Below are 140076 nucleotides of genomic sequence, written 5' to 3'. Positions count from 1 at the left end.
AGTGTCATATATTTGTTACAGTTCATGAAAGAACCTTTTTTATGTTTGTAAGTTAATCACAGACATTGTCCACCACAAGATTCATTGTGTTATACATTCCCATATTTTAACCTCCAACTTTCCTTCTGGTGACATACATGACTCTAAACTTCCCTTTTCCACCACAATCACCCACAATTCAGCACTGTTAATTATTCTCACAATAACGTGCTACTATCATCTCTATCCACTTCCAAACATTTAAGTTTGACCTGGTTAAACACTCTGCACATATTAAGCAACCGCTCCCCATTCTCTAGACTCCTTCTATATCCTGGTTACCAATATTCTATATTTTATGTCTATGAGTTTACTAAAATTAGTTCATATTAGTGAGATCATACAATGTTTGTCCTTTTATGTCTGACTTATTTCACTTAACATAATGTCCTCAAGGTTCATCCATTTGTTGCATGCTTCAGGATTTCATTGTTACGTTATGTGTATATACCTCATTTTGATTATCCATTCATCTGTTGAGGGACACTTGGTATGTTTTCAACTTTTGGCAAAAATTGTGAATAATGCCACTGTGAACATCAGTGTACAAATGTCAATTCAACTGGAAAATCTACTTTTTTTGACATATAAGAATATTTTTCTAATGGAATGATCCACATGAGAGTGAATCCAGAAGGAAAAATTATGAAATTACAACTCCCATTGTGAATAAATCATTACTTCATCTTATTTAATGAACCAAATATTTGTCCCACAATTCAACAATGACAATAACAACATGAGCACAAGACTGAAAAATTTGAGCTCACATATGCCTTTAATTCATTTCTAGAATTGAATTATTCATTCAGTAAAATTTAAACTGAAGCAACATAAACATTCTATTGTTTGGGCCTTTAAAAATGATGGTAAACTCTTCTGCTCAAACCCATCCTAGAAAAATAAAACAGTTACATTTTAGATAATACAGTATAGTTTCTTTATTTTTGGCTATTTTCAAGCATACATGAGAAAATAAGAGCTAGCAAAATTTAGATCCATTCATCACCATGGTGTGCATCATCACCATGATCAATTTTAGAACATTTTCATTGTATCTAATAATACTAAAGGTCAGCATTGTATCTAGTAATACTAAAGGTCAGTTCCTAAGAAAGCATGCTAGCTGTCCTTGCTAAAATTGATCTCAAAATGTTCAAGAGGTAGCACAAAAACCCTCTTTAAAAAAAACAAATAAATAAAAGATGTTTATTTTATTTCTCATTCTTTAATCTGAAGAAAAGGAAGAGATGAAGACTTCAGTTTATAGATGGTAGATTGAGCACAATCATATACCTTGTATAATTGTTATTTTAACAAAAAGGCACATACTTGCAAGGGCAGAGGGAATGGAAAAAAAGATAACAGTAACAAAAAATTGAAAGTTGCATAATAAGTATCTATTTTATCAAACTTGACACCTGAAAATACAGATTAATAATATTGGTTTTAAGAAATGAATTTGAATATTGACTATTATCTCTCCATTTACTAAAAATATTTTCAATTGCTTTTAGAAAATGTGTGTAGGGTTTTTGTGTGTGTGTGTGTGTTTTTTTTCCTGTAAGTTTTGCATATTTCTTGTTGGGTTTACAGATTCGTTATTCTTATAAATGGGATTTTTTCCGTTACATTTTCTTATTAATTATTGCTGATATATAGAAAGGTGTTCATTTTGTTTATCTTATATTGGGCCACTTTATTTGTGCTGGTTTGAATCTGTTATGTACCCCACAATAAGCCGTGTTCTTTAATGCAACCTTGTGGGTGCAGACCTATTGTAGGTTGTAGGTGGGCCCTTTTGATTAGATTATTTCCATGAAGATGTGACCTTGCCCATTCAAGGTGGATCTTAATTTTACTGGCTTCCTCTATGAAAGGATAAAAGCAGAGATATTTTTTTTACTAGATGTTCCTGGCTATTTACTAGTTGCTCTAGAGGACTAACTAAATTCCACACCTCTCTATGCTGCCATCTTGCCCCGCCCGTCCCTCTTATGATTTTTAAAATTTCTTTGGTATCCACAGTAATGTCCCCCCTCTCATTTCTGATTTTGTTTATTTGGTTCTTTTCTCTTTTTGACTTTGTCAGTCTAGCCAAGTGTTTGTCAACCTTGTTGATCTTCTCAAAGAAACAACTTTTGGTTTTATTTCTTCGATTGTTAGTGTTGTTTGTTTGTTTGCTTGTTTGTTTTTCTCCCCATATCATTTACTTCTGCTTAATCCTTGTCATTTCTTTTCTTCTACTTGCTTTAGGGTTAAGTTTGCTGATCATTTTCTAGCTTCTTCAGTTGCTCTGTTAGTTCTTTGATTTTAGCTATTCTTTTTTTTTTATAATTAAATTCGGTTTTATTGAGATATATTCACATACCATACAATCATCCATGGTGTACAATCAACTGCTCATAGTACCATCATATAGTTGTGCATTCATTACCCCAATTATTTTTGAACATTTTCCTTACATAAGAAAGAATAAGAATAAGAATAAAAAATAAAAGTAAAAAAGAACACCCAAATCATCCCCCGATCCCACCCTATTTTTCATTTAGTTTTTGTCCCCATTTTCTAGTCATCCATCCGTACTTTGGATAAAGGGAGTACAATCCACAAGGTTTTCACAATCACACTGTCACCCCTTGTAAGCTACATTTTATACAACTGTCTTCAAGAGTCAAGGTTACTGGGTTGGATTTTGATAGTTTCAGGTATTTACTTCTAGCTATTCCAATACATTAAAACCTAAAAATGGTAATCTATATTGTACGTAAGAATGCCCATCAGAGTGACCACTTGACTCCATTTCAGCCAGTGAAACTTTATTTTGTTTCATTTCGCATCCCCCTTTTGGTCAAGAAGATGTTCTCAATCCCACAACACCAGGTCCAGATTCATCCCTGGGAATCATATCCTCCATTGCCAAGGAGATTTCCAACCCCGGGAGTCAGGTACCACGTAGCGGGGAGGGCAGTGAGCTCACCTGCCAAATCGGCTTAGCTAGAGAGAGAAGGCCACATCTGAGCAACAAAGAGGTACCCAGGGGGAGACTCTTAGGCACAATTAAAGGAGGTTTAGACTCTCCTTTGCAGTAACAAGCTTCATAAGGGCAAGCCCCAAGATAGAGGGCTCAGCATACCAAATCGTCAGTCCCCAATGTTTGTGAAAACATCAGCAACAATCGAGGTGAGGAAATCCAACACTTCTGCATTTTCCCCCAGCTCCTCAGGGGGGCCCTGCACATATATTTTTATTCTCTGCCCAAATTACTTTGGGATGTGTCATTATTTCGCACTAACCTATACAAACCTGCCAGATCTCACTTCCTATTCAAAGTTCCATGTTATTATGGTGTTTGAACAAACTGACTGTAGAAGTTACATTGTTTAGAAAATTCTGAAGAGAGCTGAGAGCCAACACTGACCCAGATGCTTGGAGGTACAGACAGAAAGACTTCTGGAGATGCTAAGCAAAGAGATGAAGCCCAGAGTTTGCCCAGGAGAGGTTAAGTGAGAAAAGAGAAGGCCGCTGGAATCAGAAGCTGAAAGCAATGCCACCTGGGAGCAAAGGACCAGCAGACACCAACCATGTGCCTTCCCAGCTGACAGAGGTGTTCTGGTCGCCATCGACCTTTCCTCAGTGAAGGTATCCTCTTGTTGATGTCTTAGTTTGGATACTTATATGGCCTTAGAACTGTAAATTTGTAAGCTAATAAGCCCCCATTATAAAAGCCAATCAATTTCTGGTATTTTGCATTCTGACAGCCTTGACAAACCAGAACATTATTGCACTCTCTTATTAATTATACTTAGTGTTCATTGGTTTTCTTTGATTGTCTAAACAGGCAATCAAATTACTTGCATATAATGATTTTTGTCTCCTCCTTTCCAGTCTTTAATTCTTTTATTTTCTCTCTTCTTTTACACCGGGCAAGACCTCTGAAACACTGTTGAGTAGCAGCAATTATAGCAGACATTCTTGTCTTATTTATGAAAAGGCTTCTAATGTTTCACATTAGAGTATATGTTGAATCAAGTTTTTAAGTAGACGGCCATTATCAAATTAAGGAAATTTCCTTTTCATAGCTTCCAAGTCTTTATCAGGAATGGGAGTTAAATTTTTTCAGTTTTTTTTCCAGCACTTTACAAGATAACTTGATATTCTCTATTCTTTCAGTTTAGTGACCATATTCCATAATGCTAACCACCCTTGCATTATTGGGATTAACCCTACCTGGTTAATTCAATTCAAAAAGCATTTATGCACCTAATGTATGTCAGACGCTTTTCTAGGCACTTGGCATATGTTTTAGTTTCTCAGTTGCTAAGACTTTTGTGCATCAAAGGAAATTATCAAGAAAGTGAAAATACAACCAACAGAGAAGGAGAAAATATTTTGAAACTTTATATCTATGTGTTCTGGTTTGCTAATGCTGCCAGAATGCAAAATACCAGAAATTGATCTATAAAATAGGCTTTTATAAAGGGGGTTTATTTGGTTACAAAGTTACATTCATAAGGCCATAAAGTGTCCAAGGTAAGGCAGCAACCATAGGGGCCTTCACTGGAGAAAGGCCATTGGCATCAGGAAAACCTGTTAGCTGGGAAGGCATGTGGCTGGCATCTGCTTGCTCCCAGGTTGCATTTCAAAATGATGTTCTCCAAAATATTGTTCTTGGGGAGTTTTGTCCTTTCTTAGCTGCAGCTCCTCTTCAAAATGCCACTCTCAGTTGCTCTGAGGTCCTTCTGTCTGGAATTCCTTTCTAATCCAGTAATCCAATTAACACCCACCCTGAATGGACAGGGTAACACCTCCATGGAAATTATCCACTCCAATAACAGTTGATTGAGTCACATCTCCATGGAAACATTCAATCAAAGGATTCCAATCTAATCAACACTAAAACATCTGCCCCCACAAGATTGCATTAAAGAATGGCATTTGGCGGGACATAATATATACAAACTAGCACACTATGTTTTAGTTGCTTGGCTGTTGAAACAAATACCATACAACAGGTTGACTTAACAAGAGGAATTTACTGGCTCAGAGTTTTAGCGGCTAGAAGTCTTGCTTCCTCCCAGGGTCAGTACCTTTTTGCTGGCTTGCAGTCTTTGAGGTTCCATGGCTTTTCTGTCACATGGCAACTGACATGGTGGCATCTTTCTCTTCCCAGTTCTGTTGACTTCCAGCTTCTGGCTGCTCCCCATGGCTTGTCTCTCCATGGCCTTCTCTATAAGGCCTCCAGTAATAGCACTAAGACCCATCCTGAGTGAGTTGGGCCACACCTTAACTGAAGTAAGCTATCAAAAGGTTTTATTCACAATGAGTTCACACCCAAAGAAATGGATTAAGATTAAGAATATGTTTTTCAGGGGGGTACATAACTCCAAACCACCACAGCAACCATGATTCCTACACTCATGAAGCTGATATTCCTTCTGGCAGATTGCTAAAATCTCTATTTTTCCTTTAATCCATTACTGGATTTAAATGGTTAATATTTGATTTAGGATTTTTGCATTTACATTTATAAATGAAATTGATGTAAGTTTTTTCTTCTTTGTGCTATTCTTGTCTGCTTTCCTTATCAATGCTAGGCCAACCATATAGAAATATATTGCAAGTGTTTCATTATTTTTTATGCTTTAGGAATGTTTAAATAATAAATGAATTTATCTTTTCCTTAAAGTTTTTCTATAACTTGCCCATAAAATCACCTAGACCTCGGGCCTTTTCCTATTTAAGTATATTTTGACTACCTTTACAATTTTTATATGACTATGGGACTATCAGATTTTTTTTTTTTTACCTCTTTAGTCAATTTTGCTTTGGATTTTCCTAGAAATTCCTGTTTTGCCTAGTTTTTATGTTTATTGCTATGAAGTTGTATGTAATATATTCTTAAACTTTTTTTTCATCATCACTCTTTCTGTAATTATGTCCCATTTTTCATCCCCAATGTTGTTTCTCTTATTTTCTCTTCCTCTTCTCCCCTCCTTCTTTCTCTTTTTATCAGACTTGTCAAAGATTTTCTATTTTATTGGTGTTTCAAAGAATCAGTTTTTGGATATACTAATCAAGTATAATTTTTTATTTTTCCACTTCATTAATTTATGCTTTTATTGTTTTAAATTCCATCCTTCAACTTTTTTTTAAAGTTGCTGGTGATGTTCTTTGTTTAGCTTATTGAGTTTAATGCTTGGTTCATTGATTTTCAATCTTTCATGTTTTCTAAAAGCATTTCTAAAGCTATGCAGTTTCTTTTGAATATTATGTTCTGAGTGCTATAGGTTTTACTATGTAATGTTCTCAGTATTGATCATTTCTAGGTTGTCTTTAATTTCAGTTTTACCCTTTAACACAAAACTTATTTAGAAGAGTTATTTTTAATTTACAAGGATATAGTCATTTTTTTAAAGCAAATTCTGGCACTATGTCCTTCCTTTCCTCCTACCCTGACCCCTCACACTCATTCCCACCCAGAAAACCAGGTCCCCCCTTCAGAACAGACCACCCTCAAGCCTGACCCAAACACTGGACTAGACATCAGCATACCCTCTCCAACCCTCTCCCCCGACACTCACCTCACTCTGCTTTGCCTTATAAGAGTCATTGTTTGCATTTGTTTTTCCTTCTGCACTAAAGCCTTTGAGCAAAGAATTAAGAGACCTGTTTTTTAAAAATGCAAGTTTATTGAGATATAGTCACACACCGTATAATCCATCCAAAGTATACAATCTGTGGCTCACAGTATCATCATATAGTTGTGCATTCATCACCACAGTCCATTTTAGAACACTTTCATAACTCCAAAATAAAGAAAAAAATAAAAATAAAAAGAGCACCCAAGACATCCCATACCCCTTATCCACGCCCCCCATTATTCATTTTTTTGTCTTTATTTTATTACTCATCTGCCCATACACTGGATAAAGGGAGTGTCAATCACAAGGTTTTCACAATCACATTGTCACATGATAAAAGTTATACAGTTATACAATCATCATTAAGAATCAAGTCTACTGGATTACAGTTCAACATATTCAGTATTTCCTTCTAGCTATTCTAATACACCAGAAACTAAAAAGGAATATCCATATAATGCACAATAACAACCTCCGGAATGACCTCTCGATTCTATGTGAACTCTCTTAGCCACTGAAACTTTATTTTGTTTTATTTTTCTTCCCCCTTTTGGTCAAGAAGTCTTTCTCAGTCCCTCAATGCTGGATCCAGGTTAATCCCCAGGAGTCATGTCCCATGTAGCAGGGAGGGTAGTGAGTTTATCTGCAGAATTGGCTAAGAGAAAGAGGCCACATCTGAGTAACAGAAGATGTTCTCTGGAGGTGACTCTTAGGCATAATTATAAGTATACTTGGCTTCTCCTATGCAGGAATAAGTTTCATAAGTTTCCATCCCTAACATGGAGGGCAACAATAGAGTTTTAAACAGTGTTTTTCAAAGTGAGGTCCATAGACCTCTTACATTAGAATCACCAGTGGTATCCATTAATACCTGTAAGTAACAAAGTATCTTTTCTTATGCAGTACGGCTTCGGTTTCCCATTGTGCCCCACCTGACCTCCACCAGACCCAAATTTAAAATCCAACTTAATCAATTCGGAACAATGGATACGTGGCAAAGAAAACTGTAACAATTCAATATTATGATCTTTCTATAAAATAACTCGACTCTTCCTTCTATCTTCATAAAGGTGAAAAAATAAGAATTTAAAATATGAAAGAACCAGCAATGAACAATCCAAAAAGGAAATCAAGAAAACAATTGTTTATAATAGCATCTAAAGAATAACAAATCTAGGAGTAAATTTAACCAAGAATGCAAAAGACTTGTACACTGAAAGCTATAAGATATTGCTGAAAGAAATTAAAGAAGACCTAAATAAATGTAAAGACATCCCTGTTCATGGACTGGAAGACTTAATATTTTTAAGATGTCAATATACTCAAAGCGATCTACAGATTGAATGCAATCCTGACCAAAATTCCAGCAGAATCATCAAATTCATGGTAAAGCATCCCAAATAGCCAAAGTCATCTTTAAAAAGAAGAACAAAGTTGCAGGACACACTTCCCAATTTCAAAATGTACTACAAAGCTACAGTAATCAAATAGTATAGTACTGGCATAACAACAGACATATAGGCCAATGGAATAGAATTGAGATTTGAAAAATAAACCCATATCTATGGCCAATTGATTTTTGACAAGGGTGCCAAGTCCTCTCAATGGGAAAAAAACAGTTTCTTCAACAAATGGGACTGGGAAAACAGGATACACACATATAAAAGAATGAAATTGGACCCCTTCTCACCTTATATACAAGAAAATTAGCTTAAAATAGAACAATGACCTAATACAAGAGCTAAATCCATAAACCTCTTAGAATAAAACATAAGAGGAAATCTTCAGGACTTTTTATTAGGCAATGGAATCTTAGACTTTACATCAAAAGCACAAGCAATGAAGAAAAATAGATAAATTGGACTTCATCAAAATTAAAATTTTTGTGCATCAAAACACATTATCAAGATAGTGTGGGAGAAAATAGCTGCAAATCATGTATCTGATAAGGGCTTAATATCCAGAATATATAAAGAACTACTACAACTCAACAACAAAAAACACAATTAAAAAATGGGCAAAGTACTCGAACAGGCATTTCTCCAAAGATGATAGCCAATAAACACATGAAGAGACATTCAATATCATTAGCCACTTGAGAAATACAATAAAAACTACAATGAGATGCCACTTCCCACTCACAAGGATGGCTATTGTTAAAAAAAAAAAAAAGCAGAAAATAGCAAGTGGTGGAGGTGAATGCAGAGAAATAGAAACCTTAGTACAATGTAAATTGGTAAAGCTGCTATGGAAAATAGTTTGTCAGTTCCTCAAAAAGTTAAACATAGATGGAAAAGTGGGACACTCCAGGGCTCCAACCCCTACAAAAGCTTTGAACAACCAGCAAGAACTAGCAGAAATACCTTTCTGAAAACTCTATAAACAGTTAAAAGATTGCAGTAACAGGGCAAGCACCAAATCAAGAAAAAGGCATTTTAAAAATGGTAGGATCTCATGAAGCTCTGGTTGGCACCTCCCCCAACCTCTCACCAGGTCAGCATGAAGTCAGTTCTCATGGCCAGTTTAGGTCCCTGATCCCAGTTCCAGAGGGAGCAGAGTAACCTGCATGCACACACTGAGGGTGCGTATGTCTAACTCAGTTTGTCTGATGGCAGCCTAAAGTACTGAACCAGGACACTTGTAGTGGCAGTTCACAGAACAAACACTGTGGGAGATCAATCAAGTTGTGGCTGCCTGGGGCAAGGTATTGCAGCCTGTGAGACATACAGTACAGTCCCTGGGACTGTGAGGAGACTGCTTCCAAAGAAGTGGGGATGTTGGTATCCATGCTTGAGACAAGATGCGTGTTCAGAAATGACCAGGAAGATGACAACTTTTCCCTAGAGCTATTCAAATTCATTGTATGGCTAGGATCTAAAGGAGAGCACTCAAAAAGGCCAATCTGCAAAGACTGGAAAAGGTGTTTTCTTTTTTTAAATTTTTTGTTAGCTTCTGGAATTCAATGAAATCTCTGTCATAACACTAACAGGATATAAACTTAAGGAACAGATGTCCCAGAGTCTAAATTCCAGCATTAGCACATTAAAATATCAAAATGTCCAGGATTCAACAAAATATTACAAAACATTGAAAGAAACAGGAAGTGATGGTCCACACAAAGGAGAAGAGTAAAGCATTAGAAACCATCGACAAAGAACCTGACTTGGGACATAGAAGCAAAGACTTTAAGAAAAGGTCCTAAATATGCTCAAAGTGTTAAAGGAAAATATGGACAAAGGACTAAAAGTCTTTAGGAAAACAATAGAGGAACATAAAAAGAATATCAATAAGGAAATAGAAATGATGAAAGGGAACCAAACAAAGCAGAACAGTAACAGAAATTAAAAATTCCCTGAGGGGTTCAACAGCAGATTGGAAATGACAGAAGAAAAGAATCAATGAACTTGAAGTTAAGACAAATGAAATCATCCAGTCTGAGGAGACAAAGGGGAAAGTATGAAGAAAAGAAAATAGGACTTGAGGAACCTGCAACACACCATTAAGTGTGCCAATAGGTATCACGAGAGTCCTAGAAGGAGAAGAAAAAGAGAAAGGGGCAGACAGAATATTCAAAGAAATAATGGCTGGAAACTTTCCAAATTTAACTACAGACAGAAAAAGATGCTCAATGAACTGCAAACACTATAAACCCAAATAGACCCAAACCACATCATGTTATAATAAAACTGTCAAATTCCAAAGATAAAGAGACAATTTTGAAAGCTACAAGAGAAAAGCAACATGTCATGTGTAATGGAGTCTCAATAAAAGATTAAAGGCTGATTTCTCATTGGAAACCATGGAGGTAAGAAGGCAATGGGATGATATATTTAAAGTGCTGAAACCAAAAAATTGCCAACCAAGAAATTGGTATCCAGCAAAACTGTCTTTCAAAAATGAGGGAGTAATTAAGCCATTCCCAGATAAACAAAAGCTGAGGGAGATCATCCCCACTAGATCCAGCCCTATAAGCAATGCTGAAGGGAGTTATACAGGTTAAAAGGAAAGGACACTAGACAATTGACCAAAGCTGCTTGAAGAAATAAAGATCTCCAGTAAAAATAATGACATGGATAAACATAAATAGCAGTACTATTGTATCTTTGGTTTGTAACTTCACTTTTTACTTCCTAGAGGATCTAAAAGGCAAATGAAAAAAACGTAATGATAAATCAATGGTTTGGGACTCATAAATATAAACATGTAAATAGAGACAAGAACTACATAAAGGTGGGGGGACAGAGGGCTACAGGAACTTAGTTTGTGCATGCTGTTGAAGTTAAGTTGGCATCAAAGCAAAAAAGATTGCTATAGGTTTAGGATGTTACATTTAACCCCATGGTAACCACAAAGAAAAAATCTGTGTATGTAAACTCATAGAGGCAGAAATTATAGTACAGGTTACCAGAGATGGGGGCAGGCAGAATGGAGAGTTAATGCAAAATGGGTGTAGGGTTTCTGTTTGAGGTAAAGGGAATGTTACAGTAATGGAAGACGGTGAGGATACTGCAACGTTGCAAATGTGACTAATCCTACTGAATGGTATGCTTCGGGTGGGGGTTAGGATGGGAAGATTTATGTTGTATATATGTTTCCACAATTAGGAAGGAAGGAAGGGAGGGAAAGAGAGAGGAGGGAGAGAAAGAAAAAGTAAGCAACTAAAGAGATAATGGCAATTAAATACAATTCATAATCCTGGCTAGGTTCTAAGAATGGAGGAGAAAGGGCACAAAAGGACATTACTGGGGCATATGAACAAATTGTAATATAAAATGTAAGCTTTATATCAATGTTCCATTTCTTGAACTTGATAAATGTACTTAAGGTGAATACACAAGTGAAAATCCTTGTTCTTAGGAAATGTACATGTAAGTAGAATGTGATCAAGGAGCATCATGTGTGTAACTTGCTCTCAAATGTTCAACAGATAGATAGATAGATAGATAGATAGATGTATGAATTAATAGATGGATAGAAAGGATGATATAACAAATGTGGTAAAATGTTAAAATTAGCGGATCTCAGTAACTGTGGGGGGGTGACATGTATGCATTCTCTGTATGGGGTTTGTATTAATTTTGCAACTGTCCTGTGAGTTTGAAATTATTTAAAAATAAAAAGTTTAAAGATAAAAGTTAAACATAGAATTAAAATATAATCCAGCAATTCTACTCTTAGTTATGTAATCCAAATAACTGAAAGCAGGGACTCAAACAGATACTTGTACTGCAATTTTCATAGCAGAATATTCACAATAGCCAAAATATAGAAACAACTCAAGTGTCCATTGACAGATGAATGGATACACAAAATGTGGTATATATATATACAATGGAATATTACTCAGCCATAAAAAGGAATGAGTTCTGCTATTTGCTACAACAGGGATGAACCTTGAGAACATTATGCTAAATAAAATAAACCAGGCATAAAAGGACAAATTGTATGATTCCACTTATATGAAAAAGAAAAATCACAGAGACAGAAAGTAGGGTACAGATTACCAGGAGTGAAGGAGGGGGAATGGGGAGTTATTGCTTAATGGGTAAAGAGTTTCTGTTTGGGGTGATAAAAAAGTTTATAGTAATGGAAGTGAAGATGGTAGCAAAACATTGTAAAAATAATTAGTGTCACTGAATTGTATACTTAAAATGGTTAAAATGGCAAATGTTTTTTCATTCCAAATCTATGTTTTTTCATTCCAAATCTATGTTTCCACAATTGAAAAATATATGAAAGAGATAGAAAGTATTAGTTACCTGTGAAAATATTTATTAAATTGTGCCTCTCATTCGAAAGAAAGAAAAAAAAATAAAAGAAACTTAGCTTTAAAATAGAATAATTATACAGCACCATATTTATGTAGTAGTTCTATCCAAGGCCCCTAATCAGCAAGTTAAGCAGTGGTGCCAAGGAATCAGTAATAATATCAAGAATTATTGGACTCAGATTTCAAATCCCATTTGAGAAAAGATAGCATTTGTTTTTAAACTTAGCTTATAAAATCAGAAATATTTTTCAACAGACAACATACCAAAGTTGAGGGAAACTTTTGGAAAATGGAAACAGAAAAGTACTGAGAAAGTTAACTTATTTTCTAGACAGAGCCATGCTAATAAATATTTTAATTAGATAGCAATTTACTCGCTTTCCTGTACCTTATGCCATCTTCTCTAGTCTGTTATTATACTCCTGCATATGTTGAATAACAAAAACAAACTAATTATATATTTTGCATGATCTGTACACTACAACATTAAGATCAAAATAATACAAATCTACTTCACTGCCAAATTTTAAACTCCCTATAATCTTATAGTAGGTCCTTATGAATACAAACATGTTAGGTGAACAAAAAGGCTTTATGCTTATTTTACAGAGGGTATAAACATCAATTTATAAAGAAAAATACAAGCCTTATTTAGTTAAAAGTTATATAATTAACATAAAGCATTTCTAATAAAACAGAGGAGATAATTATTTTGCTATAGTTCTATTCAGAATTTATTGAATCATTAAAAACAACGTCAAAAACAATAAAATACAAAGGCAAATCCCTACTATATAAATAAAACAAGTGCAAAATGTGTTTACCCTTTGGATATTGATCTAGCATTCAAACCAAACAACTTAGTCTTAATTCTTATGGCATACAGAATGGATTGGGAAAAGCTAAATACTGGTTCCAGATTGTGGTTTACGGGTGATGTGACAACAGAATTAGGGGGGAAAGTCAGTCTTCCCTCACAAAACCTGCTTTTCCTTCTCAGTTAATGGTAACTATGTCCTAGTTATTCAAGCTAAAAACCTTGGTATCACGCTGGGATTCCTTTTTTTCCCCACCTCATCCAAACTATCAGCAAATACTGTCACAATCTCCTGAATCCAATTACTCTCTTACCTTCTCCATCTCCAAGATCTCTTCATCTCTTACCTGGATTCTTGTAAAAGTCTCCTAACTGATCTTGCTTCTGCCTTTGCCTTATACAGCTTATCCTCAACTCAGCTGCCAAACTGATCCTCCCCTCAAAGCTCTCCAGTAACTCCTCATCTCACTTAAAATAAAAGCCAAGGCCCTTACAATAGGACCCAATACAAACTGGTCTCCATTATCTATCTTCCTCCCCTCATTGACTCAGCTCCAGCTCTACTGGCCAGTTTCTGTTTCTCTGAGTAGCCCACTCCCACCTCAGGAGTTCTGCCATTGCATTTCTCTTTACCTGGAAGGTTCTTTTTCTAGATTCCACGTGGCTTACCCCCTTCACCTCCAGGTTTTTGATCAATGTCCACTTCTCAGTCAGCCTTATTTATACCTGTAAACCTTAACTATCCCAATACCCTCCATCTCTCTTCTTTAAACTGGTTTTGTTTTTCTCCGTAGAATTTATATACCATATTTTTTATTTATTTTGTTTATTGTCTGATTGACCTTCACCATATTTGTAAGCTCCATGAGGTTAGGGATTTTTGTCTGTTTTGCTCAATGCTCTACTCCCCTGGCTAGCACATAGATCATGTTCAATAAACACTTGTCTACAAATTTTGTAGTAACCAGTGTCAAGAGCCAGATGTCTATATAGGATACCCAGACACTTTCCTCTAAGAACCAAACAGAAAAATGACTTCATGGAGGGTGAAAGTCATTCAATTTAGAAATTTTAACTCAATCAAAAATAGTAAAATTAAATTATATTTTCACATAAGAACTAGACCACAATTCTTTACCTCTCCTGTCTTAAACTCGATGCCATAATTTTACGTCCAGAAAGAAACAGTTTCTAAATATCTCCCAAGAGAAGGCAAAGGAATATTCAGAGATACTCTGCCCCTATATATATGCAGTCTTCCTTCAAAAAACTGGTAAAATCCATACTCCTCCAATAGGAGTTAGAGAAGGGAGATACATTCTTCTTCTTCTCCCTGTCAAGGAAATGCTGCAACCCAAATTAATAAATGGGCAGGCTATCCCCAGAAACCCATGTATAGATAGAGGGAAAACGAGGGCATATCCTAACAAATTTCAAAGACAAATGACTCTGGACTTTACACCATTTTAGGGGCTGCAAACTGGTACTAAAGCAGTGCATGACATTGTTAGATTTATATTAATCTACCACTCTGAGGAATTGAGCAAGACAAGTACAGCATGTGGACAAAAAATAGAGAGACTGGTTTTCATATGCAAAGCATAAAATTCAGTCTTAAAGATTTATGAACTGAGGTTTTCTAATCTATTTCCTTCTTTGAAAATCAAAGATCCAATGAGCTTAAATCACTTTTGAAGCTTATCCAGATATTAGTAGTAAAACAGCTTATAAATCAGATACCTACCTCTCAATTCAGAGTTCTTTTTTTTTCTACAGGGTTACTTTCTAAACTTGATTGTTCCTGTGACCAGGAATTGAATCATTCCATAGTAGGTGAGTTTTAATAAAATAAAAATATGAAATAAAAAATCTAATTTTTCCATATTATTTCCAAATTAAGTTGTGATGAGTCTGGATGTTTCTTCATACTTTCAATAATACAGGCATACCTTGGAGATATTGCAGGTTCAGTTCCAGACAACTGCAACAAAGCAAATATCACAATAAAGCACGTCACACAACTTTTTTTGGTTTCCCAGTACAAATAAAAGTTATGTTTACATTATACTGTAGTCAATTAAGTGTGCAATAGCATTATGTCTAAAAAATGTACATACCTTAATTTCAAAATGTTTTACTGCTAAAATATACCAACCATCATCTGAGCCTTCAGCAAATTGTAATCTTGTTGCCAGAGGAGGGTCTTGCCTCAGCGTTGATGGCTGCTGACTGATCAGGGTTGTGGCTGCTGAAGGTTGGAGTGGCCATGGCAATTTCTTAAAACAAGGCAACAATGAAGATTGCTGTACCAGGTGACTCTTCCTTTCATGAAAGACTTCTTTGAAGCATATGATGCTGATTAATAGCATTTTACCCACAGTAGAATTTCTTTCAAAATTGAAGTCATTCCTTTCAAACCCTGCCACTGTTTTATCAATTAAGTTTATGTAATATTCTAAACTCTTTATTGTCATTTCAGCAATGTTCATAGCATCCTCACCAAGAGTAGGTTCTACCTGAAGAAACCATTTTCTTTGTTCATCCATAAGAAGCAATGCCTCATTCATTAAAGTTTTATCATGACAAAGGTACCCAGTGTTCTTTTTTACTTCAATTGCTCTTTTTCACTCTAATTATTATTCTTGTTATTTTTGTGTGTGTGCTAATGAAGGTGTCAGGGATTGATTTAGGTGATGAATGTACAACTATGTAATGGTACTGTAAACAATCGAAAGTACAATTTGTCTTGTATGACTGCGTGGTATGTGAATATATCTCAATAAAATGATGATTAAAAAAAAAAAAAAAAAGTTTTATCATGAGATTGCAACAATTAAGTCACATGTTCAGGCTCCACTTCTAATCTAGTTCTCTTACTATTTCTACCACATCTGCAGTTACTTCCTCCACTGAAGTCTTTAACCCCTCAAAGTCATCCATGAGGGTTGGAATAAACTTCTTCCAAATTCCTGTTAAAGTTGATATTTTGACCTCTTCCCATGAATCACAAATGTTCTTAATGACATCTAGAATGGTGAATCCTTTCCAGAAGGTTTTCAATTTACTTTGCCAAGATCCATCAGAACAATCACTATCTATGGCAGCTATAGCCTTACAAAATATATTTCTTAAATAATAAGACTTGAAAGTCAACATTACTAACTAATCCATGGGTGACAGAATGGATATTATGTTAGCAGGCATGAAAACAACCTTAATCTCATACAATCCATCAGAGCTCTTGGGTGACCGGGTGCAATGTCAATGAACAGTAATATTTTGAAAGAAATCTTTTTTTTCTGAGCAGGAGGTCTCAACTATGGACTTGAACTATTCAGTAAACCATGTTATAAACAGATGTGCTGTCATCCAGGCTTTGTTGTTCCATTTATAGAACACAGGTAGAGCAGATTTAGCATAATTCTTAAGGGATCTAGGATTTTCAGAATGGTAAATGAGCACTGGCTTCAACTTGAAGACACCAGCTATAGTAGCCCCTAACAAGACAGTCAGCCTGTCCTTTGAAGCTTTGAAATCAGGCATTCACTTCTTTCTTGCTATGAAAGTCCTAGATGCCATCATCTTCCAATAGAAAGCTGTTTCATCTGCATTGAAAATCTGTTGTGCAATGTAGACACCTTCATCAATTATCTTAGCTAGTTCTCCTGGATAACTTCCTGCAGCTTCTACATCAACACTTGCTGCTTCACCTTGCACCTTTATGTTATGTTATATATTTTGCATGATCTGTATACTACAACATTAAGGTCAGACTAATAATACAAATCTACCACTTCACTGCCAAATTTGAAATAGAAAAAAAACTCCTAAAACCTCATGAACCAACCTCTGCTAGTTTCAGATTTTTCTTCTGTAGCTTACTCACCTCTCTCAGCTTTCATAGAATTGAAGAGAGGTAGGGCCTTGTTCTAGATTAGTCTTTGGCCTAAGGGAATGTGGTGGCTGGTTTGATCTTCTATCCAGACCACTAAAACCTCCATATCTGCAATAAGGCTGTTTCACTGTCTTATCATTTTTGTGTTCACTGAAGTAGCACTTTTAATTTCCTTTAAGAACTTTTCCTTTTTATTCACAACTTGGCTAACTATTTGGTGCAAGAGGTCTAGCTCCAGGCCTATCAGCTTTTGCCATGCCTTCCTCACTAAGCTTAATCATGTCTAGCTTTAGATTTAAAGTGAGAGATCTGCGACTCCTCCTTTCACTCGAACACTTAGAGACAATAGTAGTGTTATTAATTGGCCTAATTTCAATATTGTTGTGTCTCAGGAATAGGGAGGCCTGAGGAGAGGGAGAGATGGGGAATGGCTGGTTGCTGAAGCAGTGAGAACACACACAATGTTTATCAATTAAGTTTGCCATCTTAAATAGGCCCCGTTTCTGTCGCCCTCAAACAATTACAATAGTAACAGCAAAGATCACTGATCATGGCTCACCATAACACATATAATAATGAAAAAGTTTGAAATATTGTGAGTATTACCAAAATGTGAGACAGAGACACAAAGAGAGCACCAATAGACTTGCTTGACGCAGGGTTGCCACAAATCTCCAATGTGTAAAAAAACACAATATCTGCAAAGTGCAATAAAGTGAAGTGCAATAAAAAGGGGTATGCCTGTAACTGGAAATTAAAGGGGGGGAGCCCCAATTCACTACTAATTGTATATGTCTTGCCATGATCAGAAGAAATTGTCATTTGCATTATTGTGTTCTGCGTAAAAGTATAGATTCTGGTGTTCACACCTCTGGGTTCAAATCCCAGTTTTATCACTTATTAGTTATTGACCCTGGAAGAGCTTCTGAATTTCTGTAAGCTTTAATTTTTCCCATTTTTAAAAAGAGGGTAACAGCACTACTTATGTCATTAAGTTGTCGTGAGAATAATGCATGGAAAGTACTTAGCACATGGCCTATAGCACACACACACACAGATACATATATTCATATTGACACATCTACTATCAATGACTGCAATCAAACATGAATAGAAGCTATGAGCAGATTTCCACACTGCAAATTTTATATGTGGCCTTATATTTGTTAAACTAATCTCCCAGGTTAGAATATTTGTTGATTTGAAATTTACAGCACTTTTATCCTGTCTTTAAGAAATGAAAAAATTATAAAGCAGTCATGCATGCAACAACTCAATATGAAGATTTAAAGCCAAAAAAAAAGATTAAAATCAATGTTAAACAAATATTTTATGGTCATATTTTTGCCAAAACAATGAATTTTCCCTCATTCATATAATCATTACTCAGTGGGTCAGCACCCAATGTTACCAAGAGCTGATTATCAGTACTTTCTTAGTGGCCCAAGGGGGCCCTCTGTCTGAGTGCTGAAAAAGTTCAAAACCAAATTAAATACTTGAAAAGTTGATGCTTTCTCAATTCCTAATAAACAATTCTATGAAATTGATCCCCTCTTTAATTACTGCTAGCAGTCAGAAAAAAACAAATGTCATGTATTCGGCACAAGATAACCAGAACTGATTTTTCTGACTACAGTTTTGTGCTCCCTCCCCATTAATGTATTCTGAGGTTGAATGTACATTGCTTAAAAAGAAAAATCATGATGTTTTCTCCATAATTATTTCATATTACTCAATTGTTGGCATGAATATTGTGGTAGTTTGAAGCTGTATGTACCCCAGAAAAACGTTCTTTAATCTATTCCTGTGGGTGTAAACCCCTTGTAACTAGGACCTTATGATGAGGTTACTCCAGTTAAAGTGTGACCCACCTCATTCAGGATGGCTCTCAATCCTATTCCTGGAATCTTTTATAAACAGAATGAATACAGAGAGAGAGAAAGAGAAAGCCACTGAAGCAAGGGGCTGAAAGCAACAAAACCCAGCAGAGAAGGGAGCGACCAGTAGATGGAGCCATGTGCCTTGCCATATGGCAGAGGAGCCAAGGACCACTGGCAGGCTGTCTTTGGGAAGAAAGCATCACCTTGATCATGCCTTGATTTGGACATTTTCTTGGCCTCAAAACCGTAAGCTCATAAGCTAATAAATTCCCATTGTTTAAGCCAACTCATTTCATGGTATCTACTTTAAGCAGCCCAGGAAATTAAAACAGACTTTGGTACCAGGAAGGGGTGCTGCTATTGAAAATACCAAAAATGTGGAAACAGCTTTGGAATTAGGTAATAAGTGGAGGCAGAAAGAATTGTGAGGCACTTGATAGAAAAAGCCTATATTACTTTGAAGACACTCTTGGTAGAGATACAGATGCTAGAGGTACTTCAATAAGGCTTTGGACAGAAATGATGAATGTGTCATCAAACAGGAAGAAAGGCTATCCTTGTTTTCAAGTGGCAGAGAACTTGGCAAAATTGAGTTCTGATGTCAGATGGAAGGCAGAATTTGAAAGCAATAAGCTTGGATATATAGCTGAGGACATTTCCAAGTTAAATGTGGAAAGTACAGCCACCTGGTTTCTCCTTGCAACTTATAGTAAGCGAGAAGCTGAAAGCAACAAAACCCAGAAGAGAAGAGAGAGACCAGCAGACATTTTCATGTGCTATGCCATGTGGCAGAAGATCCAAAGATCATCAGCAGCCGGTCTTTGGGAAGAAAGCATTGCCTTGATGATGCCTTGATTTGGACATTTTCCTGGACTCTAACTGCAAGTGAATAAATTCCCATTGCTTAAGCCTTACCATTTCATGGTATTCCTCTAAGCAGCCTAGGAAACTAAAACAAATACCTAGATAAGATCATTGATCTCTTCCTTTGTTTTGTCCATGTAAAACTCTATAATTTAACATGCTGGTGTAGCAGTTTGTCCAGTAATGAGTACCACCAACATTAAATATTTATTGGGTTATCTACTATGTGCAGGACACTGAACTAGGTGAAAGGGATAAAAAAAATTCTCTGTTCTCAAAGAAATGAGAGTCTAGTTTTGAAAAAAGAATGTGTAAAAAGCATGTGTACAAAGTAGCATATGGTAAAATGTTCACTGAAAATATATGCTTCTCTTAATATGCTGCTTTCTAAGCTCAGGAAAGTTATTCAACTTCTCTGAACTTCAGTTCTTCCGTAATATGGAGATAAAATCCACCCCAAAGGAAAGTTGCAAAGGTTAATTGAGATATGTGTAATGGGCTCAGCACATAGTAATAAAAGGTGGCTCTTATTATTACTATTATTAAGAGAATATCCTGAATATTATTAAGGAAATTTTATTCACTTCAAGTGGAAAGATACGCAAATAAAATATATTTTATCTTCTTTTCACAATATTTAATATTTTGTTCTAGTGAACAAAGACAAGTGATCTTGATCAAATGCTTTGATCAAGTAAATAAGCCATTTCTAAAGGAATTATTCAAACAGAAAAAATTTTCTAATTAAGACTCCATTAGCACTAACGATATTTAAAGACTTATAAGAATATGCATTTTCTGGTCCTTACCTCATATGGCTTGCCTGTTTTCTTGGAACTATCTAAAATGTTAAAAATAATTTCATCACATTTTACAGTCATCTACATATCTAACACAAAAAGCAGCCCAAAAACAGAATCATCAATCATAAAAGGGATCTTAGCAATAATCTAGCTCTTTTTTTTTTAGAAATAAGAACTTATGCATCTCCTTAACATTTCAAAGCACTTTTCAATTCATTTTATGAACTTTTAATAAAAAACTCATGGAAGCAAACACAAGACAAATATTTTTATATTCAATTTGTAAATAGGAAAACATAAATAGCAAAAATGGCATAATTTGCTAAGAAAAATTAATTAAAACTAGGCTCAAGACCATATGTATTACCTTATTTCGCACAACAATCTGAGGTAGATGCTATTATTATCTCCATTTACAAATGAGGAAACTGAGGCACAGAGAGGTTACATAACTTGCCAAAGTCATGAAACTAGTACACAGCAGAATCAAATCCAAAGTGACTGATTCCAGAGCCTGCACCCTTAACCTTTACATTATATCTTGCCTGTAACTTAAAAGTAACAATTTTCTTAATTATGCATTAGTCTATATTGATATAAATGAGTGGGTGAATAAATAAATAAATAGGGAAAGGAAATTTTCTTTACAGAAAAATTTCAGCTAATAATTGTAAAAGGAATGAGGGAAATAATCACGATTAGGTAAATACCAGTTGCTGCAGGCAAGAACCATCAATGGATGATAAAATTAGTAGGTGAAAGAATATGAGAAATAGGATATTTGCAGAGCCTCAAAGTAGCTCTCTACAAGATAATTCTTAATTACAAGGAGAAAAATAGTAAGTTTTACAGTGGCGAAACCCAGCAGACACCAACTAAACCAAGTGATCAAGGTTAACATCATCATTAATAAAATTTATCAACACCATGCACCCTCCTGATACTGAGAAGGGTACAACATCACTTCTGTGGTATTCTTGCCAAAAATCCACAACCTCAACCTCAATCTAATAATGATAAAACATCTAACAAACCCATACTGAGAGACATTCTACAAAATAACTTACCAGTACTCTTCAAAAGTGCCAAGGTCATGAAAGACTAGGAAAGACTGAGGAACTGTTACAGATTGGAAGAGACTAAGAAGAATAACAACTAAATGCAGTGTGGGGTCCTGGTTTTGATCCTGAACAAGAAAAAGGACATTGGTGGGAAAACTGGTGAAATTCTAATAAGGACTGTAGTTTAATCAATAGTATTGTATAAATGTTAATTTCCTGGTTTTGATAACCATATTACAGTTAAGTATGATGTCAACATTAGGGGAAGCTGGATAAAGGGTATAAGGGAACTCTGTTTATTTTTCAACTTTTCTATAAGTCTAAAATTATTTCAAAATAAAAAATTTAAAAAGCATTAAGTTTCTTAATTTATCTTCCTCTTTCTCCTCAGAGAGCCCAAACTGGAGAGTCCTCCCATGAGTTGACTGTTATCACTTAGCAGGGGAGCTAAGAGTGGCTCTCTGGAGGGTCAAATTTATCAACCCTAGACTATGTGCCTCTATAAGATTGGATGATGACAACTTACAATAAACTTGTATTTATAAGTAGTGAAAACCACTATTTCGTAATGAAAGGATTAAAAAAATTTTTTCTCTTAGAACAGTGTTAAGTGGATCAAATGGTGGTCTCCCAAAATTTATGTCCGTATCCTAACCCCCTGAACCCTGTGATTATGACCTTATTTGGAACAAGGGTCTTGGCAGATGTATTTAAGTCAATGATCTCAAGATGAGATCATCCTGAATTATCCTAGAGAGCCCTAAATCCAACCACAACTGTTCTTGTAGGAGACAGAAGAGAAGACACAGACACAAAGAGAAGAAAGCCATGTGAAGCAAGAGACAGAGATTGGAGTAAGGCAGCCACAAGCCAAGGAACACGTGGAGCCATCAGAAGCAGGAAGAGGCAAAGAAGAATTCTCCCTTAGAGACTTCAGATGGAGCATGGACCTTGATTTCAAACTTCTGGCCTCCAGAACTGTGAGAGAATAAATTTCTGTTCTTTTAAGTCACCAGTCAGTGGTAATTTGTTGTAGCAGCCCTAGGAAATGAATAGAAACAGTATCCTGAAATCTTTAATCTTGAAATAAAATTACTCTCACCATTCAGTAGTTCTGTGCCTTGATACTATAATACACAAACAAATGGCTTTGCACAATAATGTACTTTTCATTGTCATAATGCTTTATACATACAGACTCAGGGATCTTTACTCTAAGGATGTGGACACCATAAGTGTAAATAAACAGATTTACAGCTAGCCAACATTGCAGCTTAACTCAAAAGTTCTTAACCAAGTCCAAAGTAGAAAACTACAATGAGTGAAAGCACTGCCCACAAGCTCTTGGACTATAGTTATGAGCCCATTTCAAGGAGCAAATACTAGAAGAAATGGATGAAAGATCATAAAACAGATGGCTCGGGGAAAAGAAAGGAATAGTATTAGAGCGCAATAGCGACGAGAACAAAAACTTCACTCATTCTCATTGTCTTCTCTCTGCCCCAACAACATTGACCCTCTACTGCTTTGTTACTCAAAATGTGGTCTGGGGACCATCAGTACCCGCGTCTGTTTAAAATGCAGGAGATCAAGCCCCACTCCACATCCACTGAATCAAAAATCTGAATTTTAACAAGATCCCCAGTTTATTCATACACACTAAAGTTTGAGAAACACTGCTCTAACTCTAATACATTGAAGTTTAAGAAAATAAACAAGATACATGATACCATACTCACCCTAAAATTGGTGATCTTTAAGTAATTTGATATTTCATTAGACAGCCTCTCAATCTACTTTAGGAGAGAAAAGGCAATGAAACAGACATTTTAAAAAGTAGTTTAGAAATTCTTTTTGTTTATCTGCTAATATTAATAACTACTTAGGAAAAAATCATTTTTAAAATGAATTTCTTATTTTAAAATTTTCCTACAAAATGTACCAAATATATTTAGAAATGTAAATCTAAATTATTTATTAGGCATTTAAAAAATACTGACAAATCAAAAGGAAGCTGAATGCAAATAGTTTTATATTCTTTCTTTAGTGCCCAAATGAACATTCACTGAATTTGAAACAAAATTGAATACAAAATATAAAATTGAATATAAAACATCAAAATTGAATATAAATGCAAAACCTAATAACACAATATAAATATGAATTACTAGTCTAAAAGCAGGAGGGATTGGGATCCCTAAGGATTGCATGATTCATCACACCTACTTGCCTTTCCAAAACAGGAGAACCAGCAGTGTTTTATCTTAGTGTATTTTCAGCAATCCAAACCATTTCATGAAACAGGATAGTTTAAAGAGAAAAAGATCAAGAGACAGAAGTTAGGCCATATATTTCTGTTTAAGATTGGAGTATGGAATAGAAAATGCAACTAATATCAGTGATAACTTCTTCAGTGGGACTTTCAATGCCTTCCCTCACACATTTTTACGCAATTAGGTAGCATCTAAAGCTGACTGATGAGAATCAACAATCGGCATCTGACACAGAAGAATACAGTAAGCTAATTGTTAAAGGAATGACTGCTATTTTTTATCCAGCAGTTAATTCTCCCCAAAGCTATGCTTGATGGCTGACTTTCCACCAGTAAAGTCAGAGAAAATATTTTAAAACATTTATTATGAAACAAGACAGGCAAAAGGACAGAATAATATAAGGAATATCCATGCACCCATCTTAAGAAATAAAGCATCATCATTATAGGTGAACCTCCCTGTGTTCCAGTCTCCATTTACATCATTCTTGCTGCTATCCTAGAAATAACCAATAATTGAATTTAGTTATCATTCCCATGCATTTCTTTATACATTTTTCTACATGCATTTTAAACCCTAAGCAATGTACTATTATATTTGTATGTTTTCTAATGTTAGGTAAACAGTGTCCTCCCCTACAAAGACTGCGTATTCTGCTTTTTTCCTCATGACCATTTTGAGATTCATCTATATGGAGGTGCTTAACCCTATTTCATTCATTTTAACTGCCAAAGATAGTACTTCATTATTAAATTATATCACAATTTATTCATTCTTCTGCTGATGGTCATTTAGGTTACCAACTTTTTTTGTTATTATAAGAAATGCTACTTAAAACATCCTGGCACGTGTCTTGTATATATATGAGCATTCTCTAGTGCAGTGCTTCTCAATCTCTTTCAAATCCATGTAGGAAATATTAGAAAAGGAATGAGAGCTGTTCATAGCCAGGGGTGACCTGCCCAGGGGCTCTGGTTGCCCCAACCTCTATTTGGCCACTCTTTGACACAGTTAGGAAGCTCTATTCCAGTTTACACAAAAAAGTAGGATTTCTGAGCCCAGGAGTATATATATCTTAAGCTTTTTAAGATATTACCACATTGCCCTCTAAAACATCGTATCAATTTTTATACTCCTACTAGCAATATACGAATTCTTGCTGTTCCACATCTTCCCCCGTGCTTGGCTTGGTTAGACATTTTAATTTTTGCTAATCTGATGGGTACAAAGTGGTATCTCCATTGTGACCTTAATTTGCATTTTCCTAGTGAGATGAGCATCTTTTCACATGTTTATTGCCATTCATTTGATTCGTTTCATCTTGGGTGAATTATCTTTTCTAATCTCTCCCCTGGGCAATATTTCTTACTTTGAGCAAATGTTCTTTTCTACCTGTGCTGGCTACGAACCTCTCAAACAAAAGTTCGTTCTATTTTATATAACAAAGCGGCTTACTAAACTACCCATGTTTTATAGTCTATCTACATTTTGAAAACTGCTAACATATATGATAGTCTAGAACTGATTAAAAAGTAGAAGGGAAAACATGAGTTGCATTCATAATAGGCACAAATTGATGGAACTAAAATTTTCACTCAGACTAGATAATTTCATCTTTAGGAAGAGAAAGATCTTATTTAACCAATTTTCATTTACTCAGGACTCCTAGTATGCTACCAGTGATTTCTACGGATAGGAACGGTTCTTGCTGTAGGATGGTTCCCACATAGAAATCCAGCTTCTTTGGTCTCAAGGCATCTCAAAATGCAAACATGGTGAACATATTTAAAATCAACTATAAGAATTCAGGATCATTACTTTGAGGGATCCTGAATAAGTTATGATAGCTGCTCCTTAGTGAGGCTACAAGGTGATTCAGTGATAGCAACATTCACTGGGACTATTGTCAAGTAACCTGCTCCAGAAGGTGCAATCGCTGAAAGTGTTGAATGTGCAGACAGAACTCTTCATGTAAATAATTTACTTAACGATGTAAAGCTATTAAGTGCTTTTGTTACCATAAAGTTCAGTACTGAACCACCGTCTGTGACAATTTAGCAAATTCTGTTTGAGACTGGGCAGAATCTAAGCCTTTGAAATCACTTGAAGCATTATTTTTCCAAGTTCTGTCTTTGGAAAACTGTATGCTTTACAAAATGTCAGAGCAGGCCATACTTTCACATTATTTCTGTTATTGTACAGTAATGCAAGTTATTGTTATCATGATAATTACATTAAGAAGTTAAAGCTTATAAATTCTGAAATTGATTCTATTTTTAAATTTTGTCAAAGAGGGTATAAATATGCCAGCTAAGTAAAAAGAAGTTAAAAGTCATATCTATCTTGATTTCTAATAATTTAAGCTGATATTTATTGAGCATTTACTATGTGCCAGGCACTATGTAAAATACCTTCTATACATTATTTCATTTAAGTCACACAATTTCATGCAGTAAATGATACTATCACCGTTTATCAGATGAGGAAATGGAGACTTAAAGAAGTTAAGAACATTGTACAAGGACTGGTTGATCGGTTGTCTGACACTAGCTATACTGCCATTCTTTCTCCAAATTATTTTTTCAATTGCTAACAAGCAGGAAATCAATTAAGTTGCATTTCATTGAATTTCATCTTTACTTCTCTTCTATCCAGGGCTTGTGGTGGAAGTGTATACAAGCAGTAACAAGGAATACAGTAAATAGAGAATAATCTAAGGGAACTAAGAGAAGATCATAGTGTTTTTATAATTCTACTGAAGCTTATTTACATACCTTTTGTTTTATTGGAAGCCCTGAGTTCTGATGTGAGAAGACAAGATTCTGATTAAATATAAAATGGGCAATAAACCTCTAAATAGTACACACTGTGGAGGAAGCTGAGGTACATGAAATTATTCAGGTAATCATTCCTGATTATTTAATTTATACACATATTTATAAGTATAACTAAAATGTATAAATACTCCATTTTTTAACTTCCTGTTTTCTGTCCTTAAAGCATTGATTTGTTAGATCTAGAGAAAAAATGTTTTCAAGTAACTGCATTGGAAGCTTTTAAAGTTAATGTAATCATTCGTATTTGTAGGATGTTTGGATTTTTTTTTTTCATTTAATGTAATTAATATTGAAAATATTGCTTGTTATTATCATTCATTTACACCCTAAATAAAAATAAGGCACTTCATGTTGGCTTCTGAATTTACTGTCTCTTGCCTACAAAAAAACACTCTGGGTTTATCCTGTATGTATTAGTTACAGAACCAAGAATTTGGATTTTATCATCATTGGTTTCAGTCCTATTTTTAAAGTTATCGGTATACAAAAGAAATTCTTAATTTGAAGACATTTAAAATGGCTTGCATGGTTTTCTTCAGGAAGGAAGTAGGCTGCCAAACTTCAAGACCCTAATAGCATCCTTTAAACATATAAAAACTATGTACCTATTTTGTTCAAAATGTTTACATTCTGTATCTTATCACTCAATGTACAAAATAACACTGCCACTGACAACAATGGAATTTCAGAGGAAGTGGAATGAGGTAGCGAGTCTTGTCAAAATAGGCATTTTCTTCCTCCCTCAAAATGTTAGTTGTCCAAGTATGCATAACCAAAAGGATACAGATTCTTTTCATAAAGTACTTACAGATTGATGTACTTTAAATTTCATGCACAAGCTTTTTTCTCTCCTCCTTGTTCTTTCTAAAAAAAATGCAGAAAATGGAAAACAATCTTATGATATACTACACTACAGTTCAAACCATAAGTAAGAAAAAACAAAAACCAAGTTGACAGGAAATTGTAGATGAATTTTCAAGTAAGGGTAACTTACAGGATTTGCAGACGTTTCATTTTTTATTAGCATTGGTTCACTGTTTTCTATAACATATGAACATTTTATATTAAGCATGGAACACAGAGCATTCATTTAACATTAGGTTTCTATTATTTTTTTCCATTTAAAGATTTATATTTTCAATTTTTATGTATAAGACTTTTTTTTCAAAACATATCTCAAAAATAGAAAAATCCCCAATGGGAAGCTTTACTTAGTTGGTGGAAAAATTTAAAAAAGAAAAGTAAACACATTCTTCATAATTTTAGAAGTGACAGAAACCTACAGTATTTCAAGTGGCTTCTAATTGCCCTCACAGGATTTGAAAATTGAATAATACTGCTGCATAAATTAATCTTAACAGCCCAATTAATGTTAACGTGCTCTTGGTCTTGTTTTAAGTGTATACTTCTTACAATACAAAGAAGGAATGATTTATTTGGTAATGGTGAACTACTGATTAAATTGACTCCAGCAAACACTGGTCATTTTGATGGAGATGTTTACAATTATTTGTCGTCACCGACTTCCTGCAGTTCTTTCTTCTCATCTTCCCGATTTTACAATTCCCCAACATAAAGGTGCGGAAAACAAACATTTACCCGCCTTTTCGAGAAATGGCATGATAGAGATGAGACCTGTGGGGTATAAACACAAATGCAAACATTTAGAAGTTGACAGCTTTAAATTCATTTCCTTTATAAGTTTTTTGTCGTTTCGTAATTTAAATTTGTGAGCTTTCTTTTTAACCACCCCCACCCCACGCTAGTTTGCTTTAGTCCCACTGGATAGCCGTCCCCCATCCATTCCTAACCCTGTTAACTCGGATTTTATCCGCCGTTTCCGCGACCCGGGTGCCTAAAGCCGGCGCGGGCTCGAACGCGAGCCCAATCGCCCCGGGAATCGTAACTGGAGGGGCTCGCCGCTCCAGCGGTTCCTCCAGCTGCGAGCCCTGCGGCCGACCTCAGCTCTGGGCCCTCGTGGAGGATCCGAGAACTCTCTTAAACCATCCCTAAAAGTTTTTCCTTTGTTCATTCAGTCAACAAATATTTGTTCAATTTTAGATGTTTTTCAGTCTTCGGAACATTAATTCGAACCTCGCTTGGCAGCCTCTTAACAGAGGTACTGTGCCTGTATTCTTAATGAAGCAGGGGGAGACAAATCTCGGCCACTGTTTTAGCAAATATCGAGTGTGAATTACCAAATGCCGTCCCTCGAAGTCCCGAATGCCCGGGAGCATCGTGCCACCTCCTTTCCCTTCATCCCTCACCACCACCCAAGAAAGTATTTAATGGTAAATAGCGACCACTGCCACGCTCTGTTGTTCTGACTCCGATCCAGTCTTATGTCAAGTTCCTCCACACCGCCAGGCGCCACACTCTCTCCAAGCTAGCAGGACAGGCTTCAGACGGAGGCCGGAGCCTCCCGGGCCAAAGGCCAGAAGAGGTGTGAGCCGGGAACTCATATGCTTCCGGGCGAGGAGCAGGTCGAGAATCGCGCCCACGCGTGCTGGCCAATGGGGTCTCCGAGTTTTCACCTCCCGTGGACCCGTAGCGGAACTACAACTCCCAGCACTGCTGCCGCCCGGACTCCCGGAAGCCGAAGCCGGGCAGGGAGGAAGCAGCTGAGACCCCGCCAACGGATCAGGGGTTCATTTGGCAAGAAAAAGGGGGCGGGAAGGGCTGTTGGGCACCTGTCAATTCGTCACCATGAACGTGGTTTTTGCTGTGAAGCAGTACATTTCCAAAATGATAGAGGACAGCGGACCCGGTATGAAAGTACTTCTCATGGATAAAGAGACGGTGAGTTTGCTTTTGCTTTAGTATTTGTGAAAGAACCCTCTCTTCCTTCGAATAGTGGATCCCATTCGACTGTGGGACTTAATGTTTAATTAAAGATTTTAAAATGAAGATTAGTTCTGTGTGGAACTGAAAAGTTGTATAAAGCTTGCCAATGGATTTTCATTCTAAATGGCTCCAGTCACTGCCCGGAGACTTATTCTTGTGTCCCGAACAATTTATGAGAGCCAGAAATCCTTTTCTAAATGTCTCTGCCAGGAAAGAACTAGCATGTGAGATAGAACCCTTGGAAGACTTTGAGATGGTCCTATTACTTCCAGTCAACATTGTGTTTTTAAAGTAAGCTGTTGGGGCACGAGCTGAGAAGACAGGTTATTATTTGTTGGTCACAGGCTTAAAAGACTCTTTAAGATGAAAACAGTTTTTGGAAATTTATGGATTGACTGTGTTCCGAGAAATTTATGGATTGACTGTTCATTCTAATACATTACCATCATGCTTTGAATGCTCAGGAAATGTGTTAGCATTTAAGTTATCCAGCTAAGTATTAATGAAAATACTAAAATGTCTTAGGTATTGTTGCTTGTTTTTATTATTCTGGACCGGCATAAACTTAATTCCATTTCTTTACAGACTAGTATAGTGAGTATGGTATATACACAATCAGAGATTCTTCAGAAGGAAGTTTACCTCTTTGAACGCATTGATTCTCAGAATCGAGAGATCATGAAACACCTGAAGGCAATTTGTTTTCTTCGCCCAACAAAGGTACTGCTTAAAATGAACTGCTGTCTGCTCAGGCAAATACAGAACAGTATGGTCTGAAAGCATTAAGAAGGCAAAATAAATTTGTATTATCCTTCGTGGTATTATAACTGTCCTGATTTATTCGTATTATAATGTTGACTCTTTTCCTTTCCACATCTCATTTCACCTCTCACAGCCAATTCTTCCTTCCAGTTGTCTTTTAGTTTCTCGGCTATCTCCAAAGCCACCCTAACAGAGACAAGCATTACTTTATTCCTGGATTAATCTCCATATCTATCACACCATACACCATTGTCACTTTATCTTATACACAACTATCAGTGTCTTGAATCTTTATCATTTTCTTTGCATCTATGTTCACGAACTTATAGTGGTTCAGTTTTACATCTATGATTAAGTCTGTATTTTGTAACTCAGCAGTCAAAGCCCTCCATTAGCTGGTTTGGTTTGCCCTTATGTATCCTATGCCCCAACTCTGCTGTTTTATAGCTGACCAGGCTTCCCCCCTCCCCCCATATACTTACTCCTGTCTGCTATTTATTTGTTCTCTTTCCCTGATTTAACAGTTCTAGCCTTCTCCCAGTTTTTGTCCATCACCTTCTAAATTTAATTTTAGTCTCTCTTTGAAAAATCCTTTACTAATTCAAGCTTATTTTGTCTACTCTTGCTTCATGTTGGTGTTCTTCAACTTCAGTGGAACTCGTTTAAACATGATCATGCATTATGTACTGTCCAAAATGCAAATCTAATCATGTCGCCCCTGTTTGAAATCTCATTGCTTTTAGGATAAAGACAAAACTCCTTAATTGTGGCCTGCTATTTGCAAATACTTCTCAAGTATTGCAGTTGTGTAGAGTCTTAGGTCTCAATAAATTAAAAGCCAAAGTGAATATAATTAACTGTATTCTCTCTTAAATGTTGGTTTTTAAAGAAATAGAGACATTTTGATATTCTTTATAAGAATTTTGATCAGATAAATGTAATTTATGGGCAAAACTTGAGGCAAATTTGCAAAATTAGTGTCAGTTGTATGTTGTATTTCAACATCACTGCCTTTATGTTTGTTTTTTAATCTTACTTTGACCAAGATAATACAGCTACTTAATAATTAATATTATGTGGTGTGTGTGTCCATGTAATTTCTGGTCATTATGTTTTATGTATATCTATTTTTGTCCCCAGTCCTCACCCCCCACCAACAGAAACCTACTTATTCTAGATCTCAGCACATAATAGACTTTCAGTAAACACTTAAATAAATCAGTGGATATTTACTACTTTTTTACTTAAGCAATTCTCATATTTTGTTTGTTTGCTTGTTCTTTCTTTACTAGGAGAATGTGGATTACTTGATTCAGGAGCTCCGAAGACCAAAATACAGTATATATTTTATTTGTAAGTGTGTTATTTCACCTGATTCAAACATGTAACTATATCTTGGCTAGAATATTCCATTGAGCATTTCATAGCAACAATAAAGCCTGTTTTTTTAATGTTCTTTCAAAGAATTAAAAGTCTTGTGACCAGCATTCTTTTCTAGAGAGCTACGTGCAATTTCCATTCATTGATAGCTTAAATTTAAAAAAAAAAAAAAATTTCTTTTACTTTGGTTTTTAAGATGCTTTTCAAGTGTCAAGGTTGTAAGTAGCCAAATTTCACACCCTACCTTTGCAAAAAAAAAAAATGTGTACTTATCCCTGTTTTACACTTTTATGAACTAAGACATAGGAGCTGATTTATTTATTTGCGGTGAGAGTATACTTGAGTTTTTTAGGGGAAGCAGAGATTGACTTTACGTACCAGATGAAAGCATTCCACTTCTCTTTGCTACTTTATGTGATACTTGAAAGAACAAGTCATGAGGTAGACATGTGTCCAACTTTTTTGTTTGTTTGTTTGTTGGGATTTGGAAATAAACCAGGTTTGTGGTTACTAAACAATTTATATGGATTTTTTTTATGTAATGCATCTGTTTTGGAAGTTACATCTGTTCTCCTCTAGATGTCATTGTTGTTCTTTACAGGGTTAGTCTATTTGGTGTCATTTCCAAAACCAAGAACAAAAGTTTACACTCAGTATATAGGGAGTTTTGAGAAGTTTTAAAGCTGACTTGGAGGCTTTGAAATTTAAAGGATTTGATACCCAGACTATAGTCTGAGACATACATCCTTCAGCATATGTTATTCTTTAATAATGACACCAAAAACTGACATTTGTGTAAGACGTTATATTTTATCAAGAGCTTTCTCATATATTGTTTCAGTCAGCCCTTACAATAATCCCAGGAGGTAAAAATAGGCAGTTTTATTAGTTTCTGCCATCCTAGGTTTTTTGTTTTGTTTTGTTTTGTTTTCATTTTTGGTTAATAGTTACAGGTTTGTTTGCTTTTTAAATTAAACTTTTAATGTTGAGATAATTGTAGATAATACAGACAGATCACCTGTACCCTTAACCCAGTTTCCCCAATAGTAACATCTTGCATAACTATTGTACAGTGTCACAACCGGGATATTGATACTGATACAGTCAAGATACAGAATATTTCCATCTCTACAAGAATCTCTCCTATTGTCCTTTTATGGCCACAACCACTCCCTCCCACGCTTATTCCCTGGCAACCACCAATCTGTTCTTCCTTTCTATAATTTTATCATTTCAAGAATGGTATATCAATGGAGTCATACAGTATGTAACATTTTGGGCTTGGCTTTTTTTACTCAGCATTATTCTCTGGAAATTAATCCAGGTTGTGGCACATATCAACAGTTAATTCCTTTTTATTGTTAAGTAGTATTCCGTGGTAAACCACCTATTGAAGGATATCTGAGTTTGTTTCCACTTTTGGGCTGTTGTGAATAAAGCGGCTATAAACATTCATGTACAGGTTTTTTTGGTAAGGCGTACAGTTGCAGCCTTATGTGGTCATTACATATTTTGTATTTTATGAAACTGTCAAACTTTTTTCCAAATGTTTGTACCATTTTACATTTCCTCCAGCAATGTATGGGTGATTCTCTACATTCTCATGAGCATTTGGTGTTGTCACTATTTTTTATTTTAATGATCCTGACAGGTGTGAAGTCATTTCAGAATTTTTTAGTCTGCTAACAAGCTAAGTCCTTAGCAGTGTAGAAACTTCTGAACTCAGTGTTTTACGTATATATCTGAATACAGATTCCCTGTGGTGCCAAATTTAAATGGACATAAAACAAAATCACTCTTTTGCCAAACCTCTTGGCTAAAAATTGAATTGGTCATGAGATGAAAAACCCCTTTTTTCTCTGAGGAGAGTTCTTTCATGCAGTGGTCAAGACTGATAAATGATATTAAATCTAGTATTTATTCTTCTGGTTCTAAAGATTGTTTTATTTGGACTTTAAATTTATGAAGCAGAAGAAAAAATTATGTATATTAATGAGATGAAAAAACCCTTTTTTTCTCTGAAGAGAATTCTTTCATGCAGTGGTCAAGAATGATAACTGATATTAAATCTAGTATTTAATATCTAATTAGTATCTAATATATATATTAGTATCTAATATATATATTAGAGTAGTTAGCACTGAAGCTCAAGAAAAATAGTCTTTGTTGAAATTATAGTATCTAATATATATATTAGTATCCAATATATATATTAGAGTAGTTAGCACTGAAGCCCAAGAAAAATAGTCTTTGTTGAAATTTCTTGTGTGGAACAATCAATTTCAGAATTTTATTTGATTGAGATAAACTAAAATGAATTTGTATATAGTAATTTTATTCTTTACGGACTTTCAGTGCAATTTGTATTAGCACTAAACTGGCCTGCTCATCCCACTATTTATAATTTTATTTTTGTTTATTTTTATGTCTACTAAATCTCTTCTATAACAGACCCTCCCCTACTTTAAAAAAAAAAACAAAACTGTTTAGTATGGAAATTTTCAAATGTAGACAACAGTTGACAAAATAGTATAGTAAATCCCCATGTCCCATCACCCAGTTTCAACAGTTATCAAGCCATAGCCAATCTTGTTTTAACCATATTGCCACCTACTCCCCAACTAATATTTTTTGAAGCAAATTTAAGATATCATATAATTTATCCATAAGTATTTCAGTATGCCTCTCTAAAAGATAAAGACTCATACCATTATTATATTTAAATAAAAATGAAAAATAGTTCCTTACTATTTTCAAATAATCATTGAGCATTCAAATTTCCAATCCTCTCATGTCTTTTTTTTTTTCATGGTTGTTTGTTTGTTTGTTTGAATCAGGAGCAAAATAAGGTCCATGCATTGCTATTGGTTGATATGTTGTTTAAACTTATTTAATCTTCTATAGGTCAGTCTCTCTCTTTTCTCTCTTCTCTCTTTCTTTTCTCTTCTCTCTTCTCTCTCTCTCTTCCTGCCCCCCCTTTCCCTTGCAATTTATTTGTGAAGAAACTGAATTATTATGTAAAGTTTCCCACTGCCTAGATTTTGCTGGTTGTACCTCCAGGGGTGGTTTAACATGTTCCTTCCAGGTAAACATGTTTCTCTGTCCTCTGGTTCTTATAAATTGGTAGTTGGATGTAGAGGCTTAATTAGATTCAGACTCAATTTCTTTTTGGTAAGAATACTTCAAAAGTGATGTTATTTGCTTCTCTTGATTGTCTCATTGTGATATTAGCTGTTGCTGCTGAATGACTAGATGTAATAATTCATTAAGGGTTGAAAAAATGGTAATATTCTAACTGTATCATTATATTCCTTCTTTATTTTTATCTGGAATATTTCTTAAAGGGGGATTTTCCCCTCATCTTCTATATAATTACCCAGGGGCACAGTTTGTATACAAATATAGGACAAAAGCTTATTTCTTTCCCTTTCTTTACTGTTTTCAATATAATGTCTTGGTTCCCTAGCATCCTCCAATGATAATTCCCCCCCCCTTTTTTTTAGTATTATGAATGTATGGGTTTAAACATATTTGTGCTGTTTATTCCTATTTAAAGGATTTGTATTTTGACATATACCACAATGTTTAGAAAATTCACTTATTCATAGACTTTGACAGGTCCATTTAAGTCTAATTACAGCAGAGATGATCTCTCTGAGCCACAACTCCATGTCTGTTTCAGATTTCAGTAATGTGATCAGCAAGAGCGATGTGAAGTCATTGGCTGAAGCTGATGAACAGGAAGTTGTGGCTGAGGTTCAGGTAAACATATTGGTCCTCTAACACATCTCTTATATTAGCCCTTTTGAAAAATTTTGGTTTAAAAATAAGGAAGGTGCTGTCTTGAAAGAAGGGAGACCATTAAGCAGACAAAATAGATGTGCATTGTACCAGACTGTACTCATATTTAGAAGGTTTAGAAGAGGTATCAAATTGAATGGGAATAGAATTAAAGGAATGTGGAATAAGGAGATTCGGTTGATGGTTATTAGGAAGGGTTTCACAGTGTTGGGGACAGAGTCAAATATGTCCTAGCTATACTGTAAGAATGTTCATCAACAGGACTGTATCTTTTTAGGAGGGAATAAGAAGTAAAGCTTGTGCATGAGGTATCTTAAAGTTCTGTTTGTGATTATCTTGCTTTAGAAGATAATAAGCAGACTTTTGCCAGAAGGTGAAAACTTGGAAACTCCTAAGCATTTACTCTGCATGCTGTATGATACAACACATTAGAACATCTCATGTAACCTTCTCATGTAATCTTTTCCTTCTTAAACACTTTAGTGTTCTTGAATACGTCTGTGATGTGTTCACCTAAGTGAAGAATATTGTCTTCAGAGGCAGCAAATAAACAAGTTTTGGATTTTCCAGAAGAATATGCTAGTTGATACATAAATTAAAAAGAATGACTTATTTTAAATCATATTCTCCCTTAGGAGAGTAAACTGGATGGCAAAGTTCTTTTTTTAATCTAACTGAATATAATACTGTATATCCCATAGCAATGTTTTATTTTTACAAATTGATAAGTGTGCATAGAGGTCTCCAGAAATACAATATGTATACCTGTACAACTTTTGTTTTTTTGATGTTTTTTTTTAAGACATTATTATTACTGTTTTATAATTAGTTTATTAATGATTGACTGTTGTTACTCCGTTGTTAATTGAGCAGTCTTTGTGCCTCTGTGCTACCTGCATTTCATCAAATTTGAGGTTATGGTATTTATCATATATGAAAATATTACTGCATAATAAAATTGGAGTTTCTGGAATGATCTTTGTATTCTTTATTTGCAGGAATTTTATGGTGATTACATTGCCGTGAATCCACATTTGTTTTCCCTCAATATTTTGGGTTGTTTTCAGGTATGGAAGGAAAGGATAAAAAAATAAGTTAATTTATCACGTGGGAGTTAATTCAGCAAGTAATTGGATTTGTAAGAGAAAATTCAAATATTTTCTCTGAATATACATTTTTACCCAAAAGGGTCGAAATTGGGATCCAGCCCAGCTATCGAGAACAACTCAAGGGTTAACAGCTCTCCTTTTATCACTGAAGAAGTGTCCCATGATCCGTTATCAGCTTTCATCAGAGGCAGCAAAGAGACTTGCTGAATGTGTTAAGGTATGGGGTTGCCTATCCCTGGTTCCAGAACATCAAGGCCATTCATTTCCCTATGGAAAAGAATGTTACTTTATCATATTTCAGAAACTAACCAAGGATGTGTTAGGTTTACTGACAAAGAGGTAGGTATTTGTAATCTAAAACCAAAGGCAACAAATAGGACTAAGAATCTGATTCTTAGTTTCTAACACAAGAAATATACCAAGCTATTCTAACTTTTTTGGTCCAGTTAAACCACTTGAAAATAGGGTTTCAAATCCTAATCTCTTTAGTAGAATGCTACTAAAACTGTGAGGCTTTTGAATCTTTTTATCAAAGGCCTATGCAGGTGCAAAGAACTATTGTTAAATATGGGTTTTATGTATTAATTTCCTGTTTATATCATCTCCATCTTCAACTAATTGGTTGACCAAACCATCTTTCTTACCCACAGCAAGTGATAACTAAAGAATATGAACTGTTTGAATTCCGGCGGACGGAGGTTCCTCCATTGCTGCTTATTTTAGATCGCTGTGATGATGCCATCACCCCATTGCTAAACCAGGTGCAGAACCCTTTGTTAGCATAATAGAAGGATTATTCTAAGTGGTATTCATCAAAATGTGGAAGTGGAAATGGACAGCGTAGTCCGTTTTTTTGTTGTTTTGTTTTGTTTTTTTGCTGCCTCATTTTCTGCTATTCTTGTTCAGCTGTTTTAGCTTCCTAGTGTTTTGGTATCACCATTCTTCCAGCTACAGTCATCTTTGACTTTCTTCTACCTCATCCTTCCTGTCCCTTTCCACCAGTGTCCTCTATCCCTAATCAAGGCAACTACTAATTTCCATAGATTCTAATTTTCCAGCTGTTCCTTCTGTCTATTCTTTTCCACTCTTACTGCCAGATACTACTTTTTGTAGGAATACAAAAATAATTATCTGGTTGATTCTCCACTTTTAGTTTCTTCTCCCTCTAATATATTCTACAGACACATTGTTGTTAAATTACTTTTCCTACACACAGCTCTGATTCTATCATTCCCTGATTTAATAATCTTTGTTGGTTCTCATTTGCCTACTGGACTAAATACAGACTCCTCAACTTGGCATCCAAGAACCTACACGATACTGCCCAATCTTGTATCAAACTGGAAAACTCACTGCTGCCCAGATATGCCCCATAGTTTCTTGCCTTCATGATTTTATTCAGTTTGTGACCTCTGGCTAAAGTGTAGAATATTTGGAATACCTTCTCTTCCTATAGCCATCTATGGAAATAATTCTCCTTTAAAACCACTCAAAAGCCATCTCACTTCTCCTTAAAGCCCATATGTCCAGACATGTTCTTTTCTCCCTAAAATCACTGTAGAACTTTGTGTCTCTTTTCTCATGCTGCACTTGGCTATGTTGTACATTTGGTTGTTTTCCCCCTCTCCTAGTTACACATTCCTTCAAGGGCAGACTGTGTCTTACCATTATTTGTTCTCTTACAAGTACAAGCACAGTGCCTTGTGCATAGTAGGTGCTTTTTTAATAGTGATTTTGAATTTTCAGTGAAAGACATAGTCTATATTTCAGTTTCTTCTAAGATTATAATAATGTTAATGCTAAGGGAAATCCATGTATGGAATGAAATTTCTCTATGGTATAAAATGCAAATAAACATGTTTAATAAAGAAACTTTTGATAATATAAAAAAGTAGAAAGAAACATAATTGCCTATAATTGTTTCCCAAGGAAAATCAACCATTTGTTTAAGTACAGTTCATGTACTGTACTAAGTACTGGAGATAAAAGGGTAAAAAAGATACAGTCTCTGCCCTCAAAGGGTTCATGGTCCAATGGGGAGGGAAGTAAATAGATAATTTTGATTTTGTAATATATCGTGTGATAGAAGCATGAATAGGATACTAACTGTGGGCACACAAAACATACTGTTGCTCTTATTTTAAATGCCCTAGTTGAACTTGCTTTTTCAAGGATTCCTATGCCAAATCATCTAGGAAATAAGGTACTTTCTTTTCTAATCTCCTGAATTATTTCTTGATGAACCTAGATTGCTGAACATATCTTTATGAATAGTTCCATCATGCCAAGATTTAGTAGGTAATTTACCAGAAAATACTTAGTTTTGTCTAATGGGCCAATGACTAAAAGTAATCAATTCTCCATAAATGGTGAGAAGGCATAATTTTGGGGATTCTCCTTTCCAGTTTTATCAAATAAATTTACATCTTATAATACTGGAAACTAATGCTTCACAATTCAGATTAAGTAAAGATATAAAATGGATGCAAAGGCAAGCTTCTGAATATGTGAGTGTTTTGATCAACTCACAAGGTTCTTTCTGATAATATTAGTGTTCCCAGGATAAATATAGCATCACTCAGATCTGCAAGAACACACTTCTCATGCTGCAGAAAACCACAGAAGCGTACAGGAAATGGTACAGCTTGTAACTGCAGTACCAATATAGCCCTATCTGTGAAGCCAAAAATATACCCTTAATTCACAGGCAAAGATTGGAGCTAATGATAGAACTAATTTTCTTTCTATCAGGAATATTAACCTTGCTGTTCTTCTTCCAAAAGTGTAAAATCTTAAAGTATTTTGACTTTTGAGTATTTAACCAATTAAAATGACAATCTTAATGCTTATTATAGTATAAAATATTAATATAACTTGAACTAAATAGAGGCACTCCATGGAAAGAAGCCTAGTTACTAAGAATGTTATCAGTTTTTATTTATTTTCCTGAATATTTACTATTTCCATGTTTTGTCAGTTATCTTTTTTTTTTAATAATTCTTTATTTAGTGGACATATCAGGCCATGGTCCATGAACTATTGGGCATAAACAACAACCGGATTGATCTTTCCAGAGTGCCGGGGATCAGTAAAGACTTGAGAGAGGTGGTCCTATCTGCTGAAAATGATGAATTCTATGCTAATGTAGGTGGTTTTGTTGTTGTTGTTGTTGTTGTTGTTGTTTAAATCATAGTTTTTACGTAACGTTAGTATTGAATTGCTAGAATGGGAGGAGGTATCGGATTTCATGTAGAAGGATGATAGAGGCATCCTGTAGATAGACTGTATCTTGAGAGAAGGCGGAAGACTTGGATTCTGACCCTTTGACAGTTTTTTTTGTGCATGGAAATCACATACATACGTAATTATATGCTTTTAAAAATTTGAACCCCATTTAATTATTTCCCTCCCTATTCAGTAGCCTTTGTGATAATAATAATGGTGTTCACCGGTGTCCTGGCCAGCGTCCAAATTTAGTAATTATAAAGGAAATTTCTTGCCTTCAAATTCTAACTATATACAGGAGTCTTTTTTCACTTCTTGTTTTAAATTGTCTGAAAGATTAGTTGATAGAACTGTGCTTTTTCACAGAATATGTACCTGAACTTTGCTGAGATTGGCAGCAATATAAAGAATCTAATGGAAGATTTTCAGAAGAAGAAACCAAAAGAACAACAAAAACTAGAATCAATAGCAGACATGAAGGTAAATTGAACATGTACATGTATGACTGATGTTCAAGACTGAAAATGTTAATGAAGCAACATTTCTGGAATCTTTTGGGTTGATTTCTACATTGATTCATTGTTTGATTTGAGACTTATTTTCTGTAATGACTCTCTTTAGTAAATGATATAGTGAAAACTTCATAGTAAGCCATGTGCTTCTTTCCATTCTTCAGTCACATTTATACTGTTTAAAGACTCACTCTGCTGAGATATGCCAATTCTCTTCTTAAGCATAACAAAATACTATGTGATTGAATGTTGCAGGTGTTTTAGTTTAGGCAGAAGAACAATCCTGTTTTTTTTCTTTTTTTCATCTTCGTATATGTCTATCCTCAGCCAAAAAATGACAGAGCCTCCTATTGATGTTTTTACTATGGCAGGCCTTTGTTGAGAATTATCCACAATTCAAGAAGATGTCTGGTACTGTATCAAAGCATGTGACAGTGGTTGGAGAGTTGTCTCGGTTGGTCAGCGAGCGGAATCTACTGGAGGTTTCAGAGGTTGAGCAAGAACTAGCCTGTCAAAATGACCATTCTAGCGCTTTCCAGGTATCTGTTCAATCCAGTTTGATGAGCACCTACTATGTGTAAGGCACTGTGCCAGGCAGAGCAAGAAATACAAAGGCAAGTAATCCTTCACCAACATGGAATTTACAGTCTAACAAGATGTTAGACAAGATCATAAATTGGTATTATTGAAGATAGATGTACAATAAAAGCCACAGGAGAATTGCATTGTGCAATGGGGAATACAAAAGGTACAAGTAGTTAATCAAGTATTTATAAGGGCAGCCTAGATACTAGAAAGAACCCTAGACTAGAATCAGAAGATCTGGATTTTAGGGTTTGGTTTGCCTCTTACTGGCTTTGTGACTCAGAGCTATTGACTTCATTTCTGAGCCAGTTTTCTTATTTGTAGAGTAGATTATTATTGAATGTCTGCTTTTCATTCCACAAACATGCCTGATTCATGTACATACTGATACCAGGTTCTAGGGATCCAAAAATGGATAATATACTGTCCTTACCCATAAAGAGCTCACACTGTGGTAAGAGAGAAATTTAAACTAGGAGTTATAATACCATACAATAAGTGCTATAAATGGGTGTTTTTCAAAGGGAAATAAAGAGGAAGGAGCAGCCATTTTCTGTAAGGATGAGCATGAAAGGTTTCTTAGAGAAGATGACATGGTGTTCATCACCAGTGATGTAGGAGTGTGCCAAACAGAGAAAGGGAGGAAACATTCTTGACAGAGAGAATGTAGACATGGAGATGTGGAAAAAAATAAAATAAAAAATAAGGGAACAGAGAATAGTTTAGTGTAGCTAGTACAAGGTACAAGATGAGGAGTGGTCTTAGAGAAGCCAGAAAGACAGTATTGGGACCAGGTCCTGGCCACTGAAAAGAGATTGGGCTTTATCTTAAAATGATAGGGTGCTACCAAAGGATTTTAGAAGAAAAGTGACATTATCAGATTCTGGGATCAAGAAATACACAGTCTAGTTGAAGAGACACAACTAAAGTGCAAGAAACAATTAGACAATGTTTCAAGATAACGTAATTAAATACAAATTATGAAAATTACTATAATACAGTTTGTAGTTATTAGGGCAGTTACTTAGAGAAAGTGATGGTAAACTGGACCTTAAAGAATGAATAGAATTTGGAGGATGGTTTCGGTCAGTGATAACAGCAAAAGCAAAGATGCAGAAATATGCAGGGAATAATGAACAGTTTGACCTGTCAAGAGTGGGTGTGGAAGAGAACTAGATAAAACTGAATAGGTAAACAGGAACCAGTTTATGAAGAAGCTTGTAAGAGGAATTTGTACTTGCTGAAATAGGCAAAGAGAGCTAGATTAGGGTCCTGTATAGAAAGTTGATGTGATGAAAGCAGTGTGTTAGGAAATTTAATCTAGTAAGGACGATTTGGAGATGGAAAAGCTGAAGTCAGAGATGCTAGTAAAATTGTAGTGATAACAATGAACAGGTACAGTAAGGAGCAAATATGAGAGACATTTCAAAGGGAGAAAACAATAATTGGATCTAATATTGGATATAAGAATAGCAAGACAGAACAGATCAGAGATAATGCTGCGATTTCTGAGAATTGGGAAAATGTGCTATCACTGACAAGTAATTTGGAAATAAGATTCCTTTGGGAGATAACTGCTTCTAAACCATTAAAAGAAACATTTCCTTATTAGTAGGACCCTATATTCTAAAGCTTAGTCTCTTTCTTTCCCTACTGCAATTTTACTTTATAAAATAAAGCCAGCAAAGTATAATGAAAACAGTCCAGGCTTTGGAGCCAGATTATACTGGCTTATATCCTGTCTTTACTTACCAAAGTTTCCTTGGGAAAATTACTTAGTTTGCCCAAACCTCAGTTTCCTCATTGTAAAATGGGATAATGGTTGCAAACTTTTAGATTGTTATGAGGATTCATGAGATAAATAAAATGCTTCACATGTCATCAGTGCTTTGTAAATGTTGTTTCCTTCCTCTAAGCATAGTTTTTATACATGGTGTAACCAGAAGAAAGAACTTCATCTATGTGTGCTCTGGTTACACCAAGGTTTTTACTGAGGTTTTAGTTTTGTTTTTTTCATTTTTTTTTAATGTTTATTAAGATTTCCTATGAAAGTATAACTATTTTGAAAATCAAGACAATGTTATTTGCTTTCTATTTATGAAGAGTATTTCTGTCATCACTTTTTAATTTTATCCCTGTGTTGGTAAATCTTCACAAAGAACTCTCTGTTCTTTAGGCTGACTTTATTTTATTGATTTTTAATTAAATTCTAATTCTTAAATAGATAAGTACCTAGCAAAAGGGATATATAGTGAAAACTGTACCTGTTACTACTTTCATATGCATTCTCTGAATTATTCCATGTATGTGCAAGCCTGTGTATCTCTTGCTCTTTTTTGTTGTTGTTTTTTATTTGTTTTTTTTGTGGTTGTCTTTTATTTGTTTTTTTGTGTGTGATGCTTGTTGTTTTCACTTAACCATGTATCTCAGAGACTATTCCAGATCAGTACCTAAAGACTCACCTCATTCTTTTTAATCACTAAATAGCATTCCTTTGTAAAGATATATCATAATTTACTTAACTTGGCCAATTTACTATAAACAACAGTATTAATAATAGTTTACAGTTGTTTTGTGGGCCTAATAGAAGTGCTCCTATGAAAACTTTATCTCTATCAAATGAGTTTTCTGTCTCTTATTAAATAAAAACAATATTATTTTTCCCTTTAAAACAGAATCAAACTTAAATCACAGCAGATTTTAGTATCTCTATTTTTATCTCTCTAGCATATGGAAATCCATTGGGAAAAGTTACTGTAATTCCTTTCCTGAAATCTTAATTTTTGTTCATTTTTGAAAAAAATAGATACTTTTAAAATATGAAATCCATTTGTGATCCTCTTTACATTTCAAAGTTATCTTTTGAAGGTTTTTCTTGCCCAGGGTATTGGGATTTTACAGTAAGGAGTTGATTTGGAGTCTCCATCATAAAGGATTTCTTTGGAAACATGATTTAAGTAGTCTATGAAGGGAACTTTTGTTTGACAATGAGTGGATGCCAAGGTGCTGACCCCTAGCATTCCTTGGCTTGACCTTAGATGATACTACGTCATGAGCCAATGAATTAAGGTTTTTGAGTAGAGAAGGGTTTTGCCTTATTGAATGGTAAGAAATGTATCATGGTGAGAAGAAAAAAAAAAAGCTCATATAGTCTAAAAATTAACCTGTAAAGTGCTGCTACTTCTAACCAGTAACCCTACAGGCTAATAAAATTTCGATTAAGAAAGAATTTCACTTGAACCAAAGTGTAACCGTTGAAACATATCCATATCTCAGAAAAAGCCTCATTTGATTAGTAAGGAAGATTTTTCATATCATAGAAGACAAACATTTTCAGAAAGTGAGCTATTTATTTGTTTTTGTTTTTTCCTGTGTTTTCATATCACAGTTTTAAAGTTGGAAGGGGGAACCAGTCTATTTTATATCCTTCCTTCCTGACCATGGGTAAAAGATCTCAGATCATCCTGTTAATAGCACATAGTAAGCATCAATAAATATTTGTTAGAAAAATGAAACAGTTCTATTTGAAGTAGCATAATGTAGTGGCTACGAGCTTGGGCCTTTGATGACTTAGATTTGAAAATGATTCCTAAACACTCTAAGCCTCAGTCTTTTTGTCTGTAATGGGAGAAAAATAGCAGTACTTACTTCAAAGATTATTGTGAAAATGCAATTGCAATGAGCTAATATATGTAAAGCACTTAATATGGTACCTGGTACTTGTAACATCCAAAAGATGTTAACTATCATCATTATCGGTTATCATTTGATGGTAAATGTTATTTTCTTTGTGGCACCCAGGACATGTTTTTTAGTTCACTGATGACCTTGGATCTTTTCCTGATTTTAATTTAAGAAAATTTTTTCTCCTTCTCATTACAATCCTAAGAAAATTGTTTGGGAAACATTGTACTGATAATTTTACTTTTATCATTTAAAAGTAAAAAGTAAAACTTTCTTTCTAAACCAACATTTAATCAGTGTTTAAAAAAATAGTGTTAACTAGCAGAAGACCTCCTGCAAAGCTAAATTATATTTTGACTAGTCATTAAGAAAAAGAATACTGACTCAACTATATTTGCCAATCAGTGGAATAGGTCCTGCTTACATTCCTTATCATTTTTGCTAGATAAGTTCTTTATAGTCCCACAAAAACTGTTAGATTAGACTCAATTTTTTCATATCAGCATGTTCTGCCAGCTCCATCTTGCTCTCCTAATCTGTTGATTAATAGTGCTATTCATTGACTTTGCTACATTAATGTGAGAATAGGTAGCAAGGAAGGATCCTATTCTTTAGGCTAAATTAAAGCTAAAAGTGGAGACTATCTTTAATTCTCATTTCATCTGTAATTATGTGTAATAGTTTGAAATGTAGCTATGTCACAATAAAGTATTTTTCTTGTACTGCTTCATCATAGTTTTAGTAGAAGAAAACAGAAAAGTAGAAAAGTAGTCAGAAACAGTGAAAGAGTCTTTAAATATCAAAAAAAGAATAGGTTTTTTTTTTTCACTGATGTCTTATGAGTAAATATTAGCTTCTTTTTGGAAATTTGACCATCAAAAACAATGTTTTTGCTTTTCTTTTCCTATTCCTTGATTAGGCCTTCACAAATGTTAAAGTTCAGTATTCCTTGATTAGACCTTCAGAAATGTTAAAGTTCAGTAAAAGGTTTTTGAATCTTGTCTTAATCTTAAACAAACAATAGTTCTGTTTTCTCTTAGTCATTGTTATTATGTGACAGTGTACTTTCCTCTCTTGATAGTCCCAAGACTTATAGCAAATTTAATAAGAGAACCAAAACATTCACTGTATTAATTCTTCTTTCCAACATATAAATCCTACCATGTAGCATAAGCCTAATATGTAATTAGAAGCCTCTGATTCTTTTTTCTCTTCTTCTCTGTTTAGTACCTTGGAATTTCAATATAATGTATTCCACTATCAGTCAAATTGATGTCATAAGGAAAATAGTTCAAAATTAAGTCAAAGGATAACATGGCATCCAGAAAGACAAAAAGACCCTGTTTCTCCAAATGTTTATATGTACAGGTCCCTTCTCATGAGGGAATAGAGAAATCTAGCCAGAGCACTAACCTGAGCCATGGCTGGGTCCTAAGGGCTCAAAGGCAATCAAAGTCATCTATTTAAGTGATCCTAGATCAGACCTGGGCAGAGTTGTTGAGGGAAAGCTCAGCATCAATCCAGGGAATCTAAATACCAGAACCAGATCTCAGGGAATAGGAATGGATTCTTAAATGGGAATCAGAGCTAAGTCAAGATCCAAGTGAAGGTAATTAGGAAGGGAGCAAGTAGGAAGCATACAAGCTGGTTGCTGCAAATAATCTTTGTCCCATGCCAATTTTGTAGGTTGATGGTTATTTGGGTATGTCAGATTTGCTTAGAAGTACAGAGACAGGTCAGCCAGAAGTTGAGTAATTTAAGGTGAAAAGAGACTGATCGCAAGAGCAGAGCATGAAACATTGTGCCTATTTAAGAAGTGAGACAATAAAGAAATAACTCATAACAACTTTGGAAATTTCCTGTATATTGTTAAATCATACTTGGAAAGATGTTACCTTTTTGTGTGTATTTTATATTTCATAATAAGGAAATAACTGAAACTGTGGAACTGTAATCTATAATATTCTTTGAAATTTGCCTCTAACTACTTGTTAAATTGCACTTGGAAAGTTATCACTCCTATGTATATATCTTATATTCGACAATAAAAAAATATGATTAAAAAAAAAGTGACAACAGAGAGACCCAAGGTGGGATTACTTAGGGTTTGAAATTTATGTCAAGTTGATTGAGATACATATGAAATTGTGTCTGTGTATACTTGATAATAATTTGTACCCTGAAATTCCTTCAGATTATAGTAGAAACCAATGAAACATTTGAACAGGTATTCTAAATAGGCTGAATTCAGTGGCTGCTGTAAGGAAACAGTACCACAAAAGGAAAAAAAGTGAGGACATTCTTATGAACATATGGTCTAAATCTATAGAATAGAAATTTCTTCCTTTTTGATCCATTAAGGATGATGATAGTGAAATGCTAACCTAGAAAAACAGCAGTAGGAATCCCAGTCAGAGTTTTCTACTTGAGAGTTACCTGGGAGGATCCCCATTTCATCAGTCGCTTTTCGCTGTGAACAAGAGTTCTTTCATTGGACGTGTTGTTGTGAGGTACTAAAAAGATAATGGATGTGAAAGCATCTTGTAAATTTTAAAGTACCATACAGATCTTAGCTGTTTTGTCCTTAGAATCTAGTGTCCTGCAAGGCTTTTGCATGAAGTCTTTCCTGATTCCCCAACAACCAGATATACTTTTTCTTCACTTGTGTCCTCTTCTTCTCTTTGTGCTGACTTTCCTTATGTTTTGTTTTGGGTTTTTTTTTTTTTGCATACGTATGTTTCTGTTTTAACACCACATACATTTTCTTGAAAAACCTCACATTCCACAAAATCATGCACTAAAAATAAGCAGGTGTTATGGGGGAAAAGAGGGTTATATATAAGCAGAACACTTAAAACCTATATAATTTTGTAATGGAAGCCCTAACAAAAGTAACAATAATCCTAATAAAAATATTAGCACAATTAAACCTCCACTGGCATTGGTACCTAGAAAGTGCATCTTTTGCAGCCTTATTCCTGGGGCTCATGTTTTCTTCTTCAAGATATAAGGTCTCAAAAACATGTGCTTCTCACAGATAAGTTCATCAAAATTATAAATACAATGTAGGAATAGCCTTCATTAATCAATTCGCTGTCCTCATCGTTTTGTTTTGCTTTGCTTTTTAACACTGAAATATCTTTGCATCCTTTTCTTTTGCACTTGCCTCTTCCCAGATAGCTTAACATAGTAGAAAGTATAACAGATTGTGTAGCCACAAAACCAGCTACTTTTTACAAAAAAAACACTTCTGTAGGATTTTCCTCTTTTTTCTTAACATATTGCTAAAGCTTCATCTTTAATCAAAGGAAGCTTGTCCTTGGTCACTTCTAAATATTAACATGCTTGAAAAATTACGTAGGAATCAATATGTTTTCTGTGTTAAACTGACATCATTCCTGTATTTACCAATTTCGTAGAGCTAAAGTGTATTAAAGAAACATGCTTTGTAGCAGAACAACTTTACTTGTTTCATTTCCCTCCTCCCCCATTGTTTGTGAACTTGTTGAGGACAGAAATTGTCTCTAACTCATCTCTACCCCTGCATTAGCTGATACAATTCAAGTATCTGTTGGCTTGAATCAAATTATTTGGTCTGCTGCATAATAAATATAAATCCATACTATATGGAGGGCCTTTAATGTGAAGATTGACAAAACCTAAAAAAATGATTTTTTCTGGCTCCCTTTGCTGTCAGTACCTGCCTTCTTAAGATCATAAATACTCAATTTAGAGATTAGTTGCTATTACATACTCTGATATCCCTGTAAACCATGTTGAGACACATTGTAACTTCTGATGCTCCTTATAGATTAAGCTCAGCCCTCCCATGTAAAACTCTACCAACTTGTCTCCATTTCACTGGTCAAAGGAATAGAACTTGGCAAGTCAACTGGTCAATTGTGTTGTGTGCTAGATTGTTTTGGAGAGAATGTTCCTTGTTTCAGCAAGGAAATGGCAGTTTAGGCTATTGGAAAAGAAAAGAGGAACTATCCATAGTTCATTTTTTTCCTAAAGCAATTACAATGGGAATTTATTCCTTGTTTAATTCTTGTCTTGCAAAAAGGCATTTAATTATTCTCTAGTGGAGGCAGTTGCTAGACATATGACCCATATATTACCATAGTAGTAAGCTGAGTCGTGAACTCAACTGTATCACTATCATTCAATAATTGTTAGATCTGAGGCATTATATAACAGATCACTCAAATGAAGGGGGGGATAAATATTAGTTCTCTCTATCTCTCTTCAGAATGTAAAAAGGCTCCTGCAGAGCCCCAAAGTGACAGAGTTTGATGCTGCCCGCCTGGTGATGCTTTATGCTCTGCATTATGAGCGACATAGCAGCAATAGCCTGCCAGGGCTAGTGATGGACCTCAGGAATAAAGGTGTTTCTGAGAAGTATCGAAAGGTAACCAAGTTTATACATTCAGCCCACCAAACAGGAACCAACTCTGTTATTATAGTCTTAGCACTCACAAATCTTAAATCATACTGTTTTTATTCACAGAAATATGTAATTCTGTCATCTCGTGTCTTCATTTCCTTAATAAAATTTTCTTATGAAATGACTTCCTGATCCCCAAGTAATAAAAGGTTGCTTTTCTTTTTTAATAGCTTGTATCTACAGTTGTTGAATATGGTGGTAAACGGGTCAGAGGAAGTGACCTCTTTAGCCCCAAAGATGCCGTGGCTATTACCAAACAGTTCCTCAAAGGATTGAAGGTATAGACATCTCTTTTCTTTCCTAAGTGAAAAATAGTTGAAGCCCCTGAGGCTGCAAGTGAATGAATATGATCTTCAATCTTCAGAATTGCTATAGATTGAGTACTATGTCAATTAAATGAAATTAAAACAGACATCCTCTTGAAAACTTTCTCTTTAAGTGCCCTCTGCATTGGAGTAGTATCAGCATTGGACCAAACAGCTGAGCAGGAAGTAACTGGAGATATTTCCAGGAGATACCCAAGAATAAAAAGACAAATAGTTCTCTTAGTCACAGATATTTTATGCCATTTGTTTATAATTTAAGACTTGTTGGATAATTTCTCTTTGAAGTTAATTAAAGATGAAGCATCAAATTTTAGATCTTTAAAAAATACTAATCTATTTTCTTAAAATTGTCAAAAATTAGTTTTAATATATTATCCTCTCTTCTGTTTCCTGAAAATTTTTCATTTTCCTGAGCATTTCCAATCTCTTTTTCTACGTTTTTCTTTCATTTGTTCTACCTTCATTTAAGATTTTCACAGAAGGGTGAGAGTCAGTGAAGAGATGGTAAAGTATTTAAGCAATTGCATTTTTAAACTTCCTTTACAGTGGCTAGCATTAAATTATAGGGCATTTTTGTGAGTTCAGGACATTTTTGGCTATAGAGAATAATTTAAAAATCTCCTAAAATTCCTATTTGAATCTATACCATGAAATTGCTATTGAATGCCATTTTTCTAATATGAGCATCATTAACTGTTATATTGTAAGTTTCTAAAAAATTACATAAGGACCATTTTCCCCTATCTTAGGGAGTAGAAAATGTATATACGCAGCATCAGCCTTTCTTACATGAGACCCTGGACCAGCTCATCAAAGGAAAACTTAAGGAAAACCAGTACCCTTATCTAGGCCCCAGCACACTCAGAGACAGGTAAGATAACAAACATATTAATAATAGAAACCAGAAACACTGAGCAAACAGGAAATTTAGAATAATGTAAGGGACTACAGCTGAGGTTACAGCCTTCTTTTCTTCCTTCTCCTGTTATTTCAGTTCTAGGTTTCTTTGGGTTTTAGATGTGTCAAAGTTAGATATGAATTTATCTGCTAAGCCTGAAGCATGATTTTTTTCTTTTAGATAAAGAAACAGACATTCTAGGAGGGCCCCAAATACTTGTATTCCGTCTTTTATTATCAGACCCGTTTACTTATGCCATTTAAGGTTCAGTTCTATGGCATCCAGCATTTGGTATTTCAAACATTAAAACGAAAAATACATTTGCTACTTGACTGCCATCCAGAGCAGGTTGTTACTATTTTTGGTGAGGACTGGACTTTGCCAAATGTAGCCAGCACACAAACTGAGAGACCTAATTAACAAAGGCCATTTGTTATACAGGAGAAAAGGATGACTTTCTTTTCCAGTGTTAACTGAAGGAAGCAATTAGTTGACATTTTAATCCAGTAGTTAGTTAATTTTCCTAAAAACAAAACTTGTCTAGAACAACTTACTTAGGCTAACCTGAAACTTTAATTGTATAAAATTTCTACATTGTTGTATATTATATTCTTGTATTTTTAATTGGTACCACATGTTATAGAGGGCCTAATATATGTATCTGAATCATATTAAATAGATTGATATGAGAAATGTTACTGTTAGTATAATTATCCTATTATTTCAACTAATGATAACCTAGGTTTATGAAGAGTAGGGTTTTATAAGCATAATGAATTTCTGAAAGGGGAAAAAATGTTTTGACATACATAGATGAATCTTTTATATATAATAAATATTTTTCAATTTATCCTTTAAAAAAAGATCTCTGTATTTTGGTCACAGAATATAAAAATAATCTTCTTTTAAAAATCCAAAGTTGAGAGGCAGAATACCTGGGGTTAAATTCAGAGTACATTCATTCAGATAAAATGTTTAAAGACCTTGGCATCAAGATTCAGAACTGTCAGCTAAGTGGAAAGAATGAAAACAAGCCCAAAGCTATTCACCTATCTCATAAGCTTCAGTATAACTCTATTCTTGAGCTTTCCAATTAATACGATAAAAGAAAAAGTATAACTTGCTTATGAATTTCATATAAGAATTGAATTACTGAATAAGAAATTAGCTACTGATTGCTAAAGGGAAACCATAGGCCACCAGAAGAGTATATTTTATATGATAACTGCATGACAGCAAGCCATTCTAATTTGGGTGATCCATTTCCAAATAAAACTCAAAATGATGCTTTTTCAACAAAATGCATTTATCAGTTGTCAGCATCTGTTAGTATTTGCCACTATTACCTAAATATCTGTGGCTAATGATTCAAATGCTTCATCTTTTTATACAACAAACATTTATTTAATGCCTTGAATATGCCAAGAACTGGTATAGATGCTGGGCATATAGAAGTGACAGGAAAGATAACTGCCCTCAAGGATCTTACATGAAGGATAGAGACAGTAAACAAATAAGTAATATAATTTGATTGCAATAAATGCTATAAAGAAAATAGAGAAATAAGCTATAAAGTAACTGTGGGGTGAGAAGGGCTACTTTAGATGACATGAACTTCTCTGAGGAGGTGATATTTAAGCTGAGTTTTGAATTACAAGAAAGAGCCAATCACATAATGAAAAAGGAAAAAAGTATCCCAAGCAGAGGGAACAACCTGAGCAAAGGCCTTAAAGAAAGAAAGAAGTTGGCAAGTTCATGGACCATGAAGAAGCCCAGTATGGTTGAAGCATAGTGAGTAAGGAAGAGAGAGGAGATTGAAAGGATAGGCAAGGGCTGCATCACATAAGGCCTTATATAAGCTCTGGTAAAGAGTTTAAGTTTTATATTAAGTGAAGTAGGAAGCCATTGAAGAGATTTAAGCATATAAGTAACATGAACTGAAATATCTTTTAAAAGACCACCTGTGGAGAGAATGGATTGTTGAGGGCAAGAATAGAAGCAGGGAGACTACTTGGAGGCTGCCGCAATAGTCCAGGTAAGAAATAAAAGTAGTTTGGCCAGGGAGGCTGGGAGAGAACATAGATCAATGGTATCGGGCTAAGAGAGAAGTCAAGAGTAACTCTCAGATTTGGGGGGAAAACCAAGAGTTATGTTATTAAGTTGTAGGTGCCTATTAGATAACCAAATAGAAATGTCACACACAAAATTGGGACTCAAGAAGATGTCGGTGATATTTAAAGCCATAGGACTAGATAAAATCACTTAAGGAGAAAGCATAGAAAGAGAAAAAAAGAGAGTCCAGGACCAAGCATTGAGTAGAGGATGAGGAGCCAGCAAGGGAGACTGAGGAGGAAGCAGAAAGGTAGGAAGAAAACTAGGAGAGTCTGGTGTCATAAAGACCAGGCAAGAAGTGAGTGGTAAACTATCTCCAGTCTTTTGAGAGGTAAAGAAGATGAAGACCGTGAAGAATCCATCAGATTTAGCAATATAAAGGTCCTTCGTGGCCTTATTCCCCAGGTCCAGGGGTTGGAAGCCAAATTAGAGATGGTTACAGGCTATGAGATAAAGTGGAGACAGCAAACATATATAATGCTTTTTAAGAAGTTTGCATGAAGAGGGAGAACTGGGATGGTAGCTAGAAGAGATTATGGGCTCAAGGGAAAGATTTTTCAAGATGGGAGATTGAAGAGCATATTTGTAATCTGATTAGAATGATTCAATTAAAAAAAAAAGAGATAATGCAGAAGAGAAAGGGGGTAACTGCAGAAATTAAGTCTTTAAGGGATCCAGCACACAAGCAGATGGATTGCCTTTAATAGGAGCAAAGGTACTTCTCATTATAACAGGAGATAAGATAGAGTATGTGTAGATTTGTAGTTTGGATGGCAAGGCCATATGGCCATCCTGGCTGATTGCTTCTATTTTCTCAGCAAAATACGATGTCAAGCTATCAACTAAGATGAGGAGTAAAAAAGAAAAAACATTGTGAAATTGTCATCTTGTAGTCTGGGAATCAAATTTACTAGGGGAATGTAAGTATGACTTCTAGGCTAGGTGGAGTGCCCATTAAAGGTTTTTGTCCAGATTTTAAAATACAGCCAGTGAGCCTGGTTGCGTGGTTTTCTCCAGCAGATTTTAGCTGCTCTAGATTAAGTGCAGAGAAGGAAGATAGTTGAATCCAACTAGGATTTGAGGAAGTGGAGATAGGAGGAGGGTATTGGATAGTGGGTTGGAACCTTTGATAAGTCAGAGTGATTATAGTAGGGATTTTAGGGTAAATGAATTTGAAGATTAGGAGGTGGTTATTAGAGAAAGATCTTAATTCAAGATTTCATAGGTGGAGCAGGTGTTTGGAATAAAGGTTTAGGTTGTAATCATGGGTATGGGTGTTTGTAGGGGGTGAAAGAAAGATCAACATGGGTGAAGAGGCCAGAATGTTAGGTGAGTAATTCACATTGATTTTAAAGTCACTGAAAGTCATGACAGGAGGAGGACTAAAAAGGAGGATAGTACCAGGAGCTAAAGCCTTCAGGGAATGAGACTGACCAGGAAAGGAGGTCAGGAGAAGACTGTACAACCACAAAACGAACTTCTAAGATAGTGGAAATTTTGAAGGAAGAAGGCAGAGAAATGGTTACAAAACTACAGTGGGGGTCACTGAAGATACCTATGCCACTTTCTGGCTCAGCTTAACAGAAGGAAGTCTGCAGAAGACTTGAAAAGACTCCTACTTAACAATTCTGCTTCTAAGAGTTTTCCATATAGATAAGCTTGCACCAGTAAACAAAGATATATAAACAAGGATGTTCACTTAAACATTATACACAAAAGCAAAAAACTGGAAACAAGCTAAATATCCATCAGTAGAGGGCTGGTTACCTAAATTACAATATAATGCTATGCATTCTTTTTTTAAAAAAATGGCACAACCCTTCAGGGGATGCTATGCAAAGATTTCTAAGATATATTGGATAGAGAAATAAGATTCTATAATATCCTTTTTGTATTAAAAAAATTCCCATGTAAGCATACATGTGATTATATACATACATGTATGTACATATGTGCTTGACTATACATACATGCATATGTCATGTATATAATGTGTATGTATAAGCACATATGTGTTTATGTGAATGGTAAATATTTATGAAAGAATAAAAGGAAATCATTAACACTGGTTACCTCTGGGTATTGAAACTGTAATTAGTTGTATACATGCTATCTTTCCTATTTTGTGTTGTTTCAGGTATTATAATCTTGAAGTAAGGACTATGTTTTGTCAGACTTTGGGTTTTGCACAAGATTTAACACAATGTTTTACAAATAGAAGGTATTCAATAGCTGCTTGTCAAATGTCTTATGTCGGCATTTATAGCAGTTGATATGCCAAGTTTTACAATTGGAAAATTTAAATCAGAGAATAAATTTGGTTTGCTACCAGAAAATTTACATTTTTGCAGTTTTCCAGTAACCCTATAACATTTTGTCTCTGCATCAAGTTGGCCCCACTATCTCCTCTAGTCTTGGCCCTGGATCATCAAATTGAGAAGCACTGATTTTAATCATCTTTGTGATAATTTGTCTCATCATGATAGAACTCGATTTTGTTGTTGTTTTAATATTAGGAAGTATCAAAGGAGATGTGACAAGAGGACAACTTTGTAAAGCCAGGAACACTTGTAGAAAAATTTTAGCCCTTAGCTATTAAATTAGTGGTTAACCTGTTTGGCAGTATAGCTATATCCACAAATTGGATTTGATCTTTCTCCTGCAGATTTTCCACATATCCTATTTATCAGCTAATTTTTTTTCCTCACTCCCAATATTGCTTCTTGTCCTTGAAAAAAACAAGTAACTTTAACATTTGATGAGAAAATGGAGCTATCTAGATATGCATTTCAGAATCAGTCAATTTTAAAAGACAGTACTTTTCACTTTTACACAAATTTAGTAGTATGTTGTTACAACAGCTTATTTTTGCTTCTATAAAAAGCTTATTTTTACTTCCTTTTTCATTGGCCTTTTTTACTGCAGTAAATACTTGTAAGATCTTTACCATCTGTAAGTGTATTCAAAAATTTCAACTTTAAATATAATTACAATGGTCCGCAATGAAGATAAAATGTTGCCTTTTAAAAGTATGTTTTTCTGTTTTATTTATCCATTAATAGTGATTTCCAGAAATACTCCATGTGAAATTTTTTTTGTTCATTTTTCTAACAAAATAGGAAGTATATGAGTTTGGCTCTCAGAGTACCCTTGTATATCTATATACAGCATGAACTGGCTGCTGTTTTCTAATATTTGCTCTCACATTAATTAATGCTTTTGGTTGGTGTGGTGACTTGCAGAGCACAGGAAGATGTACACAAAGAAGTGAACTTGTGTATTCCACTTAGCTTCAACCAATCACATGAAAAAGATTTGCTGTATATTTTGCCACTGTCCTCATTACAGCAACTACTTATAAAATTCACTGGTGAAAGGAATGAGAAGGAAAAATGTCAGGGATGTTTTTTTAAAAAATTTTTTTCAGAGCTGTTACTCCTCCTTACACCAACCTGAACAAGTAGTGGGAGGCTCAAGAAAATACTTAATAATATTTGTATAACCAAGTGTGACATAGTCATCTTTGTTAGAGCCAAATTCTAAGAGCCTATCCTTGTATCTAGGTTTTGTCCTTGCGTTTATATAACCTACACCCATGGTTTACCATCCGTGACATTTTCTTCCTTCTTCAGTAATACAAAAGTACTCTGGCACCCTGAAATTATCAAACTAAAGGGCAGTGTTCTCTGGCTTTTCTGGAAGGCCACATGAGTTTATACTTTCCGAGTTCTCAGCTTTCTTTTCCATAAAAAAGATTTTCCCTAGAGGCCGGTAATGAACAAAGGGCAGCAATGGAGAAGCAGCATCATTTTCAAGGATAGTCTTCATTAATCTGTTCAGCTGCTTTTTAAATTGTCTAATCAAATCAGGAGCTCAAAACAAAGGTGTCACTGTCAGATTCCTCTTGTTAATCACCAAGAACGGACACTGTGCCACTGCAAGGCAGAAGCTTCCTCCCTTCTGCTTGATGAAATAATCTGTGCAACTCATGGGTTTTTACTCAAGATAAACTGCATAAGGGACGTCAGGATAGAGTGGTCCCTCACCATAGAGAACATTGCATGTGAAATCTTACTGTAAAAGATACTTATTTTCCTTTCAGCCTTGAGGATTTTATTATTTCTGGGCACTTGAACTGCCCCCTCTAACACCTTTTTTTTTTTTTCTCTTTCCCTATTTTCCATCTAGACTGACCCATGAATGTTATAACATACACTAAACTATTGGTAGAGTGCCATCTGTCTCCTTGCTGATGTTTTTGTTTTTGTTTTGTTTTTTTTCTTTTGTTTCTACTTTAAATCATATTTTTCATTGTAGAATATAACATATATAAGTAGAAGTGATAACTTTCCAAGTGCAATTTAACAAGTAGTTAGAGAGCAAATTTCAAAGATTATGGGTTACACTTCCACAGTTTCATTTATTTCCTTATTGTGAAATATATATACAAAAAGACAATATCTTTCAAAGTATGATTTAACAAGCAGTTATATAGGAAATTTCCAAAGTTGTTATGAGTTACAGTACCATAGTTTCAATTATTTCCTTATTGTGAAATATGACATACATACAAAAAGGTGGTAGCTTTCAAATTATAATTTAACAAATAGGTATAAAACAAATTTCAAACGATGCTATGGGTTACAGTTCTACCATTTCAGCTCTTTCCTTCTAGCTATTCTAATACCCTAGCAACTAAGAAAAAGAAAATTATATGGAGATTCAGTATTCATAATCCTTTGTTAGATTCCATCTAGTCTATTGCTACCCCTTCCTCTCGTTTAATCTCTTGACCCATCTTCAGGGATGTTGATGCAGTGACCACCCTAACTTGTTCATGTTGAAAAGGGATGTTGACTTTATGAGAAAAGGGGACACATCTAGTTGATGTTCTTGAAGAGGCTGTTGCCTGAGTTTTGGGACTTAGCTGGCATAGGAGTTCTCTGAAGGATTTAAGTTTCTGAAGAATAAATTTAGTGAGTGAAACTTTGATGGAGTCTCAGATAGGGATCTGGGTATTCTTCAAGGTTCTCAGCACTGCTGTTGACTTGGGTTTATCATTCTGTGGTCATTTAGCATATCTAGGTAAAGCTTACCTAGGAGTAACCTGCAGGATAGCCTCTTGGCTCTACTTGAATTCTCTTAGCCACTGAAATCTTATTTTGTTGCCTTTTTTTTCCCCCTTTTGGTCAAAAAGGCATTCTCAATCCCTTGATGCCAGGGTCAGGCTCATTGCTGGAATCTTTGTCCCACGTCACTGGAAAGACTCATTCATCTAGGGTTTCTGTCTCACATCAGGGGTAGGGTGATAAATTTATTTGCAGAGTTAGGCTTAGAGAGAGAAAGTCCACATTTGAGCAACAGAATAGATTCTCTGGATGTGACTCCTAGGCATAATTATAAGTGGGCTTAACCTCCCCTTTACAACCGTAAGTTTCACCCAAGCCAAGCCTCAAGATCAAGGGCTTGACTTAGAGAGAGAAAGTCCACATTTGAGCAACAGAATAGATTCTCTGGATGTGACTCCTAGGCATAATTATAAGTGGGCTTAACCTCCCCTTTACAACCGTAAGTTTCACCCAAGCCAAGCCTCAAGATCAAGGGCTTGACTTTTAAAGTAGGGGATTCCTAAGTTCACATGGCATATGTTATGCCCACGATAATCCATCCATATCTCACATTATCATCACTTTTGTACAATCCTCATCACTCTCCATTTTAAACAATTCTCATGACCCAAAACACCTCGTAGCTCTTGTCAGCCCTTAATTATTTGTCCCTAGTATTTTTGTGGTACCAGTAAGGTATTCCTATTAATTATAGTCCCTAGTATGCAATATGTATATTTTTCTCATATACCCTTCTGTTTTCAACTCTCTGTGCTAGTGTCTTACCTTAGAAGTATATCATGTAAGCATCTGTCTTTTTTTGTGGTGCTGATCTTTGGGAAACATGCCTTTAAACAACCCCTTTGAATCCTATTCACCTTCAGTACATCTCTGATACAATCCTGTTAACAAACAATTGACACCCCTATCCATTCCCATATCTTTGAATTCACCATCATTAACATATCTGAACACATTAGATTATCGTTTCCCCTCTGGCTTCTATCACTAGGTCCCCAATATTCTACATTATAAGACATTGGTTTTATATTGTTCAGAGTTCATAGAAGTGGTAACATACCATATCTCTCCTTTTGTGTCTTACTTATTTCACTCAGCATTGTATCTTCAAGGTTCGTCTGTGTTGCCATATTTTTTCAGGATCTTGTTCCTTCTCACTGCTGTGTAGTATTCCAGCATATGTATATATACCACATTTTGTTTATCCACTTGTCTGTTGAAGGATACTTGGATTTTTTCCATCTCTTGGCAATTGTGAATAATGCTGTTATGAACATTGGTGTACAAACTGTTTGTGTCACTTCTTTCAAATCTTCTGGGTATATACCAAGAAGTGGAATTGCTGGATTGTAGGATAATTCAATATCTAATTTTCTGAGAAACTGCCAAAGTGTCTTCCATAACGGCTATACCATTATATATTCCCATCAGCAATGAATATGAGTTCCAATTTCTCCACATCCTCTCCAGCATTTATTGTATCCTGTTTGTTTAATGGCAGCCATTCTTATTGATGTGAGATGGTATCTCATTGTGGTTTTGATTTGCGTTTCCCTAATAGCTAGTGAAGATGAACATTTTTTCATGTGTGTGCCAGTATGAATGTATTATGTCCCCCAGAAAAAGCCATATTCTTTGATGCAATCTTGTGGGGCAGACATATTAGTGGGGATTAAGTTGGAACGTTTGGATTAGGTTGTTTCCATGGAAATGCGCCCCACCCAACTGTGGGTGATAACTGATTGGATAATTTCCATGGAGGTGTGGCCTCTCCCATTGAGCAAGGGCCTTGATTAGTTTACTGGAGCACGATATAAGCTCAGACAGAAGGAGCAAGCTTGCTATAGCCAAGAAGGACACTTTGAAGAATGCATAGGAGCGGAGAGAAGAGCTGCAGTTTACAGAGACATTTTGGAGACAGCCTTTGAAAGCAGACTTTTGCTCCGGAGAACCTAAAAGAGGACAAATGCCCCAAGAGCAACTGAGAGTGACATTTTGGAGAGAAGCTGAAGCCTAGACAGGAAAGTCCTGGGAGAAAGCCGTTTTGAAACCAGAACTTGGAGCAGACGTCAGCCACGTGCCTTCCCAGCTAACAGGTTTTCCGGACACCATTGGCCATCCTCCAGTGAAGGTACCCAATTGTTGATGCATTACCTTGGACACTTTATGGCCTTAAAACTGTAACTGTGTAACCAAATAAACCCCCTTTATAAAAGCCAATCCATTTCTGGTATTTTGCAAAAAGGCAGCATTAGCAAACTAGCACAATGTGTTTTTTAGCCATTTGTATTTCCTCTTTGGAAAAATACCTTTTCATATCTTTTGCCCATTTTATAATTGGGCTGTTTGTACTATTGTTGTTGAGTTGTAGGATTTCTTTGTATATTCAGGATATCAGTCTCTTATCAGATATATGGTTTCCAAATATTTTCTCCCATTGAGTTGGCTGCCTCTTCACCTTTTTGACAAAGTGTTTTGAGGCACAGAAGTTTTTGATTTTGAGGAGTTCCTATTTATCTATTTTTCTTTTGTTGCTTGTGCTTTGGGTGTAAGGTAATTGTTACCAATATTTCTAAGAAGCTACCTCCTATTTCCAGATCCTGAAGATGTTTCCCTATATTATCTTCTTCTTCTTCTTTTTTTTTTTTTTTTTTGATGGTCAAAAAATTTACATTTAGAATTTGCCAGCTGGACTCAGCTTAGATGATCCCAGTTTTGTTGGCAATATCCAAAGCATCATAATCAGGAGCCAGTCGAATATATGCCGCCTTCTCTCCATCAGGCCTGATCAGGGTGTTGACTTTTGCCACGTCAGTGTCATAGAGCTTCCTCACAGCCTGTGTGATCTGGTGCTTGTTGGCCTTGACATCCACAGTGGACACAGTCTGTTGTTGTCTTCAGTCTTCTTCATGGCTGACTCAGTGGTCAGGGGATACTTGATGATGGCAAGTGGTCAAGCTTGTTTCTCCTGGGTTCACTCTTCCAAGGATATTTGGGCTGTCTTCTGAGATGCAGAGTCTTGGGCCTCCAGAATGTGGGCGAAATGTGATCTACCTTTTTTTGTGGCTGTGGACACCTTTTGGTACTGCCTTCTTGGCTTTCAAAGCCTTTGCTTTGGCTTCAGTTTTGGGAGGGGCAGGGGCTTCCTTCTTTGCTGTAAGTGCCATCTTCATGAAAAGCTATCTTCTAAGATTTTTATTGTTCTGTCTCTTATATTGAGGTCTTTGATCCACTTTGACTTAGTTTTTGTGTATGGTGTGAGTGGCATGTTCTTATAACATTGGATTTTTTCCCACATAATTCATCCTTTATTGAATATTAAACCAGTTGTGTCTGCAGTTGAGAAGCTATTATTATCTCAGATCATTGGTACTCTTGGAACCAATATACTGGCAAGAATAAAAATTTACTTTCTTAGAAATACAGTGTTAAAAAGATACCTATTTCTGTATATCCATGAGGGTCATACTGTGATAAAAGTTATAAGAACTCACATAAGTTTTTTAAATTACAGCCAACTGTAGCTTATTTGGTTTCCTTCCTAATCAAATATAGGAAGATGATGACAAGAACTGAGCTTGAATTTTAGTATCATATTCCTCTTTCCCTTCTTTAAAAATATTGGTAAGAATTAAAGTAACATGTATTAGTTGGGAGAAAAAGAAAAGAAACTGCGTTTTGCCTGGATATTCAGTGCCAGCATACTTAGGAAGTCATCTCCTTGCTAGAAAAATGTTAGTATCATAACCATACAGTCTTTCCTAAGCAAATGAACTTTTTAAGCAAGAAAATGCTGACCAGTAACTGCAGGGAAGGACTCAAAGGGAAAAGCCTTGGTAGTGCAGAAAATTGTCTAGTGGTGATGCTTTCCTGTAGATTTATAAGGAACCTCTTTTCCTGCAACATAAAGCACCAGATTAATATTGAATGAATGCTTAGTCTTAAGCCTCGTATTCACTGTTTTATGCTCCTAGAGGAAATGGCAAAAATTATAGATTAATGCCACTACAAATGGAAAGTTCCTTACCTTATTTGGACTTTCAGGAATACTCAGGCAAATTTTTTTGTATGTATCCGTAGTTATCTCTGTCTCACTCTCCACGTTAGTTTTGAATATTTTCCACACTCTTCAAGACACTTATCCTACCCCAGCCCACCCTAGTATTTCCTAGTTCAATAGGAAAAATTGAGTCATTAATTCCTTGTCTAGCTCCCATACATATAAACTTATTTAAATATACACTCACCTTGATCCCCTTCCTCTATTCTGAGGGAAATACATACCTTTTTCTTACTTAGATATGATCTCTATGCCAACACCCTTATTTTACATTCCTACCATCCCTCTGAAGACTTTCTCTGTTGATTATTTGCTCTTGCCTTACGCACGCTCTCTCTCTCTCTCTCTCTCTCTCTCTCTCTCTCTCTCTCTCTCTCTCTCTCTCTCCTCCTATATATTCAGCCTCTTCTCTACTGTCTACTTTCCCTTAGACTATATGCGTACTTAAGTATCTCCTATTAAAAAATAATGATAAATTTAAAACCCTTGAGCCTGGATTCTCCTCTAGCCTATCTCCTTCCTTTCACAGCCAATCTTCTTGAAAAAAGAAGCCTACGATCACCATCTTCACTTCTTACCTCTTCAACCCTCTGCACTCTGGCTTCTTACTCCACCACCACAAGAAAAACTTTTCTTGCAAGTTTCTTGCAAGTCCATTGATAAATCCAATTGACTCTTTCAATGCTAACCTTATTTACCTCACTTCTACATTTAATACTGTTAACCATTCTATTTTTGAAACTCTTTTGTTCTTTGTCCTCTCCTTTATGGTTCTCTTCCTACTTTTCTGACCATTATCTTCTCAGTTTCCCTGGCTGGCTGCTCTTCTTGCTTATCCTTGAATTATCACCAGAATTCTGTCTTTTGGTTCTCTTCTCATTCTATATGTTATCCCTAGGAAGAACTCATCCACTTCCATAACTTCAGCTGCCACCTGTATGCAGGGAAAGCACTAGCCCTGAATATCTAGATGTCTAGTGGACATCCCCTTTGGGATGTTCTACAGGCATCTCAAACACATGCCCAAAATCAATCTTTCTTTCTTTCTTCTCAAACTTAAACCACTATACCTAGACACCAAAGTCAGAAACTTAAAGTTATCATGATCTCCTTCTTTTTCCTCATCCTCCTTAATCAATCATTGACCAAGTACTGAAGACTCTACATTTTCATATCTTCTGTGTCCAGCCTCCTCTTTCCAACCTTCTGATAATTTCCTTAGTTCCAGCCTTCATTTTATCTTCCCAGAAGTCTTACTGTTGCCTTTTATTTGCCAGCTTTTGCTGCCAGCACCCACCAATTCATTCTCATACAGCTGTCAAAATTATTCTTCAAAAACAAAATTTAATCTTTTATTCACCTGTTAAAACCTTTCAGTGATTCTCCATGGCTTATAAGATTCAAGGCCTTCTGTGATACAGTGTTTCAGTTTGCTGAAGCTGCCAGAATGCAATATACCAGAAATGGGTTGGCTTTTACAATGGGGATTTATTAACTTACAAATTTACAGTTTTAAGGCTATGACAATGTTCAAACTAAGGCATCAAGAGCAAGATATCTTCTCTGAAGAAAGGCCGCTGGCATCTGGGACACCCCAGTCTCATAGGAGGCATGTGGCCGGCATCTGCTGTTCCTTCTCTCCAGGTCTAGCTTCTGGCTTCAGTAGCTTTCTCTCTTAGCTCCTCCAGGATCTTTCTCTCTCTGAGCTCTCTCCAGACTTCTCTGGTGTTTCTCTCTGAGCTCTCTGGGCTTTTTCTGTGTCCTTTATCCTCTCATAAAGGACTCCAGTAAGGGATTAATACCCATCTTGAATTGGGTCGGTCACATGTCAATTGAAACAACCTAATCAAAAGGTCCCACCCACAATAGGTCTGTACCCACAAGAATGGGTTAAAAGAACATGGCCTTTTCTGGGGTCCATAACAACTTCAAACCAGCAAATATAGTTTCTGCTTATTTCTCCCTCTCTTTCTCTCACTGTATCCCCAGCTCACATGCTTTACTCCAGCCATGATAAATAATTTGGAGTTACAAGAAGAGAGCATCTGTTTACCTCTGTGTCTCCTTTCACTTGAATGTCTTTCTCTCTCATTCTTCTTTCCATTTTCCCCCTTTCACTTGGAGAATATCAACTCCTTTCAAAATTCACTCATGTGGCATACTTTCTATGATACTTTTCCTCACTTTCTCTGGCTTCTCCCTTAATAGAAAATACCAATGCTTTCTAACCTTTTTCATGCCTTTGCTCATTTGTTCACACATTGGAACAAATAGAAGACACTGCCCATGGCAAGAGATGACTGGCCTAAGGGCTCAAGCTGTCCCAAGCCCTACCTAGGTTCCCCGGGGGGTTGAGGATCACATTTAACACATTTGAGAAACTCCAGTGGAAAACTCTATAACATATTATTCCCTCCTTTGTGCCCCCACTGTATCTAATACATGCTTTGATGGCAAAATCTATAAATTTTAAAGCATATATTTAATTATATAGCTGAATGCCTTTATAGAATACAAGCCTTTTGAGAGTAGGGGACAAATTATTCATCTTTATGACCACACAACTTACGACAGTGCTTGGCACATAGTTGCCTTAGTGACCTAAGTGTTTGAATGAGTGAGTGAGTGAATGAATGAGTAAATGAGTATTCCAATCGTGCATTTTTCAGGTCAATTTTGAGAATAACATCTTCTGTAATTACTAAAGACTTTTCTGAAGAGGGAAATGGAATATGGAGAAAGGTTTTCATAAACAAAAAGGCTTAGCATTTAGAGTCTTGATTCTGTTCCAGAATGGTCCACTACACTCACCCACATTAACCTTTCTGTCCTTTAAACACATCAAGTTTATTCCCACCTTAGGACCTTCACACCACCTGTTCTCTCTTCCTCTCCTTGACCATCACATGGCTGTGTTCTGATTATCATGAAGGTCTCAACTGAAATATCATTGCCTCAGAGCTTCTTTCCTTAACTACCTATCATAAGTAGCAACCCCTTGTCACTCTCTATAACATCACCTCATTTTAATTCTCTATGAATCAGTTATCATTATTGGATATTTTTCTTTTCTTTTTTTTTCTTCTTCTTTATTTAGTTATATATTTATTGTCTGTTTCCCCTTAACAATGTAAATTTCATGAGAGTGGAGACTTGTCTCATTCATCAGTATCTACCTACTAGAAAATAGCCTGGCTCTAGCAGGTACTTAATATATATTTATTGAATGAATGAATGGGTTATTTAATTCTGACATCCCTAAATTTTACTTATACTGCAAAATAAAGAGAACAGCATTTCTTCTATGCTATCCAGTAAGGAAGCCATGAGCCACATGTATCTCCCCAGCACTAGAAATGTAGCTAGTGTTACTGAATAATTGAATTTTAAATTTTATTTAATTTTAATTTAACTTGAATAGGAACACATGGCTAGTGGCCACTATATTGGACAGAGCAGATCTAGGGAATGAGGGTAGATGGAGAAGAGAGAACTAATGGCTGGGTTCTGGGCACTCCAACATTAAGAAGTCAGGGAGATGAGGAGGAACCATCACTGAAAATTAATAACCAATGAAATAGGAAGAAAACGAAGAATGTGATACCAAGGAGGAGTGAGTGAGTGGCTTTGTCAAATAAGGCAAGGACTGAAAAATGCCCGTTTGGATTTAACAGTGTTATCTTGGAAAAAGCAGTTATTTAGTGGAATTGTGGGGGGCAAAACCTGACCGAAATGAGTTTAAGATAGAATTACCATAGGATAATTACTTAACCTTTCTGAATTTCTGCTTTCTCAATGGTGATTTTTGCCTTGCAAAATTGTAAACAAGGTGTCTGGCAAATAGTAAGTATTCAATAAATGGTTACAGCTGGTACATGGTGCTTTGGGGAAATTGGAAATAGAATGATCTTCACTTTTTCAGTCATTTTTTGCAAAATATTTATTGACTGCTCACTATGTGCTAGGCATTGTTCTAGGATTAGAGATTGAGCAATGAGCAAAAAAATAAAACAAAACCCCTAACCTCTTGAAGTTTACTTTCTAGTGATCTGATCAGAGAATAGATTGCAGCAAAAGAAAACGAGGCTAGATTGAGTAAGGCCTGGTTGAGAGAGACATTAACTATGATACATTAAGTAAGCATGGATCCCACTGCCTTTATCTTTTGTCAGAGAAAGGGCATGATCAGATTTGTGTTTTGGAAGATAATGTGGCTGGCAAATGGAGTATACATTGGAGCAGAGGAGGAGATGGATACAAAGGGATCAATGGCAATAGTACAGGCAAGTAATGACTGTTGCAGGACTCTGGCAACCAGGCAGGGGAAACTGAGTATGGGAATGGCATCAAGATAGTCCAGATCCAAAATTGACCCAAATCAATGACCAACTGAATAAGGACACGGTGAGAGGGTAGGATATGGACAAAGAAGAAAGAATAAAAGATGACTCAAAGTGTCTGGCTTTGCTGATTGGATACAGAGTGCCCATGGTGGATAGAATAATGACTCCCAAAGATTTCCATGCCTTAATTTCTGGAACCTGTGAATATGGTACCTTACATGTCAAAAGGGACTTTGCAGATGAGTGAGGATACTGACCTTGAAATGGGGAAATTATCACAGATTATCTTGGTGGGCCCAATCTGATTATGAGTCCATAGAATTGGAGAACCTTTCCTGACTGTGATCAGAAAGAAATGTGATGGCAGAAGGATCAGAGACATGTGACTTTGCTGGCTTTAAAAATGGAGGAAGAGGGCTCAAACCAGCAAATGTGGGTAGCCTCTAAAAACTGGAAAAGGCAAGAAAAAAGATTTCCCCCCTCAAGCCTCCAGGAGGAATGCAGCCCTGCTGACACTTTGGTTTTAACCCATTGAGATTCATGTCAGACTTCTGATTTCCAGAAATGGAAGATAGTAAATTTGTATTGATTAAGCTTCTAAGTTTGTGATGATTTGTTTCAGCAGCAATAGAAAACAAATACAGTGCCATGGATCAAAATGGGAGTGTAAGAATAGAAGCCAATTGAGGATTGAAAGTGAATAGTAGAGGTATAGGAACATAGTTTGTGTATACTTTTGAAGTTCAATTGGTATCAAAGAAGCAGAAATTAGAGTACATGTTGCTAGGGGCTAGGGATGGGGGAATGGGGAGTTATGTAGGGTTTCTGTTTGGGAACATGGGGAAGTTTTAGTAATGGAAGGTGGTAAGGGTACGCACCGAATAGTTTGCTTGGGAGTGGTTAAGATGGGTAACTTTACATTTGCATATGTTCCCACAGTAAAAAAGAGCAGCTGAAGAAACAGTGACAATTAAAGGCAATACATGATCCTGGACAGGATTTAACAAGGGAGGAGAGAAGGCCCAAAAGGATGTTATTGGGACATTTGAAAAATTAGTATGTAGACTGTAAGCTTTATAGCAATGTTGAATTTCTTGAACTTGAAATTGCATTTAAGGTAGTTACATTAAGTGTATAGCTTTGTTCTTAGGAAATGTATATGACAGTATTAATTGTTCAAGGAGCATGATGTAAGTGTTCAGAAAGTGGATTGATAAATCAATAGACAGATATGGATTGATTGATGGATGGAATGATATGATAAATGTGGCAAAATGTTAAAATTGGTGGATCTGGGTATCTGGGGGAATAGGTGTATGTTGGAGTTCTTTGTATGGACTTTGTATTATTTTTGCAACTGACCTGTAAGTTTGAAATTATTTCAAAATAAAAAGTTTAAAATTTAAATTAAAAAAAAAAAAAGAAGAAAGTAAATAGTAGAGTTCAGTTTTAGGCATGATGAGTCTGAAATGTCTGTGTTGTGTAGATATGTGGATCTGAAGCCAAGGATGAAGATTAGGGATAAAGATAAAGGTTTGGAGTCATGGGAGTGTGTTAGTTCAACCTGAGAAATGAAGATCAAAACAGGATATTGAGAATAAACAACTTGTAAGTTGGATAGAGACAGAAAAGCCATTTAAAATAAAGAAAAAAAGATTAGATTGCTCAAAAATTTAAACATAGAATTACCATATGACTTAGCAATTCCACCCCTAGGTATATAGCTGAAAGGATTGAAAACAGGGACTCAAATAGATAGTAGTACACCAATGCATAGCAGTGTTATTCACAAAAGCCAAAAGGTAGAAACAACCCAAGTGTCCATCAACAGATGAACAGATAAACAACATGTGGTATAGCCATTACAATGGACTATTATTCAGCCACAAAAAGGAATGAAGTTCTGATACATGCTACAATAACCTTGAAAGCATCATGCTAAGTGAAATAAGCCAGAAACAAAAAGACAAATATTGTATATTCCACTTATATGAAATCTCTAGAAGAGGCAAATATGTAGAGACAGAAAGTAGACTAGAGGTTACCCAGGACTTGGGGGAGGGAGGAATAGGGAGTTAACATATAATGAGTATGAAGTTTATGTTTGGGGCAATGGAAAAAATTTTGGTAATGGGTGGTGGTAATGGTTGCACTATATTGTGAAGGTAATTAATGCCACTGAATTGTACAGTTAAAAATGGCTAAAATGGCAAATTTTATGTTATATATTTTACCACAATAAAACTACAGAAAAACAGAAGACTATTTCACTAAAACTGCTGTCACCATCATCATCATCAATGACCTCTATTGATAAATCCAATGGACAGTTTTCAGCCCAAATCTTACTTGGCCTGTCTGCAGTTGTTTTTTGTTTTGTTTTGTTTTGTTTTGTTTTGTTTTTTAAGATTCAGTTTTATTGAAATATACTCACATACCATACAATCATCCAAGCTATACAATCGGCTGTTCACGGTACAATCATATAGTTATGCATTCATCACCACAATCTATTTCTGAACATTTTCCTTACATCAGAAAGAATCAGAATAAGAATAAAAAATTAAAGTAAAAAAAGAACACCCAAACCATACCCCCCCATCCCACCCTATTTGTCATTTACATTTTGTCCCCATTTTTCTACTCATCCATCCATACACTGGATAAAGGGAGTGTGATCCACAAGTTTTTCACAATCACACTGTCACCCCTTGTAATCTACATTATTATACAGTCATCTTCAGGAGTCCAGACTACTGGGTTGGAGTTTGGTAGTTTCAGGTATTGACTTCTAGCTATTCCAATACATTAAAACCTAAGAGGCGTTATCTATATAATGCATAAGAATGTCCACCAGAGTGACCTCTGGACTCCATTTGAAATCTCTCAGCCATTGAAATTATTTTGTCTCATTTTTCATCCCCCTTTTGGTCAAGAAGATATTCTCAATCCCACAATGCCAGGTCAAGATTCATCCCCAGGAGTCATATCCTGCATTGCCAGGGAGATTTACACTCCTGGGAGTTAGGTCCCATGTAGGGGGGAGGGCGGTGAGTTCACCTGCCGAGGTGGCTCAGTTAGAGAGAGAGAGGGCCACATCTGAGCAACAAAGAGGTACTTGGGGGGAAACTCTTAGGCACAACTATATGCAAGTTTAGCCTCTCCTTTGCAGTAACGAGCTTCATAAGGGCAAGTCCCACGATAGAGAGCTCGGCACATCAAACTGCCAGTCCCAGTGTTTGTGACAACATCAACACCAATCCAGGCGAGGAAGTCCAACACTTCTGCACCTTCCCCCAGCTCCTTGGGGCGGGGGTTGTAAATACATATTTTTTTTCTCTGCCCAAATTACTTTGGGATATGTCACCATTTCACTCTAACCTATACTAACCTACCGTATCTCACTTCCTATTCAAAGTTCCATGTAATTGTGGTGTTTGAACAAACAGTTATACTGTTTAGAAAATATAGATCCTGCTCCAAATAGACATCTCTTCGCTGGGTCTCACATGGAAGTTGAAGTTTTAAAGCACAGTCAGTTTTGACCTTTACCCTTTGCCCAGTTTGTCCTCGTCTTAACCAGATCTGCTTCATTCATATCACTAATTGAAGTCTGGGCTCTTTTTCAGCTTTTTTTTTTTAACAATTGCTGTATGCACTAATACTGACATTCATATCTGCAGAGCTCTAGCTCAGAGTTTCAGGTGTCTCAGAGATACACATTGTTCCAGAGACCAATCAGGTTATACACTAAGGGATCAGCATCTCAAAGTTTAGAGATACGCATTACAATTCAGGAATAAATGTGACTGCTGTAAGAGCTTACAATCTGGGGACCATTATGATAATCATTTCCACATTAGGCTATGTTCTAAGATTCAACTCTGAGTTTACACATTGTAGTTTGTCCATATTGGTAAGGCATTATAGCGTTTGCCTTTATTTCTGGCATACTTCACTCAAATACTGTGTACAGGATCCATTCGCCTTGTTGTGCGTCTCACAGCTTCACTCCTTCTTGTAGTTGCTCAATATTCCATTGTATACATACACCACAGTTCACCATTCTGTTCCTTAGTCTATGGACCCTTAGGTCACCTCCATCCATTGCAAATCATGATTACTGCCTCCATGAACACCAGTTTGCAAATGCCCATTTGTGTCTCTGCTCTCAGATCTTCAAATGACATACCCCATAATGGGGTTGCAGGACCCTGTAGTTCCCACATACTTAACTTTTTGTGGAACCACCACACTGACCTTCAGAAAGGCTACACCATTCTACCTGCTCATCAACAGTAGATAAATACATCCCTCTAACCATGTTTTCTCCAACACTTTTACTCCTGTATATATTTTTTCCTACAATTTTATAGTTTTATTCACATACCATACATTTATCCAGTGTACAATCAGTTGTTCATGGTACCATCATAAAGTTGTACATTTATCACCACAATCAGCACTTGAACATAGTGATTACTACAGGAAAAATTGTTTGGTTGTTTTAGCAATAATAAAAAAGATGATAAAAAGAAAAATAACATGTCATACAATACAATGTAATAGTAAGGACAGAAAATAACACCACTACCAAGAATCCCATATTCCTCCCCTGTCTGCAGTTATTTCAAGCTCTTATATGCTTCCTGTTCCTTAAAACACTTGGTTTCCAGAATGCCATACTCCTCTGGTTCTGTTGTTACCTATTCTATTCTCTCCTTTGAGATTTCCTGTTCTTCCACCCATCCTTTCAATGTTAGTGTTCCCCAGGTTCCATCCTAATTCTCTTTTCTCCCACTATACCATCTTCCAGACCTCACATGCTAATGATACATAAATCTGTATCTATAGCTAAGGTCTTTATTGGACAGACCTAGAATGAAAAGCTATGAGAAGATATCACTTTTTCACTTATCAGTTTAGAAGGACCAAAAATTCTGATAATAGAATGTGTTGTCAAGAGTATGGAGAAATGGGCACTTTCCTGAATCACTGGTGGGATGACGTCTGTGGAGCAACTTGAAAATATCTATCAAAATTTAAAATGCACAATATATCCAAGATAAGGGCAAGATGCAAAATGGTATATGTAAAATGCTTGCATTTGTATTTTAAGACACACAAGTACACACACATCTGTGTACATTGAGAAACACAGATAATATCTCTGAAAGGAAAGAATGACTCAAGTAACAGTATTTGCTTTTAGGGAGAGAAAAACTGAGGGGGAGGGTGTGTGAGGGAACAAGGAGACTGAGGTAAGAGGGAAACTTACTTTTTACAGTTTACCTTTTTGTATTTTTTACCATGTTCATGCAGTTGTCTAGTCAAAACATTCATTTTTTAAATTAAAAAATGACTGTAAAATATATAACAGTATATAACTCTTAAAGTACTGTGGTGCTAAATACATTGTTTTTATTTCAGGAGGGTAGTCATCAATGAAGCTTATTTTGTCTTGAAATGTAAATTTAGTGTTTCAGAGTAATAATTTTAAGTCCAAGTCCAGATAGAAATGTCATAATTGACTTTGTATGTAATTACTTGCAAAATAACTACTTCTTTGTCATTGAGAACTTGGATACCTTTCATGGGGATCTCTGCATTTCAGAAATTAACTGAAAATATTTAAAAATAGCCACAATGTCTGATTCTGTTGCTGTGAAGTCCCACAAGAACAAATACTCTTTCAGTTGATTTTTTCAAGGTATTTTAGGAAAAGATAAATGGGAAGAAGATGCACAGGTGTTTGTGGGGTTTTTTCCCCATGATTTATACATAAGCATGTATGTCCCATGATTAAAGATATTTCTTTCTAGTTTTATGCCATAATCTCCAGAGTGGATGCTTTTAATTGATGTCATTTTACACATTGGCCAATAAATGATTTAGCAAAATGGCTTGCCTGCTAAGATTAAGTAATTTTATCTCCATTTGATGGCATGAGAAGAGATAAACAAGGCAAGCTTTAACAGTTTTGAAAATAATGTCTTCTTGTTGATATCTACAGAAGGAGTTAACAGGAGGGCCATACCCTTTTGTTATGAAGCCATTTTGATAAAGATTGAAACACAGTAAAAAAAAACCACAGTGCTACCCAAATAAGGCTAGTGGATGAGGTGATACATCAGCATGTCCAGTATCAAAACAACCCACGGTTTCTTTTTCTTTTTCTTTTTTTTTTTTTTCCTTTTTGTTTCCATGGTTTCTTTTTCTTGGTTTATCAAAGGTCTTGGAAACAACGATCTTAAGATGAGGTGGGGTTTTTGGAAGCACCGTTAATTTATATGTCCCAGTCTTTTTATTTTTATATACACTCAAATTACTAAATGCTTCTAGTTCCCATGCTGTGGGGACATCCAAATATACCAGTACTTTCCAAAATGCTTTGAGGTCCTTGGATAGAGGCCATTGTAAAGAAACTGTACTAGGTATTTGACATGAAAAGAGATATGTAGTACAAGCATAAATTACTGCTATATTGATACCATGTCACATTATAGCACTCTGCAGCCTCTTGAATATGAAAGAATATTTCTACATTTGGTTCCAGCAAACACTATTGTGCAATTCTGAAATCTACAGCAAAGAAATTCCAAGATCCTCTCCTAAACAGAAAGCAAATCACTATTCAGCATTTCCTGCTCTGTTTCCTGCCAATTTCAGATAATTAAAACTTTTAAAACATCTTTTATTCTATTCTGCTTTAACTCTACTTCCTCCACCAAAAAAGAAAGATTTAAAAATTGGAACTTTGTGGATGGTCTGTATGGTTTATGAATATATCTCAACAAAACTGCATTTTAAAAATTAAAACTTTGTGTATGTATTATTAGCAATCAATCTTTAGCTTTTTTTTTTTTTTTTATCTTATGCTGTGATAGTAACTCTTCCCTCATTATTGCAGACCTCAGGACATCATTGTGTTTATAATTGGAGGAGCCACCTATGAAGAGGCTCTAACCGTTTATAACCTGAACCGTACCACTCCTGGAGTAAGGATTGTCCTAGGAGGAACCACAGTGCACAACACAAAAAGGTAAAGGAGAATATTTAGTCCTTCAACTCTGTCCCTCTTCCCAGAAAATAAAGCTTGAATTCCCTCTACATTGGAAAAGTTTGGTCAATAGAATAATTTAGTTTGTGGCAGATGTAGGATCTACTCCATTAGGTTCATAAATCACTTTATTAGGTCAAAGACCTGGAGAGTAAGGGCCAACCTGCACTGTTAATAATTTAGGTTTCCTATGTGCAAAAAAGAAATATATAGCGACAGACTAGTACTTTGAAAATACTTAAATATAATGATACTGCATTCTGTGAGTTTTCCTATTTCATTAATAAACTACATTCAATAAGTATTTAGTAAGAAGAAAACAAAGATGACTAAGATAAAGATCCTACCTCAAGGGAGTCATTATTTGGTAGGAAGGATAAAACCTAAAAACTAAATCCTGGAGACACAGTTAAAAGAGCTGTGGATTCTCAGAGTAGCTAAGAGAAATTAGTGAATATTTCTTGGGAAAGACAGCATATAAGCTGAGACTTGGGTAGAAAATGGACATATGGAGAAAGAGCACCCTCTAGGCAAAGTTAACCACATGAACAAGTAATGGGAAGCTGTAGCAAACATATAGATATAGAAAGAACACTTCCTAACAGATCAGAAAGTGGTTGACCTGCTGGAGTGGGCATAATAAAGACCCTAAGAGAGCCATATTGAATCATGAATCCATTGGGAGTCATTAGAGGTGTTTGTGTGCTTTTTCATTTTTATATTATGTTTTTAAAACGTAACTCTTTTCCTTTATTATGGAAATAATATATGCTTATTCTGAATTTTTTTTTTAATTCGGAAAGTATAAAGAGAAAAAAAAAATCTCCCATAACATTTTCATCTTTACAGACCTTTTTCTAAGCCCATATAGACGTTTATGTCAGTGTGTTCTCAGAAAGGGATTTCCTTGTTCACTCTGTCTTAAACCTGCATTTTGTAATCTATAATGTAAACATCTTTTTGAGTTAAATATATAAACATCATTCATTGAACAAATATGTATTGATAGGTAAGAATGCCTGGGTAAAGGTAAGAATTGCAACTTTCCCTCTTACTATTTTTGTGAACTTGGACAAATTATTTAACTTCTTTGTTAGTTTCCAGAGCTTACTGGCCATTTATATATTTCTTTTGTGAGTTGCCATTTCATGTTCTTTGCCTGTTATTTGATTGAAGAATTCGTTTTTTTTTTCCTAATAATTTTAAAGAATTCTATGTATATTGTTAAGAATACTGACCATTTGTCTGGTATATATTTTGCAAATCTTTCTCCCCATTCAATGTTTCTGTTTTAATATTATTCACAGTGTTTGGTTGTATAAAATTTTTGTAATTTGTTAGTGTTATGTAGTCAAAGCTACCAGTGCTTTCTGCCTTTGTTGTCATTCTTAGAAAGTTCTTCCCCAGCCAAGATGATCTAAATACTGACCTTTATTTTTTCCATTACTTACATGACTCATATTTAAAGTGATATCTTTATCAGAATTTTATTTTAGTGTAAACTATAAAGTAGGATTTTCTTTTATAACTTTTATAGAAGTAATACATATGTACAGAAAAGTATGCAAATGATAAGCAGACAGCTTTATGAAGTATTACAGAGTGAACACATCTATGTAACCACCACCCCAATTAAGAAATAGAACATTACCAGCACCCCAGAAGCCTGTCTCATGCTTCCTCTTTGTCAGAACTCCCCCACAAAGTAATCACTGTTATTACTTCTGTCACCATAGATTAGTTTTACCTGTCTTAAAAGAATTTGTTGAATGAATGAGGAAATAGAACCTAAGATTAATCTCGCTCTACCTTTCTCATAAACAATAAAAAGTTTTTAGAATGTTTAAACTCTAATTACCCTCCTCCGAGCTAACAAGCCATTGTCCAACATTTTGTTCCACCTCATTTTTATAATCTCCAAATTAATAATTATTCTTATTTCCCACAGTCAATGTTTATTTAGATTTAGCCACACTTTTTTTTTCCCTTTACTTTCTTTTATCCTGGTCCTTTCTTCTGATCCAATTTCCTTTTTACTAAAGAACATCCATTTGTAGTTCTTTCAGCTGCTAATCAGCTTTCTATCTTTGTCTAAAAATGTCTTAGTTTGGCTATGTATAGATTCCAGGTTGATAGTTTTCTCTCAGCACTTCAAAGCCGGAAGACAATGGAATACTATTTTCAGTTGTTGCTGCTAAGAAGTATGTTTTCAATCTAGTTGTTTTTCATTTGTAAGCAGTCTTTTCTTCTCTGATCCTTTTTAAGATTATCTTTTTGTGTTTGGTGTTCTAGTTTCAGCACTATGATATCTAAATATGGGTTATATTTATTTATGCTGCTTGATATGAAAATTTATGTTTGGCATAATCTGGAAATTTTCTAGTCATTATTTTTTTGAATATTGCTTCTCTTCCATTTTCTATGTTCTCACCTTCTAGAACTCCTATGCAATAGAAGTTGGGCCTTCCTCTATTCATCAGGTCTCTTATCCTCTCATTTATATCAGCCGTCTATTTATCTCTGTGCTGCCTTCTGTGTAATTTTTTTCAGATCAATATTCCATTTTAGTAATTCTCTCTTAATCTGTGTCTAGTCTGTGTTAATTTTTTCATTGAGTTTTTAATTTCAAAGATTTTATTTTTATGCCTACAAGTTTTGTTTGCCTCTTTTTCAAATTTGCCTGATGTTTATGTTAATATCTTCTTCCCTTGTGTTTTCAAAGCCTTCATTTTTCTCTGCTCACATTAATTCTATAATCTAAAGTATATAGAGGTCTGCTTTTATGTCTGCTATTAGCTCGTGATGAATCATTTCCTCATTGTTTCATAATTTTGGATTGTGAATTATCTTAAGCAAAGTTTATCTGTGGAACTCTGGAATGTCTTAAGTGGAAGATGTATCTTGCCTGCATAGTTTCATTTCATTTAGGCCATGAAGCCCAAGAACATTGTTAGCCTGGAATCGTTTTTTATGTTAATTTCTATATGTAGAGTTCCTGAACTATGCAGAGCCAATACCAGGATTTTCAAGCTTCCTTGTTATTTCTCTGCGCAGATAGATTTTTTTTTGGCGGGGTGGGTCCACCTTTTTAGTGAGGGCCTCTACATTATGAGGGAGTTTCAATCTAACTTCCTTTCTTACTTGGCCTAATCCTTGTCTCTTGACCCTGTGTAGCTGTTAAAATACCATGCCCTTGTTTATCAGCGTTGGTAGTCACAGCATTAGTTTATACCTATCAACCTAGTTTTTGATTCCCTTTTTGTTATGACCCTTAGAGATTTCCCTTACTTTCTTAAGGGTTTGGCTATTCATTTAAAAGCATATTTGTCATTTTCTCATCCAGCATTTCTAAATATTTTATTACTACAGAATTTTTACCTTATCTAGTCTGCTATAATTCCAAAAATTCAAGTGTCAGTATGGTTACAATCTTGGGAGAATATAAAATCATAGTGATGTTATGTGAACTTTATTTTAATTTGAAACATATCAGCTGATATTTGGAAGGGCAGCCCTGCATCCTAAAATGTTAAACTGAGACTTTTGTACCCAATTCAGTAGTCACAGGGGTGCCTTTGAATAATTTTGAGGACAGGAGTGACATAACACTATTACAATCATTTTATTCATGTTTCCCCCCTTCCTGCTAATAATAATAATGATAATAATCATAAATATACTTATTGAGCATATACTGTGGACTAAGCACTGTACCAAGTACTTGATACATATTAACTCATTTAATCCTCACAGAAGGTATGTACTATTATTACCTCTACTCTGTATATGGAAACTGAGGCAAGTGAGGTTAATTAACTTACCTAAGTAAACATAGCTAATAAGAGAGAGAGCCAGAGTTTGAAGCCAGAGCCCATGCTTTTAATCACTATGCATTGCCTTCATAAGTATTATTTGAATGCCTGACACTGTAGTGCTCTCTAAATAATTTAATTATTTAGGGATTAAAAGGTTTATCAATTGATGATAGCTAGGTAGGATTTTATTTTCTTGTTCCAAATGAGTTCTCTCATGTATGTTTAGATAAATCATATATTTTTCAGTAGGCTTTTATATCAGAATTTAAAAAGATTAATTAACCTTAAATGATACTTCTATGAGTTAATATTTTCCACTGAGTATTTGTAGCTCTGTGGCCAGTGCCTAAGAATTGTAGCGTATATAAAACCATAGCCAAAACTATAAAAAGCTTAGAAGAAAATATGGAGAAATATCTTCAGGACCTTATATTAGGCAATGGATTCTTAGACTTTACAGCAAAAGCACAAGAAACAAAAGAAAAAATAAATTGGACTTCATCAAAACTGAAAACTTTTGTGCATCAAAGGACGTTGTCAAGAAAATGAAAAGAACCCACAGAATGGGAGAAAATATTTGAAAACCATATATCTGGTAAGGGTTTAATATCCAGAATATATGAAAACTCCTGCAATTCAACAACAAAAAGACAAAGAAACCAATTTAAAAATGGGCAAAGATCTTGAGTACAGATTTCTCCAAAGAAGACACACAGATGGCCAATAAGCACATGAAAAGATGCTTAACATTATTAGCCATTAGGAAAATGTAAATCAACACTGCAATGAGATACCATCTGATACTCACTAGAATGGGTATTATTTAAAAAAAAAAAAAAAGCAATTTACAAGGGTTGGCAAGGATTCAGAAAACTGTGTACCCTTGTACATTGTTGGTAGAAATATAAAATGGTGCAGCCAATGTGGAAAATAGTTTGGCAGTTCCTCAGGAAGTTAACTACAAATATTTGTACCCCAGTGTTCAGAGCAGCATTATTTACAATAGCCAAATGGTAGAAGCAACCCATTTTGGTAATGGATGGTGGTGGGGTAGCACTACATTTTGAATGTGATTAATCCCACTGAATGGTATGCTTGGTAGTGGTTTAAGATGGGAAATTTTATGTTGTATATGTCTTCACTATTTGAAAAAAAAAAAAAAAGCAACTAAAAATACAATAACAATCAAATGAAATACATGAACCCAGACTGGATCCAATAATAGAGGAGAAAAGGCCCAAAGGATATTACGGAGATATATGAAAAAATTGGAATACAGACTATAAGCTTTATATCAATATTAAATTTCTTGAACTTGATAACTGTACTTAAGGTGAATACATAAGTGAATATCTTTATTCTTAGGAAATGTACTCGGAAGTATTATGTATTCAAGGAGTATGATATATACAACCTACTCTCAAATATTTAGAATATGGGGGGGAGGGAGGGAGGGAGGAAGGGAAGGAAAGGACAATTGTGACAAAATGTAAAAATTGATGGATCTGGGTATCTGGTTGGGGAGTGTGTTGGAGTTCCTGTATGGGTGTTTTATTATTTTTGCAACTGTCTTTAAAGTTTGAAAGTATTTCATTAAAAAATATTAAGAAAAAAAAGTAGATGACTAAATAGACAAATAGGTGGATGGATAGATGAATGGATGGATAGACAGAATGATACAGCAAATGTGGCAAAATGTTAAAAGTTGATGGATCTGGGTATCTGGGTGGGGAGTATGTTGGAGTTTTTTGTATGGGTTCTGTATTATTTTTGTAACTGTCCTGTAAGTTTGAAATTATTTCAAATATAAAAAGGTTTTTTTTAAAGAAAAAGGAAAATAAAACTAAACATCTAGGTTTTTCCAAAAATTAGTGTCCCAGTTCCTGAGCAAATAATCTTTTATGTAAGATTAAAAAGGTAAGTCAGAATACTTAATTTGTACAGAGGGTCTGTTTGGAGTGATGGAAAAGTTTTGGTAATGGATGGTGTTGATGGTAGCGCAATATTGAGAATGTATTTACCACCACTGAATTGTATATATGAAAGTGGTTAAAATAGTGAATTTTAGGTTGTATGTATGTTATCAGAATAAAAAAAGAACTTACATAAAACTGTACAACACAAAGAGTGAACCCTAACTATGGACAATATAATTATAATAATTTTGTTTCACCAATTGTAACAAATTTTAAGAATAGGGAAAACTGCATGTAAGGGGGGTAGGGATATATGGGACTCTGTACTTTCTGCATAATTTTTCTGTAAATCTACAACTGCTCTGATAAAAAAAAATTTATACTGGTAACAACAACAACAACAACAAAAAGGTTAAGTCAGCCCTGCAGAAGCTTTAGGCTAGAACCTTCCATCCATCTCCAAGCTTTGGAATCTCTTTGTTTGACCTTGCTAAGCAGTATACTGCATTTCATTTGAGCAGATATCTTAACAAGAAAAGGTTCAATAAAATCTTGGACAGGATTGTTCACTGACTCCTAACCAATGAAACTTTTAGGAACTGGGAGTTGCTATGGCAGTTGCCAATTTGGAAAAAAATTTAATCAATGTTTGCAATACATAAATGATCCAATATCATATTTTTATAATTTACTTTGTAAATCTATAGCCTTTATCCATTAAGTAAATAGTGAACCTTATCACAATTGGTAAGAAGATAGTGAAATTTATATTCACTTTTTGTAAATGTTTAAGAAATTGAGAGCAACACAAACGGTTTCAACTTTTAGTGGGAAAGGCTCAGTGTTCACGATGAAAGTGGGCTTCCTTGGGTATTAGCAGCATACTGAGTAAGTTCACAATTCTAGTTGTCATCTGTTGAAATAGTAGACTCTCAGTAAGTGGAAAGAATAATATTTTTTAAAAAGCACAATTTGTATACCTGTATATAATAGGGCTACTATGAGCTAGCAATAAAAACCTTGATTTGGTTGGTGAGGGGGAAGAGGCAGGGGATGTTGAGTAATTTGCTTCTGTGAATCTTTAGAGTTTAATATTTGTGGGGGTTTTATGGTGCAATTTCCTATGTAATAAATTGGTTATTTCTTAAAGAAAAGGCCAAAGGAGTAAGTGACAAAGATATAGCCTTGATCACAAGAGCTCTACAGTGCAGAAATATGCTGAGAGATTAAAGGTGGGAACAGTATACTTTTTGATGAACCATGATAGGTGCCCTCCTTTTATACTTCCAATCATGTAAAACATATATGGGCTGTCCCACAAGGATTGGATTAGTGGGTATCCTTATAAACAGGAAAGAAATCATATCTTGAGACTGTGAGCCTGATGTGCTGATTTAGAAGCTATTACCTTCCAGAGTAAGAAATGCCTGTTGTTGGATATTTGTAGGCTACAAGTCATTTGGTTTCCTATGTTCTTTACAGCTTTTAAATAGAATCTGAGATTACCACATATTTATTCTGCAGTCACATCCTAGCACCGCTGTCTACTAGTTTATTTGATCAAAGTTACTTAATGGTCAAAGTGGTCTCCTGCATCCTAGAAAATTACACGTATCACTCATTAGTAACAATTTTAACAACCTTCATCCTGGGATACCCTCCATTTCTGAAGTGCATCCAGATTGCCTTTACTGTAAATTGAAACAAAATCTTAGTTGTAGATAAAACTAAAAAAAAAAAAAAAACAATAGAAAACAATTCTTTCCTTCTCTCGCTGGTATAGCTCCATAAATGAAAGTAATACTTGAAGAGAGACTAGAGCCTATATATACGTAATCTGCTATCTTAAGCTAAGCACCCTGAAGATACATGTCACTTAGATTTTCAAAGGAAATACGTTATTTGAATCTGAAATTCAATTTGCTATTCAAAGTTATATTTAAGCTGCTCCTTCTTAAGTACATAATTTCTTTAAAACGGTTCTTTCATGACAGTTTTTTACCCCGGTGATTCAAGCACTGGATCACAAAGAAGTAGAGTTTTATATATGTAGGTCGTCTGTAGTTATATGATTTGTTTCTAAATGACTGGCTCTGATTAGGTGTAATTGTGATTATCTTTGTTTAGATTTTAACACCATTTACAATAGAAGGCATATATTTGCTGCTAAAAAGCCAAGGAACTTTGCAGAAGCTAATTATCTCCTTAGCAACATTCTTAATAAATTGTCTTCTGAGTAAAGAGAGGTAGTTAATATTTTCTTCTTTCTCCATAATCGTATGAAGTTTACTATGAATTTTGTCTTGCTCTTGCTTTCCCTTCTCTTTTTCATAATGAAATGCAAGGAAATAAAAGATAGTAATTGATCAGAGAGATTTCTTTATAGGTAAAACTTTCATGCTTTTTTGAAGGCTGAGAACCTGCCCTGAAAAAGGATCTGGGTGATGGATTCAGCAGTGACCTGAAACATGCAAGTGTCTGCCCTAAGCGGTTAGTTCATTATGTCTCTAGGGTCCACGGAAGTTTACAATGTGCGGACTGTCATCTTCTGTCTCAGTATTTGCCCTTCTTATGGAATTGCTTTTCCCCCCTTACTACTTCTCTCTGCATTTTTCTGGTTAGTCAGAATGGCCTAATATATCCTCAGTTAGGAGGGAGAATGTCAAATTTCAACTTCTTGGAATTAAGACATGAGTTGTTGCTACAGTACCACAGGTATTTTCACCAGCATTTAATGTGGAACAGTCAGAAGTCATATTGCCCTAATTATGAGTCCTAGAATAGATAAAGATTTGTTGAACAAATGATAGCAATAGCAAATCAACAGTTCATTCACTCATTCAACAAATATTTACCGAACATCAAGATACCCCCGTGAATTAAACAAAGATCCTGTCCCTCATAGAGCTTACATTTTAATGCAGGAAGTGTCAGAAATAAACAGTAAACTTAATGAACAAGTAAATTTTTTAGCAAATCTGAAGGTGATAAATGCTATGAGGACAAAAATAGAGCAGGGTAAAGGGAAATTGGTAGTGCAGAGGGAACAGTGAGGGTAAATCTTTCTGCTCGATGTGGTGGTCACCAAAGTAGTCTTTGGGAAGAGATTTGAAGAAAGACTTGAAAAAGGTAAGGGAATGAGCCAAACATATATCAGGGAGGAGCATCCCAGGCGCAGCTGTAACTGTGGTCCTAAGGCAGGAATATGCAGTGTTCAAGGAAGCTAATGAGTCTGGGGTGGAATGAGCAAGAGGGAAATAAGTAGGAGATGCAGTCAGTGAGGTATCCAGGGACTGATCATGGAGGGGCTTGCAGACTGTTGTGAGGGTTGGTTCTCACTGTAAGTCAGAAAACTTTGTAAGGTTTTGAGCAGAGCTATGACATCTGACTTATGTTTTGGAAGATTCACCCGGCTGTAGAAGATAACATGAATTAAGAGAATCACCACCAAAATGAAGATGTGTTTATTGTAGAAATGTAAATTCCTAGATGTATTTAAATAAGATATACTCATTATTTACTCATCTACAATAGACTGAGCTATTATTCCAGTTGTGTTTCTACAGAGCATGATCTGCCTTGCAAATAAATGAGCATCTTGGTTTGGGTTTTGAGCTGGCCTGCCTTATCACTTCACACGCAAGTCAATCAATATTGAAGAATTCTGTAGTTCCTTTTGGCAGCAATTGACACTTTTAAGTTGACTGTATGAGCTGAGAGGTCAAGAACCAGATCCATATAGATGAAATTGTTCTCCTAATTGAAGAAATCCCTCTGTGTCTTCTGGAGATTCAGGACAGAAGTGGAAGGAAAAGGGGAGGCTAGGTGAATGTATTAACCACCAGTGTTGCGGTTGCTTGAGCACTGCTTGAGCTGTAAGTGAAGATAGCACTTCAGGTGGAGGAATGGGGATAAAAACTAAAGGACAAATGGGGTGGGATGGGGGGATGATTTGGGTGTTCTTTTTTCACTTTTATTTTTTATTCTTGTTCTGTTTCTTTCTGATGTAAGGAAAATGTTCAGAGAGAGATTGTGATGATGAACGCATAACTATGTTATCATACTGTGGACAGTGGATTATATACCATGGATGATTGTATGGTGTGTGAATGTATTTCAATAAAACTGAATTTAATTAAAAAAAAAAAAAAGATAGCACTTCAGTCTCCTATGTTGACAGTTCAGCACTTCTGAAGACTTTTGACAAGGAGATACATGTGTCCTGCTAGGTCAACAGTCCCTTTACTGCCCGATTTCCTTTCAAATGATAATTACTGTACATAGTAGGTTTTCAGTATTATTACTGGATTCAGTGAAATATTCTTTAGCTGTAAACCTGCAAAATCATTAACAATTCCACTTTTCAGTTATTTTCCCTCTAACTGGCAAAAACAGATAGTCATGCTAGCACAAAGATGAAGAAGAATACACCTTTTTGTCCAAACAGTCCATGCCCATTGTGAAAAAAAAACATAAATACAGAAGTAAAAATCATTCATAATACTACAACTCAGCTAACCACTGTTAATATTTTGGTATACTTCCTTGTAATAATTTTTGTTTATAGGTTTTTTCAACTTTGTTTTATGTTTTCTTTTTGAAAGTTAGGGTCACATTGTCTATTCACTTTTGTAGCTGTTTTCCCCACTTTTAATTATATTAAGAACATTCTCCCATGTTATTAAAAATTCTTTAAAATAGTTTTAATGGCTATATAATTTCAATTTTAGTATCTTTATTCAACCATTACATTTAGATGTAGTTTTTTGTTTGATATAAATAATGCTGCAGTAAACATCAAGTATATTGATGAACCCTTGTCCCCATCTCTGATTATTCCCTTAAGATAAATGTACAATGAGACAGTCTCAAGCATGCTAGTAGAAGTTATAAATTGGCATAACTTTTCCGCATTGCAATTTGGCATTATGTTTTCAAAGGTATGGGGTTGGCTTCATGGTTCTTGTTGTTGTTGAGTTTTGTTTGTTTTGTATTTTTTTAAAAAGCCCTTGCTCACGTGATGGAAATGTTTTATATCTTGATTGAGGTGGTGGTTACACAGCTCTGTACATTGTCAAACTCATCAAACTATAAATACCTTTAAAATCATTGAATATTATTATTTATGAATTATATGCCTCAATAAAGCAGATTAAAGATTTGAAAAACAAAACACTGTTGATAAACTAAGAGAATAACAAAGGCAATACATGATACTGGATGGGATCTAAGAATGGAGGAGAAAAGTCTCAAAGGACATAATTGTGACATAAAAAACATTGGAGTGTAGAATGTAAGCTTTATATCAAGGTTAAATTTCTTGAACTTGATAACTTAAGGTGATTCTATATAAGTGAACATCCTTGTTTGTAGGAAATGTTACATGTAAGTATTATTTGATCAAGGAGTATTATGTGTGCAACCTGCTCTCAGATGTTTAGAAGATAGATAGATAGATAGATAGATAGATAGATAGATAGATAGACAGACAGACAGACAGACAGACAGACAGACAGACAGACAGACGGACAGACTGACTGGAAGGAAGGAAGGAAAGAGAAAGAGAAGGAAGAGAGGGAGAGAAAGAGGACAAAGATGGCAAAATGTTAAAATTGGTGGATCTGGGTATCTGGACCAGAGTGGTGGGGTGGGATGTAGCATGTATATTGGAGTACTCTGTATGGGGTTGGTATTATTTTTGCAACTGTTCTGTAAGTTTGAAATTATTGCTAAATAAAAAGTTATAAAAATACAGTAATACCAAACTGACACTTTCTCCTTGATATAGTCAGAAAGATATAAAGATAATTTTAAAAGGAATGATTTTCTTAATGCATGCCCCGAAACAACCTGTTATCAGCTGTTATGAGTCAAACACTTTGGGAAACACTGGTCTATAGCAGTTCCTAAGAGGGGTGATGATTATACTAAGAATTAAAACTTATTTAGCACATACTGTTTGCAAGGCACTGTTTTAGTACCTTTATACCTGCCTTGTCCAGAAAGGTAGCCACTAGCCACATGTAGCTATTGAGCCCCTGAAATGTGGCTAATCTAGTTTGAGGTGTGCTGTAAGTATAAAATATATTCCAAGACTTAGTACCAGAAAAAAGGAAAGAAAAGGTAAAATGTCTCATATTGAAATGATAATATTTTGGATATATGGGTTAAAATAAAATATATTGTTTTGTTACTTTCTTAATGTGACTACTAGAACATTTAAAATTACATAAGCAGCTCACATTTGTGATTTGCATTATATTTCTATTGGATAGTGCTGGTTTACCCATTTAATTTTGTTTAATTCTCATAACAACCCAATGAGGTAGATATTATTATCATCAATTCCATTTTTCAGATGAAGAGATTGAGATGTTGAGAGATTAAGTACCTTTCCCAAGGTCACAGAGGTAATAAATGGCAATGCTGCAATTGAACCCAGGGAGTCTGTTTTCTGTCTGGGCACCTAAGCACTCAATTGACATAATATTTTAGGAAGGTTTATCTAGCTATGATTAAAAAAAATAATAAACCTTGCTTATAAGTATTTATAACAAAAGGTAGGCAAGACATGTTTTTACCAAGTGGACAATATGTGAAGCTCCTACCTACTAATAAATATTGTAAACCAAAGCAGGAAAAAAAAATACAAAAGTGTGGAATCATGTAGTGTTGTTTTAAGACTTTTGCCATCCAAAGATAATTAAGAATGAGATTTGAGACAATGCTGTTCTTTGAATAAAAATGATTAACTTGAACAATTAGTGGCAGCTGTTAGTTTAATCACTACCTGAGATGATGCCTAAATGTGGCTAATAACTTAACTCTGGAAGACAGAGTTAGTGACATTAATGCTTTTTTGTAGAGTACAGTTTAGAGTTTGAAAAACAGTTGGTATTTTGAATTTCTATTAATAAATTTGAAATTGGGAGGGGGCAGATTCATATTATCAACAAGTACTTTATAGATTTCTACCTAAACAAGTAACACTAGAAAGTTGGACCTTCTCCTGTAACCACTAGTTGGTTCGATCTCTGAATTATTTACAGAAAAATTAGGATACTGTGACAGAATTTGCATTTCAAAAGGAGAGGAATCCAGAGGGCACTCTTTACTAATGAACATTTCAGGATCAGTTTTGAAGCTGTTGGAACCATAATCATCTTTGTAGAGATTTTTTTGGGGAGTTTACTTTCCTCCTGTGACCAGGTGTTGGACAGAATTGCAAGAGCCCTAATACAGTGTATCGCCTGTTTTTTACAAACATTTGATTGCTGATTATATGTAAGTTTTTGTGCAAGGTGCTAGAGATAGAAAGATAAAGACATGTTCTATATCTTTAAGGATCTTAATATCTAGTGGGAAAATAGACTTATGAATAAATAACTCTAATAAGATGTGTTTAAAAAAAAAAACTGAATTTAACCCAAGATCCAAATCTAGGTGGATCCCGATTCCAATTTATTTGTGCACTGGGACATACATTTTTTAATTAAAAATAGCTTTTCATTACAAAACCAATGCCTTATCCTTATAGGAAAAAAAATGAATATTGCTAAGCAAAAATAAGATTATTAAAATCCCATAATGCCACCATCTAGGGAATATTATCAACATCTTGATATAATTTTTAGGCCTTTTTCTATGAATATGTATGCATGTATTTTTAAATAAAAGGGAACATATTACACATGTACTTTCAATGAAAATTCTTATGTCATTTTTAGTGACCAAATAGCATTTTATTGTCTGTACCAAAATTTATTTGCCAATCCTCAATTATTTGTTCATTCCGCAAATATTTATTGAACACCTACTATATTCCAAGACTGTCTTGAAGTGATTAGGTATGCAGTGGTGAACAAAACAAATATTGTCCCTGACTTACATTCTAATTAAATAAATGTTTGATATTGATTATTTTCAATTTTTCACCCTTATAAACAGTGCTGTAATGACCATCATTGTATATACATCCTTACATACTTGTCAAATTGTTCATTTGGGATAGTAATAATTGAGCATATATTATATGTCAGACAGTCTGTTGACTTCTTTACATATATTATCCCATTTAATCTTCATGATCCAAAAATTAGATGTTATCCCAGTTTTCAAATGAAGAAACTGGGACATAGAGAAATTAAGTAATTTGCTCTACATCATATAGGGCATATATGATATGAGCTGGAATTCAAGCTCAGATTTGTGTGTTGCTAGGTTCCGTATACCACTAGCAATATTGAAATGAAATTACTGTATCAGAGGGTATAGATACTTTTAAGATGTTAAATTACTAAATTGCCAACCAGAAAAGTTTTACCAGTTTTTACCTTCACACCATATTCTTGCCAACACTGAGGTTAGCTGCTGCAGATTCTTAAAAAAAAACTTAAATTCTAAAATTGTCAGTTTGTATGGAGAAGGTTGGTTCCCCCAAAATTGCTGGGCAAATTAAAAAATGGTTTACTTCAACTGAGATGCAGAGAAAGAGACAAAAAACAAACAGACAAACAGTGTGACACTAAAAGGAGAGAGTAATAAATGAGAAAAACAAATAAAGCCAAGGCTGTCAAAGAGATAGATAACTGTGAAGTTTCAAAACAGCCTCCCAGTTCCTGATTCCAGGTGCTTATGAAGCACTGATCTCCTTTGTAACATTGGTTCTGTGATAGACTCCTCATTTCATCTGGTAAACTCTTTTCTGTTGCTTAAGTTAGTTTGAATGGGTTTTTGTTTCTTGCAGCCAGGATGTGGAGTTTGGGAAAATGTTTCTTGTCTCTTACAAGTTTATAAGATATGACTTTTTTTGTGTAGTATGGAAGATCCTATATAATATTTGAATATGTGTTTCAGGATTTGTTGGGTTAAATAATAAAATTAGTGGAAGGAAAAAAATATGCTGTGTAGTGAGACAAAAGTGACTCATTTTCTTCTCTATTTTCTATGTCATCTACATTTCTCTGTCTTTATGATCAGAAAAAGTATTTAAATGTTCTATAAATTTTTAAAAGGAATCAATTTGATATCACTGGAATTATTTAAATAGTAAAGTATCTAGTTGATTATCCTCAGCATAGCCCTGAGTTATTATTACTCTGTCAAAACTATATTGCCTTCCCCAATTGGATGATGCATCCGTCAGGACATATGTTCTTTCACTAGGTTTATCATTAGAGCTTCCAGGATTGAATTGGACCTGCTATTTATAAGTCATCCCTTGGTATTTATAAGGCACTCCTTTGGCCTTTTAAGAGACAGTATACCAATTAAGGGCATGAACTTTTGTTTAAATCCATTTTGCCATGTCTTCACTTGTATAACCTCAGGAAAATTATGTAAACTTTTGTGCCTCCATTTTTGTGTTTTATTTTTATTGTGGTAAAATATATATACAACACAAAACTTCCCATTTTAATCACTTTGATGTGTACAACTCAGTGATACTAATTACTTTCACAGTATTATTCTACTAACACCACTGCATTAAAAGAATTTTCTCATCACCCCAAACAGAAACTCTGTGCCCATTAAGCAATAGCTCCTCATCCTGCCCCTCCAACCCTGTTAACCTGTAATCTACTTTCTGTCTCTATGTATTTGCTTATTCTAAATACTTCATATTAGTGAAATCATATAATATTGTCCTTTTGTGCCTGGCTTATTTCACTCAAGATGATGTCTTCAGGGTCCTCCATGTTGTAGCTTGTATTAGAACTTCATTCCTTTTTAGGCCTGAATAATGTTCCATTGAATGTATATACCACATTTCGTTTATCCATTCATCTGTGATAGACACTTGGGTTGCTTCTAGCTTTTGGCTATTGTGAATAATGCTGCTAAAAACATTGATGTACAAATATCTGTTTGAATCCCTGTTTTCAGTTCTTTGGGGTATATACCTAGAAGTGGAATTGCCAGATCATGTGGAAATTCTAGGTTTAACTTTTTGTGAAACCACCAAACTGTTTTCCACAGTGGCTGCACCATTTTACATTCCCACCAGCAGTGTTCAAGGGTTCTATTTCTCTGCATCCTTACCAACACTTGTTATTTTCCATTTTAAAAATAATAGCCATTCCAGTGGGTGTGAAGTGGTATCTCACTGTCGTTTTGATTTGCATTTCCCTAATGGCTAATGATGTTGGGCATCTTTTCATGTGCTTATTGGCCATTTGTATATCTTTGGAGAAATGTCCTTTCAAGTCCTTTGCCCATTTTTAAACTGGGTTGTTTGTCTTTTTGTTATTGAGATATAGGAGTTCTTTATATATTCTAGATACTAAATCTTTATCAGATACATGATTTGCAACTATTTTCTCTCATTCTCTAGGCTGTCTTTTTACTTTCTTGATAATGTCCTTTGACGTACACGAGTTTTTAATTTCAATGAAGCCCAATTTATCTGTTTTTTTCTTTTGTTGCTTGTGTTTTCAGTATCATATCTAAAAATCCATTGTCTAATAACAAGATCCTGAAGATTTACCCCTATGTTTTCTTGTTAGAGTTTTATAATTTTAAAATTTTTAAATTTTATAATTTTATAATTCATTTTGAATTAATTTTTGTATATGGTGTCTATGCCTCTGTTTTCTCAACTGTAAAATGGAGATAACAATAGCTCCTTCATATGGTGGTTGTAATGATTAGAAGATATAGTATATGTAAAATTCTTAGAAGAGTATCTGGCACAGAGTTAGGACTCAATAAATGGTGTTGCTGCTGCTGTTGTGATCACTGTTACATTTGGGGAGATAAAGAAAAAACAATTTTGGATATTAATCATCACCATCTTTGTCATCACCCTTACTTCCAAATCACTTATTTTGAAAACCCTTACTATGTTTTGAAAAACCTTACCATAATGCAGGGGTGGATCTGTATTATCTCAAGCTGGAATATACTGGGGCAATAATAAAAGTTACCACACAGGTAGTCCAGATGCCAGATGACCTTTGTGGTCTGTGAAGAGAAACATTTTCAGCAGTTCAATTTCTACTTGTACTCACTTAAAATTTCCCCTCTGAGGCCCCAGAGTCAGTGCCTTTATAATGATAAGGCTTGCATCGAGTCTTCAGCATCCATAGTACTACATCTGGGTTATTTGGGAATTTCTTTCTACAATTTTTTTTTTTTTTTTTTTTTGTATAGTGATCACTGTTCTGCTCCTGGAGTTGTGGTTGCTATGACAAATTGATGTGGTCTTGAATGTTCTTAGTGTGAGAGAGCTCATATGTTCCTCTTTTTATTCTCAGATGATAACCTCCTTTCAGACTTCAGTGTAACTGATAGTATAGGCTGTTCTGTCCCTAGGACTCTATCTTTTGCTCTGTGTACCACAATGATTATTTCTTCCTTTCTTTTCACATGATACTCCAATGAATGATCTGCTAGACATATGAAGAATCCCACTGGTTGCTTTTTGGTCCTGTATCTTCTCAATGGGAAAGGAAATAAGGCCAAGGGCTTCTGGATTTGTTTTGTTTTGTTCATAAATCAGATGTCCAGTTCTAAGGTGGGAACTGGGGAGAAGTAGCTAAATTTTTTAATAGGCAGTTACATTATTTGTAAGAAGGTGTCATAGGGTAACCTCAATGGAACTAGTTATTACCAAGGAAATAGTTTATATCTTAATTCAGTTTTTCCCAAAGTCTGTGCTATAGAAGATTTGTTTAGGGAGATATTGATAGGTATTCCATGAACGAAAAAGTGGTTCTATAGCCAACTAAGTTTGGAAAGCACGGTATTCCGCTCTCGGAAAGTCACACCACCACACTGTCTTAATTACTAAAACTTTATTATATCTTGGTTTTAAGTAGAAGCAAAAATAATGGATTTATTTTATTCTTGATTTTAAAGAGAATGTTTCTAACATCTCATCATTAAGTGTAATGTTTGTAGTAGGTTTTTTGTAGATACCATTTTTCAGGTTAAGGAAGTTCCTTCTAATCCTACTCTATTAAGAATTTTTATTATGAATGAGATATCATAGAGCTTTTGCCTATTAACCTGTTGATGTGATAAATGACATAGATTTTCCAATTTCAAACTGACCTTGCATTGCTGGAATAAACCCAAATTGTTCATAGTGTATTTTCTTTTTTGTATCCTATTAGTTCTGTTTGGTGATTTTTTTTTTTTTTTTTTTTTTTTTTTAGGATTTTTGCCATGCCATCAAGAATGTTGGCCTGTAATTTCCTTTCTGATACTTTTCTTGTCTAGTCTTGGTATCCAAGTTATAATGGTTTTATAAAATGAGCTGCCCTTTTGTTCTGCGGAAGCAGAATTAGAGTGACCTGTTTATTGAAAATCTGGGAGAATTCATTTGTAAATCACTTGGGCCCGATGTTGGGGAAAGATTTTTAACTACTGCTTCAATTTCTTTAATGGTTATAAGATTATTTGTAAATCTATTTCTTCTTGAATAGGTTTTATGTAAGTTACGTCTAAGAATTTGTCGATTCTAATTTATCAAATTTATTGGCATAATATTCACTCATTATATTTTTAAATTCTGAAATACATCTGTGGTATTATGTTCACTTTTTCATATTGTTTGTATATGTGTCTGTGTGTTTTGTGCTTTTTTCATGATCATTCTCACCAGAATTTACAAGTCTTTTCAAAGAACTAACATTTAACTTTGTTGATTCTTTCTGTTGTACTTTTGTTTTCTGTTACACTGAATTTCTACCCTTTGGGTTTAGTCTCTTTTTTCTCTAACTGCATAAATTGGACATGTAAAATTTATAGCATGTTTGGACCTGTCCTGACTGATATTAAATATGGTAAACGAAAAATGTTGGCCAAAAAGTGAATGTGACTTACTGACAACAAAGTAAAGATGAACTTCCTCTTATTTTCCTACTATCTTAATCAGAAGAAAAATAAGCTTTAAAATGATCTAACTTTTTACAACATGTTTGTAGGTTTGAAATCCCTGTGATTCATGACTTTTGAGGCAAGACCTTTTTTCTAAACTATTTTAGAACACATCTCTTTCATAATGTGATTATCAGAGCACCTTTCTTTTGTATAAGAATTTGGGCAAATACATTGACAATCTGAAATCTTAATCCTTATGCTATTTAGTCAGTTTATGTGCTGATTCTCTAATTGATTTTTTAAAAGCCATGGACTTTTTAAATGCCATATATTTATTTTTTTACCCTTAGTTATAAACAAACTTCAGAAAAAAAGGGAAAAAGTCTCTAATATGTATTCCAAAAGGAGGTAGTGATAACATAATGAATTGATTTTATTATGCATGTCAGATGCTAGGGATGAGGACCAAATAACTCAAATATTTCTCCGCAACTACTTAAAACACACTTGTGAAATTTATAAACAACTGTTAAGAGCTAACAAATCAGGTAAACATCAACCCAGATTTCCAAGATACCCTTTATAGCAAGGGATCATGACCATCTCACTTCCTAATTAGACTGTTACTATCTTCTTGCTAGTTCTTCTTACTAGAAAGAAGAAATGTGAATCAAGTATGTTGACAGAATATTATGATTATAATATTGTTTGAGACTGAGAGAAAAGATATTTATTCAGTGACTGCTTTATACATGGTAGGGGCAAACAAATCTGTATTTCTCAAACTAGGATATGATTGGTCCCAGGGACACAAAAGGTACAAAATAAACACGACATCCTTTGGAGTGTTCATTTTCCTATAATTTGGGTGGATGTGCAGGGGTAGAATTAAATAATTTTTACCTGATGAACACCTTAAAATATGTTTATTTCACTTAAAAATAACATAAAATTATTTTGCATTTTTAAAACAAAATACAAAGAAACTTTTTGAGCTGGTATACCAATTTAAACTACACCCACCCCCAGGACTAATAAATTCATTCTCTTCTGTTATTAGGGGTTCTTAAGTATAAAAATTCAAGAAGCATTAGCATATGTAAGTTAAATAAAATGTCCTAAATAGAAATGATTAATTCTGACAGTAATCAGGAAATGTTTCACAGAGGAGAGGGCATTTGAGTTAGACCTTAAAGAATGTGTATGGATTTCCTTACAAAGAAAGGGCAGTCAGGGCTGAGGAAATAGCATAAGTAAAGACAGGAGCAAAAAAAAAAAAAAATGTACAGCCTGTTTGAGAAATAATGAGACATTTTTAATGGGTAAAGAATACTTCCAGTGTATAGCAAGATGTTCTCTGTATTTGAGATTCCTGGTATTTTCACACATAGGTGTTAAATGCCAATCTTATCCCTTGCTCCCTGATAAAATTGCTGTTGGAAATTTAGGAGAACTTTAGCATGTTAGGTGACATTTAGGCTGGGGTCCTAACTTCTTTAAAATATAGAAATCTGATTCATGTACTCATTCAGCAAACACTTAATAGAGTGATCCTGTTAAAATGCAAGATTCAGAACATGTCACATCTCTATACAAAGCCTCCCAATGTTGCCCATCTTGCTCAACGTAAAAAGCAAAATCCTTACATTGACCCACAAGGCCCAACATTATCTCATCTTCGCACTCCTTCCCCACCCCCCACCTTAATCTCTGATGTCCTCTCAGTAACCCAAACCTTACTCACTTCACACCAGCCACTCTCTAAGCCTCCTTTCTGTTCCTTGATCCTACCACGCCCTGGTCCCTTTGCACTTGCTGTTCCTTCTACTCGGAACACTCTTCCCCCAGATACATATCCCCTTACCTACTTCATATTTTGGCTTCAAATATCAGTTTTTCAGTGAGGCCTTCCCTGACCACTAGATTTAAAATTTCACACCACAAACACCACCCCCAATTCTCCCCATCTCCCTTCTTTAAACCCGCTTCATTTTTCTCCATAGCTTAGAGAAAATTCACCATCTAATACTATAGAGAGACAGTGTAACATCATAGTTAAGAGAAGAAACTCTGAAGCCAGACTGCCTGTGTCTGTATCCCAGCTCTCTCACTTTCAAGACCTAAGATCTTGACTTCTCTGTGCCTCCATTTCCTTGTCTATAAAAAGGGATAGTTTCTATCTCATAGGTTTTAAGGCTTTGATAAGTTAATTCTGTAAAGTGCTTAGAACAGTGCCTGGCCTGTAATAAGTGGTATATGTGTTCATTATTTTTACTGTCATTGTGTTGTTGTTGTTATTATTATATTTTACTTACTAATTTTACTTTTTTTACCTCCTCCTCCATTGGAATATGAATTCTATGAGGGCAGACATTTCTTTCTACTTTGTTTATTGCTTCTAGAACAGTGCCTAGCTCATAGTAGGCACTCAATGAATATTTGTTGATTGAATTGTTGTTACCTCTGGGAAGGGTAATGGGAGGAAAATCTTTTTGTGTACTGTTTAAAACTTTTACAAAGAGAATGTAATCCTGTGTTACTTGTGTTCTTAAAGAACTCACAGGCTTACATGGAAGATATATATGAAAGACAAATAAATTACAACACAGTATAAGTACATTTACAAGATATGGAGGATAGTGTATGTAACACTGAGGGGAAGGCAGTACAGTTAACAAAACTTCCTGAAAGTGATAATGTGATAGCTGGGTTTTAAAAGATGTGTAGTTCTACTAGACAGTGGTGGGGAGTGGAGAACGGGGCAGCCTTCTAGGTAGAATAGGATGTGCTAAAGCAAAAAGGCAGGAAACACAGAAGTGGCTCTGAAAACTGTAAGCAGAGGGAATGGAGAGGAGAGGTGAGAAGAGTTTTGAATATTTTGACGTATTAAAATTTCCATCCTATCCTCCCTCACCCACTCCCATATTCAGAATTTCTAGATAAGCATCTGGCTGTAATTAGGAGCTTATTACTCCACTAAAAGCAAATATATTGGGGTTTTTTTTCCTCGCTCTTTTCCTGCTTCCCAGAAGTTCCATTAATTTTTTTCATTATTCCACTCTTCAGATTTGGTCCTAGATTCCCTTGGTGTTTTTGGTGTAACAAGAAATTCACATGTGATTTCTTTCTATGGAATATGGTGAAAAAGGAGAAAGACATACCTTTAATTTAAATATAGCTTTGTTTAGGAACACAGCTCAGCTGAATTACTTCAGTAATTAAAATTTAATATCCATTAAGTGTTGGTTTCTAGCCCTCTATCAAAGGACGTAACAGTGGAGAAATTTGCTTTTCAGTGTGTGACTCTTGACTTTTTTAGGTTGATTTTTAAAAATCTTTAATAAGGGTTTGAAGTTCTGCCTTTTTCTGTCTATCCAGAGTCAGGAAAGTAACCTTGATGACAGCACAAACCAAGAAAAGGGATAGTGTTAATCCACTGTGTTAGTTCTTGGTAACTTCTCTGTTTATAGCACATCTCACATGGAGTTGTCATTGTGTATCTTTCTCTAACTTAAAGCCCCTAAAAGGTAGGAATATAACAGGTATTCATTGCCTAGTTCATAATGGATGTGCAGTAAAATTTGTTAAATTGAATTGAATTACAGTATCACAGGAGAAGGAGCTTTTTGAGTTTGCTTTTTAAGTGAGACTGATTTAAAACAAATCTAGAAAAGAAAAATCATTCTTATTTTGTTTTTAAAAATAGTCTAAATTTGAGGCACAGCTACCAGTATATTTATTACCCTTAATTTTTTTAACATTCTGTGCAGTGACTCATTAAAGTCCCCAAATATATACTTTTTAAAAAGTCATAATGGCCCTGGGAGACAAAATTAGGCATGGCAAATATAAATAGTATGTGTTTTCTCTTTGCAGTCAGGAATGTGGGGTCTTGTTGATATATAGAGGAGGATCTTTAAGAATAACTACAGGAAAGTTACTCCTTTCCTTGGGCATGTTGCAGTCTCAAGTGAAGCAAATGTCACTACAGGGCTACCCAGCACATTTGTTTCATTCTTACTAGCAGTCACTAATCAAAGGCTTATTGTATTGTTTTTCAATAAAGCTTTGCTACCTTAGCCCTGATACTTGTATTCTGACCTCCAAGTGTCTCTAGTCCAACTGGCCAAAAACCCAGGCTGACAGGTGCCTGTATTTCAGTAAAGGGATAAATGAACTTAGCTTCTACTCCTTTCCCTCCACTTCACGAATTTTTCCTTTTGTAAAGGAGTTCAGAATTTAAATCCTCCAGGCCCAGGCTCTTCCAGGTCTAAAACTGTAAAAACAAAGGCAATAATAAAGTACCTGGTCATTTTTCCATCCCTCCATCTGCCATAGATCTGTCTCCTTCTGAGACCAAGTCCTGAGCATATTTATATACATCCGAATAAATTCTATATTACAGGGAAGGCTCTCTTGCCAATTTGTCCCTTCATTCATTCATTCATTCAGCATACTTTTATTGAGTATACCTACTAGGTGTTAACTCTTGTGCTAAGCCCTGGAAATACAAAGCTGAAATAAGATTCAGTCCTACCCTAAGGAGCTCACAGTCTATTCAAGTGCAATAATATATCTAATACCTAATTAATGATAATAAAGTGATAATAGTGAAGGGAGTGATTAGTTCAGCATGGAAGGGTTTGGAAAGGCTTCACAGAAAAGGTGACTTGATCCTCAGCCTTAAAGGAGAGGATTTTGTCAGGCAGAGATGGGGTAATTTTATCATTTCAGACATAGGGTATAGTAAGAGCAAAAATATAGAGGCATGAAAGCTCATGGCATGTTTAGGGAACAGTGAGTGGTGAGTGGCTGGGCCCAGATGGCACATGGGCTGCATGGTAGGAGATGGAACCAGGCAAGGGAGAGGTGATTTTGCATGGTGCTTAAGGGAACAGACTCTTGAGCCTGGGTTTGAATCTCAGCTAAACCACTTACTAGCTGGTGTGACCCTGCAAAATCACTGTGTGAAAAAACCTCTCTAGCTTGGTTTCTTCGGTTTTAAAATAGGGATAATAGTAGCATCTACTTCATAGAACTACAGACACACAGCTTAAAAGAGTTCTTAGATCAAAGTAAATACAATAAAAGTATTAGTTGTTATTAGAACACATTATGAAGGGCCTTAAATTTTACTCTGCATATTGTTCTGTAAGCAAAAGGAAGGTTTTAAAGCAGAGGAAGGGAGGTGATGCGATAGGATGTAATCTGTGTTTTAGAAAAGTAACTCTGGTGGCCAGTTTGGAGAGTAACTGGATAAGGAAGTAGGACTAGGGCCACAATACAAGATCTGAGACAGTTTCAAATGTATGGATAAGAGGAGACATGGTCCTGAGTTAATATAGTGGCCTTGCCCCTTAAAATTCTGGGTTCCAAAAAAGAAATTTTAAACTCAAAATATTCAACTTAACAAATCTTGAGTTAAATCCTAAAAAACACACTGAGTACCCTGGAGAAGAGTGCAAAGAGGCTCTTCCTTCTGTTCTGGACGTTTTAGTGCTCATCTGGTGCTTCTAATCTACGCCCAATGTCAGACCAGTACTTCTTGCATACTACTCATATTTTTTCATCTAATTAGATGTCATGAGCAAGATACTCTATCTCTGGAGATGCCTTTTTTTTCCCCCTCTGAGTAACGTCAAATTTATTTGTCAGTTTCCTAGAGGAAGTTCTGGCTTCTGGACTGCACAGCCGAAGCAAGGAGAGCTCTCATGTTACATCGCGGTCAGCAAGCAGGAGATGAGATGATGATGGAGAGGTTGGGAGAATGGCACAGCTTCCCCTGTTACCCCTACTGCAGACCTTCCTCACTGATCAGAGGTGTTAGAGAGGAGCCTTGGGGTTTGTGCTTGTTGTTATAATCCATCCCCAGTAGTTGCTGATTCCTGATTTGTTGGCACAGACACCGAGACTCCCAGTGATAAATTAAGAATAAGTCTGAGACCATCCCAACTTACTTTTTTCATGGTTTCTTTATTGAATAAATTTATTTCTTGTGTATGTGATAGCACAATCATTTCAGTTTTCAATGAATTTTTTTGGAATCTTACTTGAGAAAAGAGTTATCAGAGTCTAGAGGAGTTTAAAAAAAAAAAAAAGGAAAAAAAGTCATCATTTGAGGCACATGCTATACTCCTCGATTTCCCTTCTCCTCTCTTGACCCCTTTTTACTTTTTATTAACCACATTCCTGCACAACTCATTTCTGAGAATTCACCCTATTTCTTGAGTGAGCCATCAATAATTGTTTGTCTCCACAATGCAATTTTCTGTGGCCCTGAGAAACCATGTATGACTACAATAAAAATCCATTTTGTGAAGAGAGATGAGTGATTTGTTTTTGTTTCTTTGGGGTTAATAGGCATTCATGAAGTGGGGCATGAGCTGGCTTTACACCAAACAGGAAAAGATATTGCCTCTACCCAAAGGATATTTAAAGCATTTCAAGGCAAATAATAATTCTAGTATCGATTTCACTACTCTTGAAAGCAGTGGGAAGTGACGGTGTCATCAATGCTAGGATATTAAGGATTCCTCAAATCATCATAGCAAAAACACCACGACACAATCCCTCCCTGGTTCTCTGTAAGTTCTTTTATATTTTTCTTTTAGACTGTTCTTTTACACGGATAAATATTCTCTAGAGTCAGATGGCCTACGATCAAATCTTCGCTCCACCATTTACCAACTCTGTGACTTTAGGAAAGCTGCTTAACCTCTCTGTGGCTCAGCTTTCTCATCTATAAAATGTGAGTAACAATAGTACCTTCCTTATAGGGTTGTAAGGATTAAATGAGATGACACATATAAAACATTTACAATATTGTTTGCCACACAGAAAACATTCAAGAAAAATTGGCTAATAAATAAAATTGATTCCTCTCTCCAAGTTGGGGATACAAAATCACTATGCAAAATGATGGATTCCTGCCAACTCTGTTGCTCCACTAATGAGCAGTTCAAGAAATAAAGGGAAGGAAAAGCTGAAAGATCATTCTATCCATTTCCCTTTTCTCCATTCTTCCCCACTCTCAGCAGTTGTTCTTTTACCTTACACAAATTTCTGGGTAGCCCTGTCTTCTGTCCATATTATAGCTTGGATCCAAGTTCAAGTTCTTTTTTTTTTTTTTTTTAACTTTTATGGGTTCTTTTGGGTACATATTTTTTTAATTCTTCATTTTTTTATGTCTTTGAAACAGCCTGCAATATTTTAAATGCAGCATTTTACAAGACATATAGTCTTTTCAAATAAACGGAAAACTTCTCCTTGTACTTCCCTTCTTTTTCCTGGCAAGATAACTCTGGAAAGGGAAGAATAAGAACAGAGACGTTTCTAATACAATTCTTCTTCACCTACTCAACTAACAATATGAAGTCTTAAGAAATAAGCCCTAGTGATGCCAGAACAGGGCATTTCTTTTTTAAAGGTCAAAGACTCAAATGCATTTTTATTTAAGATTCACAGAGCTGATTCCATTATTACTAGCCTTTTAAAAATCTTTTCCCTTTAAAACCATCATTTTAATTAAGGTCTCATATGCTTTTAGTAACTTTCTCCCCAACAGATTGAATTACCCTAGGCAAAACCTTTACGTCCCATTTATTCTACAAAAGTGAAGGATATTTGTTTTAAGTTAAACAACTGTTTGGATAAGGATTTCTACCCAGTAAACTTGCAGGCAGCAATTCACAAATCCTTATCTCTGATAGCCCCCTTCTGCTTCTCTTAAGTGAAGTTACTTATAAAATATTCAGTTGAAGAATAAAGCTACTGGCAGTCTGTCTTATCCATGGGTGCAGTTAGGGAGATAACCCCATCATGGGTCCTCCTGGGATCTAATCTCCACCTAAGAGAAAAATGAACTGGAAAGTTATTTTTGCTGTTCGTGTGTATGGTAATCAAGCTCACTGAGAAGACAGGGCTATGAAAATGTGTTAAGGAACCCGTATGTTCTTACTGTCAGATTTTTACTTAAGCATTGGCCTTTAGGAACAGTCCCCACATGGATTCCAATCCAGGTACCACTGAGGTTCACCTGATAGGTTGGAAGTCAGCTTGAAGAATGAGCCAGGGGAGGAGTATGGCTTGTGGGAAGAGAGGTAAGTGACAGGATGCAGGGAGACAAGGTAAGGGAAGGTAGTGGCAAGATGACAGGCTGAGGTGTGCAGCAGTGCAGGTTAATGAGAGAGGACAGGATAAGGGGCCATCAGCAGTAATGAGAGCGAGCCAGAGAATTATGTAACATCTTAAGGAGCAGACAGGCAGAGAAGGTTCTGCAGCCCACATGCATCTGCTCTGGAATCTGAAAATTACTTTGGAGGGTTTTTATTTTTTAGCATCCCTCTGCCTGATGTTCCACAAAGCTCTAGCTCCTGGTTGATGTTGCACCTAAGTTGCTCAGTACCTTGCACACAGAAGGCATCCAAATATTTTTTGACTACATGAAAGCTATTGGGAAAAGAAGAAGATGAGGCAATGTCATGGATTACTTTTTCCCCATAAACCAGAATTATTTAAACTATAAATCCAAGCCACTCTTATCTGCCTGGTCAGCAAGTTCTTCAAAAGATCAGTTAGCTAACCTTGGCAGGTGATCTCACTGCCCTCCCCCCTACATGGGACCTGACTCCCAAGGGTGTAAATCTCCCTGGCAAAGCAGGATATGACTCCAAGGGATGAATCTGGACCCGGCATCGTGGGATTGAGAACATCTTGACCAAAAGGGGGATGCGAAATGAAATGGAATAAAATTTCAGTAGCTGAGAGATTTCAAATGGAGTCCAGAAGTCACTCTGGTGGACATTCTTACGCACTATATAGATAACACTTTTTAGTTTTAATATATTGAAATAACTAGAAGTAAATACCTGAAACTACCAAACTCCAGCCTTCACTCTTGAAGACGACTGTATAACAATGTAGCTTACAAGGGGTGACAGTGTGATTGTGAAAACCCTGTGGATCACACTCCGTTTATCCAGTGTATGGATGGATGAGTAGAAAAATGGGGACAAAACCTAAATGAAAAATAGGGTGGGATGGGGTGTGTGTGATTTGGGTGTTCTTTTTTATTTTTATTTTTTATTCTTATTCTGATTCTTTCTGGTGTAAGGAAAATGTTCAAAAATAGATTGGGGTGATGAATGCACAGCTGTATGATGGTACTGTGAACAGTTGCTTGTACACCATGGATGACTGTATGGTATGTGACTGTATCTCAATAAAACTGAATTAAAAAAAAAAAAAAAAAAAAAGATCAGTAGGCTAGTCTCCTCGCCAGTATAGGACACTTTGCTTCCTCACCTATGATGATATCCTGGATTTTCCCTCTCTCTCTCTGTCTCTCTGTCTCTCTCTACCATTTTTTAAACAAGAGGGTAGGAAATAGAGATGCTGGGAAGAGGGTGAAGTGGCTTGGGGAATGTGGGGTGTGTGTGTGTGTGAAGCCTAAACAGTAGACTGGGAGCCAGAAAACCCGAACTCTGATCCATTTAGCCAGTAACTTGCTGTGTAAACCTAGGCAAGTCAGATAATTTGCCGTGACCCGTTTCCTCATTTTCGAAGTGGGAATAATAATACTTATTCTGTATACCTCACAAGGTGGCACTAAAGATTTAAGGGAAAGGGGGAATAGAGAGGAAGTCCTTACCTTCATTTGATGGATACCAGAGAAGGCTAAGATATCCTAAGCTACAAATTTGTCCAAAACTTTTTTTTATCTTAACACATCTCCAGAAAAGGGGTTCTTCATTTTTCACACTCCTCTGTGCCAGAAATTTTTATTCATTTTGTAGTTACTGTGTGCCTACCATATGCCAGGCAATGTGCTTATTAGCTTACTATTATTTAATAATAAGCCCTGGAGGGCAATACTTATATTTCCAAAGGATTTTCATATGTCATCTCATATATTCCCCTAACTTTGTCGATGGAAATGGTAGTTCATCACTCACCATTTAATATGTGGAGGAGCTGAGGCCTAAAGAAATTCAGTGACTTGACCAAAGGCCACAGAGTGGTGAGGAAACCAGTACCCATACTCGGGTTTCCTGACTCCCCTCTTCCCATAAAAAAAAAAAGTGAAGTTTCTATACTGTTGGCCCATAGGCTATGCCCAGGGAACTGGTATAGGAGGGATGGGCAGAGGTTCCCCCAGTCTGGGAATCCTCTGGTTTTGTGCACTTCCCTCCACTGGTCTCAAGTTGGGTAGACAGGTTGAAATTTTTGCCGGGCAGTGCAGCAGGGAGGGAAACCCAGGTAGTAGAGACTTTTAGCCTTATCTGCAGCTTATATTTAAAGCCACTTGGTATAATGGAAAATGGCTTTGGAGACAAAGTTCTATTCTTGCCAGCACTTAAAATGTGTGCCTGCAAATTCCTCTGCCATCCCAACTCGCACTTTTCTTCTCTGTAAAATGGAGACCATAATACTCAGCTTCCGTACTTGGGGTTATTCCAGAGACGCTAAAAAAAAAAAAAGCTTTGTAAACTGGAAGAAATGTGTATTGATGATATTAACTTGTCTCCCACCCTGCCTCCACACCCCCAACACATCGATACCCTCGGAAGCATAAAACTTTTCCCCAACACTTGACCTGCCCAGACTACTATCTCCACCACCTACAGAGGGTGAGTTCCAGATGCCAGTTCTTGGGAACACGCCCTCCCAGCTCACGCTCTTGTTTTTGTTTTTGGTTTGGGAAGAAGACGGTCTAGATTTGGGTTATCTCCAGTCTTCAAAAATCTAAATGTCTCTATTACCCACTCCATCTGCTTCTGCTGTCTCTTCGGCAGATTCGGTCGGTCTGTGTCTCTTCTGGCTCCCCTCTCTCTCTAGACTGTCTGCGTCTGGGACTCTGCCCCTCTGGAAGCCGCTCTCCCGCTGGGTTTAGGTCTCTCTTGGTCTTACCCTCACTGAGTCAGAAACAAAGGAGGCGGGTGGGGGAGCGGCACTCTCTCCGGCTCCGCGATTCGCCCTTTATTCTGAACTCGCAACGTCACCGGGCGGGTGGATGGAGCTGCGGGGCGCGGGCTGGGCCGCCCACTGCGCGCGGGGCCGGGGGAGCGGCGGGGCCGGGCGGGCGGGCGGCGGGGCGCGCTCAGGCACCCGGGCCGCGTGGGCGCCGGGATGGAGGGCGCCGAGGGGCGGGGAGCGGGCGTGCGTGTGTGTGCGAGTGCGAGGGAGGCCGGCCTTTAGTGTAACCGGAGCTACAAAGAAGGGGAGAGTCCGGGAGAGGGAGGAGCGGTCGCGACGCCGGGGGCATCTCCGACACCCTCCCGCGGGGAAAGCGCCCCCTCGCAGCGGCTTCGGCCCCCCGACGCGGGGCCGCCCCTCGGCCCCTTCCCCTACGCCCGCGCCCACCGGGCATGATGAAGAAGAACAATTCCTCCAAGAGGGTGAGTGCGCTTACCAGCTCTGCGACTGCGGCTGACTTTCTGCTCCGAGGACCCCAGCCCCGTCGGGAGGGAGCGGCGGGAGTAGGGCCCGGGGCGGCCTGCGCGAGCCCTGGCCCGCGCCCGCCCTCCTCGCCCGGCTGCGGGGTCCCCTCGGTCCTCGGTCGGGATGCGCCGGGCCCCGCGGCGAGGAACCAGCGGAGGCTTTTGTTTGTTTACTTGGCTTTGGGGGGTTTAACTTGGTTTAGTTTCTGCCCGACCTCCATCCTCCTCCTCCCCTGGGAGACAGGCAGCCGTTTACATTGCGCTCTGCAGTGGCGAGAAGACAATGAAAAATAAAATAAAATGCCGTTAATCCAGGCGCTGCGAGAAGAGAGGCTGGGGGAGGGGATGGAGTGGGGGACATAGAAATCCTGAGAGCCACCTCTCCCTTCAGGCCCAGCCCCAACCCGTTCCTCTCGCAGTTTCAGTTGTTTATTTGGGGGCGAAGAGGGGAGCGATGGGGGAGAGTTCTTCAGAATGAAAACCTTTTAAGTGGGGGACGAGACTGGGGCTCCCCGGCTGCAGCCTTCGGTGGGGCGGTCACAAGAAAGGAGAGCGAAACTGAGAAGAATGGTAAGCGATGGACTGGAGAGAAGAAAAAAAAGCAGTAATCACCTAATCATATGGTTCTTATCTTGCCCCTGGGACAGGGGCCTCCGGATGGAAATCATCAGTCTGCACTGCCTGAGAAGGTCGGCTGGGTCCGGAAATTCTGCGGGAAAGGGATTTTCAGGGAGATTTGGAAAAACCGCTATGTGATGCTGAAAGGGGACCAGCTCTACATCTCTGAAAAGGAGGTAGGTGCCCTTTACCTCCAACTTATCCCTGTTTTCTCATATTCCCCACTTGATCTCTCCACAAGGGACTCATCTACCTCTAGTTACAACCCCCATTCGGTTCCAACAGCAAGTTCAGTGGTGGGAATAGTCTCTACCCCATTTATCTGCAGGGAAAGGTCACACTTAAGGAAGTCCTGAACTGGAATTAGAAGTTGTGTTTGCCTTTTATTTAATGTCTTTTTTGTTCACAGATGTCTTTCTGATATCAATAATAATCCCCTCTCAAGTTGTCCTAAAAATTCTGAGTGCCCCCTGCTTTCCTCTACCCTATCCTGGCCTCTAGCTTAACACAGGATTTTTTTTTCCCTTTGGTTGTTGCTGCTAAACACTGTGCAGCTTATTCTCCACCCCTTCCTGTCCCCCCACCCCACCTCAGCTGGCCTCCCCTTTCCTGTCTACCAGGGCCATGCACAGGTCATATCAGCTGCTCAGCCACCCTGAATCATAGCAGACATAGAACGAAAACACACATACAACCTTTAGTCAGTCTTACATGATTTGAGGTAGAGTATTTGTGAGTGGCATTCAGTTTTTTCTGTTAAAGTCAATGTCTCTTACTAGTGTGCTCTTTTTTCCCCACCCTGACTCCACTTAAAAAAAAAAAAAAAGGAACTAATTTTCCATCCCGTTCATCCCCTTCCTACCACCCCATCCCCCCATTTGAACCAGGAGGGGAAATTAAGTTTTGAATCCCTGTATGTTTCCAGATGGACCTAGCTCTGTGGCTAAAATGACTACATACTGGGTCAGAACCTGAGCCTAGATATTCCAGACTCTTCCTCCCTTGGTCCCTAACTCTTGGGATCAATAGCCCCTAGTAATAATGAGAAATAGAAATTTCCCCTCCATGAGACAGAAGTCGTCCCAATCCCTACCTCTGTGGCTGTGTCACTGTAACCCTAGGAGGCTGCCCTGCATTCCCCTGTTAGGATGGCCCCTCTTCTCCTGAATTCCATGTTCCCTCACACAGGGCTAACGGGGAAGTCCTCCCCCGAGTTCTAACCTCTTTTGCTTCCTGCAGTAGAGACTCATTCAGTACATTATATTTAGGTAAATAACTCCTTTTATGGTATTGAAACAGACATGCATGCAGTCTAAGAGAAAGTACTCATCTGAAAAGAGCATCTATTGAGGGAGCCAGGGAAAAACTAAGCTGTGCCAGGGCCAAAAGGATCCCTCTTTAGATTTTTAAACCTAGCTGTTTACACTAAGCTAGGAACTTGGTAATGGAGAGTAAGGTGAGAGAAGACTTTAACAGGACGATTTATTTTTAAGCATCACCGCTACCCAATCCTAAAGAAATCCTAAAGGCTTTTTCCACAATTTTCTGGCTTTCCCAAAGCAAGTGGGGGCGAGGGGGTGGGGAGCAAGTGTCAAAGAATATCTCCTGTCTTTCCTCAACTTCATAATGGCAGGAAGCTTTAGTAAGCAATCTGGGAGAACTTCCCACACGTCAGAGGGGAAACAGGAGTACAGTGAAAGGGTAGAAAGAACAAGACCTTTCTTCATAGTTTGTGTTTGTCCAAAGAGCAGAATCTGAGGGCAAAATAAGCATGATTGACCCTTGTTTGTGGAGGAAAAGGGTACGGAGGCAGGGGAAATGATGGAATGACCTCAGCCCAGGACGTCTGGTGTCCTGTGAGTCAGGAGCATCTGACTGGTCTTGGGCCGACTGCCCCCTGCTGGGAAGGGCACAGGAAAAGAGGGAGCAAGCCTGCTGATGTTACTCTTCTTTGGGGCCATTTTCCATGCTGCAGTGGGCCTCAGTTGAAGGTGAAACTGACAGAGAACTCTAGACATTATTCTACCCACTTCCTAAAAGCGCCAGAGTCCAGATTTTTTTAATGTACAGTACAATGCTTGTAATTTACATTTAATGCAAGAAAATTCCTAACCCTCTCCACAAGAATTTGCATCAATCTTTTTTGTTACTTTCCCTCATAAAAGCAAAGTCTCCCGCAACTGCCTCTATCAAAAAAAAAAATCCTTCTCTATTGTTAATAATGATTTTCCTCATTCTCAGTCCTAAAGTCCAGAAAAGCGAGGAGCACCTCATAATCATGGGGCAGATATATGGGAACTGCAGCTAGACCTTAGAGGGACCTCATGGTAAAGGAAATTGGCAAGCATGGAAACCTCCCTGTCTGTGGTCTAGGAAAAAAAATCAGGGGAAAGGAAGGGTTGACTTTGGAAGATGGGGAATTATAAATGAGTCTTTGGGAATTAGATGGTGGGAGGGGAGGGGAAGAGAACAGAATACAGTGGAACCAGGCTCCTTGAGTTGTCCATCTTCCCTGGGGACTGGGGTATCCTTGTCCTACTCTTTGCTTCACCCTGTCTCCCTTCCATGCACTACCATGGGCTAACCTCTGTCAATGTGTCTTGCTTCCCAGAGCTCCTTATCATCCTGTACCCAAGCCAGCATCCTCCCTCCCTTCCCTTCCCCTAAGGAAAACAGAACAGTAACTCTCTTCCCCTGGTGACATACACACACCCAGCACTTTCCTCTCCAAGATTTCTGGCCTCTGCTGATAGTCTGAACTCTGGGGAAGGAGGAGGAGAGGAGGGGTAATACATCATCCTATATCCCTGCCCCATGTTTCTGGGAATTGTTGTTGGATACCCTTTGCCAACATCTTGTCCCCTTCCCACCAATAATCCTCCAAGGCCTCCGGTCACTTCCCAACCCAAAGCCAAGGAGCCCCGGGAAAGGGAGAGCCCGGGAGGAGCCAAACCATGCCAAAACAAATGGAGGTGGATGTCTGAGCAGTCACACAACTGAATGGGGCTGTGAGATCAGCTGTCCTCTGTCTGTCGTCAGCCCCCTGGGTCCAGCAGCAATTCAGAAGGATGGGCAGATACAAGACTGTAGATGGGCTGGGGAATGGAAGAGAGAACAACTTCGTCACTTCAAAGTTGATGAGAACCAGGAGGATAGATGAGGTCACCTCCACAAAAACAATCCCTGTTTCAGAGCTAGGGAATTGGGGATTCTTTTGTGAAAGAATTCTAGTCGGGGACAGTGGATGTCTTCCAGGAAAAGCATGAAGCTGTTTTTATCTGTTTCATTTTTATCAAGAGAAGTGCTGGTGGTTTTCATCTCTCATCCCAGGAAAACGTGACCAGCTCATTCCCAGATTCTTCCAACCCTGGGCCCAAATAGGAGAAGGCAAACAGGTTTTCTAACCACAGGCTGCTCCATTTTGTTTGGTGACTAAGACTCCTCTCTCTAACATTGGTCCTTGCAAGCCAAAACTAATCCATAAACCACAGCTTTAGAGTGCCAGGACTATAGAGAACACCTTAGGGGAGAGGAGAAAAGCTCTGAGAGGAGGTTTAAGTGAACCTTTGAAGAAAGATTAATGGAATTTGCTTTGCAACATTCAGAAAAGGCTGATTGGGGTGAAGGTTGCAGATAGAATTGTGGTCTTTATTAGACCTTCAGCAAGAGAGTAAGAGCCAAAAGTTGATGAAGCTGCTAAGAGTGGAACCAGAGTGCAGGATAGATACTACAGCGGGCAGGGTTAAGTTTAGACACAAGAATGTCCTGGCAATAAGGGGAGCTAGGCTCTAAACTGGAACAATTTAAATTGTTTCGAAGTCTGAAATGTAGTCCTCCAGGGAGAATGTGAGTGCATCTTTGCTAGAGATAGGTGGATAAATTAAATGGCTTTTCAAGACTGGAGGAGTCAAAGTTGGGTTGACATAGTATCTTGGAGAGAGTAAGGAGGAATAGAAACTGCAGTTGTATTTTTTAGCTTGTCTGAACAAACTGTGCTACACGGGGAGTTGCTGTTCCTATAGTGATGAAGCTCCTGAAATGAACAAGGTAGATGAATCTCTTGATAGTAGTATATATTAGAGGAAGGAGTAAGGTCAGGGTAAGAAAGCTACATGATAAACATAAGACTGGGGAGGCCAGAGGCAGCCCTTCATTCCCTCCAGACAGTCCCTGGTGTATGCCCTGCCTTTATCTCCTCCCTCTGGGCAGTCAAGGGCCAGTCAGGTTTTCACGATGGTCCGATCAGCCTATTTGCCTTGTAAGCCATGTCCTTTTAAGGACAAAGTGGGGGTCACGGGTGAGGAGAAGCATCCTGAGGCTCTGAAAAGGTATCTTGTCTGAGGAGAGTAGGAGTCAGGGGTTTAAATAGAAAAACCCCCTTCAAGAGTCAAGAATCAGGGGTGGCCCCAGCCCTGTCCCCTAACTGCTGGGCCTTTGAGGGCTTTGGAGTGGACAGCTCTTTCCTGTCCTGTCATCTCTCCCCCACTCCTGTGGCTTCTTCCTGCTTCCCATGACAGGTCTAACTAACTAACAGTTTGCAGGAAAGGGCCTAAGTAATTCTTATCTTCCTCACCTTACCTCACCCCCAACCGTTTCCTAGGTAAAAGATGAGAAAAATATTCAGGAGGTGTTTGACCTGAGTGACTATGAGAAGTGTGAAGAGCTTCGGAAATCCAAGAGCAGGAGCAAGAAAAATCATAGCAAGTTCACCCTTGCCCACTCCAAACAGCCTGGTAACACGGTATGTTTCTCCTGCCACCTTGGCCACGGGGACATTGACGGGGACTGGGGGGCAAGGGAGAACACCCCTCTTCAGGTTGACTCTCTCAGCCCTCTTGGCTCAGAAGTCCTGAATTACTCTCCCCACCAGCTTTTATTATTTAACCCAGGGAATATTGTGGCCATTTGCTTTCCTCTAGACAGGCCAGCCTTTAAACTGTCCAATAACAAAGATCGTCTCTCCCTCTCATTCTCACACACACACACTTGCATACATACATTTCTTGGATGAAAATCACAGGTCCCTGTACTCTGATAAGTGGTTGCATTTCTGAATCTAATTCTCCTTGTCTGAGGGAACCCAGGGAAGCTATTCCTGTCACATTCTATTTCTTCATCTTTATTTTAGTACCTGTCCTTTACCAAACATCCTCAAATTATTTCCAGTCCCGTACTAATGTCCAATACCCTTCTTAGCTCTTCCTTGGTCATTTCTAAAACAACCTCTGTGTGATGGGCATTTTTTAGGAATAGAGGCTGGGTTTCCTTAAATTAGGGATAATTCCAGAAGCAGAATCACTCTCCTTCCAGGAACTACATCTAAGAGAATGAGATTATAATTTCTTATTTCTTCACTGTCAAGGTGAGACACCAACTCTAAAACCCTGGCTGAAACAAGAATCTTCCCTCACAGGCACCCAACCTGATCTTCCTGGCAGTGAGTCCAGAAGAGAAGGAATCATGGATCAATGCCCTCAACTCTGCTATCACCCGAGCCAAGAACCGCATCTTGGATGAGGTCAGGGAGCTCTTGGTGGTCTGAGGGATACTGGGGCAAGAGAGTGGAGCTGTGACTCAGTAAAGACGGAGGATTATTGTATGGGCTCTACTTACTGTCTCTCCCCCACCACTCTGCTGCTTTATCTGCCTGAAAACCCTTTTCTACTTCTACCTTCTCTCCAAATCTTTTCTGCCAACTCCTCGTTCCCCACTTTATGGTGCATGGACCAGCCTTGGGCTGGCATAAGGAGCTCCTTCATATCTAGGAAATCCCTTGCCTATAGGATTTGCTTAGAAACAGTTAATGGGGTGGATATATTTCCCAGTCCAGACATGTTCAGGCCTCAGGGGCTGCTGGGTTGGAACAGAGAGTCTCTGAAGAGCAACCATGACTCACAGTGCATCTCTTCAGGTCACCGTGGAAGAGGACAGCTATCTTGCCCACCCCACTCGAGACAGGGCAAAAATTCAACACTCCCGCCGCCCCCCAACTCGGGGACACCTAATGGCCGTGGTATGTAAGACTATAAGAAAGTAAGAATTGCTGAAGGGCCAATTCCCTGTCAGTCAGTTGCAAAACTGTATCTCAAAACAGACCACCAGAGATATTTGTGGGAGGCCTCCTTGCTACCAAGGTCAAAAGGCTAGAGAAGTACCCCCATCCTGCCCCCAGCCTGATTCCTCTAAATCAGAAATCTTTATTGATCACCCACCCCCAATAAGTTTATCATCTTTGGGGGGAAATGAAACATGCAAATGGAAATACAGAAGAGCTAAATACTATAAAAGCTACTGCATGGTGGCTAACTGTCCTGGTGGGTGATGACATTAAGTGCCACAGGTATTCACAGGAGAAAGGATCACAGTGAGCCTCTGTAACAGGGAAAGTGGTAGTTTCTTTCACTGGTCCAAGCACTTAGTCCCCAGGGAAGGAATGTAGTCAGGTGTAATAGAAAGGCCAGAGGCTTTGGAATCAGACAGAACCTAAGTAGGAATCTAGTTTGCAGTTTATTACTTTTGTGGTTCTCGGAAGCTGTGAAATCAGGCACATGTAGCAGAGGGGCTGCGAGGAATGATTGAGACAACTTGTGTATAAGTACATAGTGTGGTGCTGAATGCCCTTATCCTTGTTTTTAATTACAATATTCTGCAAATAGGTAAGCAAATTTTATTATAAGGCAAGAGGTTCTGAATCCCAAATAGCAGAGAGGGCTGAGATGAATGGCTCTGGGGCTGCAGCTGGAAGGGGAAGTTACCGTGCTGTGTGGAGCATACGTGTTTTGTCAAACTCAGCTTGATGCTTAGAGTCCAGAATACAGAGGAAGAAGACACTCCTCAGGAAGCCCATAGTGAAGTGGAGAATGTGAGAAATAAGCAGGAGAAATTACTCTAATCACGGAAAAATAAAAGAAGTAAGTTGAAATCACTGTCAGAAGAGTAAGAAATAGCAAATAGAGTAGAAGGGCTCAGTCAAGAGTGAAGGGTTTCTCATTCAGGGAAGGAATCTTGAGGAAGAAACGGCCACAACTTGCATCTCTTTCAGGCAGTCATTCCTGCAGTCCCCACTGATGGCAGTTTACCCTCTTCATTCCCACCCTGTTCCTCTCCAGGCTTCTACCTCTACCTCGGATGGGATGCTGACCTTGGACCTGATTCAGGAGGAAGACCCCTCCCCTGAGGAAGCAACCTCCTGTGCTGAGAGCTTCCGGGTCGACTTGGACAAGTCTGTGGCCCAGCTGGCAGGCAGTCGGCGGAGAGCAGATTCAGACCGTATCCGGCCCCCTTCAGACCGAGCAAGCAGCCTTCCCCGGCCTTGGCAAAAGCCAGACAAGGGGGCCACCTACACGCCCCAGGCACCCAAGAAGCTGACCCCCACAGAGAAAGGCCGCTGTGCCTCCCTCGAGGAGATCCTGTCTCAGCGGGATGCTGCTCCTTCCCGCACCCTCCAACTGCGGGCCGAGGACCCTCCAACCCCCATCCCACCCCACCCGGGGCAGCTATCCCGAATCCAGGACCTGGTAGCAAGGAAACTGGAGAAGACTCAGGAGCTGCTGGCAGAAGTTCAGGGACTGGGAGACGGGAAGCGAAAGGCCAAGGATCCCCCTCGGTCTCCTCCTGACTCTGAGTCAGAACAGCTGCTGCTGGAGACAGAGAGGCTGCTGGGGGAGGCATCATCGAACTGGAGCCAGGCAAAGAGGGTGCTACAGGAAGTGAGGGAGCTGAGGGACCTGTACAGACAGATGGACCTGCAGACTCCGGACTCCCACCTCAGACAGACCACCCAGCACAGCCAGTACCGGAAGAGCTTGATGTGAGGGAAGGGGACAGGGCCTGGAACTTGTGGGGGGTGGACAGACTCTTATCTCCAATTGTTGCAGGATAAAGCTTTTTTATTTACCTCAATCAAAAAAAGAAAACAAAAACACAAATTTGTTGCCCTTGCTGATGCCTGATCCTCCTACAGCTCTACTTTCCAACCCTTCTTCCCTTCCTTCGCTCCCTCTTTCTGTTAGACCTGAATTGCCTCAGGTTTGAGGTGACCCCATAGCAGTATTATGAAGCATTTGCTTGGATGAGGAGAAAGGGTAATAAAGGCCCAGTCTGACCATTTCTCAGAGACCACCCCACTCCGAGATGTAGTGGGGAACATACTGCTACTCCCAAACACATGTACAGGCAGCTACATTTAGAGGGGGAGGGGATTTTCTTTTATGTCCCATTCCAGATTTTCCATCTGAGGATGAAATTTCAGCCGACCAGCTCTAGCTCTAGCAATATGGAAGCCAATGCCACCTGTCCATGCACATGGAGGTGAAATTTATCCCAGCCCCGAGGAGGATTTGTGGAATTAAAGTCTCCCCAGCCAGACACTGGCTTCTCACTCATAGCAATCACTACAATTGAGATTGATCTGCCAGGCTTTTCTTATTTGGAGAGTTTCTTCTCTTCATCTCCACACCCTTCTCAAAACTGATTCAAAGATACAACCCCGGATGGGTGAGATTGGTTTGAGTTATTTTCCGGGGGTGGTGGGGATGGGGGGTTGGCTGACACAGGGGAACTAAGGATAGCTGACCTCATGGAAGAACTGAACTAAGAATGAAACTGATTTGTGATGCAAGCTGGGCAAGATGAAGGGGAAAACCAAACATGTGTCCAGGTTCCTCTTTTGGTCAAGTGAGGGTTTCCTGTAGTCTCTCCCTCTTCTTCCTCAAACCTCTTTTCCAAAACTAATCAAGCCCTAACTTCAGAAAAGCATCTGTGTGCTCTCACCACCACCCTTCTTGACTAACTTTAGAAACCAGGAGCTGCCACACTCCCTTGCATTCTTGGCTATGACAGATACTACACAGCTCATTTTGTTTGCTATTCTGAAGTTTCTAGGATGAGGTTTAGGAACAATGATGAGGTCCAAAGAAGAGTTGTGAAGGCAAGATACAAATATTTTTGGAAAGAAGGGGACAAAATAGAGATTCATGAATCAAATAAGTAAAAGCAGGTAGAAAAGCACTTCTATGTGTACCCTTGCTTGCTTCTCCATCCTCTTCTCTAGACAATCACCTCCAAGAGTCAAGACCTAGGGCTTCACTAAAAGGGAGAAGGGGAGAAAATGGGAGCAAATTCATGTAGACACTGGCCATGAGGCTGTCCTAATGTGACTTTAGGCAGATGGGGTAGGAGGAAGAGAAGGAAAATTATTTAGGAGAAACGTAGACCCTTCAATGTCCATCCTTCTGCTCTCTTGGTACTCCCACAACTCACATAAGCACAGTGGAGGAATCTCTCCAAACTAAATCATCCCCAGAGAAGGGATATTCCTGCCCTCAGGGTCTCCCACTGCTCATGGTCCTGAAGACTTGCCCTAAAACTAGCCTTTAATTATGATCTAATCTAGTCTCTTGGGAACATGTATCCCACTGGAATGAGGGAAGGCAGGAGAAGGTCACCTGAGGCCTTAATGTCGTTTCCAGGGTCTCCTGGGGTAGGTACTGGGTGAGGGAGCCAAGATCACCAGGCTTCCTGTCCTCCCAATAGGCTTCAATCTCTGAAACCTCTAAGCATGGACAGCAGAGTCACCCAGCTTCACAAATACTGAAAGTCTGGGTTAACATTACATTTTTACTTTCTTTCAATATGTCTCCATCTTTGTGTTAATTTTATTTTTCCAGCATTTCTCCCTCTCTTTTTCTCCCTTGTCACTCCCACAAAATAAGAAGACTAAAAGGAAGAATGACATGTATACCCCAACATGCCAATTAGCTGTGGCTCCCAGGGGAGCCAGAGGATGGAGAGAGACACTAAAGAGGAGCATGACAAATGAGGGGAAGAAGAAAAGAAGGTTCAGGAACCTCACAGAGACAAAGAGAGGAGGTGGGCACTAGCTCCTGGGGTCTTCAGGCACCAGAACCAGTAGCTTCCAGTTCTCCAGCAATTGCTGGAACATCCAGGCCACAAGGTGGTGAAATTAACCCAGCTTTGGAGCCAGACAGACCTGGGTTCAAATTCTGACTCTGCTACTTTTTGGTTAGGAGACACTGGACAAGGCATAAGCATTCTGAGGATCACTCTTCTCATCTATGAAATGCAAAGTTGTTGGATGGGTAAATACAATGTACAGAAAATGCCTGACAGCCAAGAAATGGCTGCCATTGGCCCTCAGTAAATGGCTGCTGTGGCTGCTGCTGCTGCTACTATTAGTTTGACTCAGCCAGCTATGATCCGCCAACTCAGGTGGTTGGAGCACAGCTTGAATGAGGCCTAGGGCATGGGATTAATCGCTATCACTCTGTTCTAGTACATGGGCTGATCCAGTCCTCAGACTGTGCCCATAAACTTTTCTTCAAAGGATAGAGAGTGCCAGGCACCGGCTTAACTGCTAGAGATACAAACAGAGGGGGAAAGCATCATTCTGTCTCTGAGAATTGCTAAGCTTAGCACAAAGCCAGCCTTCCCACTAAAAAAAAACAAAATAGCTTGACATATACCTAGATGGTGGGCTACTAGCATGATTTGTGTTAACAAAGAACACAGGTTTTAAGCATAGGGACTTAGGACAGGAGGATAACATCGCTCTGTTATTCTAGCTTTCCCTCTCCTCTTTTTACATAGGTCCAGACCCAGCACCTCCCTTCCCCTCGCTCCATCATTCCAATCCCTTTACCTGGGATATTTCCCTTACTGCCTCCCAGTCCCTGTGTTTTGGGGTAAATGGGTGGATTGAGTAGGGGAAGAAGAGATCCGTGGCTATATGGAGCAGCTTACTGATTAGGCAGCTGCCAATAGATATTTTCCAGGATGTGTTTGTTCTTCCTCCCTTCCTCACTCTCAACAATTTTTGCTATATTCTCTTCTCATAAAGATGAACTGGAAAAGGGAAAAGCTTTCGGGAGGCTCTAGGACAGGAGATGGGAAAACCAGCAGAGTTGATATGGGATGAACAGTAGAGACGGATAAAGAACTAAATGCTTACTTCATATTTCAGTGACATTTTCCTCAACTCCACCCATAAAATGTTAAATGGGGATTTGGGGAGCAGATAGAGGTACAGTCCTGAGTTCCCCTTTTAGGAAGAATGTCTGAGCTGTTGATCTGGAAAGCTGATGAATTAATTTGCATGTTACTTCCATAGCATAGCTTTAAGTTGGTTAGGGTGAAAAGAAAAGGAAAAAATAGAAGCACAAGTTCCTGTAACTCCCGCTCCAGCCCTCACAAACCACGCTGCGCTAAGCCTAGAGCTCTGACCCCAGGAAAATAGCTCTTGCCTTCCTTCCCCACCTTCTCTCCCAGTCCCTCTGCCAACAGTAAATTCTAACTCATTGTCCCCAAAAACCAATCCCCCCAAATCTCTCCCCTCACAGGCAAGCAGCCCCAGCCCCATTCTGAACCCTCAAGGATCAGCTACAGCCCCCTCCCCCTTTTCACTCCCTTCCCTTAGCTTGGTTCATTCTTTTTCTGCTTTCTTCCTACTTCCCAGTCTCCCAACAACAGCAGCCAATCCCCAGCCTGCTCTAGAGCCACACCATATATGGAGAGGTTGGAAGGAAACCCGAGTAATGTGGAAGCAAATACACACACACACACAGACATGCACACATACAAACACACATCAGAGTTTGAGTGCCGTTCCGCACGTGACCCTGTGTCTGTTTGTGTATATGACACCAGTTCCACTGTTCCCCGTCCCTGGCTTACCCCACCCACAAAACGAGAAACCTGTTCGCTATTCCCCGCCTTTATTCAAGTCCCCCCAGGGACCATCGCTCCCACCCGTTGCCTCTGACCTAGATTCTCTGCACTAATTACAATCCTAACAAGATCTAACAAATACTCAACTTAGCACAGTTGAGACCCTCAAGGTCAATTAGAGCAGCCCAGTTCTGCTCAGGAAATGATAGATGGAGCCAGAAACTCTGGTACATGCCTCGCCCTATCCCACCCCCAACCCTGGGATTGGAAGTGGGGGTGGGGGCAATGCAAAAATTAGGGGAGCCAGTTTAAAAATAGGATCTTGGAAAGTTGCAAGTGCGGGGACTATTGCATTAAGGTTGGGGGAGCAGGTGGAGGATGCAGATTCCCAACTCCTCCTAAACTATCCAAAAGGTAAAGGTTGGTGCAACTATAGCAACCATGGGACATAAAGCAGTTTTCATTTTCATGCACTTAATATGGGGAAGAGAAGTCATAGAAGAGCAGGTAGCACCGGAACTTGATCCGTGTCATAGAGATGGTCTCCAATTATTAATCCCGCCTCTCCTTTGCTTCCTAACAAGCAGGGGTTATCTCCCCTGTCTTTCCTGCTGCTTTGGGATCGCTCAGAAATCACTCCTTTGTTTCAGAAATACTCGATTCAACTTTGCTTTTGCTTCTTCTAGTTATTAAAACCATGCAAGCCAACAGCCCCCTCCTCTCAAGGAATACAGAAAATTAGGGGTAAAAAAGTGATCAGGTTTTGGTTACCAAAGTGTTGTCAGATACTTTGGGATAGCGTCCAAATTACTGTTTTCTAGCTGAAGAATAGGAGGAAATGTCTGGAAGTGGAAGCACTGGGAATCTGGTGACTTTTACAAAATTTTCCCACCCAGCAGCAAACACAATACAACAGAAAGAAGACAGGGCAAGGCAATATGTCTCGGGTTCCTTCCTTTAGGTGGCAAAACAAGGAAATGGAATGTCCTATGTCCTCTGCATGCAAGCTGGTTGCCCTAACCTCCATCCCTAGTGCTTGTGGCTATGCAAGGTGGAAAGTGGAAGGAGAGGGCTAATGGAGTGCTAATGCACCAGTGGGAATGTGGACTTAGAACCAGAACAAGAACAGAACATTCCTCTTCTACTAGCCTCCACCCAGCAGTGGCTACAAAGGACTGCACTCTGCCAGCACCCTGCCTCATCCACAGTCCAGACTTATGCAGGAGCCAGATACCTGGAGGACAGGATGATTCACATAAACATCATGTCCATATGTTGAAGACTCCCAAATTTATTTCTCCAGCCTAAAACTCTTGGATCAAGGTACTTATAGCCAAGTGCCTATTTGACATCTCCACTTAAGTTTCTAACAGGCATCTTAAGCTTAACATAAGGGAGGTAGATCCTTAAGTAACAGCCCTCAATGAATTGACCTCCTTCCATGCTCCTCTACAATGTGATTTCCTACTCCTCCCATTTGAGAGGCATTGCTGTTTCTCCAACTGCCACTTGAATCTGGGTTGACCTCGTAACTTGCTTTGACCAACAAAAAGTGACTTGGCATAAGCTTCAGAGCTTGCCCACCTACAGTTCAGCTGCCATGAAAGAAGCCTGCATCCTAGAGGCTTGTGAGAACACATGGTAAAACCGTGTGGAAAGAGGTGCAGCCATCCCACATCCAAGGCCCCAGCCAAGCACAGCTGCTTACCTGGTAAGACCAGAAGACAAACTGCCCGGTCAACTCACAGAATCATGGGAAATAATAAATCACTGTTGTTTTAAGCCACTAAGTTTTGGCTTAGTAGCAATAGCTACGGAAACAGAAATCAGTACTTGGAATTGGGATGCTGCCATAACTAAAACCTAAAGTATGTAGCACTGACTTTGGGAACAGGCAGCAGACAGAAGCTGGAAAGGCAGCAAGGAGACTGTAGTAGAGGCTGACTGAGCCAGGAGGAAATTGCTATGGGAGGCTGGAGAAAGAACCACTAGTGTTATATAGTGGTGGAAAAATTTACAAAATTGTCGCCTGTGGTAACTTGGAAGATAGAAAATAACCTAATGAACTTGTGGAGATAGATGAGGAGATTTCTATGCAGAACGTTGAAAGTGCCAATAAGCTTCTCTTGGCACTTTCTCTTAGCTATGAATGAGGTGTGGCAACAGAGGTGAACTTAAAAAGGAACAATTCAGTTTGCAAGCAGAAGTTAGAGGAAAAATAACGGAGAGCCGGGGGCAGTCTCCAGCCAGAAAAACTTAGAAGAATGATCTAAGTGAAATGATTCTGGCATTTGAAAAGTACAGGAGAACAGTTCATTCAAGGGCAATGGAATTATCTGGTTGTTACTAAATGATACCAGCATCTTAAGGATAATGGCATGCAGTTAACAAGGGAAACTAAGCAGCTAAACTAACTGCAGCTCTTTGGTAGTTTACAAAGAGTCCCTTATCTCTTGCAACAGAAGAGCAGTCAAGGAGGAAGACCCAACTCAGAATTTAAGAGATGCCCAAGTTCCAACGACATTGAACATTCAACTGAGGTAGTTTGAACCCTCAATCCAAGGTAGGGTCATATAGTAATTCTGTTGTCAATTTTCTGAGGAACCGCCAAACTGATTTCTACAGTGGCTGTACTGTTCTGCAGTGCCACCACATCCTCGTCAGCACTTATCATTTTCTGTTTTTTTAATAATAGCCATCCTAGTGGGTGTAATTGTGGTTTTGATTTGCATTTCCCCAATGACCAATGATGTTGAGCATCTTTTCGTGTGCTTATTGGTCATTTGTATATCTCCTTTAGAGAAATGTCTTTTCAAGTGCATTGCCCATTTTTAAATTGGGTTGTTTGTCTTTTTGTTGTTAAGTCATTTCTGTGGGCATTTTTTTTTTAAATTCAGTTTTATTGAGATATATCCACATACCATACAATCATCCGTGGTGTACAATCAACTATTTACAGTACCATCATACAGTTGTGCGTTCATCACTGCAATCTCTTTTTTGAACATTTTCCTTATACCAGAAAAAGTAAAAATAAGAATAAAAATAAAAGTAAAAAAGAACACCCAAATCATCCCCCCACCCTATTTTTCATTTAGTTTTTGTCCTCATTTTTCTACTCATCCATCCATACGCTGGATAAAGGGAGTATGGTCCACAAGGCTTTCACAATCACACTGTCACCCCTTGTAAGCTACATTGCTACACAATCGTCTTCAAGAGTCAAGGCTACTGAGTTGCAGTTTGATAATTTCAGGTATTTACTTGTAGCTATTCCAATACCTTAAAACCTAAAAAGGGTTACCTATATATTGTGTACAAGTGCCCACCAGAATGACCTCTCGGGTCCATTTGGAATCTCTCAGCCACTGAAACTTTTTGTTTCATTTCACATCCTCCTTTTGGTCAAGAATATGTTCTCAATCCTATGATGTCAGGTCCAGATTCATCTTCCCTGAGCATTTTAATTCCTTCCTCCACTGTCTAATGTGGAACTCAGGTGATCCATTAGAGCACCTCTTGGTACGCTTGCCCAATTGTGACTATGAATAGTAAGTGCAACCCAGCCTACAAAAAGCATGGTTATCAGGGGCTCAGAATTCGTCAAAAAAAAAAAAAAAGATTTTAGGTTACATCACCAGGTAAGCCATCAAGAAGAGCAGAGATGATACTGGAATCACCTCTAGCAGAGAGGGAAAATGGACTTGGAATAGATAATGGAAGAAAGAAACTATTAGTTACCAGTTGCAGTCCCAAGACCAAATGCAGCAACAGAGGCTGTGGTTCATTTCTCTAACCTTCCTCTTCTAAGTCCATTCAGGAAGGGAGGCCCACTGGAACCCAGGAAGAGCTACACGCCCCCAGATGTATGAAGACATGAATCCACAAGGGAGGTGCGCCCTTTAGATCTGTTTTCAAGAAAGAGCTTCTTAGGCAGCTTCCAGGAGGGCAGTTAGCTGTCAGCCTCTAGCTGCTTGAGTTTTCAGGAGCTGTCTCAGTTTTCAGGCAAGGCACGCTCCTCCCAGGCAGCTCCCAGCCAATGACCAAACATATTGGGTGGGGAATGCTACTAGGGCCTGGACATTTCTGCCCCATGAGGTCTCGGCTAATGAGACATCTTTGTTCCAGAGTTCCCTTAATGGGTTCGCCAAGACTTTATCCACATTTCAGTCTGAGGCTCTCCCTGCCCAGTCCAGCTTCCTGCCCCCTTTCCTCTCATACACGTTATTCTTGATGTCCGTCTTACACTCCTAACTCCTCAGCTTCTGCTTCCCAGAGAACCCAACCGACAAACCTTCCTTCCTCCCACCCTCTCCACCTCCAACATCTAATTCATCAGTGAGTCTTTTAGGTTCTACCTTAAAAGCATATCTAGAATCTGGCCATTTCTGTCTCTTCTCTGCCAGCCCCTCGCTTGAATAACTGCATCATCTCCTGACATCTCCCTGCTTCCTCTCTTCCCCGAATCATTCAGCAGCTAGCGAGTCTTAAACCAACTCATGTCACTCGCCTACTTAAAGCCATTCAAGCTTCACTTCACTCTTGAAATAAAAGTTGAAACTCCCTTCCCGACCAATAGGGCCCTTCGTCATCTGGCCCAGGCACATGTCCGACCCCACACTTTGCCCACTGCACCCACGCAGGCCTTCCTTCCGTTCCCCAGACACACCGACCTCTTCCCCAGCTCAGGGCCTTTGCCATTGGTATTCCTTCCGCCAGAAACGCTCTCTTTCCTCTCCTATAATATCTTCACTCAAACATCAGCTCCCCTGAGGGTCTTTCTCTGACAGCTCTGTATTGAGAATTGCTAGCCTATCCATTTGCTTCACAACAGTTACCATGGTCAAATTATTTGCTTCTTTACCTCACAGGGACAAGACACTGATTTGTTCACTGGTAAATCCCAAACACCCTGCACACAGCATAAACTCAGTAATTACTTGTGTAATGACTGATTGAACTCTTTGCCTAACCCATGCACCCCCACACACACATTCATTCCCACAACTTATTTCCATTGTAATGATATTAATATATTTTGTTGGCCCATTACATTTTTAGATAATATATTTTTGTTTGCTATTAATAGCTTTCACACACATTATTTGATTTTTGATCTTCATGGTTAATGCTGTGAGGAAAGTAAGACAGGGATAACCCCCAAATTGAAGATTTAAAAAACTGAAGCTCAGAGAATCTCAGCTGTTCAAGCCATCAAGTTAGAAAGTGCCAAAATCTGGAACTAAAGTCAGATTTTGGGGGGGAGTTTTCCTCTTATTTTTAAAATTCTAAACGCATTCTTATCTTTAATCTTCGAACTCTAAATTTCTGGCCCACCCCTCCTCTGTTAGACTCTGCTTCAGGTCATGCTGACTCTGAAAGGGTTCTCCCTGCAGAACCAAAAAGGATGAGTGGACCAACAACCAATTATGACCTGAAAAGAGTGAGAGAGCAGAAGTAAGCAAAGTAAAAGATATACTGCTTACAAAGGAAATTATTACAAATTCTTTTTTTTTTTACATGATATTGTAGAAATAAGATCTAGTAAATGTATCTATTAGTAAGGAAAAGGCCAAAACAATGCTGGAGAGTGACATCAAAGTAACCTAATACTCTTATCTACTTGACATTCCTTGATGATATCCTACAACACTATAGCATGTAATTTCCTACAGATTGACATGCCAAGGAAATGCCAGTTATTTATTGAAATGTAAAATTCGGTGATTTTCACAGGGTGGGGAGAAAGGGGAGGTAACACAATGGGTAGACCTATATGTGGCTTCTTTCTCCCACTTTTTACAAAAATCGATCGTGATTATTAAGTTTTGAGTAAAAGTTGTCATCACATCATTATCAAAAACCATTTAAATATCCAAATAGCGAACTAAGTTTTTGTCTTTGTAACCATTTATTTATTTACCTCTCTCCCACATAAACAGTGAGCAGTTCACACAGGTACTCAATCAATGTTTTTTTTAATGAATATCTACAAGAGGTTATGTAATTTGAGTTAAAAAGAAGAATTACATAGAACAATAAAAACATAATGAAAGTATAATAAATAATAATGAAAGTCTAAGATGCATTGAAATTGCCAGTCAGAAGGCCAGGTTCCTGTCTGGCTCTGCTTCTTATGCGTTGTTTGACCTTGGGCAGATCTCAATTCCTAAATCTATTTCCTCATCTGTAAAATGGAATTAATATTTGCTCTACTTACCTCACGGGGTTATTGTAAAAGTCATACGAGTCAATAGATTTTAACCTTACTAATGTTACCTATTATTTCAATAAAAGTTATTTTTAAAGTGGCATGCATTTCACTACAGTGCAAAATATGATTGGGGAAGCAGACTCAAAAATTCCAAACCTAAGCAAATTGAGGTCGAGGAAGCTACCTCTCACCTCATCAATCTTGAAGGAGTCTAGAGGTGACCTATTACCAGTCTCTACTACTTTTTATGTGTCTTCTGTGAGCCTTAGTTACTTCGTATCAGTCTCTCTTGACCCTCAGTTATGTGGGAATAAAATGTGCCCTACTTAACCTAGAAGGTTTGCAAGGAGGCGCAAATTAGATAATTATTGCTAAGGTCTGTTTGCCAGCCATAAAGTACAATACAAATGTAAGGAAATCTCATAAGATTTTTCTGAGGTTCAGCCTGAACTTTCCAGGCTGAGGATATGTGAGGTTTACACTGACAGACAACAGCCTAGGAAAAAACAGATTATGTTTTGCTCTCTTGGATTGGATCACACACTGCCTTACAAACTCCATTCTGGCAGGGCCTTGAAAAAAGGTAAAAGGAACCATAGGCTCTTTCACATACATTGGCTCACTTAAATCTTCCCAACACTATGCCAACTGGGAATTATGATGCCCATTTTACTGATGAGGAAACTGAAGCTTGGAGATGCTGAGACTTATCCAAGAGCATGCAACTGATAAATGAAATGGCCCTATCTGAAACTACCTCTTTCAACATTCACGGAAGAGGACAAAGTATGTGTAGATGAAAAAGAGGAACTAGTGAGAGGTGGCCTGAAACAAATGGCTTACTTCTCCTTACTCTTTGACACAACTTCTACTCAAACCAGCAAATCTATTTTCTGTCTTTTACAAATATTTCATATTTCTTACTTTGGCTAAGATGCCTGAAGAAACAACTATGACAGGAGGTAGACCTAGGATGCTAATAGTTGACAGCTGTGGATGGGCAAGGAAACATTTCTACTGGAGGAGAGTATGACCAGTGTTCACAGATGTGGTAGCCCTGTCCCCCGAAAGACCTTTAATTGGTGAAGAAGTTTCAATCCAATTGTTTTGGTTTGCTAATGCCAACAAGATGCAGTATACCAGAAATGGGTTGGCTTTTACAATGGAGATTTATTAATTTACAATTTACATTCTTAGGCTGTGAAAATGTCCAACTCGAGGCATCAACAGGATAATACCTAGACTCTGAAGAGAGGCTGCTGGGATTCGGGACACCTCTGTCACATGGGAAGGCACATGGCTGGTGTTTTCCGGTCCTTTTTCCCGGGTTTGGTTGCTTTCAGCTTTTGACTTCAGTGGCTCTCTCTCGCTCAGCTTCTGTGGGGCCTCTCTTAACTTCTCTGGGGTTTTTCTCTCAACTTCTCTGGGGCTTTTTTTGTGAGCTTCTCTTAATTTCTTCTCTTAGATTCTGTACATATTTTATCCTCTTATAAAGGACTCCAGTAAAAGGATTAAGACCCACCTGGAATGATGTGGTTCACATTTCAATTGAAATAACCTAACCAAAAGGTCCCACCCACAATAGGTCTATATCCACAGGAATGGATTAAAAGAACAGGGCCTTTTCTGGGGTAAATAACAGCTTCAAACTACCACACCATCTCTGTTTGAAATGCCCAGCTCTTAAGTCACATCTCAATTCTATGCATAGATTCAAGGGTCTGCATAAACACCCACTACTCTCCCGCCTCCCATAGAAACCTCCACCTTCATATATATGTTCATCCTAAGGCTTAGGCAAGTCAAAAGTAGTTCCTCACTCATAAAAATGCTGGGGACCCTATTTACATATAAACCTGTTTTGCCACCTAGAATTCTTCCTCCATTAATTCATGTCTCTTCCCTTATTTATAGTCTAGTTTATTTACCAAAGACTGGAAACAGCCCCAATGTCCATCAGTTTGGGGAACAATTAAAATAAATTATGAGAACATATTCATAAAATAAATGGACTATTAAGCAGCAATAAAAAAGAATGAAGTACAAGTGGCAAGACTGCCAAAATATAGTGTTAAGTGGATAAGAAAAAAGAACAGCAGGATGTGTGTATCTTTCCATTTTGTAACAAGAATAATATTAAATATTAGCTTTTGATGGTATAAAACATTTCTAGAAGAATACACAAGAACTATTAACCATGGTTGACTTTGGTTAAGTATACCTGCAGTACTATTTGAATATTACCATGGCAATTCAATTTAATAAAAAACAACTTAAAAATCTAACTCAAAATCTTTTTCCCTCAAAAACTTACCTTGTCCATTCTACTTTCTAAATAGCTCCCAAATCTGATTCCCTCCCTCCCACTGCCTTTGCCACAGTCTAATTAGAGCTGCCAACTGTGTTTTGCCCCTAGCTACCAAAATCTAGAGGTGCAGATTTTTTTAACATAATTTGACATGCTTTTTTGTAAAAAAGGATAGCACTTAGTAATCCAGTATATTTAGTTAAATTGAGAGCTATCAGAAGGCACATTACTAGTCACACCCATTTGCAGGCCATATCTTGAATTACAGAGTTGTTTGAAGGTCAATTGCGAGCTTTCTGTCTTGAGTGCCAAAATTGCTCTTCATGGTTCTGCCCCTACAGGTCCAGGCCACCAACTCTTCAAGCATGCAACAGTCTTCCATTTATGCTCCCTGATACCTTTCTTCCTCGTCCTCCTTCACCCATAATGCATCCCCACACCACAATCAGAGTGATCTGAAATATTTCCCATTGCCCTTGAGTTAAGAGCACCTTCTTTAACACAGTTTAAAGGGCCCTTTGTGGATCTGGAGCCCTCTTCCTTCTTTAGCCTCATCCCTCCTCTCCACTCCCCTTCAGGATACCTCAGAGGCCCCACCCCTTACTCTGAACACCAGCCTTGCTGTGTGCATACTGAACTTGCTGTTCCCTGAACCAGAAGTGCTCTCCCTGGCCTCTAACCCTCATACCTGCTGTTTGCTCTTCTGAGAGGCCCCTAGATTGCAGAGCAGTAACCAAAATATGTATCCATGGAGACCAAAGAGACTAAGGAGTGGCTGCCACAGACGGCCTCTTCGAGGCATACCCTTTTCCTGTTGGAACAAGTATCCTTTGAATTAAAAATAATCCATCTCTTGTTTTAGTGGCAAATGCTTTCAGCAAACCTATAAAGAAGGAAAGGAAACCTACAAGGCATAAAGGGTAAGAAGAGGTCAAATATTAAGACACAAGAGCTAAATCTTGGCAGCCAGCCACAAGTTAATAAGAACAGTTAAGTTCTGTAATCAAGACCTCCACCAGGGCACCACTTGTTATGAACTCAGAGTTCTAGCAAATGAGGTTCATCCTCAAAAGTGTAATGATGGCTTTTCCAAGCTTACTCAGAAATCTGTGGATCACTTGGACATCACCTCACCTCCTGCTCCCTTACCTCTATTCCCATGCCCACCCCGTGCCAGCTTTCATTTTGCATGGAAAGAGTGGTTTTCAGCATAATGTGTCCCTCTCCCTATCAATCTGCAGGATGTTCACCAGTGGCACTTCCTGGGCATATGTACTGCAACAGAGGACACTGCTGTTTAAAGGCTTCATACTTGGATTGAAGAATATAAGTTTCTCCATGTATGTCTCCCAACAACACAGAACAGAGACCAGATTTTCTGGTTCTTTTGTTGTATCCACACCATACTCATTCTTCAAAATCTTTCATACTTACAGATAACTCCAACTAACAATGAACTTTCCCCATATGCAATGGCAATTGATTTTTCAATTTAACATTTGATTGTATATTATCTTGAGTTGTCCTCTGACAATGACAAGGCACTTTTTTTTTTTAATTAAATTCAGTTTTATTGAAATATAGTCACATACCATACAATCACCCATGGTGTACAATCAACCATTCACAGTATCATCATATAGTTTTGCATTCGTCACCCCAATCTATTTTTTAACATTTTCCTTACACCAGAAAGAATCAGAATAAGAATAAAAAATAAAAGTAAAAAAAAAAAACCCAAATCATCCTCCCCATCACACCCTATTTTTCAAAAGTATGGAAAGCTTCACGAATTTGTGTGTCATCTTCTGCAGGGGCCATGCTAATCTTCTCTGTATCGTTGCAATTTTAGTATATGTGCTGCCAAAGCGAGCATGACAAGGCACTTTTGACAATAGTAGATTGGAAAAATAACAAACTAGGAATAACAAGGTCTGGCTTCTAGTCAAGGGGTTGCCACTAAATCTTGATGTAACCTGGAGCAAGTCAGCTTTTTTGGGCCTCAGTGCTCCCTGCAGAATAAGAATGAACTGCTGATCTCTAAAGATCTTGCACAGTCTACGGCTCTATGACACTGAGCTCCTCAAAGTGCATGAACACAGGTCATATCCTTTCTCAAGGCTAGAAATATAACAGGAACTCTGTTAATACTTGAATGAAAACCATTGATAAAATGGTTGCCTGGCCCAGGCCCTTGGATACCAATCCAACATATATCTCCCCTGGGAAGAGCTCTCTCAGTGTCTACAAGTGAATGTACTTCCCTGATAGAAATTCAATAATTTTTAACATCTTTTAAGTTGTTTCTTAGTGTAAACTTAAATCTCTACAGATCAACCTTCAAGAAAACAAAGAAACTATCAGTAATAATTTAAAATCATTAGCTTCAAATTTGCCTTATTACTCCTAGCCTGGTACTCCTTTTAGCGGCAGCACTTTGATTTTAGTTCAGAAACGTACTAATGCTCTGAACCACGCATTTGTCAGGGAAGTGCCTCAGCCCTCCCTCCCCAAACCCAGTGCTCCGATCAACTAAGCCAAGTCACCGTGCGAATCACTGACTGACGCCCAAAGGCAAAAAATAAACACAAACAAACAAAAACAAACACCTTTCCAGGAATTTCATTTGGAAAACCAAGTATAAGAGAGGAAAAAAAAAAAAGCAAACACTAATTTTCCAAGCTTTTTGGGAATGTTGGGGGTGCAGAAATCTTGAGAGCTGGTTTCCGAAGGGCACTGCATACCAGACAATGTGGTACAAGAGCCTCCCGGCTGTTGTGTCAATGAGGCCTTTCAGGCCCTCCACACTACCTCACTTGTTTCCCTAAAGTAGCGCTTTCTGGAAGCTAAACTCTCAGCTGGCGAGAACAGTGAACCCTGAGCCATTTGTCTATCAACTTCTTTAAAGAAAAAACTCTCCTGTACAGCTGTCTTGTTTTGCACTTTCTATTCTGTACTTCTATACACGTAATGACAAACAGAGGCGGCAAGAGGCTGTTGTAAAACTGTAAAGAAAGAAGAAATCAAATGTGCCCAGAGCCTCCACTTTCAGCTATTAGAGAAAAGTCTGCAGCTCATAGAAACCAGCAATAATAAAATAAAATAAAATAAAAAGTTAGTAGTGAGCACTGGGAATCAGCAACAAGGTACTCTTCCGGTTTTGGAGTGCTGGGAGAAAAAAAAAAAAAGACGTATTCCCATCTGTCCTTTCCAAATCAAACAGTACAGCTTTCCAAACTTTGAACATAACAATCTTTTCACATACAATCAATTCTATTGGTGCTACTGGAGGAAAATAATTGGTGCAGATTTTTCAAAGTAGTAAATATTCCCCAAAGCATTTTTTACTAACCTTTGGTATACCCTATGTAGATTTTACAGAAAATTTGTCTTCATAATTTCATTTTTCCTAAAATAATTAAGTAATTGAGCAAAACCCACCAACTTGAGCACAACACACCAACACAGGTTAACAGTTAAAAAGAATGCTTAAAAAAGGACTGAAACTACATGTTTTCTTCAAATAATATGCAAAAAACCAAATGTGTTAAAAATGGAGGTTAAAAAGGAGTATTATTTTTAAAAGAACTATCAATACTCTTTATTAAAAAAAAAAAAAAAACCCTAACTGTTAATGTCAAGAACTCAGATTAACCAATAAGAAAACCTGAAAGTGTACATTTTAATTTATTACCAGGATTAACTATTGGCATGCTAAATAAACTCAGATAATTCAAAAGAAAAAAGAAAAAAAGAAAAGAAAAATGAAAAAAAAAGAAAAACCTGAGAAAAAGACAAAGTCAAGAAGAAGAAGAAGGAGGAGGAGAAGAAATGACCAAAATATAGGGTGATGCAATGGTGCAACCCTTTTCTGGTAAGCAATTTGTCAAAACATATCAAGAACCTTATAGATGTTTATCAGCTTGGCACCTCCACTTCCAAGAATCTGACCTAAGGAAAAAAATCCTGAATATGAAAAAGAGTTCATGCACATAGATAGCTACTGAAACATCAATATGGAAAAATGGAAATAATTTAAATGTTTAACTATGGGAGATGGTTGAACAAATTATGACACAGCACATTATTATTATGTAGGCATTTTAAATGATGTTTATGAACAGTTTAAACAAATGCTTATGATACAATTTTTTTTTATTTTATTTTGAAATAAATTCAAACTTACAGGAACAGTTGCAAAAACAATACAAACCCCATACACAAAACTCCAGCATAGCCCAACCCCCTCCCCCAATACCCCAATCCACCAACTTTAACATCCTGTCACACCACTGTTTCTTTCTTTCCCTCCCTCCTTCCCTCCCTATCATCCATCATCTATTGCTCTGTCTTCTGAACATATGAGAGCAAACTGTACACATCCTTGAACAGACAATATAATTCATATATACATTTCCCATGAATAAGAACATTCTTTTATGCAATCCCATTAAGCGCAGCTAAGAAGTTCAAGAAATTCAACATTGATACAAAGCTTACATTCTATATTTCCTTTTTTTTCTTTCTTTCATCCCATCTGTGTCCCTTTGAGCCTCCTCTCCTCCATCCTCAGATCCCATCCAGGATCATCCTTAGCATTTAATTATCATTATCTATTTATACAATTTTTTTTCAATTATGGAAACATATATACAGCCTAAATCTTCCCATTCCAACCCCTCCCTAGCATTCCATTAGTGGGATTAATCACATTTAGAATGTTGCAATGCTATCACCTTCCCACCATCCATTACTAGAAATTTCCCTTCACCCCAAACAGCAACCCTACATTCATTTCTTAACTCCCTGTTGCCCCTTCCCCCACTTCTCGTAACCCATACTCTACTTTTCATCTCTATGGTCATATTCTCTGATATTTTCCTTGTGTTTACCATGGGGCTTAAATTTAACCTCTTAAATCTACAACAATCATGTTTTTCTTTGATACCAGCTTAACTTCAATAGGACACATAAACGATGTTCCTGTACTCCTCCATTCCCCCACCTTTATGTAGTTCTTGTCAAAAATTACATATTTTACATTGAGTCCAAAACCACTGATTTTTCATTACAGTTTATGTATTTTAGATCCTGTAGGAAGACAATAGTGGAGTTACAAATTGAAAATACAGTAGTATTGGTATTTATATTTACCATGTGATCTTTACTGGAAATCTTTATTTCTTCATGTGGTTTCAGTCAATTGTTTAGTGTCCCTTCCTTTCAGCCTGCTCAATTCCCTTTAGCATTTCTTATAGGACTGATCTACTGGTGATGAAGTCCCTCAGCGTTTGATTATCCGGGGATGTTTTCATCTCCCCCTCATTTTTACCCTCCAGTTGTTTGTGAATTTTCTAAGTCTCTCATGGTTATTGACTTCTATTTGTATTCCATTGTGGCCAGAGAATGTGCTTTGAATAAATTCAATTTTTTTTTTTAATTTATTGAGGCTTGTTTTATGTTCCAGCATATGGTCTATTCTGGAGAAAGATCTGTGATCACTATAGAAGAATGTGTGTTCTGGTGATTTGGGATGTAATGTTCTGTATCTGTCTGTTAAATTTCTCTATATCTCTCTCTTTCTTTGTTTCTCTGTCGGTAGGCCTCCCTCTAGTATCTGAAGTAGGGCAGGTCTTTTGTTAGCAAAATCTCTCAGCATTTGTTTGTCCGTGAAAAATTTAAGCTCTCCCTCAAATTTGAAGGAGAGTTTTTCTGGATAAACTATTCTTGGTTGGAAATTTTTCTCTCTCAGAATTTTAAATATGTCATGCCACTGCCTTCTTGCCTCCATGGTGGCCACTGAGTAGTCACAACTTAGTCTTATGTTGTTTCCTTTGTATGTGGTGAATTGCTTTTCTGTTGCTGCTTTCAGGACTTGCTCCTTCTCTTCAGTATTTGAGAGTCTGATCAGAATATGTCTTGGAGTGGGTTTATTTCGATTTATTCCATTTGGAGTTTGCTGGGCATTTATGCTTTGTGTATTTATATTGTGTAGAAGGTTTGGGAAGTTTTCCCCAACAATTTCTTTGAATACTCTTTCTAGACCTTTCCCCTTCTCTTCCCCTTCTGGGACACCAATGAGTCTTAAATTTGGATATTTTATTTTACCTATCATATCCCTGAGATCCATTTCAATTTTTTAAATTTTTTTCCCCATTCTTTCTTTTGTTCTTTCATTTTCCATTCTGTGGTCCTCTAGGACACTGAGTCATTGTTCAACTTCCTCTAATCTTGTATTATGAGCATCCAGAGTCTTTTTAATTTGGCCAACAGTTTCTTTTATTTCCATAAGATCTATTTTTTTATTTACTCTTGCAATTTCTTCTTTATGCTCTTCTAGGGTCTTCTTCATGTCCTTTATATCCTGTGCCATGCACTCATTGTTTGTCCTTAGTTCTTTGATTAATTGTGCCAAGTACTGTGTGTCTTCTGATCTTTTGATTTGGGTGTTTGGGTTTGGGTTCTCCATATCATCTGGTTTTATCATATGCTTTAAGATTTTCTGTTGTTTTTGGCCTCTTGGCATTTGCTTTACTTGATAGGGTTCTTTCCGGATATAAAAAATGCCGATCTCAAATTTGTCAGATCTACAGCTTGGTAGCATACACTTTCTCTAACTAACCAGCAGATGGCATCCACGAGTCACCTATTCCCCTCAAGTCAGTTCTCCCCAACTTTGTCTTTGTGGTGTGTGGGGATCTGATTCTTGTGGGGTTCAATTGGTGCACTAAGTTTGGGTGTGTTGTTGGTGCTGTCCACCCTGAATGTGGGGCATGTGTCTGGGTGGTTAGGGAGGCAGTGCAGCTATAATAATCAAACCTCCCAGGTATTCCTGGAGATTTAAGGCTGTTGCAAGAGTCTAAGCCTTCATTTCAGTTTTGCCACAAATTTTCTCTGCTGCTGACCCACAAGTCCTTGGTATTGGCATAGGGTCCCTGGGATTTCTGAGTGGGTCCCCCTTCTCAGCTGTGCTCTTCCAGAACCTCTACTGAGGGAAGGTTGTGCCACGTCACAAGTGCACACCAGCCCTCCAGGGAGGCCCTGGGCCACTGGGCCATGCAGGGGCATTCCCAGCCTGCTGTAAAGATGGTTGAATGAATGCAGTGTATTAATTTCCCCCTTTTTGCACAGTTCCGCTGTCCCAGCTCCGGGACAATTAGCTGTGGGTGCACTAAAGGCCACTGTCCACGGCCAATATTGTGGCTTGTGTGCAGTGCTGCAGGAAACAGTCTCCGTCACACTGGGTTTCTTGGTGTAGCTCTGGGCTGTGGGTTGGGCCCCAGGCAGGAGCTTCCCCCACCCACTGGGGAGAAGGCTGCAAGGGGTGTGGTTTCTTTCTCCTTTTGGCTCTCCCCTCTGCCCCCCTGGCCCCAAGACAATCAGCAGTGGGCTATCCTCCACGCCAGACACTGAGACTCTGGCACAGTCTGCTCCTTCCATGCTTCACTTCGCAGTTCTCACTGTCATAACCACAGCCACTCCCAGGTTTTTTTGTTTTTTTTTTTTAAAGGAACTAGTCCGTCTCCAAACGCCAACCCATGGTTTCCCCACACCTCATTGCGGCTGCTGAACTTTCAGCCAGCTCAGTCACTCATTTCAGAATGCAGACTCCCGGTTTCACCAAATGCATGGTCCCTGTGGATTTAGCAAACCTTGTCCAGCTGGTGCATTGCTGGAACTGATGTTCTGGGTCACTTTCTGGCCTTTATCTAGTATTTTTTACAGAGGTGTTTTTTTGCCCTGTCTCACCTAGCCACCATCTTAGGTTCTCTTCTGTCACAATTTTAAGAGAAAAAAGCAGAATAGACTATTATATACCATGATCAGATTTAAAAGATTTGCATTTAAGACTTGAAAATATACAGAAATTGTTGTCTTTAGGATTACGGACTGATTTCTTTATTCTTCTGTCTCTTCTCAATTTTCAAAGGAGTCTTTCCATAATGGGCAAAATAGATTAAATTTATATTTAAAAGCTATTACCTCTATAATATACAAAAAATGCCAGTTTTTTCAGTAGCAGAGAGATTCCAAAAGGAGCCGAGAGGTCACTCTGGTGGGCACTCTTACGCACAATTTAGACAACCCTTTTTAGGTTCTAAAGAATTGGGGTAGCTGGTGGTGGATACCTGAAACTATCAAACTACAACCCAGAACCCATGAATCTCGAAGACAGTTGTATAAAAATGTAGCTTATGAGGGGTGACAATGGGATTGGGAAAGCCATAAGGACCACACTCCCCTTTGTCTAGTTTATGGATGGATGAGTAGAAAAATAGGGGAAGGAAACAAACAAACAAACAGACAAAGGTACCCAGTGTTCTTTTTTAGTTTAATTGCTCTTTTTCACTCTAATTATTATTCTTGTTATTTTTGTGTGTGTGCTAATGAAGGTGTCAGGGATTGATTTAGGTGATGAATGTACAACTATGTAATGGTACTGTGAACAATCGAAAGTGCGATTTGTTTTGTATGACTGCGTGGTATGTGAATATATCTCAATAAAATGAAGATAAAAAAATGCCAGTTTGAATGCTGGAATTAATATGAATTTGTTTATGAAAAAGTAGATATTTCATTTTAATTTAAGGTCCATAATAATCTTTCCCTCTCTTCTCTTTGCTACACTTCTGGAACCATGAATTTAGCATTTTAGGAGAGTAGCACTTTAGGACCAGAGTTTAAAGTTTATACTAAATCTCAATACTGATTTTATTTTCCCACTAGATTTCAAGCTTATTGAGGACCAAGATCATGTCAGTTCTTTTGTAGCAAAGCCAACCCCCACCCATCACCCCTTCTGTGCATAATCAGCACCTCTCAGTGAATATTCATTTCTCTAATTGATAAACAGCTTGTAACTACATAGTATGGCAAGTGAAATGATCAAATATAATTGACATCACGACCTTTCATTGCCCTGGGGTGTGACAAGTGTATGCTGTATATATAGTTACTTCTCTTGGCATATTAACCATGCAATACATGCCTGATGAATAAATGAATAAGTGATGAAATGAGCCTCAATTCAGAATGTTGAAAAATAACTCTAGGGGACTTCATGCCATCCATTTATTTCTAAGGGTCTGCCCTGTTCCCCGTCCGTCTCTCAGAGTTTTAGAAACTCTCATTTGTCATCAACCATACTGTCACCACCTACGCTGGTTTGGATGTATTATGTCCCCCAAGCGCCATGTTCTTTAATGCAATCTTGTGGGGGCAGATGTGTTTAGTCTTGATTAGGTTGGAACCTTTGGATTGGGTTGTTTCCATGGAGATGTGACCCACCCAACTGTAGCTGATAACTCTGATTGGATTACTTCCATGGAGGTGTGGCCCTGCCCATTCAGTGTGGGTCTAAATTAAATCACCGGAGTCCTATAAGAGCTCAGACGGAAGGAGCTCAGTGCTATGGCCAAGAGAGACATTTTGGAGATGGCCATCAAAAGCAGACTTTTGCTGATACTTTCCTCCAGAGAAGCTAAGAGAGGACGAAACACCCTGTGGCAACCCAAAGAGGGCGTAGGCTGCCCAAAGGGCAAGTTAGGTATATCCTGGCTTTCCCTGACTGGGACCATAAAGTGTGGGACCCTGTTGATTCCTCAACAAAAGATGATGAGCCCCTGTCTGCCTGGGAAATTGATACTAAGGAAAGTAGGCATACTTGACCTCTGTTCCAACAAAGGGTTAAAGCAGAGGAAGTTCAGCACCCTGATCCCCCATGGAAGGAAGAAGGTGGGGCAGTGGCAGCAGCTTCTAATTAGAAGGTGCTCATTTCATCCTAGGAGTTTTTTCCCCAGCTGAATAAAGAGATATGAGTAACTAGTACTGACAAAAACCTAGAGAGCCATTGGCAAACTGGTTGCTCCTGTTTCATTTTGTGTTAAACCTTGCTAATATGTTATTTAGAATATTTTTAGATTTTTTCCAGTCAGCCTGTGTTAGGCTTCATGTGGGGAAAACAACAATGGACATTTGCTGTGCTTCCACAAGGATACCTTCAAATATGGAAACCTCCAGAAGAGCCTGACTACTCTATCAAGTTCTTGGGTTTTGTCTGGTTGGATAAAACTAAGGCTATTCCTTCAGCTGTTGTTAAAATGCAAAGTTATCCCACATTGATTACTTCTGAACAGTTGATGGCTTTTCTTGGGTTGTTAAGTTATTGGGAAGTGTCTATGTAGTATGAATTTAAAAACCTTTATATACCATAATTAGAAAAGGAAAAGTGTGGAAATGGGATTTTCCACAGTGGGCTGTGTTTAAAAAGACTAAGCAAACTCTTATGCAAGCACAGACTTTAAGGGGGGTGGACCCCAATATACCCTGTGATTTAGATGTGGCCAGTGCCAATATTGGCTTTGGGTGGGGTTTGTGGCAAAGGCAACAAGCTAAATGTGTACCTATTAGATTCTGGTCCCAACTATAGAAGGACACAGAACTCAGATATAGCCCTTTAAAAGAGCAATTGTGCACAGTTTGTAATCCTCTGTTGCAAGTGTTGAAGGTCTAACTCAGGTGCCCAGTGACCTTACAGAAGACCACACCCATACAGGTATGCAGATACAGGACACTATAAATGAGCCCCATTTGGGGAGTGCTCGGGTGAGCACACTGACAGAATGGAAAGTCTACCTCCTGTGATGTGGCATTTTTAACAATGGCTCTTTGAGTACAAAGATGCGTGAAATTTTAGCACTGGCCTCCTATGTGAAAGAGCAGCATGCCCTGTTTCCTGTCAATTCTCCCGAGGTGGCTCCTCCCATGCCCACTGTTGATGGACAAGGAAATACACCTGACTCTGCATGGATTGGCACATGGGCAACCTGCTACCTGGACAGCTGTGACTGTCGAGCCCAGTACTGACACCATCTGATTGGAAGACATGTGGACTGCCTGCCACAAATATAAGGTAACCATTTTTCATGTCTCTGCCCACAACACTGATTCATTACCAGGTGACATAGAAGTGGATGCCCTAGCAAAATTCCACAGCCTAACACCAACAACACATAAAGTGGCTGAATGGCTGTGCCCGAAAACTAGGCACCGAGAATACCAGATTCCTGTCACCTGGTGGCAAGTAAACTATATCGGCCCCTTTCCTCTGTCCAAAGAAACAAAGAAAAAATATGCTTTCACTGCCATGGATACAGCTGAACACTTGAAGGATGATAGAAACAATGGACTTGAGGACTGTATCAGTATTAACTCCAGATAAAGGTGCTGGCTGCCTTCAAGCCACAATGGGGCAATGACAATAACTCTCTCTTGCCTGTGCCACAAACACTAGAAATTGGGGAAAATAAGGTCAATTGGCTCTGATTCTGGCCCATGCAGCCATGCTGGTTGAGAATCCTAAGCCCCTGGGTATTACAATTACATAGAAAACTAATCGTAGATCTGACACTGAAGGGCTCCCTGCAGCGGTAGAAAACATGGTATTTAAAACCCCCTCACCTGGAACTCTTCTATCTACTATAAAGACTCATTTTATATATATATATATATATATATATATATATATATATATAATATAATTTATATATATATATATATATATATATATATATAGTTAAACTACTCAGCTATCCAATTTAATGCTTACATGTGTTGTTGATTCTTGTTAAAAAAAAAGTTACTATTTCAATAATGCATTGACTAAAATGTTTTAGTATTTAGCCTTCTAACAAGTGTAATGTTATTGGAAATAATATGTTGTGAAATGCTTAAGAACAATTTCCAAAATTATTTTCATAACTTGAATGTAGAGGGTATGAGGGATGTCTTTTTTTTTATTATTGAAGGAAAAGGAAGTCATTTTTTCCTAAATGACTGGTTGTATCAGAATAAAAAAAATAGGGAACATGGGACAAAGCCTGAATGAATATAAAAAGTTGCAGAAAGTTGGTAGAAAGGGAAATTTATTTCTGTGATCAAGGTTAAGAAAATGGTAAAAACTAGATATAGAATAAAGCAGAAGGCCTGGTAGTGTTATCCTTTAGCTATTTTAGCTCAGGCAGTACTTGTGCTAAATGGTAAAACTCATTAACCTAGCCATAGCACCACTTGCTAATAGGTTTATTATCTCTCTGTACCAATGTATTATTACTTTGTTGTTTACTGTATTGTTGTGAATTATAGATGTAAAGTCTGTCCTATGGTCAATGCAAACTGTTGTGCAGGGGTGGATTGTGGCAACCCATGGCCTGAGCAAAACAGGCCTGCAGATCTTTGGTGCACAGCATTCTGCATGACCTAGGCAGCTAAATGTTTAACCTATTGTCTTTCTAAGCCAGTAAAGGAAAAAAAAGGGTAAATTGACCTTAAAGGGTAACTTTATGCAAGCAGGCAGGAAGTGAGAGGCTCTTAGTCTCACAAAAAGAGCAAAACGTAATTGTTCAATTGTTATTCTAGTCCTTCCTGCACTACCCCCCAGGTCAGAATGTCCTATTCCTGCATCTATGCTCCCCCCACCCTTAGGAAGGCCTTTGTCTTAAACCCTTATAAAAGTCTTTCTGCCCTTTTTGCATCGCTCAGTCGTCTTTCCTGTGAATGTGATGCCTGCCCAATCTGAGAGCCATCACGATCTCTCCATGACTTCTCACCCTGTAAGTAAGCCCTGAATAAAGGTTCATGTATCAGAAAATGCTTGTTGTCTTCTTTGGCCTTTGGACTGGCATGGCCCTCTTGGGCTGCAACACACCCCAAGAGCAACATTTTGAAGAACACACAGGAGCTGATAAAGGAGCTGGAACACAACCTGGGATCAGCAGATTCCAGCCAGGTTTTCTGAATGCCATTTGCCTTCCTTTGTGGAAGGTATACTCATGTTGATGCCTTAATTTGGACGTTTTCATGGCCTTCAGACTGTAAATTTGTAACCAAATAAACCCCCTTTATAAAAGCCAATCCATTTCTGATATTTTGCATAATGGCAGCATTAGCAAACCACCTTACCACCTCTAAATCACAAAATGTTTACCTACGCCTGTGAATTACCCAACTAATTGTATGACTTTGGCCAAATTATCTATGCTTTCAAAGTTTAGAGTTCCTGTTCAATAACTTAGAGCTACGTTGTTCAGAACAGTAGCTACTAGTTTCACATGGCTATTGAGCACTTGAAATGGGGCTCCAGCAAATTCAGATATGCTGTAAGCATAAAATACACACCAGATTTTAAAGACTTAGTATGAAAAAAATAATATAAAATGTCTCACTAATAATTTTATATTGATTACAAGTTGAAAGTTTGATATTTTGGATATAATGGGTTAAATAAAATATATTAATAAAGTTAATTTCACTGGTCTCTTTTTACTTCTTTTTACTTTCTTAAAAGTGGCTACTAGATAATTTAAAATTACAAAAGTAGCTTGCGTTAAATTTCTGTTGCACTCTTGACTTAGAGGATTGGACTAGATGACTTCAAAAATATCTTCCAAGTTTAAAACATAAAATTCTTCATTGTGGACTAAATGAGCCAGTACATATAATGCAGTTAGAGTAACTATTATCGATATTATCGTATTCACCATGGAGAGAAAAATCACCAACTATGACTTTGGTGTGCAAAATACCTAGATGAAAACAGGGAATACTTTGCATGATTCCAAATACTGTGTTGCTTGGTATCAAGTGATTGTATTACAAATACCTAAGTGGAGTGAATTTCAAGCTTTCATCCGGGTGAATAGTGCTCTATATATTCACTTGTTCAATAAATAAATGTTTATTGGACATCTACTATATGCTGGGCATTTTCACAAGTTAAATAAAAATAGACAAAAATTGCTGCCTTCATGGAGCTTACATTTTAGTAGAGGACTTCATGGAGCTTACCTTTTAGTGGAAGCCACAACAGTCAAGTCAGTATGAACTTCTTGTGTTTTTTCAGATGACTTAATCTTGGGTATTTAAAAAAGACTTTAAAAGTAAATTCAAAAAATTTACCAGCTCATTATTGTACTAGTCTTTCCCCCACTCTCAGCATCCTTAAAATGATAAACCTAGTGGGTATTCTGCACCACAACACCAAGGAGTACCCACCCAGAATGAGTGGGGAAGATGCTACAACAAAGATGTGTTCAAGCCCATTACTTAAATCAAATGAAATCATAAGATTCTGAAAAGTATTTTCATATTTGTTTTAAGAGTTTTAGAAAATACAATCTAATGAAACAGATACTAGGGTTTTGCATTTTTTAAAACTTATATTTAATTGATAACAGCAAAAAAAGAAAATGTGCAATGCCGCAATTCCCATTCCTAGGTGTATACCCCAGAGCAGGGGTAGGCAAACTTTTTCAATAAAGCACCAGATAGTAGATATTTTAGGTGATGCAGTTATACAAAAACAGCCATAGATAATATATAAACCAATGAGCATGGCTGTTTCAATCAAATTGTGTTTATGCCACTGAAATTTGAATTTCATATAATTTTTAAATGTCACAAAATATTCTTCTTTTGATATTTTTTTAAACATTCAGAAATGTAAAAACCATTCTTAGCTCTTGGGCCATACAAAAACAGGTGAAGGGCTGATTTGGCCTGCGGGCTGGGCTGTAGTTTCCTGACTCCTGCCCTAGAGAAATCTTACTCATATGCACAAAAGCACATATATCTGAAAATGTTCATAACATCATTTGCATTAGGAAATAATTGGAAACAATCTGAATATCTATAATAGGAGGATGATAAACTAACATTGCTATGCTATAACTGGAGCTACATGTTTCAACATGGGCAAATCTCACAAACATAATGTTGAAGGGAAAACACAAATTACAGAAAACATGATATTTATATAAAAATTTTAATATGAAAAAATTATATATGTCTGTGGATATTTAGCATAAGTAATGAATGTATGAAGAAGCATATGGGGATGTCAAGAGAAGGATGCACAGAGGACTTCAACTAGATTGTCAATGTGTTATTTGTTAAGCTGAATGACAGGACGTGAATGTCCATTCCTCATAGCTTGTTGTATATCTTAAATACTTAATAATAAATACAAAGCGATGTGTAGGTTTAATGAGAGTTTAGCAAGTGTTTTTTCCAGTTTTGCTGGAGGGTGGGGGGAGGTTTTATTTTTATTAAGATATCCAAAAGCTTAGGTTTGAGCCTGGATCTCTGATACTAAAAAGAAAAAATAAAAATTGTTTCATATTTTAAAATTGGACTGAAAATGGTTAATTTAGTGTCATGTGGATTATACCTCAACAACAGCAAAAATCGGACTGAACCTTTGGAGAATACAGAAAATTGTACTGCATTTTTACATAGTTGGCTGAATGTAAATACCTTCAAGCAACAAACTAGTTATTATCTGTTTCAAAGAATCAGACCTGAGCTGAGTCAGACCCTGATTAGCCTAATGGATGACATTGTGATGTTTTGCCTTTCTGCTCTAAGATCCCCTGTTCCAGACACAGCTTCCCACAGCATTTCAATGATCCCCGTGCCCTAGGAATAACAACTTTCCATCACCTGAAGTGTAAGTGGCAATGACGTTAGTGTCTGTGTGTGAAAACCTAGTGTGAATGCTTCCCTTTCGCTGGCAAAAGCTCACAAGGCATCATTATAGAAAGAAGAAAGAACTGCTTGCTCTGCTTTTATTGACTTCAGAAGCAGTAGTCATTAAAACTGTCTTTTGATTTAGAATTACTTAAATAATTCTTTAAGGGTCTCCTACAGTCACTTATCTTCAAGTTACCTGCATCACAAGCTCCCTTTTTCCTTCAAAGACCCCCTAAATGGAAAAACATCAGTTGCAACTGTTGGGCAGGTACTGCCCTCTAGTGCTTACACTTCTACAGTAAAAATTTTAAATCCTGTTTTAAAAATCCTGTAAAAAATTAAATAACATCACTGCATCCCATGGTTTCTCAGCTTCTCACTAATGACGTAGGGCCAGATAATTCTTCACTGTGGAGGTTCTGTCCTGTATATTGTAGGATGTTAGCAGCATCCCTGACCTCTACCCATTAGAAGCCAGTAGCACCCCCCAGTTGTGACAACCAAAAATGTCTCCAGATGTTGCCAAATGTCCCCTGGGGAGCAAAATCGCCCCTGGTTGAGAACCACCA

At 37.4% G+C, this 140076-nt stretch overlaps 2 protein-coding genes, 1 long non-coding RNA gene, 1 other non-coding gene and 1 pseudogene across 5 annotated transcripts; 2 read left to right on the top strand and 3 right to left on the bottom strand.

Annotated features, from left to right (window-relative positions):
* Positions 1 to 7019: 7019 nt before the first annotated feature.
* On the bottom strand, positions 7020 to 19030 carry LOC119526738 (annotated as a pseudogene).
* A 10452-nt stretch (positions 19031 to 29482) lies between these two features.
* VPS45 (vacuolar protein sorting 45 homolog) lies at positions 29483 to 98037 on the top strand. The gene is made up of 15 exons (XM_037826123.1): positions 29483 to 29682; positions 30313 to 30447; positions 31782 to 31842; positions 35552 to 35631; positions 36669 to 36737; positions 36859 to 36996; positions 37430 to 37540; positions 39789 to 39923; positions 40371 to 40484; positions 40888 to 41055; positions 49038 to 49196; positions 49403 to 49510; positions 50308 to 50429; positions 73011 to 73142; positions 97372 to 98037. The coding sequence occupies exons 1-15, from the start codon at positions 29590 to 29592 to the stop codon at positions 97457 to 97459; spliced, it is 1713 nt and encodes a 570-aa protein (XP_037682051.1). The 5' UTR covers positions 29483 to 29589; the 3' UTR covers positions 97460 to 98037.
* A 2953-nt stretch (positions 98038 to 100990) lies between these two features.
* On the bottom strand, positions 100991 to 103971 carry LOC119526735. Its single transcript, XR_005215247.1, has 4 exons — positions 103767 to 103971; positions 103127 to 103418; positions 102477 to 102629; positions 100991 to 102179 (listed from the first exon to the last, which is right to left on the bottom strand). It is a non-coding gene; the product is annotated as an uncharacterized LOC119526735 (long non-coding RNA).
* Positions 102825 to 111852, top strand: PLEKHO1 (pleckstrin homology domain containing O1). 2 transcript variants are annotated; one of them, XM_037826121.1, is made up of 6 exons: positions 102825 to 103112; positions 103802 to 103948; positions 108373 to 108513; positions 109186 to 109290; positions 109684 to 109785; positions 110882 to 111852. In XM_037826121.1, exons 1-6 carry the CDS (start codon positions 103083 to 103085, stop codon positions 111584 to 111586), a joined length of 1230 nt encoding a protein of 409 aa, XP_037682049.1. In that variant the 5' UTR covers positions 102825 to 103082; the 3' UTR covers positions 111587 to 111852. The 2 variants fall into 2 exon arrangements, with proteins under 2 accessions (XP_037682049.1, XP_037682050.1); XM_037826122.1 differs by lacking the exons at positions 102825 to 103112; positions 103802 to 103948 and having other exon boundaries at positions 108378 to 108513; positions 109135 to 109290; positions 110882 to 111851.
* A 13897-nt stretch (positions 111853 to 125749) lies between these two features.
* On the bottom strand, positions 125750 to 125855 carry LOC119528254. The gene has a single exon (XR_005215574.1). It is a non-coding gene; the product is annotated as a U6 spliceosomal RNA (small nuclear RNA).
* Positions 125856 to 140076: the final 14221 nt, after the last annotated feature.

This window comes from Choloepus didactylus, chromosome 2 (assembly GCF_015220235.1).
Source record: "Choloepus didactylus isolate mChoDid1 chromosome 2, mChoDid1.pri, whole genome shotgun sequence".
NCBI classification, from domain to species: Eukaryota; Metazoa; Chordata; class Mammalia; order Pilosa; family Megalonychidae; genus Choloepus; species Choloepus didactylus.
The sequence above is the reverse complement of the archived record's forward strand: the minus strand, read 5'-3'. Positions and strand labels throughout refer to the sequence as shown.

Bases quoted from the DNA above. Each gene is read 5' to 3' on its own strand.
- VPS45 (XM_037826123.1), top strand. From the start codon at position 29,590: ATGAACGTGGTTTTTGCTGTGAAGCAGTACATTTCCAAAATGATAGAG. The intron at 31,843-35,551 runs GTAAGTGTGTTA...TGTCTGTTTCAG, and splicing joins ATACAGTATATATTTTATTT to ATTTCAGTAATGTGATCAGC. The intron at 49,511-50,307 runs GTATAGACATCT...CCCCTATCTTAG, and splicing joins AGTTCCTCAAAGGATTGAAG to GGAGTAGAAAATGTATATAC.
- PLEKHO1 (XM_037826121.1), top strand. From the start codon at position 103,083: ATGATGAAGAAGAACAATTCCTCCAAGAGG. The intron at 109,291-109,683 runs GTCAGGGAGCTC...GCATCTCTTCAG, and splicing joins AGAACCGCATCTTGGATGAG to GTCACCGTGGAAGAGGACAG. The intron at 109,786-110,881 runs GTATGTAAGACT...GTTCCTCTCCAG, and splicing joins GGGGACACCTAATGGCCGTG to GCTTCTACCTCTACCTCGGA.